This window comes from Phoenix dactylifera, chromosome 1, assembly GCF_051530095.1.
Source record: "Phoenix dactylifera cultivar Ajwa chromosome 1, Ajwa_hap1_PhDact_Kaust_v1.1, whole genome shotgun sequence".
Classification (NCBI taxonomy): Eukaryota; Viridiplantae; Streptophyta; class Magnoliopsida; order Arecales; family Arecaceae; genus Phoenix; species Phoenix dactylifera.
The window spans coordinates 64,229,095-64,362,500 of record NC_143190.1 but is presented as its reverse complement, the minus strand read 5'-3'; the positions used below and the strand labels follow the sequence as shown (position 1 = coordinate 64,362,500).

The 133,406-nt window shown below is 41.4% G+C and overlaps 8 protein-coding genes and 2 long non-coding RNA genes across 10 annotated transcripts; 9 read left to right on the top strand and 1 right to left on the bottom strand.

The window, feature by feature from the left end:
• The first annotated feature begins 10,130 nt into the window (after positions 1-10,130).
• Positions 10,131-18,276, top strand: LOC149768823 (uncharacterized). The gene is made up of 2 exons (XR_016398015.1): positions 10,131-11,208; positions 18,115-18,276. It is a non-coding gene; the product is annotated as an uncharacterized LOC149768823 (long non-coding RNA).
• A 1,802-nt stretch (positions 18,277-20,078) lies between these two features.
• On the top strand, positions 20,079-21,111 carry LOC103699730 (signaling peptide TAXIMIN 1). The gene is made up of 2 exons (XM_008781733.6): positions 20,079-20,559; positions 20,710-21,111. Exons 1-2 carry the CDS (start codon positions 20,447-20,449, stop codon positions 20,831-20,833), a joined length of 237 nt encoding a protein of 78 aa, XP_008779955.1. The 5' UTR covers positions 20,079-20,446; the 3' UTR covers positions 20,834-21,111.
• A 6,711-nt stretch (positions 21,112-27,822) lies between these two features.
• LOC103718720 (pyruvate decarboxylase 1) lies at positions 27,823-31,955 on the top strand. Its single transcript, XM_008807664.6, has 7 exons — positions 27,823-28,597; positions 28,671-28,834; positions 29,679-30,240; positions 30,539-30,627; positions 30,712-30,829; positions 31,287-31,475; positions 31,597-31,955. The coding sequence occupies exons 1-7, from the start codon at positions 28,157-28,159 to the stop codon at positions 31,765-31,767; spliced, it is 1,734 nt and encodes a 577-aa protein (XP_008805886.4). The 5' UTR covers positions 27,823-28,156; the 3' UTR covers positions 31,768-31,955.
• A 1,508-nt stretch (positions 31,956-33,463) lies between these two features.
• On the top strand, positions 33,464-42,361 carry LOC103718721 (malate dehydrogenase, mitochondrial-like). Its single transcript, XM_039116797.3, has 7 exons — positions 33,464-33,882; positions 33,980-34,153; positions 34,250-34,418; positions 34,506-34,567; positions 34,720-34,844; positions 40,034-40,151; positions 41,967-42,361. The coding sequence occupies exons 1-7, from the start codon at positions 33,607-33,609 to the stop codon at positions 42,105-42,107; spliced, it is 1,065 nt and encodes a 354-aa protein (XP_038972725.3). The 5' UTR covers positions 33,464-33,606; the 3' UTR covers positions 42,108-42,361.
• A 12,892-nt stretch (positions 42,362-55,253) lies between these two features.
• Positions 55,254-58,963, top strand: LOC103697609 (GDSL esterase/lipase At1g28580-like). Its single transcript, XM_008779513.6, has 5 exons — positions 55,254-55,726; positions 55,856-56,074; positions 57,813-57,961; positions 58,072-58,348; positions 58,528-58,963. The coding sequence occupies exons 1-5, from the start codon at positions 55,423-55,425 to the stop codon at positions 58,758-58,760; spliced, it is 1,182 nt and encodes a 393-aa protein (XP_008777735.6). The 5' UTR covers positions 55,254-55,422; the 3' UTR covers positions 58,761-58,963.
• Positions 58,964-66,598: 7,635 nt separating this feature from the next.
• On the top strand, positions 66,599-68,536 carry LOC103697607 (GDSL esterase/lipase At1g28580-like). Its single transcript, XM_008779512.6, has 5 exons — positions 66,599-66,902; positions 67,021-67,239; positions 67,423-67,571; positions 67,684-67,960; positions 68,164-68,536. Exons 1-5 carry the CDS (start codon positions 66,605-66,607, stop codon positions 68,382-68,384), a joined length of 1,164 nt encoding a protein of 387 aa, XP_008777734.4. The 5' UTR covers positions 66,599-66,604; the 3' UTR covers positions 68,385-68,536.
• Positions 68,537-72,143: 3,607 nt separating this feature from the next.
• Positions 72,144-76,105, top strand: LOC103697604 (GDSL esterase/lipase At1g31550-like). The gene is made up of 5 exons (XM_008779509.6): positions 72,144-72,552; positions 72,638-72,856; positions 74,213-74,361; positions 74,481-74,757; positions 75,631-76,105. The coding sequence occupies exons 1-5, from the start codon at positions 72,267-72,269 to the stop codon at positions 75,888-75,890; spliced, it is 1,191 nt and encodes a 396-aa protein (XP_008777731.4). The 5' UTR covers positions 72,144-72,266; the 3' UTR covers positions 75,891-76,105.
• A 7,018-nt stretch (positions 76,106-83,123) lies between these two features.
• Positions 83,124-86,974, top strand: LOC103697606 (GDSL esterase/lipase At1g28600-like). Its single transcript, XM_008779511.6, has 5 exons — positions 83,124-83,465; positions 83,678-83,896; positions 85,070-85,218; positions 85,348-85,624; positions 86,323-86,974. The coding sequence occupies exons 1-5, from the start codon at positions 83,207-83,209 to the stop codon at positions 86,547-86,549; spliced, it is 1,131 nt and encodes a 376-aa protein (XP_008777733.4). The 5' UTR covers positions 83,124-83,206; the 3' UTR covers positions 86,550-86,974.
• A 4,910-nt stretch (positions 86,975-91,884) lies between these two features.
• Positions 91,885-101,567, top strand: LOC103697605 (GDSL esterase/lipase At1g28570-like). Its single transcript, XM_089926529.1, has 6 exons — positions 91,885-92,193; positions 92,334-92,366; positions 99,164-99,349; positions 99,694-99,842; positions 100,012-100,288; positions 101,012-101,567. The coding sequence occupies exons 1-6, from the start codon at positions 91,941-91,943 to the stop codon at positions 101,302-101,304; spliced, it is 1,191 nt and encodes a 396-aa protein (XP_089782655.1). The 5' UTR covers positions 91,885-91,940; the 3' UTR covers positions 101,305-101,567.
• Positions 95,972-97,498, bottom strand: LOC149768822 (uncharacterized). Its single transcript, XR_016398011.1, has 2 exons — positions 96,262-97,498; positions 95,972-96,154 (listed from the first exon to the last, which is right to left on the bottom strand). It is a non-coding gene; the product is annotated as an uncharacterized LOC149768822 (long non-coding RNA).
• Positions 101,568-133,406: the final 31,839 nt, after the last annotated feature.

Below are 133,406 nucleotides of genomic sequence, written 5' to 3'. Positions count from 1 at the left end.
ACAGGTGCAGGCCCTGGCTACCGCTATCCAAAGCCTGCAGCCCAGGGGCATCCCAACGGCACCGCCTCCTCCGGCTCCAGTTCAACCGGAGCCCCCTACAAGCGGACTTCCCCTTCGAGGTCAGGACTCCCAAGTCCAGGCCTCCCTCTGGAGAGAGCACCCAGCCAGGGGCCACGGAGGCTGGCCACAGCCTTCAGAAGCTGAGTCGGTTCCAGGGCAACCTGCGCTCGAACGAACCGCTGCAGCGATCCTCCAGAATGGCGAACTCGACAAGAAGGTCGAGAAGCTGGAACGCCAAATCCAGGCACTCCACGGGAGGAAATCAGGACGTGACGGCGACTTCGAGTTCAATACGAAGTCGCCCTTCTTCCCGGAGATTGAAGATGAACCGGTTCCACTACGGTTCAAGATGCCCCAGGTGGAGCCTTACAACGGCAAGGCTGATCCCCTTGACCACCTGGAGAGTTACCGGATCTTAATGGCCCTACAAGGAGCCTCGGAGGCCATGATGTGCAAAGCTTTTCCTGCGACACTCCGAGGACCAGCCCGGCTGTGGTTTGCCGGGCTGAAGCCGAGTACTGTCTCATCCTTTGAGCAGCTCGGCAGACAATTTGCTGGCAACTTCGCCGCCAGCCAGCCCCAGCGACGGACGTCAGACTCCCTCCTGGACATTAAGCAGAAGGAGGGAGAGTCCTTCAAAGAGTATTTGGATCGGTTCACCGCCGCAACATGGGAGGTCCGGGAGCTTGACCAGTCAATCGCCATGTCGGTGTTGAAGACTGGAGCCCGGTCTTACAGATTCCTCTTCTCGATTGAGAAGAATTTCCCTACGGACCTCACCGAGATGTTCGCCCGGGCGCGGAAGTACGCCAAGGCTGAGGAAACCGTGGCCGTTAGGCGGGGCGGGGCCGAGCAGAACCCCAAGAAGAGACGCCGCGAGGAGCGCGGCCAGCCTAGAAGCTCATCTCCGCGACGAGCTAAGAATCCGCCCCGCCCGAAGAGTCCACCCCGGTTGAGGGGACCACCACAGCAGAGGTTCCCACAGCGGGCCCGCACGCCTGAAGGGAGGTATGAAAGATACACTCCCCTTAACGCTCCTCGGGCTGAAATCCTCATGGAGATTGAGAGTCGGGATTGCATCCGGCTCCCACCTCCGAAGCCAGACACCAGAATCCGGCGTGATCTCCGGAAGTATTGCCGTTTCCACCGGGATCACGGCCATGATACCGAGGAGTGTTACCAGCTCCGAAATGAGATCGAAGCACTCATCCGCCGAGGGGTGCTCGATCGGTTTGTGCAAGGCCGGCGTGAAGGGAAGAAGCCCGCCGAAGGAGCAGCACAGCCTGAAGGTTCAAATGCCAACAGGCCCATCGCCGGCGTCATCAACACTATCCGAGGCGGGACCTCAGCTGGGGAAGCCTCAGGGGAAGAAGCCTCCTCGAAGCGCCCGCGCACCTCTGAAGCCGTCTCCTTCTCAGATGATGATCTAGAGGGAGTCGAAACTCCCCATGATGATGCCGTGGTCATCTCCATGATCATAAATAAATTTGATGTAAAACGCATCCTGGTTGATAATGGAAGCTCGGCGAATGTTTTGTATTTTGGTGCTTATTGTAAAATGGGAATGACAAAAGAGCAACTACGGAGGATGAATGCTCCGTTAGTTGGATTCACTGGGGATTCAGTCCCAGTAGAGGGCGAGATCGACCTTCTGGTCACAGCCGGGCTCGCCCCTCGTGAAAGTACCGTGGGTATGAGCTTCCTTGTAATACGCCTGCCCTCGGTTTACAACGCCATCCTCGGAAGGCTAGGACTCAACGCCCTCCGAGCAGTGGTCTCGACTCACCACCTGCTGATGCGATTCCCCACCAGCCAGGAAATCGGTGAAGTTCGAGGGGACCAAATGGTGGCAAGGCGATGCTACCTAGCGACCCACGAGGCAAGACGACCAGCCGAGGTGCCTGCCCCAACAACTGACCAGCCCTCAACTGAAGTTATGGAGGCACGGGTCAACCCCCAGAAAGAGCGGGTAGAGCCTGGTGAGTTGTTAATTCAAGTTCCCTTACGAGAGAACTTTCCCGAGCTAACGGGGCTCTGGCCTTGGCGAACACGAGAGGAGTCGCCTCGTCAACTTCCTACGGGACAATATGGATGTCTTCGCATGGTCGCCTGCAGACATGCCGGGGATAGATCCGGAGGTCATGGTCCACCGGCTTCAGGTGAAGCCGACCTACAAGCCCGTGCGACAAAAGAAGCGAGGCGCCGCCCCTGAACGACAACGAGCAGCAGCCGAGGAGGTCGGCAAGCTCCTTGAAGCCAGCTTCATCCGGGAGATATCCTACCCGGAATGGCTCGCCAATGTGGTCCTCGTCAAGAAAGCCAGCGGAAAGTGGCGTATGTGCGTGGACTACACCGACCTGAATAAAGTCTGCCCGAAGGACAGCTTTCCACTCCCCAGCATCGACCAGCTCGTGGACTCCACCTCGGGTCACGAGCTGCTGGCATTCATGGACGCCTTTTTCCGATACAACCAGATCCGCATGGCGCCAGAAGATGAGGAAAAGACAGCCTTCATCACCGACGGGGGAACCTACTGCTACAAGGTAATGCCATTCGGCTTGAAAAATGCCGGGGCAACTTATCAAAGGCTGGTCAGCCGAATCTTCAAAGACCAAATAGGCCGAAACATGGAGGTCTACGTGGATGACATGCTGGTGAAAAGCAAGGTGGCGCAAGACCACATAGCCGACCTCAATGAAGCATTCTCCACACTCCGAAAGTACCAGATGAAGCTCAATCCAGCTAAATGTGCATTCGGGGTCACCTCCGGCAAATTCCTCGGCTTCATCATTACACAACGAGGAATTGAGGCCAATCCAGAGAAGATCCGAGCCCTCCAAGAGATGACGCCTCCCAGGACGGTCAAGGAGGTACAACGGCTCACAGGCCGAGTCGCAGCCCTCGGAAGATTCATCTCTCGCTCGGCCGAGCGCTGCCTTCCATTCTTTGCAGCCCTCAAGAAGCCGAAGAACTTTTTGTGGTCGAACGAGTGCCAGCAATCTTTTGAAGAACTAAAGCATCTCCTGGCTTCCCCTCCCCTGCTCATAAAACCTCAACAGGGTAAGCTCCTCTACTTGTATCTAGCTGTCTCCCCTGTAGCAGTAAGCTCGGTCCTGGTCCGAGAGGAGGGCAAACTCCAAAAGCCAGTATACTACACCAGCCGGGTCTTGAGGGACGCCGAGACCCGATACTCCAAGCTTGAGAAGACTGCCTATGCTTTGGTCATCTCGGCTCGGAGGCTCCGACCCTACTTCCAAGCTCATACAGTGGTTGTGCTGACCGACCAGCCGGTCAAGCAGATCCTGCAGAGATCAGATCGTGCGGGTCGGATCACCAAATGGGCCATTGAGCTCGGGGAATTCGACATTGAGTACCGGCCCAGACCGGCGATTAAAGCACAAGCACTCGCAGACTTTATAGTCGAGTGCACCATACCGGATGAGGTCGAACCCGAACCTGAGCCACCGGTGGAGCAGACCCCGAGTTTGACATGGACTCTGCATGTCGATGGCTCTTCAAACTCGGGGGGTAGCGGAGCAGGGCTCATCCTCACCAGCCCAGAGGGGGTGGTCGCCGAGCAAGCCTTACGCCTCGAGTTTTCTGCTTCCAATAATATGGCGGAGTATGAAGCGCTCGTCGCCGGGCTCAAGCTAGCCAAGGAGCTAGGAGTGAAGGACTTGAAGGCCTTCAGTGATTCTCAGCTCGTCGTCAACCAAATTGTGGGCGACTTCGAAGCCAGAGACCCGACCATGCAGAAGTATCTTCAGAAGGTACGGGATCTCGCCTCGACCTTGGACTCTTTTCACATTCAACATGTTGCCAGGTCGGAGAATCTCAGGGCCGACCGGCTATCAAAGCTGACGTCCTCTCGCATGAGCGAGCTTCCCAAAGAGGTAGTACTGGAATATCTCCAAAAGCCCAGCACAGACAAGCCCGAGCAGACCCTCTGCACTGAGTTCGAGCCAAGCTGGATGGACGAACTCATCAGCTATCTGCAAGACGAAGTCCTCCCCACTGATGAACAAGAGGCTCACCGAATCAAGCCCCTCGTCACCCGGTACGTACTATACGAGGAAAAGCTCTACCGGAGATCCTTCACTTCTCCCCTCCTCAGATGCCTCCGCCCAACGGAGGCTGATTACGCCATGCGCGAAGTCCATGAAGGGATCTGTGGAAATCATCTGGGAGGACGAGCATTGGCCCACAAAATTCTACGCTAAGGATACTATTGGCCGACACTCCAGAAGGATGCTATGGACTTCGTCCAAAGATGTGACCGGTGCCAAAGGAACGCCAATGTTCAGCGTCGGCCCTCGGCTCCTTTGACTTCTATCAGCTCCCCTTGGCCTTTTGCCCAGTGGGGAATTGACATCCTCGGGCCATTTCCACTGGCCACCGGGCAAAGGAAGTTCCTGGTCGTCTCCATCGACTACTTCACAAAGTGGGTAGAAGCCGAGCCCCTCGCCCGGGTCACCGAGCAGAAGATGCGGGATTTCGTCTGGAAGTCCATTATCTGCAGATTCGGGCTTCCCCGCATCCTTATCTCTGACAACGGTCGCCAGTTCGACAACATCCACTTCAGAGAGTTCTGCTCCGAGCTTGGCATTGACCATCGCTTCACCTCGGTCGCGCACCCTCAGACGAACGGAGAAACCGAGGTAACAAATCGTACTATTTTGCAGGGTCTCAAAGCCAGGCTCGACAAATCCAAAGGACAATGGGTCGAAGATCTATACAATGTCCTGTGGGCTTACCGGACCACATTCCGCGTCCCCACCGGCGAGACTCCCTTCAACCTAACATATGGGACGGAGGCCATCATTCCACTAGAGATTGGGCTTCCCTCTCCAAGAGTCGAGCACCACGACGCCAGCTCCAACTCTTCGCGGCTCAGAAGCAACCTCGACCTGATCGAGGAAACAAGGGAGGCCGCCCGAGTTCGTATGGCGAGGTACCAGCGAAGGACAGCTCAGTACTACAACGCCAGGGTCAAAGTCAAATCTTTCAGACCGGGGGACCTTGTCCTCAGAAGAGCTGAAGCCTCCCGACCAACTGAGCAAGGGAAGCTGGCCCCGAACTGGGAAGGACCATACCGAGTCACGCGCATCCGCCGACCCGGAACTTATCAATTGGAGTCTCTAGATGGGACTCCCATTCCGCGAAGCTGGAACTCTGAAAATCTCCGCGTGTACCATCAATAAAACCCCAAGGGGTCCCCCATTGTTCAACTATGAATTTCATTCTGTGAATTTCATTTTATGATGGTCTGCGTACTTATTTTGAGCTCACCGACACTCCTGATTATCTTATGGTGTCAGGTTTATTTCTCCTCCCCTGACCATGGTTGGGATGCCCCGATGCCTCGGGATGATGGAGTACCTGCGTGGACTCCCTGAAGATGTTCGTGAGTTCGTGATGCGCTCTCCATCGACCAACGAGCTCGGCTCGTTCTCCTACCCTGACCACGGTCAGGATGCCCCGCCACAACGGGATGCCCCGATCCGTCGGGATGGCCCGAGACGTCGGGGTGCGGTCTTAAGTGACCAGACGAGCTCGGCTCGTTCTCCATCGACTTCCACCGACGAGCTCGGCTCGTGCTCCATCGACTATGAGTTGCGGTCCTCTCTGACCAGACGAGCTCGGCTCGTTCTCCTACCCTGACCACGGTCAGGATGCCCCGAGACGTCGGGATGCCCCGAACTTCGGGATGCCCTGAGACGTCAGGATGCCCCAATATATTGGGATGCCCTGCCACAACGGGATGCCCCGATCCGTCGGAATGGCCCGAGACGTCGGGGTGCGGTCTTAAATGACCAGACGAGCTCGGCTCGTTCTCCATCGACTTCCACCGACGAGCTCGGCTCGTGCTCCATCGACCATGAGTTGCGGTCCTCTCTGACCAGACGAGCTCGGCTCGTTCTCCTACCCTGACCACAGTCAGGACGCCTCGAGACGTCGAGATGCCCCGAGACGTCGGGATGCCCCGAGACGTCGGGATGCCCCGGCTATAGGGAAGCTCGAGACGTCGAGATATGAGTTGCGGTCCTCTCTGACCAGACGAGCTCGGCTCGTTCTCCATCGACTTCCACCGACGAGCTGGCTCGTGCTCCATCAGCCAACGAGCTCGGCTCGTTCTCCTACCCTGGCCACGGTCAGGATGCCCCGAGACGTCGGGATCCCCCGGCTATAGGGAAGCTCGAGACGTCGAGATATGAGTTGCGGTCCTCTCTGACCAGACGAGCTCGGCTCGTTCTCCATCGACTTCCACCGACGAGCTCGGCTCGTGCTCCATCGGCCAACGAGCTCGGCTCGTTCTCCTACCCCGACCTCGGCCGGGATGCCTTGAGACGTCGAGATGCCCCGATTTATCGGGATGCCCCGATGCGTTGGGATGCGGTCTTCATTGACCAAGACGAGCTCGGCTCGTTGTCCGCCGGCTTCAGCCAACGAGCTCGGCTCGCTCTCCATCGCTGGATTTCTCTGCCGACGTCCCCAAAAAACGGAGTCCGAGCAGAGAAGCGTCTTCAGTCGCCTCGGCGCCAGAACGCACACGGTACAAGGTACCCATTTACTTAATGTTTCTACATTAATGTCTCTATATTGTCTATTCTATTCTTGGATTTCTCTGCCGACGTCCCCAAAGAACGGAGTCCGAGCAGAGAAGCGTCTTCAGTCGCCTCGGCGCAAGGACGCACACGGTATAAGGTACCCATTTATTTAATGTTTTTACATTATCTATTCTGCTTTTGGATTTCTCTCTGCCGACGTCCTCAAAGAACGGACACCGAGCAGAGGAGCATTTTCAATCGCCTCGGTGAAGGGGTGCTCACGACACCAGCACAATTATACTAAGCCCGGTGAATCCCCGTCACGAGCTGACGAGTATTCAACCCATTCATTGGAAAAGAATCCGACCCGCCCCGGCAATGTGGGGCTCGGACCCAAAGTTTACTAACTTTGCTAAAAAGTTTTAAGTCCCAGTGACCGCTTTAGGGCTTGGTCGAAATCTGGGCTAGGCTCAGAAAGACTCTCCGAGCCCAAATTCCTTAAGCACAAGCGTTGCTATACCACTGGTCGAAGGGCCGAGTAATGGAGCTCGGCAAGCCGAACCTAAAACCAAACCCTGTGGCGGGTAAAGCTGAGGCCCTAGAGCCCATATCCTCGGAACCTAAAATGGATCCGAGCAGAGAAACTTAGCAGACGAGTTTCCAAGAAAGTATATTCATTTCAAAAAGGGCCCGTAGGCTAAGTACAAAAATTCGGATTTGGCCCTTACAAGTATGGGGGGCCATCCCGACTTTACAAAAAATAACAAAAATTACATCAAGTCTCGAGCTCGACTACTTCGGCTCCAGCAGCACCAGGAGTAGCTGGCTCACCAGTCGGGGCCTCTTCGGCGGCCTCGGCAGCAGCAGGAGCGACCTCGGAGGCGACCTCGGTGACTTCGGAGATCGCCTCGGCCGCATCACCCCTCTCGACTCCTGCTCCCGGTTGGAGCAGGTTCACGTCAAAATCCGGGAGGAGCCGCCGCAATTGATTGCGGAAATCCCGGAAGCCTTGGATTAGCCCATTCACGCCCTCCTCTGCTAGGAGGTCGTGAAACTCCTCCGACTCGCGGAAGAGCCTCACCGTGTTCTGAGCTTGCTCCCAGGCCTCGAGCTCCCGAGCCTCATGATATGCGGCCTTCCGCTCGAGGTTATTCAATCCCCGCTCGAGCTCTAAGTGGCGAAGGCGGGCGTTCTCCACCTCCTGCTCGCGGGAGGCCAGCGCCAGCTCGGCGGCAGCCAGACGAGCTTCCGCGGCGCGCAGTTCGGACCTCGCCAACGTATGCGCGCCCTTTTCTTCGTCGAGCTCGGCGGTGAGAGCTCGAACCCTTTCCTCGGATGCTCCTACTTTTTCCTGGAGCACCTGACGTTCGGCCTCGGAGGCCTGGTACCTCGCCTCGGCGGCCAGGTACCTCGCCTGGGCCTCGTCATACCCACGCTGATACCTCCGGGCCCGCTCCCGGTAGTCGTGGGTGATGTGCATCAGCATCTCCGTCTCGTGCAAATGCTGTAAAAGAGACGAAAAGAAAAACATAAGGCGCTGCGAGTAAAAATTTTACAAATTACACAGATGAAAAATTTTACATACCCGGACGGCGCTGCAGCGGGTAGAGTCCATGAAAGTATTGTAGCTCATGGACTGTATCAGGGCCCGGTCGGCCGGGAGCAGCGCGACCCGAAAAACTTCGCGCGCCACTCGAGGGTTTTCGAGGGCTGAATCGCCCTCGAACACCGACCAGTTGAGTGCCAGAGGCACTCGCTCCTCTGAGCCCGATGGGCCCGGAAGGCCAGCATCGGCTGGCCTAGGCAGAGCCGACCCCGAGGCTCCCTGACTGCCCCCCGGCTCGGAGCTAGGGGGCTGGGGTCGGGCAAGCGGCCGATCTGACTGCCGCACGACTGGAGCAGGACGCGCAAGCGCGGGACCTGCGGAACTCCTCTCCTGGTCGGCAACTGGAGCATCCTGCCGACCAGGAATTTGCGCCAAGGGCGTCGGGCATGGGAGCGCCGCCGAAGCTCCCCGGGAGCCCGAGCCCCTGGAATCCGTGCCCTCCCCCCGACCAGCCTCGGACTGCGCGAGGCGAGAAGGGCCTGCCTCAGAGTGCGAAGGGCGAGAAGGACCCGCCTTGGTCACTGCTGGCGCCGGGGGCGCTGGGGTCGCCGAGACCTTCTGTTTCTTTCTCGGCTCAGTGGGCTCGCCCGAGAGCTCGGCTGTCCTCTTCTGGAAGCGAACGTAGAGGACTTCGCTTTTCGTCACCATCTTTGCGATATCTGCAAAGGCAAAAAGGATTAGAACATTAGAACAGTAAGGAAATAAATACACCTTATAATTACTCTTACCGTGGGGACGCGCCGAGCTCAAGCCCACGTTCACCAAAGCGTCCTCACATATGAGGCCGTTCAGTAAGATGCCGTCCCCGAGGCTGCGGATGGCGTCGAGGATCCCCTGCTCACGTGGAGAAAGTCTGGGGGGTTTGTTGATGGACTTGAGCTGAGCCGGTCCCCACCTGGGTTCAAACCCCCAGGACTGTGCAGAACCAAGGAAGAAGAATTTCTCCTTCCAGCCATGAATGGATGAGGGGGCACCATGAAAAAGTGGCCGACCCGCCCGAAGGGCGATATACAGCCACTCTCCGTCTCCCGGATTCGACTTAAAGATAAAAAGTCGCCGGAAAACATTGACAGAGGTCGGAATCCCCTGCAGTAAGCACATCGATAGGAAACCGACCACTGTCCTCCAGGCGTTCGGAGTGAGTTGCGCCGGAACCAACTGGCACACCGTCAGCAACTTATTCCCGAAGCCGTGAAGAGGAAATCGGAGGCCGGCCCAGAGCGATTCCAGATGCACTCCGACCCGGCCTACCGGAGGATCGGCTATCCGATCCCTTCGCCTGGCGGGCTTCAAGCGGAACCCGTGAAAAGGAAAAAACCACTCTTCAGTCATTTCGACCTCCAGGACGCTCATGGTAGACTCGACCTCACTGGGGAGAGAACCCATTGTAAGGGAAGAAAGGGATTAAGAAAGAAAAAAGGACGACCTGGGGAAGACGCCGGAGAATAGAACTTCGGACCGTGAAAGGCTGAAGGAAGAAAAGCTGGAAGAAGGCGATAAGAATGGGACAGAAGGCCAGGGGAGAGTTTATATAAACCTCCCAACGGCCCTGATCGGCAAAAAGAAAAGCCGCATCCCGTTGAGATGACCACACGTGTCGGTCCAAAAGACAGAACGACGCATTTAATTAGGGCTAGCGCTTCGGACGCCGAAGCGCCCCATCGGATCGTGCGGCCCCATCATGAGCCCACGACGCGAGGACGCTTCGCAAAAAGTATCCCAATAATGAGACTTTTCGGGAAGGGAGAGACGCCGCCTATTAAAGGCACCTCGAAGTGCTCGATAATTCAAAATGCGCAATAAATTAAGATTTTCGGAATCCGTAATGACCCAACTAAAGCTACTTCCCGCGCTCCAACTGGTAGCCAACTTGAGGATGATAGTATTATTTTGATGATTAACAAGCAATTCTCTAGAGTATGCTATAAGTTAAAATTGATACTTCATTTATAAGTTCATTGCTCTCAGTACATTTGCTTAATTGGAAATATATATATGGTCTTGTTCATTTGGATGAAACTAACCTTGAGAATGCAGCAAAGTGTGGATTGAGTCGACCCATAGGTTGATTGGGTCGACCCCGGCACATCGAGGAATCATCTGGCACACTCCTGCAAAAACAGCACAAATGAACAGTGAGTTGGGTCGACCCAAGGTAAGCAAGAGTCGACCCAACCTCCAAAGAACCTCAAAATGCAAAGGAAGAATGCTCTCTGGATTTACTGAGAGGGTCGACCCAAGAAGAAGTTGAGTCGACCCAAGTAAACCTTGAGTCGACCCAAAGAAAGGTTGAGTCGACCCAAGTGAAGAAAGGCTGAAATTCAAGGCTCTGAATTTTCTGAAGCTGACCTTGGGTCGACCCAAAGAAAGGTTGGGTCGACCCAAGGCAACAGAAGGCTGAATTTCAAGTTTCTGTGTTTTCTGAGAGGGTCGACCCAAGAAATGGTTGAGTCGACCCAAGTGAAGGTTGGGTCGACCCAAGGACAGGTTGAGCCGACCCAAACACGGGCTGAACATAACGGCTAGTTGTGCAGAAATGCTTTTTGGACTCCCAACGGCTATAAACGGCTAGTTTCTTCAATCCAACGGTCAGAAAGGACTATTTGGAGGTTGGAGAAGTATTTAAGAGGGAGTATTCATCAGAGGAAGCAAGCTTTTGGGAAAAATACATCAAGTGCATTCAAGAGAGAACCCTAGCAAGACAAGCTTCATCAAGAGCTTCATTCAAGAATCAAAGAAAGGGATTGAGCAGATTCAAAGAGGCATTAAGAGCTCCTTCCCCCATTGAAGAGTGAAGCTTCCTTGACCAAGAAGAGCAAAGCGACTTCAAAGCGATAATTTCTTTCTAACTCTTCTTGTTGTTCATATTGCTTTATATGCTCATCTAGGAGTTTAAATCTTTTCTTTTCATTTGTATAAACACTTTGTAAAGGTTCGTTGGTAAGCCCGCAAAACCAACAAAGGTTCGTTGGTAAGCCCGCAAAACCAACAAAGGTTTTTGGTGAACCCGGAAAACCAAAGTTGTATAGGTTCGTTGGTGAGCCCGCAAAACCAACAAGGTTCTTGGTGAGCCCGGAAAACCAAGTGTATAGGTTCGTTGGTGAGCCCGTAAAACCAACAAGATTTTTGGATTGTGAGCCCGGAAAACAATCCAACTGTAATCCGCAAGATTATAGTGAATTCCCAAGGGTACGCTTGGGGAGTGGACGTAGGTGCTAAGGAGAGCACCGAACCACTATATATTGGTGTGTTTGCATTGTGTTTGTGCTTTCATTTTCTCTTGCTTTATCTTCTCTTCTTGCATTAGATTAACTCACTTAAATAACCTAAGAGAGCATCCATCGCACTTAATTTAGAAAGTTTTAAAAGTACCAAAAATTTAGAAGAAACCAATTCACCCCCCCTCTTGGATTGTCACCTTGGGCAACACAACTGGAACTCGGAAGTCGGGGGGTAGTGTTGGGGGAAAAACCCCAAGTGTCTGATCTTTAAATCTGATCTTTAAAGTGTAATCACTGTATCCTTGATCTTTAAAGTGTAATCACTGTAATTCTCAAGACTATTCAAAAAATCTAAGATTAATAAATCTGATCTTTAAAGTGTCTCATTTAGTATAATCACTGTATCCTTGATTGAATGATTAATATCCTTACATAAAATTATCTCGAATTCTATTGATTAATGTTAACACGTCATGTTTAATCTGAGCATAAAAATATTCTAAAAGTATGAATATTAATTCCTTTGAACCATCTCCCATAAGTCAAATATAAAATCTTAATTAATCTAAAAGAAAATTGCCTATCTCTCTAAAACAAGATTATTTGTATTGAAAGCCGAATCATAACCAGAATTTTGATAGAAACAACTATTTAAAATAACTTGATTAAAACTTAACTGGTATATCTTATTGATAATTATTTTAAGCAAATAGAATCTAAGCTAAATTGCTTCTGAAAATAAAAAAAAAAATTGGTTTGACTTTGATAAATCTTCCTATTGCCTCACATGGGTGTCCTTGAACCATATTATTTAATAAAATTATCTCTTTAGTTCAAGTGACTTGTGCTTGCTTATATTTAGACAATCTCTTGAGTAAAGTGACTTAATATTCAATTATTGTCATATCTTATGTTGAGTCATCTAGCTAAAGAAATATATTGTATGAATGTTTTGTATCTTGAAGAAACTAATGACTTTCCTTCAAGAAAGAAAAAGAGTTTATTAATGATACAGGATTTATGAGCAAGAAATTTCAACTTGAAGGACACCTTGATGAAAGATACAATAAACATTCCTTTGCAAACAAAAAAAAAGGAGAGAGATTTTCTTCAGCCAAGGGTGTAAAGAATCTAAAAGGTATTTGGCTTGAAGAATGCTAAATACACTGGTAATCTAAACTCTTCTCTTGTGAGTTAGTTGAGCAAAATCAATAATCTGAAATTATATGGTAGCATGATTAAACCTTTAATTGCTGATCATCTTGATATCATGCTTCATTCTCATGCTAGTGATGATTGTTTCATGGTGTGATTAAATTGAAGTTTACTTTTTCCTATATAATGCATAACCATGAAATACACAAGTTTATGCCTCAAATCTCTAATTCAAAATAACTTGTGATAAGCTATGAATCATTGGGCATAATGAAAATGTTGTTTGCATGATATATATTTATATGCAGCATATTAGATTAATTCTTTATTCTGCTCTTTCATGTAACTACTTGAAAATAACAAAAAGAGAGAGAGATAAAGAAAAAGAAAATGAACATTGCTCAGAAGAAGTAAAAGCTAAGTAAATACTCCAATCTTAAGTAAAAGCAGCACAAGCATAATATATTCAACATATTTGTGAGACTTGTGTGAACATTCTTTTGGAAGGGATAAAATCCGTAATTAATTATATTTAAATAGGGAGAGTTTGGAGTGAATATCTTGTTGCTAAAGAGAATAGTTTAACATTTCTACATTGCTCATTATAGGGATGGTGCCAATGGAGAGGCTAGTGGTAGTACCCGGCACTATTTGACCCAACTATTCGGTGCAGGGCATATTAGGGACGGCACAAGAGGGAGGCTAGTGGTAGTACCTCGTGCCCCTTCCAACTCCACCGGATAGGGAGCAAATAGAATATAGAGCATAGAAAAGTAAAACCGAAAAATAAATGAAGATAATCAAAATGTTCATTGAATGGTTAAAGAAAGAAATTAAAAATTTGGGGAATGAATGATAAATAAATAAAAATATATAAGAAGGTTGTGAAAAATCAAATGAAGTTTGAATCACTTGAAAACACACCTTAAGGATAAAATCAGTGCTAAATTGTATTTAAATAAAGGAAATTTTATTTGAAAAGAATTGATTTTGATCCATGACATGCTTGTTATGTTTTGCATATTTTGAATTATGTGTTTTCAATATTCAAATAGCAAAGATCTTTCCTAGATATAACTTGTAATGCTTTATGCCTATAAATTTTGATTGAAACATGTTATTACCAACAACAACATCATTTTGTTTTAATGAATATATTTTGAAAAATAAAAAAAAAATTTAATTTGAATTTGCAAATTAGGCAAAATGGATTGATTCTGACATATCTTTTATCTTGCCTAACATTAGTACATAATATCCTCCAATTTGTACCAAAATTCAATATGAATTACAAAGATTCTGGATGTGCTCTAATGTTCTTGAAATATGTGTCTTCAATCTTAATAATTTAAGATGAGCTACAATGTAGAAGATGCATATCTCAAATTATAATCCTGAAAGGCTCCTTGAAAATTTTTATGAAATTCAGAATCTGATGTTGTATAAAAGCTTAAACTTAATTTAAAAATGCCTCTATCATTGTATTTTTGTAACCTTCATTATATGCTTCAATGATTGCATCATTTTGGGGAATAACTCAATATGAATTTCTAGATAAAATTACAGCTTAAGAAAAATAGAATAATTCTGATGCCTTGATTGCTTGCCCTGATACGCATCTGAAACATATCATTTCTTATCTTCAAAGTGTACTAATATTGGTCTGAATGATGTGTCTTTTGATGATCTTGATTGCAAACAAATATTTTTTAATATATGATTTTATTTTGATATTGAAAAGATTTATTGTGCTTCATATATACATTGCTGAAAAACCTTGATTAAGAAATTGAGTTCTATAAATACATATACTTCAATGGTCATCTATATATTTTTTTTTTCCTCTCCTACATTGTTAAAGACTTTCATCAAAATATATATGTATATATATTATTAAAAGAGTGAATGATCTCAAGTCTAGAAATATTTCAGCTCACTCAAATGATTCTTAAAAGAAAGAAAATGTAAATGCTCTTGAAAGAATTTGAGCTTCAAATGAATCATTTTCTGATTAATATTTCAGTACATTTTCTCAAAGATTAAGAGGAAGCATAACTTGTTCTTAAAAGATTAAAAAGAGTGATTGCTATAAATTTTGAATAACTCTAGATCACTCTACATTCTTGATATCATAAAGTTTCAGTTTTATTCACGTTTATCATTAAAATCTGAAATTCAACAAAAGAAAAGAAAGTTTAAAAGAAAATGCATCTTTTGAGGGGGAGCTTTAAATACTCAATCTCTTTATTGAAAATTATCTTCAAACTCTAAACTCTCAAATGGAATGATTAATTAAGGGAGAGAAAGAAAATTTCAGAGGGAGAGATCATATAGAACTTAATCGTATAAATTCGCATCTAAAGATGAGACAAAGAATACTAAATGTAAAGTGGTATTAAACTATGTGCTTTATTGAATATCTTTTGAAAGTTGGATTTCCATCTGTATTCATCGGTAAATCATTTATTTCTGAAAATTAATTGACAAGGATTCCGTCTGTCTTAGTATCGAAAATTTATCTTGAATCTACTTATGAGTTCTTATTGGCTTGCACCTTAGTGTTTCAATCCTAAGCCAATTCATTTTAATTGATTTTGATGTTATGATCTTTAAAGGAGTAAAAGAAAGTCTTTAAGAGAGCCTTAAAAGAACTTTCAAAGCCCTAAATTTAATGTATCCTACATTGCATAAATTCATGTTTTGGTATCTATGCCCCAATACTTTTATATCATGAAAGAACTTTGAAGTCATTAAGAATTAAGGATTCAACATAATCTTATATTTTTCGAGTATATAAGTTTTGATCTTTATCTGCTCTTATATTATACTCTGAAAATTAATTAGATTGCTCTCATTTTGCTATATACTTAATATATTAAAAAAAAAATGTTGGATTTTCATCCGTGCCTTTCTTTGAATATTATTCTTGATACTTCTTGAAATAACATGAAAAAGATTCCATCTACACTTGATTTCAAAACTATCTTTGGAATCTACATTTAGAGATCACTTCTGGCTTACATTCTAAATATCTCATTCCTAAAGCCAACCACATAGAAATAAGATATCATTTTATTAGGGATCATGTGCAAAATGGAAACATATGAACATATATGCACTGAAAAACAATTAGCCGACATATTCACAAAACCCTTGAGTGAAGATAGATTCTGCACGCTAAGGAGGAAATTAGGCATATGTGATCCGTCTTATTGAAGAGATATAAAAGGAAGCAAGCAATCTCATGATACATTCCTCTCATTTCTAAAAAAACCTATGAAACATGAGTCAAACTTGTAATCTATAGATTCCTTACTCATGTATCATTGTCCCATAAAGAGTTTATAAGGATTGGAAGCAAGGAAAACATTTTAGAAGCAAAACGGAAGAGAAAAGAAAAATTCTGCACTTGGGTCAACCCAACCCAGAATAGGGTCGACCCAACGTTGAGTCGACCCAAGAAATTTCTTGAGTCGACCCAACGTCGGGACCCCACTGTTAAAAGGGGGACCCGTGAGCTATCTAGGGCACTGTTTACCCTTTGTCCTCTTCCGAAAACCCTATTTCCCACTCTCAATTAGAGTCTCCCTAGGCTGATCTTAGCATCTATATTTAGAGCCTAGGCTAGAAATCTAGTTCTCGTATGTATCTTGCCTTTTCTCATATGTATCTTGCTTTTTCCCTTATGAATCTTGTCTTTCCCTTATATCTTTAAATCTTGATTGTGGAACATTGTACTTTTCATCATTTTGAGCATTAATATATGAAAATGTTCCTATTTTGATCAATGAAGTCTGAAGTTTGTTCTTTATTGCATCTTTTCCCATATATATGTTTTTGATGATAACAAAAAGGGGGAGAAGAGAAGGAAAGAGTATATAAAGGAGAAGAGAAGGAAAGAGTATATAAAAGAGAAGAGAAGGAAAGAGTATATAAAAGAGAAGAGAAGGAAAGAGTATATAAAGGGAGAAGAAAGAGTATTACTTTTGTGAGAAAGAGTGAGTAAAGAAGTTATGAAAAGAAAAGAGAAATAAATGGGCAAACAAATTGAAAATCATATAAGAAAGCTTACATATCTAAGGGGGAGCAATTTGTAACAATGAAAATCATCAAATCAAAAATTTCTATCATAATTCAGAATTTGGCACATATAAATTCAGAATTTGGCACGCTCCTTTCTCACCCCGATACATAAGCTGAAACTCTTATTTTATCTCAAATTTTTGAAGTTTCATTGCTAATGAATTATAAATGAAAGGGGGAGCCATTCAAAAAATCAAATTGGCAAATTTTGAATGATATAGGGGGAGATTTCACTTATATATATGAAAAGCTGAAATTCTGAAATTCAATCCCTTTTATAAACTGATTTTAAAGACAAGTATCAATAGGCTTATACTCTTTATTTTGTAATCATCAAAAAGGGGGAGATTGAGGATGATAGTGTTATTTTGATGATTAACAAGCAATTCTCTAGAGTATGCTATAAGTTAAAATTGATACTTCATTTATAAGTTCATTGCTCTCAGTACATTTGCTTAATTGGAAATATATATATGGTCTTGTTCATTTGGATGAAACTAACCTTGAGAATGCAGCAAAGTGTGGATTGAGTCGACCCATAGGTTGATTGGGTCGACCCCGGCACATCGAGGAATCATCTGGCACACTCCTGCAAAAACAGCACAAATGAACAGTGAGTTGGGTCGACCCAAGGTAAGCAAGAGTCGACCCAACCTCCAAAGAACCTCAAAATGCAAAGGAAGAATGCTCTCTGGATTTACTGAGAGGGTCGACCCAAGAAGAAGTTGAGTCGACCCAAGTAAACCTTGAGTCGACCCAAAGAAAGGTTGAGTCGACCCAAGTGAAGAAAGGCTGAAATTCAAGGCTCTGAATTTTCTGAAGCTGACCTTGGGTCGACCCAAAGAAAGGTTGGGTCGACCCAAGGCAACAGAAGGCTGAATTTCAAGTTTCTGTGTTTTCTGAGAGGGTCGACCCAAGAAATGGTTGAGTCGACCCAAGTGAAGGTTGGGTCGACCCAAGGACAGGTTGAGCCGACCCAAACACGGGCTGAACATAACGGCTAGTTGTGCAGAAATGCTTTTTGGACTCCCAACGGCTATAAACGGCTAGTTTCTTCAATCCAACAGTCAGAAAGGACTATTTGGAGGTTGGAGAAGTATTTAAGAGGGAGTATTCATCAGAGGAAGCAAGCTTTTGGGAAAAATACATCAAGTGCATTCAAGAGAGAACCCTAGCAAGACAAGCTTCATCAAGAGCTTCATTCAAGAATCAAAGAAAGGGATTGAGCAGATTCAAAGAGGCATTAAGAGCTCCTTCCCCCATTGAAGAGTGAAGCTTCCTTGACCAAGAAGAGCAAAGCGACTTCAAAGCGATAATTTCTTTCTAACTCTTCTTGTTGTTCATATTGCTTTATATGCTCATCTAGGAGTTTAAATCTTTTCTTTTCATTTGTATAAACACTTTGTAAAGGTTCGTTGGTAAGCCCGCAAAACCAACAAAGGTTCGTTGGTAAGCCCGCAAAACCAACAAAGGTTTTTGGTGAACCCGGAAAACCAAAGTTGTATAGGTTCGTTGGTGAGCCCGCAAAACCAACAAGGTTCTTGGTGAGCCCGGAAAACCAAGTGTATAGGTTCGTTGGTGAGCCCGTAAAACCAACAAGGTTTTTGGATTGTGAGCCCGGAAAACAATCCAACTGTAATCCGCAAGATTATAGTGAATTCCCAAGGGTACGCTTGGGGAGTGGACGTAGGTGCTAAGGAGAGCACCGAACCACTATATATTGGTGTGTTTGCATTGTGTTTGTGCTTTCATTTTCTCTTGCTTTATCTTCTCTTCTTGCATTAGATTAACTCACTTAAATAACCTAAGAGAGCATCCATCGCACTTAATTTAGAAAGTTTTAAAAGTACCAAAAATTTAGAAGAAACCAATTCACCCCCCCCTCTTGGATTGTCACCTTGGGCAACACAACTGGAACTCGGAAGTCGGGGGGTAGTGTTGGGGGAAAAACCCCAAGTCATACCGCCACGGAGGCGCTCGGCCAAAGAGCGCCGACCGGAAAGGCGCTCGACCGAGGAATGCCGACCAGCAGGGTGCTCGGCTAGAGAGCGCCGACCAGAGAGAGCGCCAAGAAGAGGCGCCCAACCAAAATGACCAAGTAGGGATGCTCGGCTAGAAAGAATCGACCAGAAAGCGCCGACCAGGAAACCAACCAAAGAGCGCAAGACGCTCGCCCAAAGGGCCCCGAGCAGAAGTACTAGAAGCAACCCCGCCACAGGGCGCCCCTCTGGGCGACCAGCTCGGCTCGGCACCCCTGCCGAGCCGATGCCTTGCCTAACCTTCTCGAAAGGTCTGGCGGCTATACACGCGACTCCACTACGACCTGCCACTATCTCCAAGCCATCAAGGCATAAGATCTCCGCAGGTATTTGGCACGACCTGCCATTAATGCATGAGACCCCCTCAAGTCTCCGATGCACTCAGTCATTTAATGAACACGGCCCAAGACGATCTCCGGATCACTGAACCATCAGAGCGTATGGCTCTCCCTGACCGCCGATTCACTCGGTAATAAATGCACTTACCATCCACGGACCCCAGGCCCACCACGGCCGGCGGTTCAACCACTCCAACAGGTCCGATCGACCGTGACAACTCCCTGACTCCGGTCCGATTCGGCCTTGTTCTCCACTACGCCATTAATGGGCCAAATCGTGCCCAATTATTACAAAACAGGACAAACCTCCTGTCACCTCCCAGGTAACAAAAATCCTTCTATAAAAGAAAACCTGGGGGAAAAGGGAGGGGGACCGGCCCGGACTCGGACCGGAGGAGAAAAAGAAACAGCACAAACACAATTGAGCTTAATATTCTCTTCATCTTCTCCACATATCTCTTGCTTGCTCTCTCCACATATTGGCCCCCTCTGACTTAAGCATCGGAGGGCCGGCGCCGGGGAGCCCGGCCACCGGCTTCTTTTTGCAGGACAGGACAGGACGCCCTCTTCGTCGCTCACCCTACTCTCCACAGCCTCCAAGAGGACGCCGCCGGCCGGCGCACCGCCGTCCGCCCTCCCCGCGGTGGAGCTCCTCCTTCCCCGGCTTCGCGGCGGCCCTCGGGTCCAATTTCCAGCAACAATATATATACATCTATATATGTATGAGAGAGAGAGAAAGGGAGAAGATATTAATTGGAGGGTTGAGAGGGTAAGTTAATATGAAATTATAAGAAAACTTAAAATATTTTTGAGTTATAAAAAGTAAAGTTATTTTTGTTTAATAAAAAATAGATAGATTGGTAGAGTAGGTTATTAATTTTTTATAAATAGTTGTTTATGCTTTCTCCGGCAGTGGAGACCTGAAGTTGGATTAAAACACATCCAGATTGGACGAGGTGGAAACGAAAGTAATTTAATTATTCACCAACCGATCAATTAAATCGAGATTTTATGATTTTCGTCACCAAATCCGTTCCTTCGTTGACCTCATCGCAAGCCCCAACTTTATCTTTCGTCTTACCTTCCGTCTGTCTTGCTTAGCCGGAAACTTCCTACAAGAGCCGCACAACACCGCCTCCTTTGGTTTTACCTTAAAAAACACTCAAGAAACACCCCTCCCCCTTCGCTCCCCTTCCCTTCCCTCCTTGCCATTATCTGGCCTTTTTGTCTCGTGAAATCTTTCCGTAGAAGCAAGAAAGACGTGTTCTTCTTGTCGTTCTCCGCCGCCGAAGAAGAAGTCCCAATCCGATCACATCTCGGTGAATCAAACATCATAGAAGAAGAAGATTAACAAGTCAGTGGTCGAGAGAGAGAGAGGAAGAAGAGGAAGAAGAAGATGTGTTGCGAGTGCGATTGCGAGTGCCGGCCGCTGGGGTGGCTGCTGGGCCTCCCCTTCGCCCTCCTTGCTCTCCTCGTCTCCATTGTCGGCGTCGTCATCTGGATCGTCGGGTATGAAGAATACTCATTCCCCCCTTTTCTCTCTCTTCTCTATTTTTTTTTTTAAAGCTGAATAAATTGGAAGGAATTATGAGCCAAATCTTTCGCAAGATTTTTGCTAGAAATTGAAGGGATTTTGTTTTTTTTTTGTTGGATTCTTAGATTGTTGCTGTCGTGCATCTGCCCGTGCTGCCTGTGCGTGACGGTGGTGGTGGAGCTGGCCATCGAGCTCATCAAAGCCCCTCTCCACGTCATGGAGTGGTTCACCTCCCAGATCCCGTGTTGATCTCTACTTGGATCTTGTTCTTCTTCTCCTCCTCTTCTATCTTGCTGCGGGATGAGATTTCTTTCAGATGGGGTGTTTATGCTGCTATGCTTATGCGATCTTTTCTTTTCTTTCTCCTGTTTTATTCTCCCACAAATAATTCCCTCTTGTTTCTTGTAAATTGGCTGTTTTCTTCGATGCCAAGAGATTTCCTCCCCTTTTGGTGAAGTTATTGCCAGGGATTTTTAGTTGATGTGTAGATAATGGCGATGGCAATATACGTTTATAATTTGGAGCAACTTAACGTGTTTGGATTGATAGATTTCGAGAGGAAGAGGAGAAAGGAGAGTGAAAAAAATTTCTGTGAGGAGGAAATTTGATAAACATAAAAAAAAAGAGCGACGCAATGGATTTAGAGTTTTTTTCTCTTTCTCTGCGACCAAGAATTGGAGCAAAAGAGGAAGAAAAAATAAAATAAAAAAAAATACAGATCTTTAGCGAAGAGAAATTTAAATTTTCTCGTTTGAATAGCTTGTTAGAAAAATGGAGAGAAATGGAGAAAAAGAAATCATATTATTTTCTACTGTTTTTTTCTTGTGTCCCAATTTTTTGTCTTCTCTTCCCTTAATTTGATGTTTTTTTAACTCTCTTTTTTTCCCTTAAAAGGGTGGTTTGATCTATAATCTATAGCTAGCTAAGATCTGTTAAATAATAGCACTTATGCTTATCCCGGTAAGAAAGACTCTGATGGTAGTTTTTGGACGATGAACATGGGTTTTGCAAGAAAAAAAGAGCATTACCATTTCATGCAAATAGGGAACCTTGAAAATCTCCTAACTTTTTCCCATCCTTTCATTTCAAATCTATTCCACGGAAGGATTCGGTCTTTGGTACATTCTAACAAACACGTCGTTGTTTTTTTTTTTTTTCAATTCCTCAGAGACGCGAGAATCTTGGCATCTTGTTTCAATTCTCCTCTCTTTAATACCCCTTTTGTAATAGCTCCTACAGCACTTGTAGAGTTTTATCATTACATTTTGTTCTCCAGATATACTAATCTAACGACATAGGCCTCTGCCTCTAGACAACAAAACCTAAAAAACCCAATAATTCACACATATTTTCCTACAGGTTCTAGATGCTAAAGAGAGGATTAAGACAATGAGGCCCCTACTCGTTGAAAAACTGGGTGTCCAAATCCACCAAACTTTCAGTCAAGGAAGATGCAAAGGTGCATCCACCTTTCTTAACCAGCCACTGGAAATGCTGACTGACTATTTTTGCCATGCATGATTGAAAAGAAAACATTGTGAAACCAAATACTATGCTAATTAAATAGCATGAGCAAAGTCCTACGTAAAACCAATCTTCTCAAAAGGGAATGTAGTGACTAATCCATTCGAATGATTGTTTGCAAAAATGATTATAAGAAATCTGCCTTCCATAATTACACACGACGGTGAGGATATGGATAGTTACTAATATAGAGTTGGGATCATTTGTATTGCGTATTTTGCACTATAGAAGCTGGTGTATGTTTGGATGGGTACTGATATAGATGAGTACTTTCTTTTTCTAATAATGATTCTCTCACTCTCATCACTAGTCAATTGTCCAGAGAGCTTAAGTCTTGATCATCTCATTCCGTTATAAATAATTTTTATAAACTTTCCTTTTTTAATAAAGGCCGGATAGCTTTGCCTCCCTCTTCATAAAAATAAAAATAAAAAGTCTTGGTCATCTCATGCAATTACGCAAAATTTCCACCACAAAACTCCTCTTGGAAATATGCCAAAGGCCACTGGGTTTGTTGTGCTTTAAGTCTTAAATCTTTGGCAACTGTTAAAATTATATGATTAATTAAGAGCTTGATTAATTTGTGATTGATTGTGCCAAACTTAGTTGGCTTTATCAAATTTCATGTTGATGTGCCTTTAAAGGTAAGGCCGATAGTAGGTGGCTAATGTTTGACTTTTTTTCCTGGTTTAATAGGGAGACCGTTGAATAATGTTGCTTATGCCTTGAGCGGTTGAGTTAGCTGCATTAACAATGGAGTTAGTTATAGTGATTCTGCTACTGTAAAAAAATACGCCAGACGTGCCCAATTAGGTGAAATTGATTTGTGATTGATTGTACCAAATTTAGTTGGCCTCACCAATGCATAATACTTCATGGAGAAATGAAAAGTATGCCACTACAATGAACGCCTGCCATATGCTCGATTGATCAACCTGCGAATTAGACAAATCATGGACGGCAGAGATGACTTCTTCTGCTAATTTTATTAAGCAAAATTTATGAATAATAAAAGTGAAAAGTATCTAATTTAAAACTGTTCAAAAGAAGGGACGACCCATCTGACCGCTACAGAAAGTTTATTCCCATATTCCATTTCAGGGCTCCAATCGAGAACGACAGGGTTTTTACAATTCTTCTGGTATTATCCGGAGTTGCCGGGATTCTCTCAAACGAATATTTCAATGGTTGTGACTTGTGAATACGGTCTCTACCTGCGTCACCTTCCGCGGCAGCTTTTCTCTAATCATGAAAACTTTTCTTGAGGAACAATTCTTCTTTTATTTGCACTTGGAGATGGGGACGAGGCAGTCTAATCATGCATTCTTGAGGAGCAATACTTCTTGTAATTGCACTCGGAGATAGGGACGAGTTAGTCTATGGGAGTCTTGTGCGTGTGGATATGCTTATGGCCTTATGGGTGGCTGAAAAAAAAAAACAAAAAATATTATTTAAATTTTTTAGTCATATATAAATGTCTAAGATTTATATAGTGCATGGACGATATCGGATTAAACATAGATTTGCACGGATTCTCATATATTTCTCACGTTTAAGTCTTAGCGTTCTCATTGGGCTAAGAGTTCAAATTTATTCTAATTAGGCATGTGTTGCAGTATTCTTTAGTCTATATAGACTATGGTCCAGATTCGCTCTAATACCATTTGTCATAACTCAAGATCTCACCTAAAAAAAAGCTAAGTTTGAAAGTAATATTTAAGTTCTTTGATCCTGTATAAGTATCTAAAATCTATCTAACATATAGCTGATATAGAATTAAATACACGGTTGTATGGACCCTCATAACAAACATTGTTACATTTTAACTACTTTGCAGAGTTTTTCATAAAAACAATGGAAAAGAACTTTCTTAATTAGGAAAAACGATGTCCGTAGACTGGTTGGACTTCCCCTGTTCTACAAGCCTCGCCAGGACAGGGACATCAACCAAGCACAACTTCTTGTTATCAGCGGAAGCTTAGGTACGAGTTGAAGTTCGTAGCATGGGATTCCCTAAATATATCGCATTGAGCTATCCCTGGATTTAAACTAATTGTGGTCGACTGTCTTCAAATTAGCGAACTAGTTACTGTGATCTGTTTACCAAATTACAGGGGATATGAGCCAATGATCGGCTTTTGATATAGAAATAACTGACTGTAACTCATGGAGTCATAGCATAGGGCTGGCCTGGTCATAATGTAGTTTGTTCGATCTGCTGTTTTATTCTTTCATATATTGCTTCATTATTGAGGAAAAACACTTTGGTTTGGGTACATAGAAGAGATAGTTTATATGAAATACGCTACAGATTATTATTGAAGTGAGTTGGGTTGAGATAAAAACATAGATTGGATTGGATTGAAGGATAGCTGGTCAAAATTGAGACAGGTTTGGATTGGATTAGGTTGCCCAGGCTTTGAACCCAAATCCCAAATTCGATCCAACTTCAGCTAGAATGATGTTTACCGAAACCAACCTAAGGAATAAACCCAACCCAATCCAGATTACAGGTTGGGTTGGGTTTTATCGAATGTGCTCCAAGATGCATTAAATTTGATGCTGTAACAAAGATTAGGTTTCTTTACATAGAGAATAGGCCTATGATATGCTCATTTCAGATTGGAGGATCTGAAGGGCACCATGTTGGTACATATGGGGCATCATACTGAATTGCTTTTGGAATAAAATTATTGACTATGTCCATAAGATTCTTTCTCACATAAAGCAATTGCAATTGTTTCCATTTAGCATGGTGACATGGTTGTGCGATTTATACACTTGGTTTGTCCTATCCAAGGTATACATTCAGTCTAGCGTGGGACAGTGATGGAGATAAGAAACAATCGCCAGTCTATCTTCATTTTCCTTGCCTTCTCTTGCTAGGTGGAAAGTGAGTGATTTGGATTCTTTATATTTAATATAGACAATCTTACCCTTCTCTCAAACCATGATGGAATTTCACATAGAGCCCTAACCTTAGCCATACATAAAGCACCAACAAGATCAGTTAGAAGCTCAAGCAGTAAAGAGGCCCGCACAGAAGAGGGAGAGGCCCTGTTTTTCAGACATAAAGTTTTGGTCCCCTGTCTTGGCTACAAGCTCAGGATTTCAGTCTTCAGCTATAAGAACATTCGAACAGAGCATAACATTCAACAATTATACTAAGGCTACACAAAGAAGAAAGACTCGAAAAACACAACAACACTCGAAAGATTTCGAAAACGGAGTATTCTTCTTATTGATAGAACTTCTTTAACCAATCGCCATTTACAATGCCCGGAAGGGGTTGCCCATCGAAGGTTCGGAGTTTGTATACACTATTGGTAAACGCCTCGGTCACCACAAATCTTCATAGTTCCTCGCAAACTTCGAGTCAATGGCGTGTGTAGGCAATTTCCACTTATCAAACCACTGTAATTGGCTAGAATAAAACTCCAACTCAATCTCCATCCACTCCAACTTCAACTGGACTTCTAACTCCGATTTTAGAACTGTCTCAAAAGCTAGAGATTCAGAATGGACTGAAACGAGATCTTTCTAAACTCAAAATCGAAAGAAGGCAACTCATGAACTAGTTGGGAAAGAATTCTCCAGAGAAAAAGAGTGAGCCCTTCCATCTGGAAAAGAAACAATATAGATCATTGTGATAATATAAAATATTGGTGGCTTTGTACATCGACATATGACGTTTTAGCAAGCAGATGATGCAAGCGAAGATAAAAGTGGCATTAACTATTCAATAGGCTTAATTATTAGGTGGCAGGTGGTCTTCAAGAAATAAAATTTATTTTAAAATAAATCATGCTCAAGAATAAATATTGTAGTGTCTGTTGTGGTTGAAATTTGGCTTGAGGGTGACCATGCCGATGGAAGCCGAGAAGACGCCGGCCGAGACGGAGGAAGAGAGCCATCTCCTGCGCTTCAGGGTACCTGCACAAAGTCTTAGCCGGAAATTCCGGCGAAGGTCCTCCGATGGCTAAGTTAACAGAGTTTTTGGAGAGGTGTTTCCTTTGTATTGAATTGCTTTGATAGCTTATTCTTATTTACCGAGGACTTTTTTCTACTCTTTTTTTATAGGATGAGGGTTTCTGCCGTTACCTGAAGTTTCGAGCTAATTTGTGATTAGCTGGCCATTAGCTGGAGGTGGCGTAAATCACGAAGATCAATCCCGCGGGCGGAGGATGTGAAAGATATCTTTCCAGATTTGTTCTGAGGATCCGTCGCGTCATTCTAAGCGGAAGTGGTTGAGGGAGCTCTTCAATGCGTTGCGTATACGCTCTCTCTCGAGGCGTTACCTGATGGTACGCAAGGGGCCAATCATTAATGCCCCACCTCTCGAAGCGGCTATCATGATAACCGGCCTTTAATACCGCAATCTAGGAAGATCTGCTGAGGGAGCTTCTGGGTCTGCCACGTGGCATGATCTAGCTGCTCGGCCGCCTGGGCAGGCCGATCAGAGCTGTTGAGGTAGGCTATATACGATCTTGAGGAGGAACCGTTCTTTTTGTTCTGGGGATCTGCGGGATCTTTGACGGGATCAGAGTTGACAGGGCCGAGGTCGGCTCGGCCTTTAGCAGGGTCCGAGATCGGCCTGGCCTTCGGTAGAGTTCGAGGTCAGCCTAGCTCTTAGCAAGATTGAGGTTTGCTTGGTCGGAGTTGGGTGGCTCCACGCTGGAGTAAGACGTTCCATTTTGCCTCCCATCAGTCTCAACATGTCACGTCAAATGCTTAAGTCTTAATTTTTCACGTTCTATCATCAATCAAATCATGTGCCTGCCCAAGTTTTGGAAGGAGAATCCATAGATTTCCTTCCTCCTGCTAGAAGCGGACTCAGATTCAAATCAGAGGCCGAGCATCCCGTATCTGACCCTTCTTACCGAATCTCGTCATCTTCCAAGACATGGCCCACCGGGCTGCGCGACCATTCCTGGTTTAGCTAACAGTATTCGCCCCCTCCAGCAGCTAGAGAGCTGGTCGGCCGATCCACGACATCCCTATCCACTTCGCACGGCATTTCCTTTCAAAAAAGCACAGCACCAATCCATTCCATAAGCCCGTTCTTAGAAGGAAAAGCTTCCTAATTTTTTTAGGTAAACTTTGATAGCAATATTACTGGGAGAGGAGACAATAAAAGAATAGGCTTTGTTATCAGAGACCTCAATGCCAAATTTGTAGTGGCCGGATCTTCGACACTACTGTCATTGGAGCACGCTTAAAGCTGTGTAAGAGAGAATTACCTATGTGAGGCTTGTTCTGGATGCAATCTACATTCACCTTGAAGGGAAAGCGGCTACAGTGATCGAGTGGATTCGAGGCTGGCACAATGATGTTGGCAGGTAGTCGCTGCTCCACGATATATTCTGACTAGTGAGAAGATGTGACTCCTTTCGGACCATCCATATCTATCGGAAGACGAAAAGTGCTGCCGATTATATTGCTTTCTTTGCGGCTCATTATTTTAAAGAATTATTTTGAATGAATTAAGTGTTTTTTTTTTTTTCATTATTTTTTTTTAAAATTTTGTTGACTGCATTTATGCACGCTCGATGTGATTAGCCATTGTATAAAAAATAATAAAAGGAAAACTCTCCACTCAACCACTAAAGAGAAGTACAAACCCCACTCCCACTAAAGAAAAGTACAAACCCACATGCAATCAAAATTCAAAGCACAACTCATCCTCCCTTTCAAAAAGCCCAGCACTAAACCATGCCATAAACCCATTCTTAAAACAAAAACAATCAGTAACCAACCCCCACTCTACAACTAAAGAAAGAAACAAACCCAGCTGCGGTCGGCATTCAAAGCACAGCTCATCCATCCTCATCACTCCTCACAAACCCAATCCAGCTCCATGGAGTGCTAATACCACTCAAATCAGACTGCCCCAAAAGGCCGCCCACAGATCTAAAGCTTTCTCCTCGCCCACCTCCGTTTACTTTCCCGGGACCACGTCACGCACGCACACGCAGACACCCATCTCTTGTTCCGAAAACCCACCAAGAGCTCCCCAAGCAAAGCAAAGCAAAGAAGAAGAAGAATAGAATGGAAGGCGGGCACGCGAGTGGGTTTACCCGGCGCGCGGCCGGGACACTGGGCCGGCACCTGGCCCTGCGCCTGGTCCAGATCGGCGTCCGGGACGTGTTCTCGGTGCCGGGCGACTTCAATCTGACCCTCCTCGACCACCTGATCGCCGAGCCGGAGCTCAATTTGGTGGGGTGCTGCAACGAGCTCAATGCCGGCTACGCCGCCGACGGCTACGCCCGGGCACGCGGCGTGGGCGCCTGCGCCGTGACCTTCACCGTGGGCGGGCTCAGCGTCATCAACGCCATCGCCGGCTCCTACAGCGAGAACCTCCCCATCATTTGTATTGTCGGGGGTCCCAATTCCAACGACTATGGAACCAATCGCATCCTCCACCACACCATCGGCCTCCCCGATTTCTCTCAGGAGCTCCGCTGCTTCCAGACCGTCACTTGCTTCCAGGTCTCTTTCTCTCTTAGATTTCCTCTCCCGTAATACGATCCGGAGTGCTGACTTTGTTTATTTGGTACTGTAGGCCGTGGTGAATAATTTGGATGATGCACACGAGCTGATCGATACGGCGATCTCGACGGCGCTCAAGGAGTCCAAACCTGTTTACATTAGCATCAGCTGCAACCTGCCGGGCATTCCGCATCCGACTTTTGCTTCCGAGCCGGTGCCGTTTTTTCTTGCACCTAAGTATGGTTTCTTGCTATCTTTTTCTTGTTTCCAGTTGTGGAACTTTGCTTTCGAAACTTTTATGATTATGTTAGATGATTTGGGGTCGGAGGTTGGTAGGATAGGTGGTAAATGCTTTCCATTATTATCCGATACTTGGCCATCTTGCTAGCCTTTTGGTCTGGTCTCACTAGGGATTAGAGAAGATTCTGGTCTTCGTTTTTTTCGCAATTACTATTATTGTTGGATACTTTATATTTCCTGCTCGATCTGAAGCAGTAGCTTACAGAGATTGGTGACTGAAAAAGCTAGTTTTGCATGCCAGTTGAAGCATTCTTACAATATGATTACTAATATGGTTCATTAATCTCATGGAATGAGACATGTGAAAATCCTACGAGAAGATATTGACATTTGGACTCTCTTTAAAGAACTAGAAAATGCACTATTCCATATCATCATTTCGCTATAGTTATTGAGATGGATGGTGTGCTTACTGAGTAGATGCCATGGGCATGAAGCAGCAGTAATTGTGCGGCCAACTGTTCTAATAAATTCATCTTTGTCATGGACCAAACAACTTATCTCAAATCCTAGGTTTACTTTTATGTTTGCTTTGTGGATTAGTAAAAATTTGATAATTACTTTAGAGGCAATGATGCATATGGTTTTTATTTGTTTCTTCTAACAGACTAGTGTGACAAAGTTATTTTTTCATTTTGAATCACCTCACACTTTTCTGAAATCCATAGTCATATCGGAAGATGTTCTTTTAGTTAATCAAAATTTTCAGGACTTTTTCTTGTGCAAATTGTTAGATTACTGAATTTTCATGTTAGGAATAACATATTTGCATCATATGTAGGGTGAGCAACCAAATGGGACTGGAAGCTGCGGTAGAGGCAACGGCAGAATTTCTGAACAAGGCTGTGAAACCAGTGTTGGTTGCAGGGCCCAAACTGAGGGTAGCCAAGGCTCAGCAAGCATTTGTAGAACTAGCCAATGCATGTGGGTACCCAATAGCTATTATGCCATCTAGCAAGGGGCTAGTACCAGAACACCACCCCCATTTCATTGGGACCTACTGGGGTGCAGTCAGCACCAATTTCTGTGGCGAGATTGTGGAGTCAGCTGATGCATATGTCTTTGCTGGCCCAATCTTTAATGACTACAGCTCTGTGGGTTATTCTTTGCTAATCAAGAAAGAGAAAGCAGTGATTGTACAACTCAATCGAGTGACTGTTGGCAATGGGCCTTCCTTTGGTTGGGTTTTCATGGCCGACTTCTTAACTGCACTTGCACGGAAGCTCAGGAAGAACACCACAGCCTTGGAAAATTATCGACGGATCTTTGTACCACCCAGCGTTCCTCTCAAACGTGAGAACAATGAGCCTTTGAGGGTCAACATCCTTTTTAAGCACATCCAGGCAAGCGTTTATGAATTTTGTTATTAGTTGTTTTGTTTATTAATTCTGTTCTCATAGGATCAGAAGTATGCCTTATATTTTCTTGGTTCCAAACTTCCAGTTACTATTTTGGTTGCAAATTTGACTAAGATTTAAATTTAGTGGCACTGTTGTCTTGTACATTAAGTCTATATATATGGGTTCACCAATAAGCCTCAGTTTATATATATATATATATATAAACTCGAGAGATTAAAAGTGTTTTGATTTTTCTATTTTGAGTTTAATCTTCTCTGTCTCCCTCACTCTTTTTGAGCAGAATATGCTGAGTGGAGACACAGCAATTATTGCAGAGACTGGTGACTCTTGGTTCAACTGTCAAAAGCTTCGATTGCCAGAGAATTGTGGGTAAGTCATTTCTTTAGAAGTTCTATGCCAAGTTATTGCTTATGGTTCAACTGGCCTTTGCCCAAATTTCATAACATTACGCAGATACGAGTTCCAGATGCAGTATGGATCTATTGGATGGTCGGTTGGTGCCACACTTGGATATGCACAAGCTGCCAAGGATAAACGTGTAATTGCTTGCATAGGAGATGGAAGTTTCCAGGTATATTTAATGAATCTATTATGTTTATAATTAGAAGGTAATTTCTTAATTTAAAATTTGATTGGTGCGAGCTATTGTTTTTCTATGTCCAATGTTTGGTTAGAATGAATAGAATCAGTATTGCGATCTTTTGCTTCTTGCAGTATTTAAGAGACCTATGGTCTTTGCAAAGACGGCTTTTACAAACTGCCATATAAAGTCTCTTAGTTGCACAAAGAAGAAAAAAAGGGAAAAAAAAAGCATGAAAAACAGAACACATCCGTTGATACAGTTTATTTGGTCGTAACAATAGAATCAGGCAATCGGCTTTGTTTTCTTTTACACCATTTAAGAGACCATGTCTTTACAAAGGATCTTTACCTACTCCAGTATAGAGTGTCTTAGCTGCCCAAAGAAAAATGGAAAAATTTTCTTAGCTTTTGTATCGTGGCTCAACAATTCTTTCTTCTTCCTTTAGGTGACGGCACAGGATATTTCTACAATGATCCGCTGTGGGCAGCGAAGCATTGTATTTCTCATCAATAATGGTGGCTACACCATTGAAGTAGAGATCCATGATGGTCCTTACAATGTGATCAAGAACTGGAACTATACTGGATTTGTTGATGCCATCGACAATGGGCAAGGTGGATGTTGGACTTCCAAGGTGAGTATGCGAAGCCAATCCTGTTTGACGATGGCTGAAATTACACAAGTATTTCTATAAAATCCTATGACCACATCAAGCAGCTTATTTACATAGCAAATTCTGTATTGAACTACTATAGGTGCGCACAGAGGAAGAATTGGTGAATGCCATTTCGAAGGCAACCGGAGAGCAAAAGGATAGCTTGTGCTTTATAGAGGTCATAGCACACAAAGATGATACAAGCAAGGAGCTCCTGGAGTGGGGATCAAGAGTCGCAGCAGCCAATAGTCGCCATCCAAATCCACAATAGCTTGTTGAATGCATGACAGAAAATCTGGTTTTGTGTAATTGCTAGTAGGGCTAAGAATGTTGTATCAGAGCTTATTCAGTTGGGGGGGGAATAATGATTGAGGCACTGCGAATAAATAGCTGTGTTCACTTCTGCTGAAACTTTAGAAAATTAGTGTGTTGTCTGGTAATAAGATAAGCTTTCAGCAATACTTCTGTAGGCGGACGTTTCTGTTGCTTTAGTGCAAGCTGCTGTGTTAATTGCCCCATGTCCAGCATCAATGATACGCCTCTGAAATTATATCTCTTGCTAGTCTAACAAACTATTAGTCCATTAAATACAGGCAGGCATATCTTCAGCTGATGGTCCATAGTTGGTAATAAAAATTTGGTGTTTTCCAATGGGACTGACTAGTAAGAGTCTCCACAAGGCTCAGTTCCAGACGTGTGCTCACAGAAGCTCTCCAGAAAATTTAATATCCCATTCGAATATGGCTGTTATTAATCCATGCTTCAGAAGGAAAGGTACATGGCTTTGTATTCGAGTGATGGCATGCTGTTCAGGAATAATTGATCATGGAGAAATGCAGAGAACCTTCAAAGGAAGCATTGCTAGATGTCCCAACTCCCATGCCATGCCATACATCTGAGTATGACCAACATGTATGGTATAAGGATGGTGCTCTAATTATCGGCACTAGTTAGTACGTGTTCTGCACGTGATTAGTTTATAATTATGGAGTAATAAAATTGTTACATCTATATTCAATCTCTTCATAATGTATTTTTTGGTAGCAAAAGATCCTTATACTGTAGACTTGCTCTTATTTAAATTGTTAGCTGTTTTTGTATGCTAAATATTTCAGCATCCTTGTTAACTTTAGCTATTGGTGTTCACCTCTTGATTACTAATCAAGTTATTTGCTATTTGCTTGGTACCGATAATCCATCATTAACGTCGTCTTCAAAAAGTGAAGAAATGGCAAATAGTTAAATAATATTATATATTATTGTTGCTGAAAACTGATTGGCTCTAGGCATCGCGGCGAGAAGCACGACGATGCTAGAGAGTTCGATGGTTCGCTGTTTTGGTTGAAATTGGAGAAGGTGAGGAGCGCTCGTTCGCTGCAGCCGAGATTCTCGTCAGATGGCAGCACTTCGATGGAGGATACTGCGATGCCTAAGTCAATGCGGTAATCGGGAAACAGGAGGACATTATTTTTACCTCTTCTACCTCTCTTCTTGTGTATGTCTAGTAGAGGAGCTTACCTACCATCAGAAAATAAGAGCATATGGATCGACTAGAAGTGATTAGCTTGAGTATGGCCTAGACATTGTGCGTGAATGTTTCACGTACGGATAATGTCTTGCCTATCATATCAGTGGAATTTCGATGATCACTGAGTCCTCCAATTAGAATGTGGCTAACTGTGAGAGCTTCTGATATGCAAGCTTAATGGTATGGTATTGGCCCATCCAATGGCCGCTTTCGATCTACCATGTATTGGCATTATTGCGTGTTTTAATTGGTTGGATCTTTTGATGAGCTATTATCTATTTGGAGGCGGGTTACCCATCAATAATAGCAGCAAGGGTGGTTAAAGTTATTTCACGTCTTTTTTTGTATGAGTTTTGGTTAGTTGAATAATTTTGTATTGCCCATTCTCAATTTGCCACACACCGTTCTATATTTTCTGACAGTTCCGTTGTACAGTGGTAGCTGTAAATTGACGCTGAGACGGACAAGTGGAGAAGCGCCTTATATATTGCCCGGCGGAGTGCCCGAAAACCCCAAACCCTCTTCTCCTCAACCGTTCGTTTCTGGTGGAAGTTGCTGTCTTTCTTCTTTTCTCTCTGGAAAATGAGGACTTTTTTGCTTAGATCCATGGCGTCCGCCCTCCGGAGAGGAGGAGCTCCGTCCTCCCCTGCCCCCTCATCTCATATTCTCCGCAGATCCTTCGGCGTGGAGTCGGGCCCCGAGCGGAAGGTCGCGATCCTGGGCGCCGCCGGCGGGATCGGCCAGCCCCTCTCCCTCCTCATGAAGCTCAACCCCCTCGTCTCCCGCCTGGCCCTCTACGATATCGCCGGCACCCCCGGCGTTGCGGCAGACGTCAGCCACATCAACACCCGCGCCGAGGTCCTCTAGGGTTTCCAGATCTGCCTCCCTTCTACCTTTCTTGGTCCTGATCTGATCTAGGGTTTTGGATCTGATCGTTTCCTTTTTGGTGCCTCAGGTGAAGGGTTACGCGGCCGAGGAGCAGCTGGGCCAAGCCTTGGAGGGTTCCGACCTCGTCATCATCCCCGCTGGCGTGCCTCGGAAACCTGGCATGACCCGAGACGATCTCTTCAACATCAACGCCGGCATCGTCAAATCGCTCTGCACTGCCATCGCCAAGTACTGCCCCGACGTACGTAATCTCGCCACCGCTTGTTTCTTTTCTTGTTCCTTTTGTTAATCCATGGGTTTGCTTAATTCCTTTTGCTATTGTTTTTATTGGAATTAGGCTCTTGTTAATATGATTAGCAACCCGGTGAATTCCACGGTGCCAATCGCAGCTGAGGTGTTCAAGAAGGCCGGAACCTATGATGAGAAGAAGCTGTTCGGTGTCACCATGCTCGATGTGGTCAGGGCCAAGACTTTCTATGCTGGGAAGGCGAACGTTCCAGTTTCTGGTAATGCTTTTGCCTTTACTTTGAACCTGTTAGAACCTCTACATGGCTTTCTTCATTTGTTATCTTTATTTGATAAATTACTTGCAGAAGTTAATGTCCCTGTGGTTGGTGGGCATGCTGGCATAACAATTTTGCCTCTGTTCTCCCAGGTGATTATTTATATTTGAGATTTGACTATTTTTATGCCTCCTTTGAATTTTTTCCCCATAATTAGTTGTATAAAAGCGAGAATTTCATTTCCTTTCTTTGAATATTTCTGCAAAATGGGATTTTCTTTTCTTTATTTCTTTTGAGCTCACAGGCAACTCCAGCAACTAATGCATTGTCGGAGGACGACATAAAAGCTCTCACAAAGAGGACACAGGATGGTGGGACGGAAGTGGTGGAGGCAAAGGCTGGAAAAGGATCTGCAACTTTGTCTATGGCGTAAAGTCTGGAAAGCCCGTGAAGTTATATGTGATGTGTTTTATGTTTTCCTATATGCGGATCCATGATTACTTCACTATACCCATCCAAAGAATAGATTCCATAGTTATATTAGTTAGATAGTGAGTAGTTTGCGATGCTAGTTTGTTATTTCATATGTATGACATAAAGTGTGTGAATACCTTTTTTGGCGGAAAATCTAATTTATGCATCAAGATTTTTATTGGCATAAGCAACGGTTTTCTTTTGATGCACTGACCTTTCCTTTTAGTAATTTATGATTTTGATTCTATAATTCATTGCTTAAATTATGCAGATGTGTCACATGATTTGCAGTAATATTATTTGCAACTGGCGAGTGATTAGTTCTCGTAAGAGGCAGAAGTTAGATTGTTTTGCTAAAGTTTGTTATTCTGGACCCATCACTGATGCTTTGGCCAGAACATGGAGGATGGTTAAATTGGACTCAGAAAGAACATGTTCTTGGCTTGATCCTCCGTGAGACCAGATAGCGCTGAAAAACAACTGAACCAGCCTCTTTGTCCCCTAACCTACAAGCAGACTGTTTCAAACCCACTGGTTAGAGTGCATCAGATGATTTAACTTGCTTGAATCTATCAAGAACAGAAGTCATAATATGCAGTTACACAAGCCTGCAGGGATTGGAAGTTCTTTTTTCCAAGAAAGAATACTGATTTCTACTGCAAATATTTTTGAAAATTGTTGAGATGATTAAAACAACTGAACAATCCCTCAGACATGCTAATTAGAAATCAAGCTGTTTTGCTGGACCTGCGGTTCGAACTGAATTGACTGCATTTTCTGATCCAACATAGAAAATATTCCATTCACCAAAAAGTTGCACTTTTCAGACTTATACGATCAACCAGTTATTATGCATGTACGAACTGCTTTTAGAAATCTTCCTTTTTACTACTAGTCTCATAATTTAGTCGATCGCTTTCTTCATTAGTTTTTTTTTCTTTATTTCCGGTTCTCGTATCTGCTGCTTTTGATAGATTAATGGGCTCAATAGCAAGCTGTAGCTGAAAGTTTCATATTTATGTTCTTTGTGGTTCTTTTTTTTGCTTGATTTTATTTTCTTTCATAGATTAATACTTAAGCAAAGGTTGTCAAAATTGATGTGTGAGCATCATGTTCCAACATTTGTTTATCATTAAATTTCTAGATGCTTTGACCGAAACAACTCATAATAGTGGACTACAATAATGCAATTTATTGGAAATGACAAACATGAAATGGTGCAAGTTATGTTTTCATTAACCATATGTTGGGGTTGCTTAATTATCATCATGTTCTAAGATTTGTTGTATCTTGGAAACCTTCAGATGATTTCATTTAAACAACTCATGCTAATTGATATAAATTTGATAATTTATTGAAAACTTCCAAAAAATAGAACAGGTCATGATATGTTTTTATTACTTATACTGAGGTTGCTTAATTATCTATGGTAATTAATTAACTCGAAATCTATGCATAATCAAGTCTCCTTTAAATGTTATTTTGCTAATTCTTTAACAGGTGGTGCAACAATTGATTATCATGATTTTTCATTCATTTTTATAAAGACCTAATGGGCAGCTAGATTGCTCCACACGGTTCAGCCAATATTTTTCAAAAAAGACAAATCATTTCATATTTATGGCTTCTCAATTTTTCTGTTTTTATTGGTTTTGAAGTGCGTGTCAAACCAAATAATAAGCTCATGAAGTTATATTTGCCACAATTTGTGATTCACTTTGTCGTGACCCGAATCCGGAGCTGGATCCGGATCCGGATTTTAATTTAAAGGATTGGGTTTGGTTCATGATTGGGTCCAGCCTTTTCTAGCCAATTTGGTCTTCTGTTTCGGTCAATAGGTTTAATCCCAAGTTTAATTGGGTTTAATTTTGGGTTTAGGGTCAATGTGGCTCATTTGGGCTTAAGTCAGGGTCAGCCCGAGGTCAATTTGGTCTTCTGTCAGTTGGATTGGGCTTGAATTGGGCCTGATTTATAATCAATTGGGTTTGTTAGGACCAACATAACTTAATTGGGTTCGGATCCAGCTCAATTGGGCTCAATTGGGTTCAAATTCAACTCAATTCACAGCTTGGGTTTACTTGGATTCAACCCAAACTGATTGGGCTCGGGTTTAGTTAAATTGGCTAAACCCAAATTACCATTTATTAGACCTAACGGGTTTCGAACCCGAACCCGAATCCGACTTGTTAGGCCGGACTTGTTAAGGGTCCCATTTTCCAGAGGCTTCTCGCCTCTTCGTCTTCCGCCCACTCTCTCTCTCTCTTTCTCCTTCGTCTCCGTCGGAATCCCAGCCGCTCCGGCCGAACCTTCGGCCTTCTCTTCCTCCGACCTTGTTCTCTTCCTCCTCCCTTGCAGCCCTCCGTCTCCTCCCCTTCCTCTTGTTGGCAACCGGGGGGTGAGACTCCCTTGGCCCATTGGCTGAGGCGGTGCTCCCATTTCGGCGCGGCAGGGGACGGGAGGCCGGCCCTTCCTCTTCCTCAAAGTGATGCTGGAGAAGGGAAGGAGGGCCTGGAGGTGGGGCCGAGGCCCGGTCTCCTCCGGGAGGTCCTCATCTACTCTGACCACGGCGACGTAGGGTCGCCGTCGAGGATGAAGCCTCGAAGGTCCGGTAAAAAATTTTATTTTTGTTTATTTATTTTCTCTCTTCTTCTTTTCTTTTTTTTTTCCCTTTCCTCCTATGGTTGCGTCACCACCTCTTCTTCGGGGAAGAGGTGGAGGCCTCGGCCGGGTCTGGCGGCCCTGTGGCCACGCCTAGTGCCGGCTCGGCCAGGCCGGGCGGCCCCGTGGCCGCGGCCGGTGCCCTAGGGCAGTCGCAGTTGAGGCTGCAGTGCCCCAGGCACCCGCAGGCCGAGTCTGGTTGGGCTCGGCCCGGATGATCCCCGAGCCTGGGCTGGACATGGGTCACTCTCAGACCGGCCCGCGGCCTGTGAGTCTGGCCCGAGGTGGAACCCGTCGGCCTTCTTCCATCTCCAGGGTTTTCTTCCCTCTGTTTAACTATTGAAACAGAGGGGAGAAACACTCTGTAGAGGAACTCCCCCCTCTTTCTTATTTTGTTTAACCTATCTACTTAAGTAAACCAGGTCTTACCTGGTTCCGGGTTGGCTGCAGCCGAGCAGTACACCCTTCAAGAAAATTCCTCCTTCCTCTCCTAGGGCTTCAGAGCTCCTTCAACCTCCAGCTTCAAAGGTTTGGCTTTTTTGGTACAGTACTCCAGAGGGCTTAGAAAATAAGAGGGTATGGTAAAACCTGGGTTAAGAGGCTGAGGGTTTAAATAATACTACTTAAGAAATGACCCCTTGGAGAGGTGGCACCCTCTCCTTCCCCCTTGCTTCGGGAGCCTCTAGCTGCCCCCTTTCCTCAGGCCAGCTAGGTTTGTCCGCTCAACGAGGATGAAAGGTGGTGGGCTCCCATTTTGCATGGTTAAGGGCCCAACAGCTGGCCTTCTCTCTACTAGCCATCTGGGCCCTGTCAATTCAGCCCTCAGGCGTGAGGTGGCAGCTCTCCATGGGCTGCCATCCATGAGCCTAATATGGCCCACTACCAAACTAGTCCAAATACCCTTAAACTGGGCCTCAAAAGTATTGGGCCCAGTTAGTATTAGGTTCGGACATTACACATTTGACTGTTCTACTTTATTAGAGCTAGTTTCAATGCCAATCATTTAGCTGTTGAGTGCTATATTCTTGAGGACGAGTCTATTTTTTGTGATTTTTTACATCATATAGGATAAATAAAGTATCTAAATCAATTTTGAATTGAATTTTGGGATTTCTGTCATATGCATATTACTATTACATAAACGGGTGTTTGGTAGCTAGTTTACATTGCACCCATGTTAGGTTTTGAAAATATTTGATTTGGGTTTCTCTACAATTTGTCCTGTCTTGGTGGTTACTCAGAAGTCCTGGTTGTATTGACTGAGAAATTGTCAACAAAAAATTCTAGGCTGGTGACAACTTGTTTTATTTCTCCACTAAATCAACTTGTCAACCAACTAAATATTTGTCCAATTTTATTTATCAATGTTCACAATTTCAGTACTAGACCCATGCCTGCACCATATTGGTATAGTGTTAGTAATGACACTCGGTATACCCTCCATACTGAATATTAGTTTGGTATCAGCATGATACGGTAGTATTACAGGGCGTTATGCACCGGTATTGTGAATCTTGTTATGTTTTTCTTTGTTGATTTATGTAATTGTATATGCTTTTGTTTTTTGATTAAATCCTATTTGTCTTCATATTACTCATCTGAAACAGAATCTATTTGCATACTGTTAGTTTCTGTAGAATGAACATTCCTATCTTAGTTGCATGGCTTGTGTTTATATCCCATTATGGACAGCTGTGCGTGCATATGTTTGCATCAAGGAAAAACTATTTTTAATTATTATTTGTAGTTATTGGGTTTGGCAGTGCAAACCTCGATGTTCACCAATATGTCAAAGGATGCCTTCGCCTGCACCCCCCCCTCCTTTTTTTGGGTAAATATGGAGGAGGTCCTTGAATTATTTTAAAACCACAACTAAAAGAGCTAGCAAATACTAGGGTTGTCACGGGATTATTACCTAAATTGTTAAAATATTTTATATCTAGATTAACCTTGGAGGGTTGCTCTGCGGATGCATAAGTTCAAACATCTAACCAATATGGTAAGCTCCTTACCTGCTAATTGGCTTGCTGTTGCCTCAGCTTGGAACTCACTACTAGTCCGAAATGTTGACAAAGTTTATAGTTGGTAAAAGAATCAATCTTGCTATTTCCAGTGATCCCCTATACATGGGATGATGCCATGTAGATGGTCGAGGTCAAGATTTACTGTATTGCTTCCATTCTTCATGTGCTTAATTACTCTTGAAATTTTATATACTAGAAACTAAAGAACGTTGTTGCAAATTAAGCACATTATCCTTTGTTTAATGACATGAATATTTCAGATTTGCTGAATTTTCAATCTGTTGATTGTCTAGTGTGGGTACTCATCTTGTTATGGAGTGCGTCTTTCTTATTGTGTTCCTGCCTACTGTTTTATATGCCTCAACTTCTGAGTTGTCATTTTATTTTTCTGATTCTTTAAGCATGTGCTGGTGCGTATTGGATGCTTATATTTCTTTGGACTAACCCATAGATTCGATGCAGATATGCTGGTGCCATCTTTGCAGATGCATGCTTGAAGGGTCTTAATGGGGTTCCAGATATTGTTGAGTGCTCTTTTGTCCAGTCAAGCATAACTGAACTACCATTCTTTGCCTCTAAGGTACTTTTATCTAACTTACCTGAATTATTTTGGATGAATATAATTATGATTGAATATCACTGTGTTCAAAATGTTGCTTCTCCCTTATTCAGAAAACAAACTCTGGAACTGGTTTTATTTTCATGTTTTACCACCTGATTATATCGAATTCATTTCATAATATATTTCTTGAACATATTAATTAATAGCCTTGCTTTATGATTGTTGCCACTTTGAGTGACTGCATGCCGAATCAGGCTGCAGGGTCAATCTAGACTTTTGTTTAATGTTTGTGACAAATACAAATATTGGACAGCTTTATAAATGCTAACTTAAACACATACTTCAAAATGTCTTTGTTGTTGTCTGATAGTTTGAGTGTTAAAAACCTCTATCATATCAATTATTTTCCCTAGAATCTGATTTGTGGAATGCACATGGTAGGTTCATTGCATGCGATGGCTTTTTTTATTCGATACAAGATTCATGTGGGAATTCTTTTTAATCATAGAGGATTAGTTCTAATTAAGAGTTTTAAATCTGTGAGAATTCTAATTAAAGAAAGAACCTTGGAAAATTTTCATTTCCATGGAAATCTAGAAGTTGAGTAAGGGACTGTGGGAAGAGAAGTATATTTTTGGGGGCTGGGTTGCATGGGGCAAGAGTGTGGGATATGCAATTTTTTTTTTCTTGTAGGGGTGTGCAGCTTTGGTCTCTGAGGCTGGCTTCATGCGGCTGGCCTCAGAGCCATTCCCATTGTAGTGATGCTTCCATATTGTTTCTAGGATTGCAACAATGTTATCTAGGATCAGTTATGGAAAATATGGCTCTTTACCTCCAGCCTAATGGTAAGAAGGAATTATCAGAAAGCACTTCGCTGCTCATATGAAGTTAGTAGAATGGGCAAGTCTAGGCAGATAGCTCCAAAAATCATGCTTGACATTCTCAGTCTGCACCATCTTAGTGAAGTTATCTTGAACCCAGAATCTTTTGAAGTTCGAGAAACTTTCTTTTCTTCTTACACGTCTGTCATCTTCCCCTGCAACACTCGAGAACCTTCTCTATTATTTTACTAATTTTTTTTTTATTTTCAAAGATTTTTCCCTATAGATTCTGCTTATGATTGTGACTTTCCACATGTCTGACCAGTCCATCCCAACCTTGTGTCTCTGACAACAAAGACATACTTTGCAGCGATGATCGGTGAAGTTGTTCTTTCTTCCCTTTCTTTCCATAAGCTAAATATGATTCTATCTCAACAACAAAAATGTTATTTCATATTCTTTTTGTCATTATGCACTGTATTTCCGATCATGGTATCATCTGCAAGTCCTTGTGATCCATGTTCTGCATAGTTGTGCCAAGTCATGGTTTTTCATATGAAGTTCGTGATACTCCAATCATTAGGTACGTGGCTTCTGTATGTGCATTAATGGTAGCCAAATTTATTTTCTGTGGTGGTACATGTAGATTTGGGATCCAACTCAAACAATTTTAGCTGTGTACATATTTTGTAATTTCATAGTAATGCCTTTTTATGCATACGGTTATGAAAACGTGCTATTCTTCATGATGTCAGTGGTGTATCCCCATCTTCGCTATTGAATCTGGCTGTTTGTGAGATTGCTCCTTCTAGTGCTTTATCAAGTGACATAGCTTTTATTGCTTGTTTGGGGTACTTAAATGGTGGAGCAGTTGAGGCTAATCTTGATCCCGATCTTTCTTGATGCCTTTTGTCTGCTTGTTATTTGCTTGGATGGGCAAAACGCATGGAGCATGCTAGTGTGGTCTTTATATTTAGATTATGACCTCGTGGTGCCTTTTGTTTCATTACAGGTGAGACTTGGGAAGAACGGTGTTGAGGAAGTACTTGGATTGGGCACCCTCTCAGAATATGAGAAACAGGGTTTGGAGAATCTGAAGGCTGAGCTCAAGGCCTCCATTGAGAAGGGAATTAAGTTTGCCAAAGATAATTAAGTTGTCTGAATTCTAAGGTTGCTTGAACCATGACAATTTTGCTTCTGTTCCTGAGAGGGTCATTCTCTCGGTACATTTTACATCGTGTTTAATCGATTCCTTGAGCTTGTTGAGCTGGCTGTCAGCTGCAGCCAACTAAGCTTTTAAGCTTCGGTCACAATAAGCCATACAATTTGCGGAAGAAAAACACTGAGGAATACATTTATTGGATTTGCAGCCTAATGAACTGTGGCAAGTCCAGCCTATTTTGATTATTCTGATTGCATAGTTTCGTAGACCTCAACTTGGTGCTTCAGTTTAAACGAGAGGTTTGTTTCAATTTACGTCATTTTCAAAATTTGGCCTTTGACTCTTTTATTTAATGCGGAAACTGCTAAAACTAGCTCTCAATGATTTGCTCGGTTTAAACTAGCTCCTGGTTAAGATAGTGGCAGAAGAGAAACTAGAAATTCACAGGGGTCTCACCAAACTGGGTGATTGAAGAATCTTCCTGGCGGTTTAATGCCGGTGTTGGGTGGAGTGGAAATGGTGTGGAAGGTGAAGAGTGTGGTAGGTGATGAGCAGCAGTAGTTAGGGCTGGTGGGCAGGGAACCTACCGAAAGATTGTGAGGTCGGGGTGTGGTTGGTAAGTTTTCGTTTTCCTTTGTTTGGTTTTCCATTTCCTTGTACAGAAAGGAACAGGAGAAGAGCAAGTTTGAGAATGCCGAAATGGACGCCTCAAGCCGTGGCAGGGAATGCAGGAACCGTGATGGTGTCCGATAATTCTAGCGGCCTTTGGATCTTATGCTGAATCGTGCCAGCCCTGTAGTTGGCACCGTTGTCGTTGTGCTATCTCTGGCCGATGGCACTATCTTGGGATTGGTCAACGTAGAGGAAATCAAATGATTCAATTGGGACAAAGGGGTAGGTTGAGTTAAATTTCACCATTTTTTTTGAGAATTTTGCAGAAGTATTCTGTTTCATTTAGACTGCCTGGAGATTTATGATTCAAAAATCATGATTTTTTTTTATGATTTAAAATATTTAAAATTTAAAAACTAATTCTAGAAGGTGTTTATTTATTTGTTTGAGAAAGTTTAAAAATTCAAAGAATTGGAGGTAGAGAGAAAAACATGATTTTGAAGATTTTTATTCAGAGTAGAAATATCTAAGCTTCATGATTTAGGATGTCTTTGAAATTGTGTCATACAATCCAACATTCCACATTAAAAAATCAAGATTAATAATATCAAAAACTATGTTCTAAAATCATATCCCGTTGTTTTAAAATCTTTGGGTGCTGTTTTAGTGAACAAGCTCTGGTAGCATACTGGTCCAGAGATGTACTTCCATTATAGTTATCGTACTTATTTCTTTTTTATTATAAATATGCATATATTTCATAATGAATGTATATATTTTTTTTGACCGTGCAATGGATTGAGGGTAATCTAGCATAGAAAATAAATGTTATATTAGATTATTATATTTGATATGAATGACAGAAATGAAAAATATAAATAGTAGATTTTATATTTATTTTTTAAAAAAGAAGGTACATTTATTTTCTTGCTGGAGGGGAGATAATTTAAAAATATAATTTTTTTTAAAAAATACCTTCATTTATATTATATTAATATTATATATTAATGAATAAATATTAATATTTATAAATAATTTAAAAATATTTATTGATTATCAATAATATAATATAGGATATATTAATAGTTAATATATTTATTTATATATCAAAATATGCTAAAATTTATTTATGATAAGAAATATATTTTCTAATATATGTATAATTAATTGAAAAATATTTGAATTAAACAATGTTTACATAATTATATATAGAATTCGTGTAAATATATTTAAATATTCGAAATAGACAATATTGACAGTATTTATTTAAGTGAGTCATACATGGCTAACAAATGAACCAAGAAAAAATATTATTATTTGAATTATTTATTTAAAAGTATTATTGAAAATTTGGTAATATTTTTGTATAAGATAACATCCAACCCAACATAGATTTTTTTTTTTTTGATTTCATTTTTTTGAGTAATTTTTCTACCATCTAAATATGGTAAAATTTATTTTCCCCTGCCGTTATTTTTCCACAAAAATAATTTTCTAGAATTTGTCCGATTACATCGTAATCTGACATACTCCAACCAAACGAATCCTAAAGTAATTTGACCATGGAAAGGAGCAACTACAAGTTGAAAGGAGCAACTGCAAATTGAAGGGAATAAAATATACGAGATAACGGGAAGACAAATGAGCTACTAGAACCGGTCTCCTACTATTGATGCCAAAATTTTGCCCGACTATGAAGGTTTGGAGGGGCCAGTCAATCCATAGAGAGATGCCGATTTGCACATAAAAAAAAAAAATAAAGGCTCGCCGGATGCACAATCTACTCTTTTTTCACTATTGCTCTAGATTTTTGTCTTAAGGGTCTCCTGCCGTAAACCTTCTGGTAAGTAGATTTTTTTGTAGGTTGACTGTAAAGACCTGAATTTGGGCCCGTCCTTGGGCCCAACGAACTGAAGTCGGCAATGGGAGCTGACTTCAGTTCGTTCATCGTGGTCATCCCCACGATGACCACGCCGGCCGAACGGCCAGCAAAACCCTCGCAAACCCCCTCTCTCCCTCTCTCTTTCTCTCTCTCTCTCTCTCCCTTCGTGAACTCTCAGAGGAGCCCCTCCCCATCCCTCTAAAAATCTAACCTTTCCTCCCCTCGTCTTTCCCCTTTCTTGAGAGGATTGCCGGAGCCACCGCCACCGCCGAGCCACCAACGCCGCCGGAAATCCATTCGTCGACTACCGGAGGTGAGAAAGACAATTTTTTTTATCATTTTTATGGATTTAAGGGGAGAGGAATGATGGTATTTTAATCGGTTTCACTTCCCCTGTTTTGGGGAAGTTTCTTTTGTGAGATTCGGCCGGCCGACGGTGGCCGGCCGGGGTCAATCCGGCCGAAACGAGTTCGGCCGGAGGTGGGCGAACGAGGGTCGGGCTTCCCAGCCCCGGTCTCTCTCTCTTTCCTCCCTTTCTTCCTCTCCTTCTTCTCTTCTTCTCCTTTTCCGCGCTGCTCGTGACAGCGGTGTGGTCGGCGGCGGCTTGCCGAGCGCCACCGCCGAGGGCCACGGTCGGCCGCCGAAAGCCGACCGGAACCACCAGCCACCCCTTCTTCCTTTCTTCCCCTTCTTCTTCTTTTTCTTCTTCTTCTTCTTCTCTTCCTTCTTCTTCTCTTTCTTCTTCTTCTTCTTGCTTCTTCCTGGGTTTTTTCTTGCTTTGATTTCCGTGCCTCATTTGTGGATCAGACCTGAACCGGTTGAGGCTATGAACCGGTTGAGGCTATTCCGTGAATTGGGTTTGATCTGAGTTTGAGTGAATGGGTTTTGGTTATGGTCTGAATCTGAGTCAGAAATTTGGGTTAGTCTGATTTGAGTGTAATCTGATTTGGGTTGGGCTGGGGAACTGTTTTTGGGTTGAGTTGAACATGATTGGATCTGTGGGCTGGTTTGGTTTGGGCCCGAAATCTGATCTGGACCTGTAATCTGGTTTGGTTCAATTGGGCCTAATCTGTTTTGGGCCACAATTAGTTTTGGGTTTAAAGGATTCTGATTTTGGGGTTTTGGTTTACTTATTCTTAGGGTCTATGTTTGATCTTGGGGGCCCATTCTTGGATCTATGAACTTAGGAGTTTAAGGGATTGGAAATAGCTTAAATTATGTTTCTTAGTTAATTAAATAATTAATGATTATGTTTTAATCAGGGGTTCGTGATATCTGTGGCAAGGATTGTTAAGCTAGCCCAGGTAGGTGACCTATTGCTTTAAAGTAGAATTTTAACATGTATCTTGCATATGTTGATGTTATGATTTATTATTGGCATTATGTGTTAGAATTAGAATTAAATATTTAATTTCATAAACTGTTATGTACTTTACTATTGGGAGTATGATCATGACTTTAATTTGGAAATTTACCATGTGGAAAGTTGATTTATTGATTTTTAAAATCCGCGTGACTATAGTCTAGGCCCCGCCAATGGGATGATACGTTGGCCCTGTCGACTTGTACTGAGGAACTAGTTCCGACAGCGCGACCACCGGTGATAGAATAGTGGTGGCACAGGGGTGCATTTTGCTCTTCGGAGCGGCTCGGTGGAGCGCGAGATTGGCACCAGGGGGTGCGGCACAGTGGTGCGTTGGCTCAGTGGAGCGGCTCTGCGGAGAGTTGTATTGGCACTTCGGTGTAACCATGCCACTGGGTAATGTGGCCGTAGTCATGCGGTTGAGTTATTTTGAGTCTCGGATTGGGTTTACGGATTATTGTGTGAAATTTTAGATTCATGAGTTTTAGCTGTTTTTTTTTATATGCATCATGACATGTTATATGATGACTTTATTGCATGATGTTGCCTACTGAGCTGTTAGCTCACTCCTATTATTTATATTTTTGCAGGTGATTACATATGATTATAGGGATTACGGGATAGAGTGATCCTGATGTATTTAGCTAGTAGATATTGACCTTTTCTTTTGACTTATGTATATATGGACATTTGATATGAAAACTGGAATTTATCTTTAATTAGTTATTGATGGTTGATCTGATTTATCTGCCTTGCGTGCTTGCGGGGTCCGCCCTGCAGGTGCACGGTGTCTGTTCGCGCCCCGGGCCCCGGGTTCGGGGCGTGACAGATTTATTGGTATCAGAGCATAGGTTAAAGATCACTAGGGACATTAAAACAGAATCATAATATATATATAATAATAAATAATAATAATTGATGAAAAAAAAACTTAGGAATATAGGGACACATGTGAAGAAATGAGAGTGGGGTAGAAAATCTTAGGGTGGATGAATCTAACCCTAATATTGTTTTTATTTGTGTATGTATCAGCATGCCGCCCCGCCGAGCACGTGTGGCATCTCGCCGTCTGATCGAGACTATCGGGAGTGATCCATCCACTTCTCATCCGACTGAGAGAGTTCAGGAGGATGAGACTGATTAGACAGTACTGGATGGTCCAGATCATGGCCAGGAGAGCAGGATGGGAGGACCGACCCAGGTGATGGAGCTGATCAGAGAGGTTGTTGGGTTAGTTCGGCAGCAGAGGGAACCACAGCAGCTATTTCCCTCTGCTAGTTCTTCAGATCAGGGGAGGAGTATAGCAGAGTTCAGGAAGTTGGCTCCTCCGGCCTTCAAGGGAACTACCGATCCCCAAGAGGCCGAATGTTGGATAGATGAGATGGAGAAGGCCTTCAGGGCCATGGGTTGTACTGAGGAGGAGAAGATCAGATTTGCCACCTATATGCTTCAGGACCAGGCTCATCATTGGTGAGAGTCTGTAGAGAGGACCATGATGCAGGATGCAGGATCTGTGAGCTGGCCGGGATTTCGCATGGCCTTCTACTCAAAGTATTTTCCTTCCAGTCGTATCAGGGAGCTGGAGAGGGAGTTTCTAAGCCTCTCTCAGGGGAGTATGACTGTGGAGGACTATGAGGCTGAGTTCGATCGGTTGTTCCGTTTTGCACCATCTCTTGTCCAAGACCCTAAATCTAGGATGAGTAGATTTGAGGAAGGACTGAGGCCTCGCCTGCGTCAGGGTTTAGCTGCTGTTCACTCGACTGATTATGATGATTTAATTGACAGAGCTAAAAATATGGAGATCATCTGGAAGGAGACACATGATGCTCAGAAAGGGAAGTCGAAGAGGACCAGGGACTTTGATTCTGATGGTGAGCGGCATCTGCGCCGACCTATGCAGTTTCGTCCCGGAGCTGGACAGCGAGTCCCACATGGGAGGACTGCACCGGATTGCAGGAGGATTGCAGGAGTGTGCTTTAGGTGTGGCCAGACTGGACATAGAGCTGTTGAGTGTCTTCAGACACGGCCTGGTGTTGGGGCGTGTTTCAGATGTGGTCAGCAGGGCCATCGGATAGCTGAGTGCCCTCAGACTCAGACTGTTTCTGGAGTTTGTTACAGGTGTGGTCAGCCGGGCCACAAAATTTCCAGTTGTCCTCGTACTGCATCTGCGCAGAGGCCACCGAGTTCTGTAGCTCCTCAACGACAGACTTCCTTCACTCCAGTACAGGTTACTCAGTCAGCTGTCCCCAGGCAGCAAAGAGGAGGAGGGCCTCGTACCCAGGGACGAGTCTATGCGCTGACTCAGCAGGATGCTTAGGCATCCAACACTGTAGTGACAGGTACACTGTTGGTGTCTTCCACTTATGCTTATGTGTTATTTGATTCTGGTGCTACGCATTCTTTTGTCTCATCTTCATATGTGCATAAGTGCGATTTACACTACTCTTCCTTAGAGAGGGAATTATGCATTAGTACTCCAGCTGGGGGTACGATGACAGTTAGTCAGATCTGCATTTCCTGTCCAGTATTAGTTGAGGGTAGAGATTTGAGAGCTAATTTGATTGTTATGAATCTGCATGACTTTGATGTAATCTTGGGTATGAATTGGTTGGCTGCATACCACGCTACCATAGACTGTTTTCTAAAGAGGGTGACTTTCCGGATCTCGGGTACTGATGAGTTCAGTTTCATGGGTGATGACTGGGGTGTCTCTTCTCAGATAGTGTCTGTTATGCAGGGCATAAGATCCCTCAGAAAGGAGTTTCCCATCTTTATGGCCGCAATTGCAGATTCTGAACAGTCTGAACAGAGAATTGAGGATATACCAGTAGTCAGTGAGTACCCTGATGTCTTTCCTGATGATCTGCCTGGCTTACCTCCTGATAGAGATGTTGAGTTTGTTATTGATTTAATCCCTGGTACTGCACCTTTGTCTAAAGCTCCTTATAGAATGGCCCCTGCTGAACTAAAGGAGATGAAGGACCAATTACAGGAACTATTGGATCTGGGTTTCATTCGACCTAGTGTCTCTCCTTTGAGTGCCCCAGTATTATTTGTAAGTAAGAAAGATGGTAGCATGAGACTGTGTATTGATTACCGGAAAATCAATAAGGTGACTATTAAGAATAGGTATCCTCTGCCCCAGATTGATGATTTATTTGACCAGCTTCAGGGTGCTCAAGTATTTTCCAAGATTGATCTTCGATCTGGATATCATCAGCTGAGAAAAAAGGAGTCTGACATAGCCAAGACTGCTTTCCGTACCAGATATAGACACTATGAGTTTCTTGTGATGCCTTTTGGTTTGACTAATGCTCCAGCAGCATTTATGGACCTGATGAACAGAGTGTTTAAGCCTTTTCTGGATAAATTTGTGATAGTATTTATTGATGATATTCTGATATATTCCAAGAGTCAGGCAGAGCATGAGCATCACTTGAAGACTGTTTTAGAGACTCTGAGGCAGAATCAGTTGTATGGTAAATTAAAAAAATGTGAATTTTGGCTGGACAGGGTGATGTTTTTGGGGCATGTTATCTTTAAGGAAGGAATTATGGTTGACCCAAAGAAGATTGAAGCAGACCGAGTAATGTGTCTGAGATTCGCAGCTTCCTTGGACTAGCCGGTTATTACAGAAGGTTTGTGGAGGGTTTCTCTAGTATTGCTGGACCCTTGACTCGACTCACTCGCAAAGGAGTGAAGTTTGAATGGTCGGATCAGTGTGAGAAAAGCTTCAAGGAATTGAAACACCGTCTAGTATCAGCACCTATTCTGACCCTACCAGTTACCGGTATTGATTTTACCATTTACAGTGATGCTTCCAAGAAGGGTTTGGGTTGTGTGCTAATGCAAAATGGGAAAGTTATTGCTTATGCCTCCCGACAGCTCAAGCCCTATGAAGAGAATTATCCCACTCACGATCTTGAACTTGCAGCTGTGGATTTTGCCTTAAAGATCTGGAGACATTATCTGTATGGAGAGACATGCCAGTTATTCACTGATCATAAAAGTCTGAAATATCTCTTCACTCAGAAGGAGCTGAACATGAGACAGAGAAGGTGGCTGGAATTGCTGAAGGATTATGATTTATCTATCCATTATCATCCTGGGAAGACAAATGTGGTAGCAGATGCTCTAAGTAGAAAATCTTCAGGAAATGTTGCAGCTTTGATTACTACTCAAAGAAATATCCTGGAGGATCTGAGGAGGGCAGAATAGAGATATATCTGCATGATGCTACCCTGAAGTTGGCAAGCTTGCGGGTCCAGCCTACACTCATTGCAGAATTAAGGCAGCGCAAGTGAATGACTCTCGGCTCCAGAAGATCAAGAAAGACGTTGAGTCTGGATCTCAGTCTGATTTTCATATACATGAGGATGGCTCATTGAGGTTCATTGGTAGAGTTTGTGTTCCAGATGATCCTAGTCTGAAGAAGGAAATTATGGAGGAGGCTCACATTACTGGATATACAATGCATCCTGGTAGTACAAAAATGTATAGGGATCTGAAAGTTGTGTTCTGGTGGAATAATATGAAGAGAGAGATTGCCCAGTTTGTATCTCAATGCTTAACTTGTCAGCAAGTTAAGATTGAGCATCAGAGACCAGCTGGTATGCTTCAGTCTCTTCCGATCCCAGAGTGGAAGTGGGAGCATATTACTATGGATTTTGTGTTAGGGCTACCTCGTACCCTCAGAGGTAATGATTCAGTCTGGGTGATTGTAGACAGATTGACCAAATCAGCATATTTTCTAGCATTTAAGACTGGGATGATACTAGAGAGATTTGCAGAGTTGTATATCAAACAGATCGTGAGGCTGCATGGAGTTTCAGTATCTATAGTGTCTGACAGAGACTCCCGATTTGTGGCTCATTTCTGGGGCAATTTGCACAAAGCTTTGGGGACCACTCTTAGCTTCAGTACAGCTTTTCATCCACAGACAGATGGGCAGTCCGAGAGGACCATTCAGATTCTAGAGGATATGCTGAGAGCCTGTTTTATTGATATGAGGGGTTCTTGGGATCATCATTTGTCGTTGGTAGAGTTTGCTTATAACAATAGCTACCAGGTAAGCATTTAGATGGCTCCTTATGAGGCGTTGTATAGTAGAAAGTGTAGATCACCTATCTGTTGGGATGATGTGGGGGAGAGGAAGATTCTGGGTCCAGAGATTATTCAGCAGACAGTGGAGAAGGTTCGGCTGATTAGAGAGCGACTTCGAGCAGCTCAAAGCAGACAGAAGAGTTATGCTAATATCAGGAGGCGGGATCTGGAATTCCAAATTGGAGATCATGTTTTTCTCAGAGTGTCCCCTTCTAAAGGGGTAATGCGATTTGGAGTTCGGGGTAAGCTCAGCCCGAGATATGTGGGACCATTCGAGATTCTCGAGAGAGTTGGAGCTGTTGCTTATAAGCTGGCACTTCCTCCTGCTTTATCGGGGGTTCATTCTGTTTTCCATGTCTCTATGCTGAGGAGGTATATTGCTGATCCCAGTCATGTGATTGAAGTAGCACCTTTGCAGCTCCGCGCAGATCTTTCTTATGTTGAGCAGCCTATCCGTATAGTGGATAGGAAGGACCAAGTTTTGAGAAGGCGCACGATTCCTTATGTAAAGGTGCAGTGGAGCAATCACAGTGAGAGAGAAGCTACTTGGGAGCTGGAGGAGGAGATGAGAGAGAAGTTTTCTGCCTTGTTCTCGGATTGAGGTATGTTTTAATTTCGAGGACGAATTTTTTTTTTAGTTGGTTAGAGTGTAAAGACCTGAATTTGGGCCCGTCCTTGGGCCCAACGAACTGAAGTCGGCAATGGGAGCCGACTTCAGTTCGTTCATCGTGGTCATCCCTACGATGACCACGCCGGCCGAACGGCCAGCGAAACCCCCGCAAACCCCCTCTCTCCCTCTCTCTCTCTCTCTCCCTTCGTGAACTCTCAGAGGAGCCCCTCCCCATCCCTCTAAAAATCTAACCTTTCCTCCCCTCCTCTTTCGCCTTCCTTGAGAGGATTGCCGGAGCCACCGCCGCCGCCGAAGCCGCCAACGCCGCCGGGAATCCATTCGTCGACGACCGGAGGTGAGAAAGACAATTTTTTTTATCATTTTTATGGATTTAAGGGGAGAGGAATGATGGTATTTCAATCGGTTTCACTTTCCCTATTTTGGGGAAGTTTCTTTTGTGAGATTCGGCCGGCCGGGGTCAATCCGGCCGAAACGAGTTCGGCCGGAGGTGGGCGAACAAGGGCCGGGCTTCCCAGCCCCGGTCTCTCTCTCTTTCCTCCCTTTCTTCCTCTCCTTCTTCTCTTCTTCTCCTTTTCCGCGCCGCTCGTGACAGCGGTGTGGCCGGTGGCAGCTGGTCGAGCGCCGCCGCCGAGGGCCACGGTCGGCCGCCGAAGGCCGACCGGAACCACCAGCCAGCGGCCGACCACCGGAACCACCAGCCACCCCTTCTTCCTTTCTTCCCCTTCTTCTTCTTCTTCTTCTTCTTCTTCTTCTTCTCTTTCTTCTTCTTCTTCTTCTTTCTTCTTCCTGGGTTTTTTCTTGCTTTGATTTCCGTGCCTCATTTGTGGATCAGACCTGAACCGGTTGAGGCTATGAACCGGTTCCACCTATTCCGTGAATTGGGTTTGATCTGAGTTTGAGTGAATGGGTTTTGGTTATGGTCTGAATCTAAGTCAGAAATTTGGGTTAGTCTGATTTGAGTGTAATCTGGTTTGGGTTGGGCTGGGAAACTGTTTTTGGGTTGAGTTGAACATGATTGGATCTGTGGGCTGGTTTGGTTTGGGCCTGAAATCTGATCTGGACTTGTAATCTGGTTTGGTTCAATTGGGCCTAATCTGTTTTGGGCCACAATTGGTTTTGGGTTTAAAGAATTCTGATTTTGGGGTTTTGGCTTACTTATTCTTAGGGTCTATGTTTGATCTTGGGGGCCCATTCTTGGATCTATGAACTTAGAAGTTTAAGGGATTGGAAATAGCTTAAATTATGTTTCTTAGTTAATTAAATAATTTATGATTATGTTTTAATCAGGGGTTCGTGATATCTGTGGCAGGGATTGTTAAGCTAGCCCAGGTAGGTGACCTATTGCTTTAAAGTAGAATTTTAACATGTATCTTGCATATGTTGATGTTATGATTTATTATTGGCATTATGTGTTAGAATTAGAATTAAATATTTAATTTTATAAACTGTTATGTACTTTACTATTGGGAGTATGATCATGACTTTAATTTGAAAATTTACCATGTGGAAAGTTGATTTATTGATTTTTAAAATCCGCGTGACTATAGTTTAGGCCCCGCCAATGGGATGATACGTTGGCCCTGTCGACTTGTACTGAGGAACTAGTTCCGACACCGCGACCACCGGTGATAGAATAGTGGTGGCACAGGGGTGCATTTTGCTCTTCGGAGCGGCTCGGTGGAGCGCGAGATTGGCACCAGGGGGTGCGGCACAGTGGTGCGTTGGCTCAGTGGAGCGGCTCTGCGGAGAGTTGTATTGGCACTTTGGTGTAACCATGCCACTGGGTGATGTGGCCGTAGTAATGCGGTTGAGTTATTTTGAGTCTCGGATTGGGTTTACGGATTATTGTGTGAAATTTTGGATTCATGAGTTTTAGCTGTTTTTTTTTATATGCATCATGACATGTTATATGATGACTTTATTGCATGATGTTGCCTACTGAGCTGTTAGCTCACTCCTATTATTTACATTTTTGCAGGTGATGACATATGATTATAGGGATTACGGGATAGAGTGATCATGATGTATTTAGCTAGTAGATATTGACTTTTTCTTTTGACTTTTGTATATATGGACATTTGATATGAAAACTGAAATTTATCTTTAATTAGTTATTGATGGTTGATCTGATTTATCTGCCTTGCGTGCCTGCGGGGTCCGCCCTGCAGGTGCGCGGCATCTGTTCGCGCCCCGGGCCCCGGGTTCGGGGCGGGACATTGACATCGCCCTTCGTTTTAGTTTTAACCGATCTCGGACCATCTCGATCTCATCTGACCTCACTACACTTCGGTTCCAACCAAAATGATGTCAAGTGGAGTCAAACCTCAATCCAGAATCTAGCGGCAACACCCATATTAGTTTCCAGATTTTATACGTTAATGGTACCAATATTTTCACTCGATCAAGTTATGCATTTAAAACATGTAGGAAGCTTGGATGCCCATGGTAGAATTGAGAGTAGCATGGGAAGGATTTTTTTCTGCGGTGCTCCCTTTGCCAGCTAAGAGGAATTTGCTAGAAGTTGACTCCTTCAAGTTGTTAGACGGATTCAAATAAGCCACTCTCTTATCATGGATATTAGGAGGATTATCCTGAACGTGGAGTCTTTTCAAGTAACTCATGTCTACGGGAAAGATTGGGTAGTTACTACCCATGCTCTTATTAAAGCACATTGTGAATGCAATGTTCTGGATGGCTGAGACTGATGGTCCAGCTGCTGCTTTTCTTCTTCTTCTTCTTCTTCTTCTTGTACAATGGCAGCTCATCCTACTTTAGTGTAGGGCCTGCCAACAAATTAGAGACTAGAACTTGGCTAAGATGCGAAGGGAAGTCCTTCGATGTGGCCAAAGTATTTCTCCAGAGTGCTACGCAGTGTAAGATGCAATCCAGTCTGCGGCCTTATCGCTTTTTGGTACACATGCACTATCTGTAAGGCACTGCAATCTCTCAGCATCAGTTTGATGTCGTTGCTACTTTTCGTGATATTCTCAATGCGCATTTGTGGGCGCCTTTATTGTCGCACCACGCGAGGCCACTGGTTCGGGGAGAGAGAGAGAGAGAGAGAGAGAGAGAGAGAGAGAGAGGCCCAAGAGGGGCAATGGCAGATTACCTTGAGCAAGAGTGAGAGAATGAGTGGAAAGAAAAAAACACGAAATGAGCGAAGAGACTCATGAACCGTTGCATTATTTTTGAAATAGGCCAAAGAGCCTCAAATTCTAATCCGATCCTCTAAATTTAGCCTGATCCAACAACCATGTGCAACATCGCAAGTGTCAGCCACCGTTTGGTGAGTCAACATTAGGACAAAAAATTTTCCACCTAGGTTTGCCCCCAACGGTGGGGCCTTGATTTATTAGGGCCAAAGGATGGAAAGAAAATCAAAGTTTCTTTCCTGGGATATTATTTTTTTCAAACAAAAATCATGTGGTATGGCGGCTTTCTATTTTGTCATATTTTCTCCACCATCCATTTTAAAAAGAAAATTTCAAAGTAAAATCGAGACAAAACTTCCACTACTAATGAATTCTGTTAGTAGAAATAACTCGTAGGTTCCATTTAAAATGGGCACAGAAAATATAAACCTGCCTCATTCGAAATTCCCCTGTGCGCACACCAAATATTTTTGTCCATTTCTTTCGTTGCTTTAAAAGGATTAATATATAGCCACCTCCATCTCTTGAGCCTTGATTCCCTTTCAATCCAGTACTCCTCTCCAATGGCCTCCACTCGTCTCTTGCTTCAACTTTTCCTCCTCACCATTTTCATCGTTGTTTTCCTTGTTCTTGTAAACACTATCCCGGCCACCACTAACCACCCTTCCATCTCGAAGAACGCTTCCCCGTTCACCCCCTGCTACACATCCATCTTTAGCTTCGGCGACTCCCTCGCCGACACCGGAAATTTTCTCCACTACTCCGGCAACAATTCAGGCCCGGTTGCCCATCTCCCATACGGCGAGACATACTTCCACCGCGCCACCGGCCGGTTCTCCAACGGTCGACTGGTCGTTGACTTCATCGGTACCTAATCCTCCCGATCTCTTCTCTTCCTTCTTCCCAAATTTTATAGTTGTTATCTTGGATTACCAACTGTTACGTTTCCTACGATAAGCTAAACTCTAAAGCGAGATCTGGTAACGGTGGCTGCAGCACAAGCCATGGGACTGCCCCTCGTGCCGCCGTATCTCGCCGGAAAAAATAGCCAGGATTTCCGGCATGGAGCGAATTTTGCGGTCGCCGGAGCCACCGCGCTTGACAATGACTTCTTTAGGGCCAAGGGGCTTAACGTCGCATGGCCGGAGTACTCGCTGGGTGCCCAGATCAAGTGGTTCAAGCAATTGCTGCCTTCTCTGTGCTCCTCGGATTCAGGTAAGCCTACCCCCCTTCTTCCATATCGCTACCTGCCCCATAGGAGACGAACAGTACCACCGTCGAGGATGACGTCAAATTAGTTGGCATTTACTCAAAATTATTCTAATGCCATGGTGGGCCACACGGACGCATTTTGACATATTTCTTAATAAATGTGTCAATGGTGCTGCACCCATTGTTTACCGCCTGGCAATTGAACTTGCAACTGCAATTGAAAGATATTTTATTAGAAAAAATTGTAACTCCACCATTCTTATGGCTAGAGATCTTGGCTTAACGAGCACATGTGCACATTTAGACATGCATATATAGTTTACTCACCAATTAGAGTAGTTTAGATGATACCTTGGGCAGATCATGTGGTTTATGTCCGTTGCAGATAGAAAACCGAGTGACACAATTTGAGATCAAAGTTTAGTACGCTGTTGAACATATAATACTATCATTAGATATTACTAATTTCATTTGATTGCGGAGACAAATGACCATTAACATTCAAGGATGATGCATCGATGTCCCCGATTTAATAGGTATCCATTTCTATGGTTGGATGATGTGGCAGCCATCAAGGCAAAAACTTAGTTAATTAGCTCCACTAATTTTATTAGATTTAATATGCTGTGGTTCAAATTTGGTCCGAGGGCGACCACGCCGGAGAAGTTGAGGGAGCTACTGGTTGTGATGGAGAAAGGATGCTACCTCCCGCGCGTCGGCATACCTATACAAAGCCTTACCGGTATTTTCGGTGAGGACCCTCCGATGCTTAAGTTAGCATGGAGTTTATATTAGCCAAAAAAGTCCTCTAGGCGTTACCTGATGGGGCTATTTATAGTACTCGTGGAGGTGCCCAGGTGGCGGAAGTATGTCCTATTCTCATCATGGGAGGAGATAGTTTACTCACCAATTAGAGTAGTTTAGATGATACCTTGGGCAGATCATGTGGTTTATGTCCGTTGCAGATAGAAAACCGAGTGACACAATTTGAGATCAAAGTTTAGTACGCTGTTGAACATATAATACTATCATTAGATATTACTAATTTCATTTGATTGCGGAGACAAATGACCATTAACATTCAAGGATGATGCATCGATGTGCCCGATTTAATAGGTATCCATTTCTATGGTTGGATGATGCGGCAGCCATCAAGGCAAAAACTTAGTTAATTAGCTCTACTAATTTTATTAGATTTAATATATTACATATAAAAGATGATTAGTAAATTTACATATGCTTCTTCTGAATTTTTGCATAACCAATGCCTATCCTGATGAGGTTTTTTATAGACCATTAGAGATAAAATATGCATTAAAATCCATTTTAAAGTACCAACACGCTGTGTATTGGGCACCAAACCCGGTTTGGCTTTCATCTTTAGTACGTGCTGGGGTACGCCTAGCAATACTCCAATTTGATAAGGGTCCAAGCTCAACTCAAACCTGCAAAAACGAATAAGCTGGATCTGAATTAAGCTGGACATAGACTTGACCAAATCCACTAGTAGTCCACCCTGTAAGCGTGCATATTGATATAATTCAGAAAAACATTGAATTGGAACAAAAAAAAAAGAAAAGAAAAGAAAAGAAAGAGTGTCTTTTGGGGAAGCCACAGCTCACCGACAGCAGTTGCTTGGTAGTTGGATTGGATAGTTGGCGGGCCACATACTTTACTAGTTAAAATTTAGAAAAGTGAAACAAGATCGATCCATCGTTTTTATTTCTTGGCACATTGACAGATTGCAAAGGACTCATGAGCAACTCGCTTTTCCTCATGGGAGAAATAGGATGGAACGACTACAATCACCCGTTCGTCCAAGGAATGACCATAGATGAGATACGTACATTTGTTCCAGACATCATCCATATCATCAGCTCAGCGATCACTGTGAGCTCATTTCTATCTCAAGCTTACACTCGTCTTCCTAAAAGCCAAGAAATTTTTCTGGAAATTGAACACGGTGCGACCCAAGCTTTCTCCCATTTTTTCACCATCAGGACTTGATCGAACTTGGGGCAAAGACAGTGGTAGTACCAGGGATCGTCCCATCCGGATGTGTCTCCTTGTATCTTACCGTGTTCCAAAGCCAGAAACGAGAAGACTACGACCCACAGACGGGCTGCATTAAGTGGGCGAACGAGTTCTCGGAACACCACGGTCGTCTACTTTCGGAGGAACTCGACCGGCTCCGACGGCTTCACCCTCATGCCATCATCATCCATGCTAACTATTACGATGCCTTAATGAGCATCTTCCGTTCTCCACAGCAATTTGGTCAGCATTTCTTTCGTGCCTCTCCTTTTCTTTTTTTATTTTTTCTGCCCCCTTTAATAAAACTTTTATGCCTCACTTGGTGATAGTTCCATAAGTCCCAAGATTCCTGGAGATTTTTTTTTTTTTTTTAACACTGTTTTTAACATTTTTGTAACCGAATGGCGTTGGCGTAATTGCAGGATTTAAGAAGTCACCTCTGGATGCGTGCTGCGGAGGTGACGGACCTTATAATCTGAACATTTCTTTAAGGTGCGGGGATCCAATGACTACGGTGTGTCACGATCCGTCGAAGTATGTGTTTTGGGATGGGACGCACCTAACGGAGGCGGCTTACGAGGTCATCTCTCGAGGTTTATTAGAAGGACCGTATGCCACTCCTTCCATAATCCAAACGTGCCGCCATTTAGAGTAAAATGCCGCTCATGAGTCATGACTCCCTTGTTCCGGGAAAAAAATTTTTAGTCGCCGAAATATGTTTTTTTTTTTTTTTTTTTGTTTTAAGAAAGCTGATGTCTGAATATTTTAAAAAATTAGACTTTGTATGTCTCTTCTGTATGATTTTTTTTTCTTACATAAAATATGTTTTTTTTTTCTTTTTTTTTCCTACAAACCAAATGAATCTTCGGCTCCAGTAGCTTTCTAGGTAAGGTTGGCACTTGGCTCTTAGTGGTAGATTATTGGGGGCTAGTATGGTTTTGACTTTGTCACAAGATTCTGTGTGAGGACTGCTACTCTTGATTGATGTAATTGATAATTATTCTAAGACGCAACCTTGCAAGAAATCCACGATGATGTGGGTCCCGAGAGGAATTAAATAATTCGAATAGAAAGTGGTAATTGCTGGAAATCTGAGTAGACAGGAAGACTAGAAAGGAACCCCCTATAATATGACTCTGCCGCCCACGTGTTTTTTTTTTCTTCTAAATTTTATATTTTAGTCACTAAAAATTCTGTTTTTCCCACTTGACCACAACTTCTTACGACCAGGAATTCGCCCACTCCACTGCATTTTCGACTCCAAATTTTTATTATCTTTCAACTTGTTTACTTAGAAATTCTCAACTTCATCCCTGCTTGGGTCAGTGTCCGTCGGACTAAGAAAGGAGGAGGATTAGGCCTAAAATATATTAAGAATATGAATCATGCTCTGCTGGCAAAATAGGCCTAGGAATTGATCAGAGACTTGAGGATCAGATATTTGGTTGTGAGAGGACTCTTGGATTGGCTCAGCCCTGCTCTGTTATCTCTTTGAGGATCTGTATCATAGAGCTCTCAAGACAAACATAGCTGTTGCCTCTCAATAGAGCTAGAGATTTTTGGCTTGAAAGGGAAGATTGTAAGGGCTTCTCATGCATCGTAAAGCTAGTCAATTAGAAAGCCTGCACTAATCTAGGAGGATTCCCAAATCGATGTGCACCATTTTGCCCACTACGAGCAAGACCAAATAAGGTCTAAAAGCATGATCTGCCATATCGAAGAGCGAATCGTATGCCAAACTTACAGAGGACATAACTAGATCATACGACGTTTAATTAAGATGGTTATTTTTAAAATCAGGCAGTTTTTCGAAATCTATGACGTGACACATAAAAGGGCAGCACTCTTAGTAATTAAGCCTAAATTTTATCGTTTGGGGTTCAAAATGAGTCGGTCAAATGGAAAGTTTTATTTTTGGGTAAGACTTTGATTGGGCGTAGCTCTCTATCCGAGAAGAATTAGGTAGAGCGACAGAAGACAAAATTGATATATAAGTCAAGATCTACCTCTTCAGAATTTTTAGTTTTTTTAGAAGATTTCTACTAGTGATATCTATTTTATAAAAGAAAGTCATAGTAGGATCAGAAAGAGAAATTCGTCTAAATTGTGTAAGGGTGGACCTCACCATTATAAATAGAGACTATATACCTTGATTTTTTTAATCATCAATAAAATAAAAATGTACTTAATTCCTACTTTCGTAATTATTTTATCTTTTTTTAGTTATTTTTTGATAGATTCGAAATGAGCGGATTAAAAAAAATCTCCCTCTTCTCTAATCAAATCATGCACAATATCCTTCATTCATAGGATGGCTGACATTACAGTTTGGAAACTCACTCCGAATGACAGCTTTTCGGTTGACTTAGTATAGGTTCATCAATAACGACAGCCTGCATAGTCCATATTATAAAGTCCTTTGGAAAGCTACGGCATCAGAGGACGTGAGTGTTCCATTGCTTGGCTTTGAAGAATAGACTGCATGCAAACGAGATTCTTTGTTTAGAAAAGTTGAACGGTTAGCTCGGGTTGGTCTTTACATGGAACCAGGTTAGAATTCATTGCCCATTTGCTCATTAAATGCTCGTTCATTTGATCTGCCGCGAATTGAAACCCAAGTCCATTGATAGGATGGCCGGTACTAAGAAGAGCTTGGGACTAGCTAGTGATTAGCTTAAGTCGCAAAATTTGGTGTGATCGGCATGCAAGTATTTTTCCAAGAAGGAACAGTTCCATCTTCTCTGTTCTCCAACGGACACTTCAAATTTATCTCTTCATCTCCCGCGTACAATAGGAACTTCTCGCCACTCCCCTAACAGCTGATGATTTCAAGAAGAAACCAAATGGTAAAATCGCGCCTCTAGTCCCTCACTACCTCCAAGTTTGAGAAGATATAGAGAAGCAGAGGAGAGACAGAGAGTAGAGAAGAGAGCAGAGGAAGACTATTATGCGAAAAAGAAAACAACATTAGGTGATTAAACTAACGTTTTTAAAAATAAACGCACAATCAGGAAGATCAACGAAAAAGGTTCAAAAAAAGGTTCTAGTGAGAGAAACTCCGGTTCTAGAGAGAGAAGCCTAACGGCTAGTCTCCGGGGTGCCTCGAAGCTTAACGGTTAGTTTCCGGTCGGCCGGAGAGGTGCTTCGACTGCCGTGTGGGGTGCTCACGGCAGCCGCGGTGGTGGAAAGGCCCTGATTCGTGGCTTTGGGTGGTCTGTGTGACTGTGTCCATCGGCTGGTGGGCTCGAGGTGGTCGGAAGGGGCGGCGGCTGTCTACTCTTCGGGGTGCTTCGAAGCATAGCGGCTAGTCTCTAGTCGGCCGGGGCAGTGCTGTGATTGCCGCGTGGGGTGCTCACGGCAGCCGTGGTGGTGGAGGCTCTGGATCGTCCGTGTCCATCGGCTGGTGGGCTCGGGGCGGTCGGAAGGGGCGGCGGCAGTCTGGTCGAGTGCTCCTGGCGGTGATCCATGGGGTGATATTCGTGGGGCAGCTGGTGCGGCAGTCCAGTGGAGTGCTTACGGAGGTCACGGCCGAGAACGCTCTGAGTCAGCTGCCTGTTTCGTCTGCAGATCCAAGCTAGGTTAGTGCTTTAGTTTTTGTTTCCCCAACCCCTTTATGTGTCCCAGGTTTATCAGGCATTATCCCCTATGGCCTTGGCGACCCGATGGAGCGGACGACGGGTACAATAGCGGAGCAGACAACGGGAAAGAGGGTGGAGGTGGCAGCTCAAGGCAAAGGTACGGTATCGGAGAGCCGTGGGGAGAGATCTGGGGCCCGGGTGAGACCAGGGCCCTAGGTGACCTATCGGCCGACAAAAGCAGAGTTGGCTCGCTTGAGCCGCTGCTTCTTGACAGTCTTGGAGCTCCTAGAGAAGCCTATCGAGGCAGCCCGCCGAGAGTGGGAGGGACTGGTGGTGGTAGGCCGCAACCTCGGCCGGTGGGTGCCGGCCGAGTGGGTAGCCGAGGATGGAGCCCTCCGGGCCCCGGCTGAAGAAGGCAGGGGAGGTGGCAGCGGTGACAGTAGCCCGACGATCATTTTGCCTTGCATTTCCGGTCAACGGCGGATCGAGACCGCGCGTTGTCGGAGGGGCCATGGGTGGTGGCAGGGCAGCTCCTTACCATGAAACTATGAGTACCGGATTTTCTACCCAGGGAGGACCCTATGAAGACCGTGGTGGTCTGGCTCTCACTACCCAGGCTGTCAGTGGAGTAATGGTCGACCTCGACCATTCTCAACATCGCGGCCTGGGCAGGGTGGCCGTTGGCCGTGGATGGGGTGACCGAGGAGCGGCGAGCCATGGGCTTCGCCCGAGTGAAGGTGGCGATCGACACCACCGAGCCCCTCCTCTCGAGGGCCTAAATTCATGGGAAGATGAAAGTGCTCTCTGGCAGACCTTCGTCTTCGAGAGCATCCTGGACTTCTGCATCCGGTGTGGAAGGATTGGGCACCCGACGTCCGTTTGCCGGTTTCTGGAACCAGCACATACGGAGGAGGGAGGCCCCATGGTGGTGGAAATCGGGGACGACCCAGAGCGACGAGGCTATGCCTCGGGGAGGGTGACCTCGGGCCGATCTATGGCCCATGGCTGGTGGCGATCCGTGCCCGGATTCCACGGGAGAAAGGGCCGCCACAGCCGAGGAAGACGACTGTGCCCGTGGTTGAGTTGTCTTCAACTCGGCCGCCCTCCCTGGTGATTTGGCCCGGTCCTCCTGCGTCCCCGCCGGATCTGGAAGACTGGTCGAAGCCAACCAAGGTGGCCCGCCACCACTCTCCGCTAAAGGGGCAGCCGGAGGTGGTGGTTGGGTTTTCGGTCTCCGATATCTTGCCCGAAGGTTTCCGAGTTGACCCGGCCCTCGGCTCGATCGTGGGTTTGGGTGACTCGGTACCCCTTGCAGGCGAGGCTGGGCTGGCGGGGGTGCAAGCTGGCCTGGCTGAGCAGTAGGCTGGCCCAAGCACTGCACCTGTGGGCTAGCCTGCAACCCCATCCAATAAGCGACCCAGGAACCCTGGGTTGCTATTGGAGTTGGGCCTCGGCACTGCGGGCCGAACCCTGACGAGGGGAGCTGGCCATGGCCCTGCTAAGATGCAGCCACGCGGGGCACGTGTTCCCCGCGCGGCACGTGTGACAGGTCTGCTGGCCTGTCGTGGGGCTGTGGACGCACAGGCCCATGAACCTAGGCCGCGCGCGCGCAACACTAGGAAAGCCCTTGTGGATGCGGGCCTTTCGGTGGGGCGAACTTAGTTGGGCTCAGGCAGGCCCGCTAGCAGGCCTGGGTCGGGATGCCCCGTGAGTGGGGCTGCCGGGCCTGCAGGGCCCAGCTCCAGTGTGTGTGGGCCAACCTCGGGGAGAGGGTCCGGGGGGGAGGGGACTCCATGACTTTGGGTTAGGGCCTGTTCAGGATATTAGGCAGGCCTGGTGAGCCAGGAGTGACGGAGCCCCTAGGGGGCTCAGCTGAGGTAGCGGCCACGGTCTTCCAGTATAGCTCTCTGGCCTTGGTGGCAGATTCGGTTCCTGAGATCCAGACCTCTTGAGGCCCTGCAGGAGTGACTGCAGTGCAGAGGGAGGCTGTCTCGGGCGGGTTTGAGTCGGATGGCGAGACTCGTTTGGCTAGGGACTAGGTCGTGGTGGGCTGCCCTACGGGTGATGCACTAGTGGGTCGCGATATGTCTACACCTATGCTGTCCGAAGTAGGTGATCGGGATGGTTATGAGGGGGCCGCTAGCAAGCTGATGGTGGATCATCTGACGATTGTACAATGGGTCAAGGCGGCAGTGATGCAGGTCGTCTCCGGAGCCAGTGTGGATGACGATCTACAGGGTGGCATTTACCCCGATGTAGAGATGGACCCTGAGGCCTAGGAGGTGGGCGTGCCAATGGCCGACCTCTCGGACTTTTCTCCATGAAGATTCTAGTGTTAAATTGTAGGGGGCGGCGGCAAAGCCGTTTTTCATGTCGTCTTTCAGAAGGTTGGTGCAAATCCACGGTCCAGAGATCTGCTTCCTCTATAAAACGCGTCTGTCCAGTAGAGGGCTTTGCCGAGTACAACGACGCTTAGAGGCAGACTAGGAGATTTATGCAGTAGAATCCCAAGGACTGTCTGGGGATATTTTGGCAATGTGGAAGTGGGGTGTGGCAATAGTAGACATTTTCCATAACTGCTCTCAACAAGTTAATATGGTTGTCTCGGAACCCAACGCAGCACCGTGGGTTTTAAACGGTGTGTATGCGAGCACTGACCATTGGACTAGGAGAATTTTGTGGGATGAAATCACCCATTTAGTCACTTAAGGTTTTCTGGTAGCAGTGGTGGGTGATTTCAACTATATCCAGGACGCTAGTGAGAAGAGAGGAGGAAGGGCTTTCACTGACATAGTGATAGGAGGAAGTTCCGTGACTTCCTATCGCGGAACGACCTAATGGATCTGGGCTTCTCCGGACCACAGTTTACCTGGTGTAATAACCAGTTAGGTAGAGCTAGGGTTTGGGAGCGGCTAGACAGGACCGTGGCATCTACCGATTGGATTATCCGGTTCTCTTCCTATCAACTCAGCCATTTATCTCGGATTGTCTCAGATCATTGTCCACTGCTGATCTCGTCGGCATCAGACTCCAGTTGCCATTGCCCCTTTCGCTTTGAAAGGTTTGGTTGTCTTACCCTCAGTCCTAGCACATCGTTTGAGGAGCTTGGAGCTTGCCGCTGCGCGGCAATGCCATGCAGAGAATTTCTCAAAAATTGGAGCTGACCAAGAGGTGGTTGTGCCGATGGAACCGTGAGGTTGTGGGTGATATTTTTTGGAAGTTGGAAGAAGTGGAGATCGCAATAGCCGACCTTTGATAGTCAACTTTAAAGACCACGCAATAGCACGTATCTTGTAGGAAAGTAGCTAATTACGGGTATCGATCCACAGAGATTTGAAAACAGTTGTTTTCTTAAAAATATATAAAGAAGAGTTTGTGAAGAAGATTAAACTACGGTAATCCCATAAGAAGTGTAATTAAAAATGATATGAATAGAAGGACTTAGGATAAGGAATTTACCTCTAACACAACAATAATGATTAATTGTATTTTAATTCGTTCTTGGATTAACATGCAAATTGGCTACAAGCCTTATAAGCATTCAAATAAAAATCACAAGAGTAATTTAGAAAAATCCATCTTTAGTTGGCATGAGATGTTTACCCTAAACTAATGTGGCAGGACACCGCATTTTTTTAAGCATGGATTATCTTATATTTACTTAGTGATCATGAAAAACAGTTGTATAAACATCATACTTAAGATCACAAAAATTAAATATGAGATAAAAGAAGATATTCATTAAAAAAAAAGTTCATACAACTCCAAGAATAGAAATTAAAGATACAAAACTCTTGTCCTTTGTTAGGGCTTCATCTCACCTTAGTGAAGAGGTCAGCCTTCCATGCAGATGTGGACAACAATAGCACAGAGGGATTCTTCCATCAAGACTGCCTTCTCCTCCTTTCTTCCTCCTCTCTCTGACATCCCCTTCCTACTTTTGCACCCCTCACTTTATAGGGAGGGGGTTTGTTAGATGTATACCCTAGAAGCCAATCTGGCTGACGCATAATTAGTTCTGGAACATAATTTTATATTTAACTTTATTATTATTGAATAATTAATGGGTATACCAAGCTGATGGCGGACTACTGCAGAGAGAAGAGAGAAAGAGGAAGAAGAAGGGAAGGAGGATGAAGAAGAGGTTATAGAGCCGCAGGAAGAAGAGAAGAGAAGGAGGAAGAAAAAAAAAGCAGAAAGGAGGTTAGAGTTTTTTTTTATTCAATCATTCAATCTCCTAATTCATGAGCGGGGTGGCTTTTATATAGGCCTTACATTATGAATTGACCAAGTCAATCAATTGATAACTAACCAAACTTGAATTCTTCAATAATTGACTAAGTCAATCAATTGATTACATATCAAAATCGATCCAATCACTCGACCCAATTATATGACTCAATTGATTTGATTAATAACAAAACAACTAATCAAATTGACTTGACTAAAATAAATACAAATAATGCAATAAAATAAAAGTGGCTCAGACTCAATGGACCCAATCTGGAGACCGTGATGTCAAACTCTGGTGCGGTGTGAGTGAATAGTTGTGATGGCTCCATCATCTAAAGCAATGACTCTGATGTTCCCATCACTAACGTGGTAGACTTAATCTACTAATAATTTCTCTGGTGGTGGGGGTGTCAACTTGTGCGATGGAAGGAGATGTCTAGCAATTCATTGGTTAGTAGGTATCCCGAAACATCATGGCTTTCAAATTTTGGCGCACTACTATATGATGGTCTATTCAGAAGATGTTACTCGTAAATAAAAAGGTTGTTTACCAAAAAAATTTAATACAAATTCGTATTCATATACATAAAAAATTTATAAAGAAAAAAGAATTATCGAGGGCCATTCATTTCCTGGAGATTAAAGCGTACCGGCATTCCTTGGTCCCTTGTCCACTCTTACCTCTCCAATGGCCTCCTTCCATGACTCGCTTCACCTTCCCCTCTTTGCCGCCCTCCTCGTTCTTCTCGGCACCCACCTTGTCACCCTATATGACACCTCCATCTTGAGGAGCACCTTCGCGGCCACCACCGCCAGCTGCTTTGCCTCCATCTTTAGCTTCGGGGACTCGCTTGCCGACACCGGAAACCTTCTCCACTACCTCGGCGACGATGCCGGCGCACTTGCCCAGCTCCCATATGGCGAGACTTACTTCCATCATGCCACTGGCCGGCTCTCCGATGGGCGACTCATCATTGACTTCATTGGTGTTTAATCCTCCTTATGTCTCCTTCTCCTTCTAAAAGCCATTGTTGTGAATTACATTTGGTTCCCAAAATGTAACGAGCTAATTATTAATCGAGTTTTGGTGATGGCTGGTGTTAGCACAAGCCTCGGGACTGCCGCTCGTGCCTCCGTATCTGGCCGGAACTAGTGCCCAGGATTTCCGGTATGGAGCGAATTTTGCGGTCGCCGGGGCCACGGCTCTCGACAACGACTTCTTTAGGGCCAAAGGGCTAAACGTTACATGGACGGAGTACTCGTTGGGTGTTCAGTTCAATTGGTTCAAGCAACTGCTGCCTTCGTTATGCTCCACGGATTCGGGTGACACCAATTTCTTCCTCCCAGTTTTTCTTCTTGTTTTTTTATGTCTCACACTCTCCTCCCCATTTAGTTTTATGTCTAATAAAAGTTTGATGATACGATGCACAAACTTCTTTTTTGCTATATGATTTTGTTGGTTTGAATTTACCAAGAACAATTTTTATTGCTTCCACATGTTGACAGACTGCAAAGGCATCATGAGCAACTCGCTTTTCCTCGTGGGGGAGATTGGATGGAATGACCATAGTCACTCGTTTGAACAAGGAAGAACCACCGATGAGATAAGAACCTTCATTCCTAATATCGTTGAAGTCATTAGCTCAGTGATCGATGTCAGTTTAATTTCTCCCTCAATCATCTAACTGTGCCTAGTTTTAGTGGAATTTAGCCCCAGCTCGGGCAACACCAGCTTCTTAATTAAAGATCTGTTTGCTTGATTGCTAGGACTTGATCAAACTTGGTGCAAAAACATTCGTAGTACCGGGAATCTTCCCATCTGGATGTGTCTCGACGTACCTTACTGCGTTTCAAAGTGAAGATGCAGAAGACTATGATCCAGACACAGGCTGTATCCGGTGGGTTAATGAATTCTCGGCGTACCACAATCATCTACTCCAGAATGAGTTGGACCGGCTCCGACGACTTCATCCTCATGTTACCATCATCTATGCTGACTATTACGAAGCCCTAATGAGCATCTTCCATTCTCCACAGAAATTTGGTCGGTGTTTCCTTTTTGTCTTCCAAATCTTAATTAATAGTTGCTGTGAGTTGTTCTATAATGTCCAAGACTGCGAGCAGCTTGGATAACTTCCAATCTATCGCAACAGCTTAATGTCTTGTTTCCTTTTATTTTTTGTTTTAAATTTTCTCTATACTACATTCAGTCATCTTTTTGAGAGAATGAAATTTGTGGAATTGCAGGATTTAAGAAGGCACCTTTGGATGCATGCTGTGGAGGTGGTGGCCCCTATAACGTCAACTTCTCTTTACTGTGCGGGGCTCCAATGACTACGGTTTGCAGCGACCCATCGATGTTTGTTTTTTGGGATGGAACGCACCTAACCGACGCGGCTTCTGAAATCGTTGCCCGTGGTTTATTAGAAGGACCATATGCCGATCCTCCCATAATCCAAACATGCTAAAAAAATAGAGTGAAATGCCAGTCAGCTCCAACATGTATTCTACCCAACTAAGTAGAGGAGTTAAGAATGGCCTGCTAGGATGTTGGATCTTATTTTCAAGAATTTATATGATTTTATGGCTAATGGAAAAAATATTGGATATTTCAATCTCAGATTAGATTGACCTCCTTGGCTTGGGTATTAACTGAGGTGAACAACTTTGGTGAGAATCGAGAAATCACTCTGCTCATGCTAATAAAGATTGGTAGTTATGACAACATTGCAGTCAATGCACGATCAGAGTAATTACCACCGTGTATTGCTCATGCGGACAGTTACCGCATTGTAAACATGCGGCTGACCATTATCTTCTAATTAATATACGTCGCATCCAATCAAGTAACGGATCGATTACTGCTCTATATAAAGGGGTGACTCGGAGTTCCTCAAGTTAGCTCATTTGGAGACTCTATACTGTAAGATTTTTTTTCTACACTATTGTCATACCATTCCGATTTAGGCATAAGATCGAGGATTTTCTGCTGGAAATTTTCTGATAAGCAGACTTCTTATAGATCATCTTCAAAGACATACCAGTTCTTCTTCATTTTTGCCGCCTTACTTAGTTTGGTTCCATCTGGCCTCAGTATTTAGAATGTAGCGGCAACAGTGAACTTGCCACATTAGGGGCCATTTCTTGTTGATCGTACTCAATCTTTTCAGTCTTGTAATTCATTGTTTTGGTTATGCAAATGAATGGATGTGATTGCACTAGTACTATGAATCAGTGTTGAGTGGTTATGCAAACGAATGAGATCGATGGTTGCTCATTTTTTTCTGATATACTGCTCATTTGCTCATTAAATGCTGCCCATTGGCAGGAAGCATTTGATCTGCTGCGAATTAAAACCCAACTCCATCTAAGAGGACAGCCAACCCAACCACCGCACGCTCTGGACTTCCTAGAAGTGCAGAAAATTTCGGCCATTAGTAGGAAGAGCTTGGGGCCAGTTAATGATTGCGATAAGTTGCAAACATTTGGTGTCAACAGAATGCAAGAATTTTTCAGAGGAATAGTTCCATCTTCTTTGTTCTCGAACGGACTCTTCAATTTTTTCACCAATGGGAACATCTTTGTTAGCCAACTGCACCACCAGCCCAAATTGTATGTAGTTCGTACATTCCATCTCTTTATTAATAAAGACGATTCTATTGTAAAGGAGCAACTATTGGGTAAGAGTGAGTAATACACCAGGACAAACAATTGAAGCACTATAGTGAACGTTGTTATTCCTCAATTTTACACTCTTTAGGGAGATGGCATCTCGTTTCTTGGAGACAAGAATGGCAATGCTTGAATTCAACAGAACAAAGCGAACGAGCTAGTTGAGAATTACACACAAGGATGCTGAATCTAATTCTCAAAAAAATTGATCTGGAAAATGCTCGACATCGAGATCCTATCCCGACAGCCAGACTCATGGCCGTTCATGCCTGTGGTTGATTCTTGAAGGCTTATTTTGGTTCTATGACATTTTCATATGTTTAACTTGGGTTAGGATTGTTATTTTTGATTCATATAACCAGTTGACAATTATTCTACAAAGTGGGAAGTCAATGACTATGTTGAAATATTTTATTTTTTGAGAGTTTGTTGATAAAATATGCTATTCTTCATCATAATATACAATATAGTGCATAGAATCAAAATTATAATACATTTACTTTATCTTTAGTCATTTGTTGGCTCCAATTGTTAATATGTGTTCATTCAAAATTAGAAAATTAATTAATAGTAATTAGTCTTAAATCTATGAGATACATGCACTCATCAATGTTATCTGACATTACCATATTGAATACAGACCCGGCACGAAATGCAATTAAAAATGAATACAGTTATGGTGTTTTCTATTAAATGATAGATTGCTAGATCATGGGCCAGATTTGGACATAAAAAAAGTTAAATTTTATATAGACCAGGCACGAAATGCAATTAAAAATGAATACAGTTTAAGCTCAAGACCAGCTTACGATTAGTTGTAATTGTAAGAAGAGTTTTTTTAATCGCTCCGGAATGGGATCTTTACGAGTGCTTACGACATTTGAGAGCTTTTGTATAGTACTTGCCTCTCCTCTTTGTACTTTCTCTTTTATAAGCTAAGATTTCTCAATCACGTCCATCCGTGGACATTGACCATCAAGCTAACCACGTAAATCAATATATTTCTCTTTCTTTTTGCTCTACTATCTCTAAGTTTCTTTGCAAAGCTTTCTCATTTGCTTTTAAAGTACCACAAGTTACTCTACCAGTGGAATTAAATCAAGATACTAGCATATCTCGATATTGCAGGTGGCCACCTATTCAAGATGGCCAGGAGGGTGGTCACCAGCTAAAACATTGCTCTCAGGAGGGCAAGCGAGGAGTCTAATGACAAGTTTTTGATATTTTTTCCTTCCTTTTGTTTCTATTTCCATAACAAAATTTACATTTTTCTTAAAATCACATGATATTTATTTGAAAAGTTAGTTGACAATGACTGCTTAACATCCAGCTCATAGCTTAACTATTATATTATTCAAGTTTAGGTATCTTTACCAAGGAAAATGCCATGATTTGGATCTCGACTTGTCATTCGCGAATCATGGAAGAGCACTGCTTTAGCTTCTGGTCATGTGGAATAACTTGTTTCAGGGAGGTAATTAATTGTAATAAAGAAAGTCAGCTGTTGAAATCATGCGAATGGAGCATTTACTATCCAAGATTCAATCAATTTAGGATCTAGAGTTGCTTCATCCGAGAAGTCTTGGAGTGCGCTGCTACGTCCACGCCTCCACTGTAGTTATATTTTTTAAAATAATTAATTATAATAAATAATTCATGATTATATTTTAAATAATAAAAATAAAAAATATTATTTATATTTTTAAAAAGATATCGAACAAAATAAACTATTATTTTTCATCTTTATCTTATAAAAAACATAAAATATATAGCTAGATCAGATGTTTGCCGGACCCGCGCGCCCTTCATATTTTTTCAATGGGATGAATGGATTAAATCATCCTAGAGAGGTAATGAGAGAGATGGATTAAATCATCTTAGAGAGGTTCGAATACAAAATATTTTGAAGTTGGAAAGAAATTAAAAATAAGCTATCCTAGGTAATGCCATGGAGTGGACTAGCCAATCTGCCACTTAATCAAGCTTTAAAACCCTATATTCCTATAAAAAGCGTGTAAAATTAGCTTTGGTTCTCAGTAAAATAAACACCGGGTACATTGAGCAATATTTTTGCAACAAAAAGATCCATCTGCACGAGGTGGAAAGTATAAATCCTATTTTTAAACATTATAGATGGGTGGCTTCTTATGTGATCTGCCGCTCCGAAAGCATTCTATGGACTGAGAGCTAGGAGTTGTTGAGGATTTTTTGGAATTTGTTGTTTTTTTATTTTATTAAATGTATCCATATGCATAATATATAAAATATTTACTATACACGAGGTGAGTTGACGATTGAGGACAAAAAATACCATCTCTATCCTTGACGGCCCAAAAATAAAGGAAAATTTGAACACGTTTTGCGTACCTATTTGTGGTATGCATTTTCCCTTGCACAATACCGGTAGAAAACGACGGATACTAGTTGTGCTGGGACCATGAAGTCAATCGCACATTAACATGAATAAAAAAGTCCTCCGTGCATTGCGCTCGAATCGGAACCCGTTTGTTCCCTGGCTCATATTTAACTATTTTACAGCAGAGCCGAACCACAAGAGTTGCCGTCTTCTACAGTCGTTGAGGAGAAAAAATAACGACAAAAGCCTTTAAGCCCTCAACGAGCTGCCTTAGAAAACACCACCCCGCCCCCTTTCCCTTCCGATCCACTCCACCTCTCCAATGGCCTCCTCCACCAACAAATCCACCGCCACCGTCTTCTGTAAAGCGATGATCTTGCTTCAACTCCCTCTCTTTGCCACTGTCTTCATCTTTCTAAAATCCAGACCGGCCACCACCTGCTACAATTCCATCATCAGCTTCGGGGATTCGATCGCCGACACCGGGAACTACCTCGTCGACTTCGGCGAGAAGGCCGGCCCAGTTGGCCATCCCCCATATGGCAAGACCTACTTCCGCCGCCCCACTGGCCGGTTCTCCGATGGGCGAGTCATCATTGACTTCATTGGTATGCACTCCTCTCCTCTCCTCTCCCTCCGCAGAGTAATTAATCAATCTTGGTTAGAATTTCCAAATTGTGATGGTGGATGCAGCTCAGGCCATGGGGCTGCCGCTCGTGCCGCCGTATCTTGTGAGAACCAGCAAGCAGGATCTCCGGTATGGCGTAAATTTCGCGGTCGCCGGGGTTACCGCGCTCGACGGCAAATTCTTTAGGGACAAAGGGATGGTTCTCACGTGGCCCCAGTACTCGTTGGCTACGCAGATCCAGTGGTTTAAAAAATTGCTGCCTTCTCTCTGCTCCTCTAAATCAGGCAAGTCATCTCTTCTCCATGCTCAATTTTCTTGGCTTCATTCCCGAAAATTTTGATCCTATTGGGCATCCATAGAGAACCAGCCTAAGGATATGAGATCAATGGATATCCCAATCATACAACTAGGTGACGCGGTTTAATGATTTATTGGAGGGTTATGTCTCCCTTCCTTGATCCCACCAATATAGGGGATTGGGATACTGCAGGCAATTTCCGGTGTGTCTCGACATCCGGTTATGGTATCCGAGGGATATCCTGAATATAATGATAGATACAGCTAGCTGAATGATATAATAGCTGAAAGAAAGGCTAACTTAATCCAGTCTATTCTTTTATATCCGACACATGCTTGTTGCCTTCCACAGCAACAATAGCCGCTACGGGATCTAGAAAAAAAATCAAAATTCTTTAAAATCTGTGAGAGATATGATCTAACAGTTGATGTTGCGAAATAAGATCCATCATTTTCTCATGTAAAGTCAATTAAAATTCATATAATGCCTATTATAATATATTCTGCCCCGTGGTCTCAAAATCAATAAAAATGATTATTATGTTCATTTATATATTTAGTTGTTTTACAATGACAATTTCTAAAATTGAAATGAGAAAAAAAACGTGTACCATGACTTTTACATTTAACATATGAACATATTTCTGATTTTTTTCTGAAGTTAAGTCTCCTGCATTAGGTATTGAGATGATGTGTATTGAATTAAAAAGTAATATTAACTTGACCTCTTTATTTAAAACCAATTCGGAAACCAACTGGTCCACCAAATGTTCAAGTTGGGTTGGCACCAGAAGATTCGGAGCTAAAATATGCCCCACTAGTCATGTCTCTCAGTAGCTATAATCTCAAAAAAAAAAAAACATAAACCGCTAATATGTTTCTTTACTTAAGAATATCATTCTATATTACTAATGCAAGAGGAGAGAGAAAGATATTAAAAAATAAATTAATGAAAAATATCAAAAATCAAGATTTCTCTTGATCCTTGAGTGCAGAGAATTCTAGAACGAGAGAAAACGTAAGTTTGATAACTCTCTCACTCCATCCTTTATAAATAGTTTCTGTAAACTCTCCTTGTCTAAGCCGGGCAGCTTTGCCTCCCTCTTCATCATCAAAAAAAAAAAAAAAATCTCATTTCCCCTTAGCCAATCATCAGCTTCCACATCCCCGGCGAACAGAGTAGTGATCTAGCAGGTGGGGTGATTGGTACTTCTTCATTCCAAACTGTATCTTATGAATTAAAATTTCTTAAATTGGTGCTCTTTTTGGAGAGAGTCTATCCAAAACCATTTGAGCAAAAGGAGATTGATCAATTGAGTCTTGCTCCTTGCACACATCGGCAGACTGTGAAAGCTTCTTCAGCAAGTCCCTCGTCCTCATGGGAGAGATCGGAGGAAACGACTACAACCACCCATTCGCCCAGTTAAAGGCCATAGATGAGATACGAACCTATGTTCCTAGCGTCGTCAACATCACTAGCTGGGCTATCAATGTGAGCCCACTTCTCTCTCGCTCTTTCTTTCTGTTGCTAGATCCCATATCCATCTGAGATTTGGTGGCGGCGCAACCTCTACTTAAATTTGTACTGAGGCTCTCAATTTGATTTGCTAGAGCTTGATCGAGCTCGGGGCCAAAACATTGGTAGTACCAGGAATTTTCCCACTTGGATGCGTCTCCGCATATCTTACGGTGCACCAGAGCGGAAGAAGAGAAGACTACGACCCGCAGACAGGCTGTATCAAGTGGTTGAACGAGTTCTCTGAGTACCACAACAGCCTCCTCCAGACTGAGTTGGATCGGCTCCGAAGACTTCACCCCCGTATCACCATCATCTATGCCAACTACTACGATGCTGCCATGGATATCTACCGTCATCCGCTCAAATACGGTGGGCATTCTTTTTTTTGTTTTTCTTCTCTTTGCACATCTCCATTATCATGCTTTAGCTTATAGTATGACAGATTGTGATTAGATTACCACATATCACCCCTAAGTGCAGCTTAATTACGTTCTTCTGGGCTAGTGTTAAGACTTCTGCTGCCTTATTGGACGTGGGAGCTGCCCATAGACCCCAGCCACCTCTGATTTTGGGCATCTATGCACTGGAAATTTTGTTCTTTAATTTAAAAGGAGGTTGGCAGGCCATGGATTATATTAATGTGAGGTAGCCTTCCCCAAATAACTCTTGATTAATGAGGCGATTTGAGTAGATATCTCTGGTACCCCTCTTGTGATAAATTTAATGATGCATGCTGAAGTGTTTAGCACAAACTTTAGAGTTACCTAGCAGAAAACTAAAGTAAGATATGCAATAAAAGTAAGTCTAGCATAACTTCAGTCCTTCAAGACCATAGAGTTTCACGAAAAGGGCTAGGGATTAGAAAATAATGGATAAGCGAGATATCTCTTGCAAGCAGCAATAATTACTTCGTACTTTGTGTGATTTTCAAGTACTTGTGTTTATAGGTATGTGTTATATGTTATCTAATAGCTAATAAAAAAAACAATTTCTGCTGCACTTGTTCAACAATTGATGATGGTTATATTAGTAGATAGCATCCAACAGTCGGTGCAGTTGTCATATTGGTTTGGAATTTTGAGAGCACAGGTGATTACTTGTGATTGGTAATTAATCATGTGGCGAATTGCTAAACAGCAGGATGAATTAAACATATCCTTATTAAATAGATGGAACAGCTAATATTAGTGGATTATATGTGATGGTTTGGAAGCTGAGTGAATGGCATTGATGTGGTTGCAGGATTTGATGCACCTCTAGCTGCATGCTGTGGAGGTGGTGGTCCGTATAATTTCAACCTCACTGCAATGTGTGGAGCTCGAGAGGATACGGTCTGCAGTGATCCCTCGAAGCATGTATGTTGGGATGGAATGCACCTAACCGATGCGGCTTATGAGATTATTGCCCGTGGCTTGTTACAAGGATCATATGCCTCTGCTCCTATAACTCAAGCTTGCCTTCTGCTGGAGCCAGACGTCCCTCAACTCCAGCGTGTATTTTAGCCAAAAGAAGATCATTGTGTTTGAACATGGACAGCAATCCGTTCCTTGCCCGGCATGGATGGTTGCTGAATATGCTGTTCCTTATCAAGAAACTAGCTTCTTTCTGTATTCTTTTCATTTTCTAATCTCTAGCTAGATTCCAAAATACTATGCTGATATCCTGATATTTGCTTGTGAGGAACTCAATTTTTGTTGTAGATGCTCCTCGCAGTCCATGTCGTGCAATTTAGTGCTGATGCGCGCTGCTTCCATTGGAGGTTGGACAAGATTCTGTTTCTTGAAATGTTAGGTCCATGGCTCCAAACTTACTGTGATGGCAGCCAAACTTCTTCTTTATGAGCAAAATATGCCTCGGCAATTGACTACTGCATCACCCATTTGGAAGAAGGTTTCGGTTTTTGGTTATTGAGAGGTTCGTTTTTCATTTGAGATCGTTGAACATAAGCTGCATGTGAGAACGTTGGGTTTATAAAAGATTTAGTTCAGTGGCAATTACGAAGTCATGTCTTATGGCTTGCACCTTGCTTTCTGTTCTCTTGGATGAATGCAGATGATCTACTGAAAATGTAACCACAAATTGTTAAACAATCATAAATTCTCAGAATCTATAAAGAAAAGAAGACTCAGGCGTTCTTATGCCACGTTGAGAATAGGCTGCACAATGTGGTTATATATCTCTTTCCTATCAGAGAGAAATTCTTAGGAAAACATATGAGAAGTCTCAGCCGGGCCCATCCTCTTTTTCCTTTGCTCTTTCAGGTTGAGGGCATGGATTTTGTGGTTCTTTCGGCCATGTACAATTAGCAGCTACAGTCATGCATGCAAAAAATTGTTATAGTTTTTCAAGTGGAGAACCTGATCGAGCTCCAGCTACAACACATGCTCTCTATATTAGAAGCTGAAAAATTTGTGTTATAAATAAGATAATTTTTTTATTCTATTCATGGTATTAGCATGCTTTGTATACAAGTTGAACTTTTTGATTCATAAGATTAGATATGATAGAATATAACAACATGAATTTTTAATTATAAAAAAAAACATTAGAGACCAAATATAGGAAGCACTTCTTGGAGGATTTCTAGGACTCCTTCAAGCCATTGATCACATGCAAATCAAGGGTGGAGAAGTCTTGCACGGTGCCACATCAGCAAAGATCCGTGGGAAGACTCTTTTCCATGTTTATCTTAGCCTTTTGTTTAGGAATTCAAGTTTATCTTGGTCTTTTATTGTAACTAGGAGTCCTAGGGTTTTGAGTCCATAAAAAGGGCTGTAGGAGGCCATTGTGAGGCATCTCAAAGTTGAGTTGAGTTTAGTTCTCTTGTGAGAGAGTCGGCCGAAAAGCTTGGGCGGCATTGTGCTGATTTCGGTCGTTAAATCTTGTGTTCAAGGACTTGGACTAGTAGTTGATATATCAATCTTCACTAGATTGGGCTAGAAAGAGATTCTTTTGATCTTTTGCTAGATTTTTTTTAGTTTTCTTTTGATTGTTCTTTTTTGTTTGTTTTTCAATTGGAGTGGATAAAATTCAGTTTAGTTTTATTGTTGATCTTTGTATTGAGTTGTTCCACTAACGTTACTTATAATCGGTCCATAATCAGTGGCTTCTTCAAGGGCGCACGCCAAGGAGCAAGGCAAAGGAGCTTGGTTCGGGGCTTGAGACCATGAGCCCCCCATCAAATAGTAAAATTTTATGCTTTGACATAAGTACTAAATTTGAACGTAATAATCAGATTTCATAAATTTTGAAGATCATTTTAAATTGATATATTAATATTATGCATGCAATATATAGTAATCATGATATCTACAATCATGTATATTATAATGAACGATATTAAGCATGATTCTGATATATGTCGGTCAATAATCAGCGCAGCAAGCGATCGATTGCAGTTAAGGATCCAGATGCCATTCAACCATATTAGACTGGCGGTGAAGGAAGAGATAAGCGGGACTTCACGTTGGAATCTCTATGTGATTTGATTGATGTGACAATTTACGATTTTTGGAGACCAAATCCCTGTGACCACCACGATGTAGCCCGTTCTAGGTCGTGTGGCCAGTAATGAAGTGGTGATAACGGATCCTATCCTATGCTGCTTCTTTTTTTTTTTTTTTCTGGGTACATCGGCTGCTCTTACTGCTCTTGTGTGAGCACAGCCAGCTGCGTCACGAGCAATAAGGATATACAAAGCAAAGGGAATAGAAGACAGCTGGGTCGAGAGAAATTCTTCCGAATGATTAGTAGCAAATGAGATGACTCAGTCAGCAGCCTGATTCGCCTATCGAAGGACATGCCTAACCTGGAACGCACGATACTCCCGCAGCATCCGTCGTGTGTCACCTAGGTGTGGGTGCTCTGCCTCCTCCGGCCCTCCCTCTTGTAGGCGCTCAATCAACGAGGCTGAGTCCCTCTCTAGAATGATGTAGCCTGTTTCCAGAACATGTCTCGCATAAGAGAGCCCTTCCCATACAGCCCTGAGCTCCGCTCCAAATACTGATGCCTCGAAGAGACGATGTCCTCCCACCGCAATCAAGCTGGAACCATGGTCTCTGATCACAGATGCCCCAAATCCTGTGCTTATTCGCAGAGCAGATTCTTCATCTTTCAAATGGATGACCGAGACCTTTGCGGGATGCTGAACATGTTGGATTTTGTTTAAAAGGCCTATATTTTTCCGGCGGCGGCAATCCTATAGCGCACTGTCTTCTGTACCATAAAAAATGCCTACAAGGCATCACAGAAGATCCCACTTTGATGGTAATAGCCAAATGCACCGGGACAAGAAAGTTAAAATAGTATCTATCTTGTTTGCCATCCATGGATCCTATTATGGACGCATAAATGTGAAGGAACATGAAAGGGAAGGGCAAGTAACCAGTTTTGACATATCACTCTCACTTGTAAATACTGTCACAAATGGCTTTTTTTAAGAGAAAAATGCTCCTAGGCATCAGTTATAAACATAAAAAAATATTATTCAACACGTAGATAATTTCATATTGAAATATTGTACATCAATTGTTTTATGCCACGTCGTAAGAAAATTATGCATATGCGCATAACAACTTATGTTAAAGAGGGGCTTCTTCCACCTCTATTCCCCTTAAGAAAAATTAAAGAGAGGGTGGGCCACATTGGAGGCTGTTATAATCAAATGAAATGGACCTGACACCAAGCATAGCCAGCAGTTAAATCATATCAATTGTTTATAGCATTCCATTTTATTGTACAATCGGAATCAAAATTTGTTATTTTACCAATAACTTTACTCTCATGAAAGATATACCTCATCTTGTAGATCTGTGGTTTGGAATCTCTCTAGCTTCTTCATGTCAAATTTCAATAACCCATCAGTGACCAAGACCGGCATCACTGGAAAATGGAAAGCAAACTATGTAAGTCGGGGGCTGGCAATTTAATTGAGGATGTTGAGTTAGAGAGGATCCAAACTGACTTCTGAAATAATTCTAATTTTCTTTTACGAAAAGGGAAAAAAAATTGTAGGCCATCAAGTTGGATACCTACAGGAGATCTCTTTTATCCATGATGAGCATGGATTTCGGAGGTATGATTCTTGTTGCTTACAAACAACAATTAATATCGGTTGATTAATGATCCAAGAGGATCATTGGATCTGTGTCAATCATTTTGGATTATATTAATCATATATGATTCGTGTTAACCATATATTACTTGCTTAGTTATTTATTTGATATCAAGTTCTTGGCCTAATTCCCACAACAATATCATTCCCTTCATGCCGCATATCGGCTAAGTAATTGCAAAGAAGGTGCAATCCAGTTCATGAGGTTCTTACCACTGCAAGGTTTGAGAAGGATTGATTGTATGCAGTCTTACTCTCGGTATGCAAAAAGGTTGTTTTTATATTTCAATCCCATGACATCCAGATCCCTATGGAGTCACCCTTGCCGTCATGCCAAGATAGACATTAAATTGGGAGATATCACAAATCTCTGACAAAATAAAATAAAGATTACATCAAGTATCTATAAAACAGAAAATGGAGCACACCACAAAGCTCAGCAAGCAAACACACTCTACTTCATCTTGTCCCTCAAAAGTGCCTCAAATATGAGTGGACACCACGTCATAGTTTTCTCCGGTCTAACTCTAAGAAAAACAAATCATCAAAGTTTCAGACTTCTGAAGCCATCATGGTCAGAGTTCCATCCCAGTATTATACGCCAACAACATACATCCAGCACAAATGTTTGTTGCCATCAAATTCAATTACCAGATTGTTTTTTGAAATTAGTGTCCATCAGGAGAGTTATTCTGGCTCATCTTGGATAAAATCGTTGGCAGCTCTTTTATAGGTTGTTCTGCTAGAGGTGCTGAAGACTGAGAGGATGGAAATCTTTTTCTTTTGATCAGTTATGTGGAATGATGGTTCCATTGAACCTTTTTTTTGTTTTGCTTGTTCTTCGGATGAAAAGCTATCGAATTTGAATGATTCATGTCCCGGTTTTGAGCTTCTGCTTTGCTGATTTCGATTTGAATCTATCTGGTTTTCTTGTTAGTTGAAGATGACCGACTTCAGATGTCTTGGTTTTGGCGAGTCTGCACTTCGGTTGGGTTTGGAATTCCTCTGTCAAATTGCCTCCATGTTGTTTATGTTCTCTCCCCCTCATACTTGTAACTGCTGAACTGATCGCATCTCCTTTGCCTACTTTCTTAGCCTCCCTTTCCATGAAGAAAAAAAAAAAAAAAGATAGTGTTCATCAATCCATCACAATCACGGAGGCATCAATCTAGACTATCCAATTTAGCGTAAATATATAGCTGACTCAAATAATATATATAGCATGCCGGGCAAGGTATGGCGTTTTGGTACCGAGCTCCGAACTGGTGCCATTCTGTCATTATGTTGGCATATTTGGTATGGAGGCCAGTTTGGTATACCGAAGGTCGATGTGCCCTTTGTACCATTTATCGATATTGAACTAGTACAATACGGTACGTTTCGTACTGTTCTGTTCGATATATGATTTGTATCATGATTCCAAAACTTGCTCACCTCTCTCATCATGGCCAATTACAATATTGACAATATAGTCAAAACATTTGACTTAAATCATTATTTTAGGACACGAGTAACATAGAAATTATCACGGCAGAACAATCTTTGGTCGTTGCCAACTACTTAATAAGACCTAGCTTCAGATATTTATCATTTTCTCGTCAAGCTATCCATCGTTTCTGAAATAGAAGAGTACCCATCTTTATGGTTCCATATGTGGAGGGGCCATACCAAACAGTACTGGAAAGCGTCATTCTCTTCTGATGAAGAAGCGCCGTGGAATCTTGAGCGGATTCCTAAACAAAAAGAAACTTACAAACGAATCCAGTGTGCCAAAGAGAGAAGAGAGTGGGGCTTGAGGGGTGTGGCCTCTATGCTCCGAAAATAGGTTATCAAAATATATGGATATATTTCTTTATCTAGTATCAAAAAATAAATACTCTGCATATATTCCAAATTTTTTTTAAAAAAAGCATCATTCACCTAATATCATCATATCAAATCAATATCCATACAATGTAAAAATCCACAATTTAATGAGAAATATCATCATCCACTAAGCATAATAATATTATTCATAAGATATAAATATCCACAATCATATAACATCAATTATAAAATAAAGATAACTATAATCTCATATATCAACTGTAGAAGAAGAGAGATGTCTACAATCATATAATATAATTCATTTCTTTTTCTTCTTTTCTATTTTAAGCTCCATTCCATGAGAGCATGAAATAATTAGACCGGCATGGAACAAACTAATTATTAGACTGGTCTAACCCACTATGGAAAATTATCTGCTTCGAATTTGTAGCACAGTATTTATTTATATATATGAATGTTTTTTGACTAAAAATACAGCATACATGATGTATAACGTTAAGCTAAGAATCTATTCAATTAAGGAAAAGAAAGCTCAAAAAGGCAACCAAAAAAGAAAGCATAAGTGATAGCATATGTGATTCCACATTCTATATGTGCTAAGAGGTCCTTAACATTTATTTTACCAGGGCAGCTATGGATCGGATTATATGCTAAGAACGCACCAAACCTTGACTTGTCACTATTCAGGATTTCTCCCAAAAACAAAACAAAAAAAGACACTCCCTGCCCCACAAGTGTGGATTCGCAGGACCTAACATGACTGAACTAACCTGCTGTTTGCTTCACGCATCCCAAACCAACCATCCTGACTTAACCCATCTTAATCCATCGAAGCTCATTTAGACCTACCTTGAACTGGTCAAAGTTAAATTTCATAAAGCTTAAAAGGAAGAGAATAGAAACCAATCATCTGAACTAACGCATGCTATGAAAATAGATGACATGGAATACCTTGATGTGATCAAATTAAGCTAATGAATGTAACTTTTAGATCCTTTTCCGGCTCTAATATAGCACTCCGATTGAAACATAGCAACTGATACCAAAGTAACAAACCGGCGGTGCAAGACTGAAGCCAACAAGATCTGGATCATTTTAGCTACTACGAGGAGGATTGAACATGATCTAAAAGCAAGATGTGTCTTATTAGAAAACCGAGTTACATGTCAAATTTTCGGAAGCTAATATGATGTCCGAAGATGCCCCTCTTCGCTAACTTCCAGAAGCTCTAGTGTTGCTTACTTTTTTTTTTTTGCTATTTTTTTTTCTCAAGAGATCCAAATTGTGTAGATTGAAAAAATTATTTCTTTTCCAATTGGATCAAAGTTAGGACGAGATGGCACATAAAAAATTCCAAACCACGGATTGATTTGGATTGAAGCTCTAATACATATTCTACTCACTCAAAATTAGTGCAGATAGACAAACTCCGAACATATCATTTTTAAACGCTGAGATATAAGTAATCTAGGTGAGTGATGGACAATGAACCTAAAAAATCTTGGGTTTATCTTGACCTACACGATAGGCTGCTAAGTTTGAAAAGAATCAAAATTTTCCTGGGTCTCATTGACCAAAATATCAAATCTATACCAATGCGTTGAATCCAAAATTACCAACTAAATATTAAAAATCTTTTTAAGTAAAAAAGTTATCTAGATTTACTGGCTGTTGATATCTTGGAATTATTTTTTATTGGCCAATATACTGGTGTCAAGATTTTTTTTTTTTTTCATGTAACTTGTTTGGATAGGCATCGCGCACCCCTTTGTGACCATAAAATAGAGAGGCGTTAGATCCAATGCCCATTATAAGACCCCGCTGACATGCGCCATTCTTTGTATCCTCTCTTCCCTTGTGATCCACGCTAACTCTCCCATGGCCTCCTCCTCCACCTCCTCTCTCTTGTTTCCACCTCCCCACCTCCTCGCTCTCCTCCTCATTCTCTACGCCAACCCAGCCGTCAGCTGCTTCAACTCTATCTTTAGCTTTGGTGACTCCCTCGCCGACACCGGAAACTTTCTCAGCTACGCCGGCGCCAATGCAAGCAACGTCGGCCGCCTTCCTTACGGCGAGACCTACTTCCACCGTCCCACTGGCCGGTTCTCCGATGGGCGAATCACCCTTGACTTCATTGGTGTGCAGTCCTCATCTCTTCTCCCGTTGCTATTAATGGAATAACGCTCTAGAGAACCAATTAATGTTATCAGAAAAATTGAAATTCCAAAGTTGTTCGGAATCTGGAAAGTTGAGAAAATGCTTTTTTTCCTCCAAATTAAAGGAAGAAAACTTTAAGTGTTTCTTATGATGAGTTTATCGGGTGATTCTGGGTGACGGTGGTGGGTGCAGCACAACGCCTGGGACTGCCTCTCCTGCCGCCGTATCTAGCGGGGCCCGGAGAGCACGATTTCGGGCAAGGGGCAAACTTTGCCGTGGGAGGAGCGACGGCGCTGGCTAACGACTTCTTCAGGGCCAAGGGGCTCAACGTTACGTGGACCGAGTATTCGTTAGGCATTCAGATTGAGTGGTTCAAGCAACTGCTGCCCTCGCTTTGTTCCTTGGATTCAGGTAAAGCTTTTCTAGTTTTATTGGATCAAATTCATAAACAGGATGAAATCAGCTTGTTTTATACATACATGCATGTATGTATCTATTCTTTAAGTATCCAAATTGTATCCACATTTGTTTAAAACAACTATGAATATAAATTTTATTTTTATGTCTAACTAATATTCATATATATATATTTGTATTTTTTTAAAAAAATAAATATGGATATACATGTATTAGTATCCAATCTGTATTAAATCTAATTTCAGCCCGAGAATGGATAGTGTGATCCTTGCCCCTTTGGATAATGGGCAATAGTGTCATTCCCTCAGTTGGAACTTTCAAAAGCTAGGCCTAGTCTGGTTAGGTTCTGGGCTTCAACCCAAATAGAGATAGTGGTACATGGTAGCAGGTGGTGCTAGGGCCTTTTGAACGCATGACTGAAGGACTCTCTAACAAGGTTACAAAGGAGCTAAGTTGAGATAGGGTCTCGAAAGAAGTTAAACAGTCCCAGACTTCCTATTTGGGATTTAAACTAGGAGATTTTGATAACAGACTAATGGATGAAAACCACCAACCTGATTCATTACTTTTATGGGAGAAATTATACCCTATACCATGTGCACCACACGATGGTGCACCGCACCGATCATCTACTCTCGTTCTTGTGGATCCCATTCATTAATTATGTGCTTGTGACTAGCCCATAGGAGCAAAGCAAGATGATTGGCGTAGTGCACAGCCACATGATACATGTGGTGTAGAGTTTTTTTCTCTCTCTCTCTCTCTCTCTCTCTCTCTCTCTCTCTCTCTCTCTGTGTGTGTGTGTGTGTGTGTGTGTGTGTGTGATGTGAATTGGAGGAAGTAGGATACTTCCTCCAAAGTTTATTCGGAAAAGAGTATTACGGACAAGAAAGTAAAAGGGAGATAAACATCAAAACAAGGCACGGAAGAACAACAAACATCAAAGCGGCCTCATGGGCAGAAGTGAAGATAAATCTGCCCACAACTTTTGGTGCAAGTCAGTATCATCTTCTTGGAGTATAAAAGTTGGTTGCTAGCAAATTCGGTCTTTGTTTCTTGCCCTTTTTTTTTCTCTCTAGTTCCACGTACTCGCCTTCATGGACAAAAAGTTGGATAAATCTGACAAGGACCATTGCGAGTCTAACTCTTTTTTGTTCACGTTTGCAGGGTGCCATGATTTTTTGAACAACACGCTTTTCCTTATGGGAGAGATAGGAGGCAACGACTATAATGATCCATTCATCCAAGGAAGAACCGTGGAAGAGGTTACTACCTATGTTCCCATCGTCATCTCTGCCATTAGCTCGTCAATCAAAGTGAGGCCATTTCACTCACTCCATTCGCTGCCGAAAGCCCATTTCATTCTCAATATTGCATTTATTCTATTTGCAGAGTGTGGGAGATTCTTAAACCCTTTTTTGCAATGCTCTCTATTTAATTGCTAGGTCTTGATCGATCTTGGGGCGAAGACATTGGTAGTACCGGGTAACTTCCCGATTGGATGTGTTCCATTGTATCTGGCTCTTTTCCAAAACTCAAGTAAAGGAGACTATGATCCACAAACAGGCTGTATCAACTGGCTGAATAAGTTTTCCGAATACCACAATCACCTACTTATGGATGAGCTAAATAAACTTCGGCAACTTCACCCCGACGCCACCATTATCTACGCCAATTACTATGAAGCATTATTGAGCATGGTCCGTTCTCCTGGCCAATATGGTGAGCCTTTTTAATGCCTACCAAAACTTTTGGAACATGATTTTCTTTTAGTTGCCCGTAACCACACAATTTCGACATCATTTCAAACATAAAAAATATTCTATTTTTAAAAATTAAAATACAAATATATTCGCATTTGATGATGGAGATGATGATAATGGTGGTAGATACGGTAAAAGTTGCAGCGGCGGCGAAGGCGGTGGTAAGCAGTGGCTACAATAGATTCTTGTTTAATTACCTGAGGTGCCTATTAGCTAGGTTAGTAGGTAATTTAGATATCATTTCAAACATAAAAAATATTCTATTTTATAAAAAATTAAAATATAAATATATTTGAATGATGATAGTGGAGATGATGATAATAGTGGTAGATACGGTAAATGTGGTGGCTACGATGGAATCTTGTTTACTAGAGGTGTCAATTAGGTTATTGGGCAGTAGAAATACAATGCAAGTTCAAAACCATCTGATCCAAAACTAATCAAGTTGGAAGATGATTGCCCCAACTCAATTGCGCATGCTGGTTCCATTATCTTTAACTTGAAGTCTTTTTCCTTTTATTATATGCTTTTCCTCGAGCTTAGTACGTTGAAAGCCTTCATGTTTTGCATGACCATGCACACCTTACAATAATAGGATCACTTGCGTGTGCTGCAAACTTGTTGATTGCCACTTTAATGGAGTCGACGTGGCTGCAGGAATTGAGGTAACTGAGGCCGCATGCTGTGGTCCTAGTGGACCCGTTAATGTCACATCCCCTGTTCTTTGTGGAGATCCAGCGGCTACGGTCTGCAGCGACCCTTCAAAGTATATTTCGTGGGATGGGGTGCACCTAACGGAGGCGGCTTATGGAAACATTGCTCGTGGCTTATTAGAAGGACCATATGCAACTCCTCCCATAGCTCGAGCGTGCTCGAGACGATAGAAAAGGGAAAATGATCTAAATAATTCAAAGCAAACATGGAGAAGGCAATGCCTTATGAATGATATGTTTTGCTCGCTCGCAATGACAAAGAAATCTTATACCGAGAAATGTTTTTAGCTGCAATGCATGATACTACTAGACGGCCTGCTAAATCTCTTAATGCGATATTTCAGAATTTATACGATGGAAAGAAAAGCCAGCAAGTTAATTGGGTGCGATGTCTAGCCGTCACCCAATCTTCTACATGCCTTGATCTGAACGGCGAGGACCGCAAGGGATATCCAATAACCTTATTCTTCCCTATTTAGATTGAAACCAATGTTGTCGGAATCGGACCAGACTGACCAGTTGAACCGAGAACCGATTAGCTAACCGGTTGGGTATATACCAATTAAACTAGTTTAGTAAAAAAAGAGGTTAAAATCGGGTGAATTGTCTGAACTGGTTGAATTGGATGACCCGTTTGAGTTGGACAAATCATAGAAATTTGATATCTGGGATGGAATTTTAGGCTTAAATATTTTAATCTATGAGCTTAAATTACTAATATACTGTCCCAAACCTAAAGGCAAAGGCCCAAAGCCCTACACTTATAAACAAATAGAACTCGAAAACAGCAACAAAGAAAACGCTTATCATCACTAGCAGGGACGATGGTTAGTTTTTTTTTTTTTTTTCAATTATTTTGTCTTTTATAAAACTTAAATAATAAAATTTTAAATTATGATATCAACTTGATGTCAATATTCTGTGAACTGGTTGAACCGATTTTACTAGAAACCAGCCAATAAAAATGTTCAACTTCTTGTCTGATTTTTAAAACATTGATTGAAACTTAGGTCTCCAGATAGATCAAGCTTTAATGTTGATGAAAGAAAAGTACTGAGAAACACAAGCTCGAGAGTAAGGGATGACAATCCTAGGCATCAAACCTTTTGCCCCTTGACAATGGTTGATGCTATCCGAACGAATGTTCGATGATCTGATTTGCAACATCCTAATCGAGCAAGTACGATGTCTTCAGAGGCATACCGGAGTTTCCTAGAGCAACGCTATGCTAACTCCATGAAAAGCACTCAGAAAACGCATTTAGGTGCCTAGGTTTCTTACGTAGATCACTTTGCTTCACTAAATGGCACACTTCACAGTACCACTTCAAGAGGAGTAACGAGAATACGCCACACTAGCCAAGAGACTGCTTGAATGATAAATGAGTTACTGGAGCATTTTTGTATATCTAGTAGGTGTAGATAGGAGTGTAGTGATGGTTTGCAATTATTTTGGAAAACCTTGATTTGCTTATCATTTCAAGCTTAATTTCGTCCTAGCTTAATTTCCCGATTGAATTAATGCTTCCTATGTACCAACCTTTTTACGTTAGCACAATCAAAAATTATCACTAAATCGACTGCATCAAGTGTTTGAAAGACTTCCATGTACTGCAAAAGTCGAGTTCATTTCGAATTGGACTGAGTCCAGAAACTGGATTTCTTGTGTCCCTATAATCTATGCCATTTGTTGCAGTGCTGCCACAAGCTCGGTCTTCTTCCCATGCCAATTTGGTGACCTTCCATCGATCTTAGCCGTCAAACCGGCATCGTTAGATCCCGCAACCACTTGGGCCTGTCATGTGTTCGGGCCTCAAAGTTGCATGATCTGTGAATTGTTCACAAGGGTCCAGCGCAGCGTCTTCGGCCCGTTAGGCTACCACAGAAGTGGTCCAGTGCTCAACCCACGTCCATGTCGTCAAACGAATCCTCATCTAACGAGTCCTACACTGACGTGATCTTATGACAGCCCAGCCCGTGCCCCCATTTATCATGCCCAAATTTGGACCATGATACTATAAGTTGATCCTGGGCTTAGTGCAGTTTCATATTTCATGTTCTACGTACACACTCAACCCAGCCCGATTAACTAGATTTCAGGGTAAAACAGCTCATTATAAAATGTTTTTTCTCTTAGCATTCTTGCTAGGTATGTTCTAAGCTTCATCTACCGGCGGTGCTTTTTCCAAGGGCCTATTTGGTTGCCGCTCCATGAATCATGGCGTATATCTTTGGGCCTGGGAAGAAGTTCGCAGGGAAGACAGCGGGAGAGAGGACTCATTCCAATTTAAGAGGGTGGGTGATGGATTTCATTTCCCTAAAATTTAGCTATAAGGTAAATCACGAGTCCAACCAAATCGGTAAGCTGAAATTGCTGCAATCTGCGGATTTCTTGCCATCTTGAATCTATTAATTTCCTATGTCCTAATACTTTTTTTGTCTTATATATCCAAAAATTGGGGGGCATACTAGAGATATAATAAGAAAAAGTACCTAAAAGTAAAAGAGGCAGTAAAATCGACGAAGGCAACAAAAAAAATAGAAACTATCCTCAAGAATTTAAGGACACCGGTAGTACTCCAAAAAAATTAAATAAATAAATTTAGCTAACTACCAAACAAATAGCAGAAAACAAAAATACACGTGGCAGCAAGCTACTGCACTTGATGTCGAATTCTTGGAATGTCAGATCATCTCAGTTTCTAAATGCTGAAACTCATGGCCCAGGATTTAGCCGTCTCTAGAAACTAGATGTCACGCCCCGGATCCGAATCCATGACACGGCCGTGCTATTGCCGACTACCGCTTACAATAGCACGAAGCCTCATACATGGGTAACAGGGTAGTCAAACCAACCAATTTTTTTCATATGAAAGCATTCTTAGTACAACATGCTGGTCAGTACCCAAATACAGAGCTTTTTTATGTAGTTTATGTACACAAAAGTATACTTGATTTATCCGAAAGAAGCCCTGATACAAAAGTAAGTGTCTCTGACAGCTATCAGTGGTGAGGATCTGGAAAAAAATGTAAATAACGGGTATGAACTACACAGCTCAGTAAGTAATCATACATAATCTTACCGGATCGAACATAATGGTAACCATGTTTATGCAGGGTTTGAGAAGCTGACATGCATATTATCTCACAATTTATCATGACAAAATATTTATGCTGGGAAAACAAAGCAGAATTTTCAGTCAAACAGAATTTTCATAAAATATGCATATGAAACCGTGCCCCCGGCATGCCATAGTCCATTCTCTCGGATGCTACTGCAAAGTCAGTCTCGGTCACTAGCAGGGCCAGCTCAGTTATTATTCAGCCACTGGCGGGGCAGGCTCAGTCATTCTCGGCCACGAGCAAGGTCAGCTCAGTTGCATTCGATCAGTAGCATCTTTGAGCCCATTATAGTGCCTCTTGGCTAGATATTATTCCGTTATACTAACTTGCATGCATGATTAAAATATCAGTATAATCATGGTGCATACATGGCCATAGTTTATGAGATCAGGCAAGTTACTTATCCATCATAACATATCATTCATGAAGCATATACTTGGTTAACACTTAGGAAAATATTAATAACATGACATGATCCAAAGTAGGATTAGAACAGGATTACTTATCTCAATTCGCTTTCCAAATTTCTCAAGTCCAGGTGACGAATCCTTAATCACCTAGTTCATCATACTATGAACTCACTTGCTTGGATCCCATCCAAGGATTTAGCCTAAGTCCAATTTGAAGCCTTTGGGGTTCGATTTAAAATCAGATTGGGTCCACATGGGTTGATTGGGTTTTTAATTAAAGGATTGGGCCTCGTTAATAATTGGGTCCAACCTTTTCTAGCCAATTGGGTTCTCTGATTTGGTCGATGTGGCTCATTTGGGCCTGAGTCAGGGTTAGCCCAAGGTCAATTCGACCTTCTGTCAGTTGAATTGGGCTTGAATTGGGCCTGATTCACAATCAATTAGGTCTGCTGAGACCAACTCAGCTTAATTGGGTTCGGACCCATTTCAATTTAACTTAAATTAGCTCGGATTTAACCCAATTTATAGTTTGGGCTCGTCCAGACTTAACCCAATCTGATTGAGCTCAGATTTAGACTTAGCCCAATCTAATTGGGCTTGGGTTAGTCAAATTTGGCTAAACCCATTTTTTTTCCTTTCCTTTTTCCTTCTTTTTCTTTTCTTTTTCTTTTTCTTTCCCTTTTTCTTTCCTTTTCTTCTCTTCTCCTTTTTCTTTTCTTCTCCTTCCCGAAGCTTCCTCTCCTCCCTTTTTCTCTTTCATCCCGATCTCTCCTTCCTCTCTTCTCCGACGAAGGGAGGACGGCGAGCGAAAGGGGGGAATGGCGAGAGGAGGGGGGGGGGGGGGGGGGGGGGGACGGCGAGCGGAAGGGGGCTGGGCCACGACCGGCGGCGTCCCCGACCGAGGCTGCAGCGCTCTCGGCCGCGCCTGCAGCGACGGTGCTTGCGGCCGAAGCCGGCGACCGCCGCACACGACGACGAGCTAATGAGTCCCCTCTTCCTCTCTTCTTTTTCTTCTTCCTTCCTTTCTTTCATTCTTCTTCTTTTCTTCAATCTCCCTTCACCAACCTTCCATATTCTCTCTCTCGTTCCCAAACCCTCTCTCTTCCTCTCTCTATTCTTCTCCTGTGAAGGAAGAAGGGGAGTTTGGGAGGGTCGGGCCACAGCCGGCGGTGCCGTGGCCGGGCTCGCGGCGTCCTCAGCCATGCCTGCGGCTGAGCCCACGGCCGCGCCCTTGGCCTGCCAGCAGCCAACGCCCGCGCCGACGGTGATCGCGGCCGAAGCCGGTAGCCGTCGCCGATGGCCCTCGGCCTACCAGCAGTCCCCTTCCTCCCTTCTTTCTTTGTTTCTTTCTTTGTTGTCCTGAATGAATCAGGGGGAGAGAAGGCATGGGGCTTACCTAGCTTCCGGGGGGGGGGGGGGGTACCACGAGCATCTTCTCCGGCGACGGATGTGGGTTTGGCAACCCCTCTCTCAGAGAGAAGAGGAAGGAAGAAGGAGGAAGGGGTGCAGCGAGAGGGAGAGGGCTCTAGAAATAAAATATCAGGTCTTTAGCTGGGGTGAGCTGTCACCCCCAGCTTCGGCTTAATAGCTGGGTCTTTCCCTGATCCCCACCTGGCCCTAGTCAAATCCATACATAAAGCATGAGGTGGCAGCCATCAAACGGGCTGCCAACCATGGGCCCAGTTAGCCTATTAGATATCATGGCCCAATGTTTGAATATGAGCCCCTAAAGATATATTGGGCCCAGTTGATTTTTGGGCCCAGGTATTACACTACAGAGGTAGCATGTGTGGATATGGTGAATCTTTTTTTTAAAGTTTCTTTTCTGACGACTTTCTTATGAAGCTCTTGTGTAGGTAGGACCGGCCGTGGCAGCCAGTAAACTATCTGAAAGATGCTCTGCGGAGCAGGCGTGGATAAATTTTTGCCGAAAGCTGGCGTCGTTGTCGTCACAATATTCGGCATCCGCCCTCTTATATCACCCACCTCCTCTACCCTTCTTGACCACTCAAACCCGTCTGCCTTTCTTGATGGCCTCCTCCACCTTCCATCTCTTGCTTCAACTTTCTCTCCTCCTCGCCCTCCTCTTTCTCCAAAACGTCCACCCGGCCGCCACCTCATGCTACACCTCCATCTTTAGCTTCGGAGACTCCCTCGCCGACACCGGAAACTTTCTCCACTACGCCAACCAGGGCCCGGAAGCCCGGCTTCCATATGGCGAGACTTACTTCCAACACCCCACCGGCCGGTTCTCCGACGGGCGACTCATCATTGACTTTATTGGTGTCTAATTCTCGTCCTTTTCTCTGTTTCCTCCATTCCGATAGCCTGCAGTCCATAGCACTACTCTTTGGTTACCAAGTGTTTGTTATGATGATCTCATCGATGAGGCGACGAGTGATGGGTGATGGTTGTGGGTGCAGCACAAGCCATCGGAGTGCCGCTCGTGCCACCGTTGTTAATCACATCTGTAAATAGGATCATATGTAGAACCAAGAAAGCGTACCTGGATCCATGAGTAATCTGCACAACTACAGTCCTCGTTTCTCCCTCTTGACCCTGCGGTAATGACACCCCCCGATGGCTGGTTCTGTGTCGATCAAAATGGGCAGAGGGTGAGACCCATAAGCCTTATCCTTCCATCAAGGATTAAGGGAGTTTCCACTTCTCTAGGAGTCAGTTACGGGATTCATTCTGTAACTGACCACGTTGTGGTCATGTGGGTCAAAACCCAACATTCTCCCACTTGGCCCATATGACCATACTTTAGTTAGAATGATATAAACATTAGGCGCGCATCATTCTAATCCACAGTCAGTTGGGTCATCATAATACCATAATTAAACAACTTATTAATGCGAGTCAAGGCGGTTCCACATCAACATAATGACATAGTTCCTTCCAAGTACTACAACACTAGCAAATTATTTAACCACAGTCCATAAATGAGAAGTATCTTTAATGGTCAAACATTATGTCTTTGTCAGAGACAATTCCTGTAATCATACATTCAAAACCATACATGTACATATATTTGAAGAACAGGAAAATCAGAAACATAATCAATTATATCTAAGTGTCAAAGAAATAAACATAATACAATCCTCAACTAATATCATGGATTACAACTAAGACCCATTCTTTCAACATGCTCTTTAAAAGTCTTCGGTTGTAAATCTTTTGTCAAAGGATCTGCAATCATGAGCTCTGTCCTCATATTTTCTATAGACACATTTTGTTTCTGAACTTCCTCCTTGACAACAAAATATTTAAGCTCAATGTGCTTAGCACCATTAGAATATTTGTCGTTTCTGGAGAAATGGACGGCTGCAGTATTGTCACAAAAGATTCTTAGCGACCTGGCAATAGAGTCGACAATCCCAAGTCCCGAGATAAAGTTACGCAGCCACAAACTATGAACCGTGGCCTCAAAGCATCCCACAAATTCTGCTTCCATGGTGGACGAAGCAGTGCTTGTCTGTTTGGCACTTTTCCATGAGATTGCTCCTCCAGCTAATAGGAACAAATAGCCAAACGTTGACTTTCTACTATCCACACATCCAGCAAAGTCTGAATCCGAATAGCCAATCACCTCAAGGCTATCTGACTTTCTATATGTAAGCATGTAATTCTTTGTTCCTTGCAAGTATCTCATCACCTTCTTTGCAGCTTTCCAGTGATCCATCCCTGGATTACTTTGGTATCTTCCTAGCATTCCAACTGCAAAACTGATGTCCGGTCTGGTACAGGTCTGAGCGTACATCAAGCTACCAACTGCAGAAGCATAAGGTATATTTTCCATCTGCTTACGTTCCAATTCATTCTGTGGGCATTGCATGAGACTAAATTTATCCCCTTTCTGAATTGGAACAACACTGGCTGAACAATTCTCCATACCAAATCTCTCTAGAACTCTGTCTATATATGCCTTTTGAGACAACCCTAACAATCCACGTGATCGATCACGAAATATTTCAATGCCTATCACGTAGGTTGCCTCATTCATATCTTTCATTTCAAAGTTCTTTGAGAGAAAAACCTTAGTTTCATACAATAAGCCAAGATCACTACTGGCAAGCAATATATCATCAACATATAGGACCAAAAAGATAAACTTGCTCCCACTGACCTTCAGGTATATACACCGATCAACAGTGTTTTCCTTAAAACCGAAGGAAGTGATGGTATCATTGAACTTGCGATACCATTGTCGGGAAGCTTGTTTAAGACCATATATTGACTTCTTTAATTTGCAAACCATGTGTTCTTTTCCCTTTAATGGGAAACCTTCGGGCTGGTCCATATAGACTTCTTCATCTAAACTCCCATTCAGAAAAGCAGTTTTTACATCCATTTGGTGCAACTCTAAATCATAATGTGCAACCAAAGCCATAATGATTCTAAATGAGTCCTTTTTAGATACAGGAGAAAAGGTCTCTTTATAATCAATGCCTCCTTTCTGAGTGAAACCTTTGGCCACCAGTCTGGCTTTATGTCGTTCAACATTACCCTTTGAGTCGAGCTTGGTCTTAAAGATCCACTTACACCCAACTGTTTTACAACCTTCGGGCAAATCAACAACATCCCAGACTTCATTCTGATCCATTGATTTCAACTCATCTTTCATGGCATCAATCCATTTAATAGAATCAATACTTTCTATGGCTTGTTTAAAAGAAACCGGATCTTTTCTTGTCCCTATATCAAAATCAAATTCTTGTAGATAAACCATATAATCATTTGGAATGGCAGATCTTCTTTCTCTTTGAGATCTCCTTAATGTCATCCCTTGTGGTTCTTCTACAACTTGTTCAGTGGTGATAACTTCATTATGGAGTGTTTGATCATTAATTTGTTGTTCATTGTTATTAAACTGTGTGACAACTATAGGAACAATAATTTTCTTAGAAGTCATGGGTAAAGGGACTTGCACCCTAACTTCTTGAATTTTCACATTTTGTAGTTTATCACTCCCACTGGTTTCACCATTCTCAATGAATTTGACATTACCGGTCTCTATAATTCTTGTACTATGGTTAGGACAGTAAATCCTATACCCTTTGGATTTTTCGGGATAACCTATAAAGTATCCACTAATCGTTCTAAAATTCAATTTCTTTTCATGTGGATTATAAATTCTGGCCTCCGCCGGACAACCCCAAACATGCAGGTGTCTTAAACTCGGTTTCCTTCCTGTCCATAACTCAAAAGGAGTTTTTGGAACTGCCTTACTAGGAACCCGGTTTAATATGTATACAGCGGTCTTAAGGGCTTCCATCCACAACGATATGGGTAACGGAAAATTACTTAACATACTCCTAACCATATCCATAAGAGTACGATTACGCCTTTCAGCTACTCCATTCTGCTGTGGCGTTCCCGGCATAGTGTATTGAGCACGTATGCCATGCTTTTCTAAGAGTTTAGCAAATGGGCCAGGGTGTTGTCCTGTTTCATCATACCTACCATAATATTCACCACCTCTATCAGACCTGACAATTTTTACCTTTCTATCTAATTGTCTTTCAACCTCAGTAATGTATATCTCTAGGACATCCACTGCCTGAGATTTTTCATGCAACAAATAGACATAACCATAACGTGAAAAATCATCAATAAAGGTGATAAAATACTTCTCTCCACCAAATGATGGGGAGTCAAAAGGCCCACAAATGTCTGTATGGATAATTTCAAGAAGTTCTTCACTTCTTGTGGCAACTTTCTTTGTGTGTTTGGTTTGCTTTCCCTTAATGCAGTCTACACACATACCGAGATCAGTAAAGTCTAAGTTTAACAAAATCCCATCCTTTACTAATCTCTCTAATCTTTCTTTGGATATATGACCCAATCTTTTATGCCACAAGTTAGAAGATCTTTCATTTATCATGTTTCGTTTAATTCCAATATTACGATGCAAGGTCATAAGAGTTTCAGCAAAATGATTATCAAGATTTACTTTATATAAACCATCACACAAGACACCAGAACCAATGAAGAGATTGTCTTTGAAAAGACGCAAACTACCATTCCCAATTTTAAAGAAATATCCTTCAATATCAAGTTTAGAAACAGAAATTAAATTTCTAGAAATAGAAGGAACATAAAGAGTCTGAAGCAAATCTAAATGACAACCAGTATTTAAAAGCAAACGATAGGTTCCAACAGCTGTTACTGGAACTCTAACCCCATTCCCCAAAACGATAAAACTCTCATTTGGATCTTGCATCTGGGTTGTAAGGAATCCCTGCATCGTATTTGAAACATGAACATTAGAACCTGAGTCAAACCACCAAGTATTAGAAGGAACTTCAGTAAGGTTTGATTCAAAACATACATAAGCCAAAGGCTTACCTTTCTTTTCAAACCATGCCTTGCGTTTATGGCAGTCCTTCTGATAGTGTCCCAATTTCTTGCAAAAATGGCATCTATCTTTGTTTTGTTTCTTCTTATGAACCTCGGTATCATGATGAGGCTCTTTGCCCTTGGATGGTCCACTCTTCATGCCCTTTCTTGGCTTCTTCCATTTCTTCTTGGCTCCATGACTTACAAGATTGACAGAATGATATCCTTGTTGCTTAAGTCTTGTCTCCTCTTGAACAAGCATACTGGTCAATTCATTCACATTCCACTTATCCTTAATAGTGTTATAGTGAATTTGAAATGATCCAAATTGAGGAGGCAAGGAGTTCAAAATAAATTGAACTAAAAAGGATTCATTCACATCCATCCCAAGAGCCTTCAGCTTAGCAGCTATATTTGTCATTTCAAGGATATGCTCATGCATCCCACAAGTACCATCAAATTTCATGGTGGTAAGTTTAGCCATTAATGTGCCAGCCAGAGACTTATCAGCAGATCGGAAACGTTCTTCCACAGTTCTCAATAATGCTTGAGCACTGTCACATTCAGGAAGCGTTGACTTGATATTGTTCGCTATACTCATCCGCATAAACATAATGCTCAATCTGTTCGATCTTTCCCAAGTCTTATAAAAAGATCTTTCTTCCGAGCTGCTCAAATCAGTAATGTCAGCCGGTTTCTCAGATCGGAGTGCTAAATCAAGATCCAGAACACCTAGGTGAAACTGGACTTGTTCATTCCACTCTGAGAAATTAGTTCCATTAAAGATCGTAACAGATGAAGCTTGCGAATGAAGCGAAACAGGAATAGATACTGCAATAAGAAAATTAACAATAAGAAAATGCTTACAACATTAACACTTTGAGTTAGCAATAATGATGAATAACATAAACAGTATTACCATAATACACCTTTGGGTAGTAATTATGAAACACTAAATTACTATTATGGTGATTCCCAATTCACCTAGGAATAATTAATGATATAGGTCCAAAATTCAAATAGGTCTGTTGCCTTTGAGCATCCAATACCTATTAAATCAAGGATACTCATTAATTATCCTAACTCAGCAAATCAATCATTTGAAAGTGGTGCACCTTTGGGCCAATCCATAATATCTCATGATTGAAAAACTGTAAGTCATAATTTGCAAAGTCATTATCTTAATACCTGGGATTAGAGTATTTGATGACTTGATGTCTATTAAACATTCTAGTTGGGTTACTTTGGCAACTACCAAACTATATCATAATATAGACATCAAATTAAAATAATGACATTGCACATAATTGACAATTCATAATATGACAGATTAAAATAAAACATGTATTTAATATTTTACTAATCTACACAATCAGTACATGTGTCATATCATGCTATCAAGTATACTAAAATGTAAAATAAATGACAAAAATTTTTTTTTTATCACATTACCCTACAAGGACCTCCGCATAAATAATATGTTTTATAGGGACTAAATTAACATATTTTGAGGACCTCTGCATAAATAAAATGTTTCACAGGGGCGTAACAGAAACAATTTCATCTTTTAACAGCCCTCTAAGGACTTCACTGTAAATAAAATATTTGATAGGGACTTAATAGAAACATTCTCATCTTGTAACAGCCCTCTAAGACTTCAGTATAAATAGAATGTTTCACAGGGACTTAAACAGAAACATTTCATTCTTTTAACATCCCCGGGAGGGCTGTATGAAAAAATAAAATGTTTCATAAGGGCTTAACTGAAAATTTCCCTTCTATTGGCTAAACGAACTCGGGTTTCGGATCGAAACCCAAAAACCCGAACCCGTTTTGCCTGTTATGCCCTTTTAAATGCAGCGGGTTAACGATTACGGGTTCGGGTCGAAACTCAAAACCCGGACCCGTTAGAAATAAATTAATATTTTTTTTTTTTTAAAAGAACTGAAGACGGGTCGGGATCGACCCGTCTTCCTCCTCTTTTAGCGGCGGGCTAGGGTTCCGCCGAACCCAGCCCGCCTGCCTCTGATCTCCGGGGCGGCGAGCGCGCCGCCTCCTTCCGGTGGACTCGCCGCCCGATGGCGAGCCCACCGGCGGTCGCACGCCAGCAGGGCAACGCCGGCGGGTTGGGGTTCCGCCGAACCCAACCCGTCGGCTCTTAGGAGCAGCGGGCGGCGATCATGCCGCCGGACGAAGTGCCGCCCGACGGCGCCACCGGGATGGGCCCGACGCCGGACGAAACGCCGCCCGACGGCGTCACCCGCAGGAATACAGAGGAAGACGATCATCCGGTAAGTTTTCCCTTTTTTTTTTTTTTTTTTTTAAAAGGGTGGGAGGCAGACCAGATCCGGCGTCAGCAGGGTCACCCCGAGTGGGGTTGTTTCTCAAATCCATGAATCCGACCCGATCCGGCATTTGGATGGGATGGAAGCCATGGCCGAGAGTCGACGCTGGATCCCGTGTCGGCTCTCGGTGCCATGGCCGGCTAGATCCAACATTGGGATGATCCATCCCTGCGGCCGTGGAGGACTGTCCATGGGACTGTCAAAATAGGTCTTTTACCATGTTCTGGTTCTCCCCTTTACTGTGATCTGGTTCTAGGATGAACCTTGCTCTGATACCACATGTTAATCACATCTGTAAATAGGATCATATGTAGAACCAAGAAAGCGTACCTGGATCCATGAGTAATCTGCACAACTACAGTCCTCGTTTCTCCCTCTTGACCCTGCGGTAATGACACCTCCCGATGGCTGGTTCTGTGTCGATCAAAATGGGCAGAGGGTGAGACCCATAAGCCTTATCCTTCCATCAAGGATTAAGGGAGTTTCCACTTCTCTAAGAGTCAGTTACGGGATTCATTCTGTAACTGACCACGTTGTGGTCATGTGGGTCAAAACCCAACAACCGTATCTAGCAGGACCCGGCGATCATGGTTTTCGGCGTGGGGCGAACTTTGCGGTGGGAGGGGCGACGGCGCTGGACAACGACTTCTTCAGGGCTAGGGGTCTCGATGTTTATTGGACCGACTACTCGTTGGCCACTCAGATCGACTGGTTCAAGAAACTGCTGCCTTCGCTCTGCTCCTCCGACTCAGGTAGGCCTTCTAAATCCTGAGTACTAATGCTCGACCCGGAGTAGATCGATGGATTGGGGGTGGGTGAAGAACATGTTGAGGTCAACAGTTTCGCGTCTTACCGTTTCGTTCGAAGTTTTAGCGGCAGGTCAACGGATTTGCTTCCGCCTCTTTAATTCTTTTGCTTGCCGCAACTTCTTGACGTCTCCATTGTCCATTTAAAAAGGGGTTAAATAAGAGAATTTATTTTATTTATAACTGTTCGATTAGGTTACCAAATTAGGGATTTTTATACGCTTTGTGGGTTCAAATTATGCTGCTTAAAAAAGTAAATTATTCACTCCTATCTCTTGTTCACATGGTAGAATGCGAAGGTATCTTCAGCAGCTCCCTTTTCTTCATGGGAGAGATTGGAGGCAATGATTACAACGAGCCGTTTATTCAAGGAATAAGTGTGGACGAGATTCGGACCTTTGTTCCCGATGTCATCTCTACCATTACCTCGACACTGAAAGTGGGCTTTGTTTCTCTCTTAAATCTTAAACTTTTTCCTACTCAACTCCATATCTATGGAATTTCGTAGTGCCGTAGTGGTGCTTGCTAAGTTCTCTGAAGCTGATCTCTGTTCTTTTAGGGCTGCTTGCCAAGCTCTGTTTACCAAGGTACTTCCTTTTGATTGCTAGGTGTTGATCGAACTTGGGGCGAAGACATTGGTGGTTCCAGGTAACTTTCCGATTGGATGTGTCCCACTATATTTGATGCACTTCCAAAGCCCAACAGCAGAAGATTACGATCCAGAAACGGGTTGTATCAAATGGTTAAACGAGTTCTCAGAGTACCACAATCGCCTACTCCTGGATGAACTCGGCAAGCTTCGTCGACTTTACCCACATGTCGCCATCGTCTATGCCGACTATTACGAAGCACTATTGAGCATCTTCCGATCTCCACATGAATTTGGTGAGCATTTTTTTTATTGCCTGCGAAGTGCATATTCGGTACTGTCTAGAAAAAAGTACTTTTCATAATTTAAAATAAATTATTTTTTTAACAATATTAAACATTTTTCAGAATCAAATATTTGGTAATATAATTTAAAAGTAGTTTTACAAAAAAAAATTAAGAGAAGTCAAAAAATAAAATCCTTTTTTCTTTTTCTAGAAGAGGTACAACACCAAACAGACCCTAAATCTTAATATTCATAGCATTGTGTAAACCATGCTTGGCTTAATCTTCAAAATTTCAAATACTTAATGTAGTTTGAATAATAAGCTTAAATCAATGGTTGGCACTGAAGGGGACACCTATTATCACTTCCCTTAGACTAAACCTTTTTTTCTATTGTTATGGGGGTGGCAGCCTTTTTTTTTCTTTTTTTCTTTTTTTTTGATGAAAACGGCAATTCTTATAACTTTAACACGGGTACATTCTTCCAAATCACGAGAAAGTAAATAGTACAAGGAAGAGGGTATGTCAACTGTGAATGTCCAGAGAAACTCTCCAAAATGCCAGACGATAAAGCCTTCATGTGCTGTGTAGCCTCATTTGTGCTTGAGGCTGTGGTTTTGTTTGATATTAAATAGCATCAAACGCACGTTAATTCCAAGATCTAGTAGGTCGTATTTGAAGCTCATAGTTCATTACCGTTGTTTGCTTAGAAGTGATTGAGGAGGGTGATTGCAGGATTCGAGAAACCTTTTGATGCATGCTGTGGGGGTGGCAGTGTCCATGGTTGTTGTTCCATACCCTGTGGAGATGAAGGTGCTGCAGTCTGCAGCGATCCATCAAAGCACATTAGCTGGGACGGAGTGCACCTAACGGAGGCGGCTTACAAGGCAATTGCTCGTGGTTTATTAGAAGGACCATACACTGCTCCTCCCATGATCCAAGCATGCCCGCACGCAGAGCAGCATGCTGCTCTTCTCCGAAACGCTTCTATCCGACCACCTGCGCAAGCTTACAGTGCTTCTGTTTAGTTAGAATAATAATAGCAATCACTGAAGTAATGATAATAAATAGAAGTAATTGCATTGAAAAAATGCAGCACCATTTTCCTGAAAATGTAAAAAAGCTGATGCCCAATAGGTGATAGAGGTATGAAATCTTACACCTCAAATATATATTTATCTACAGTGCATATCACACAACTTGGTAATTCGGCTGTTTGATAGTTAGTTGGATTGATAAATGCGCATTTAATAAAATTTTAAGATTTTTGAGTTTCATCATTAAAAAGAAATTGTCCGTCCACTTTTTAAAATGTTTATAGAGTGGAGAATAAAAAATAGGGAACTGAAAGTGACAAAATCAAAATTATTCTGCATTATAATTCTTTTTCACCAAAACAGTGAAAGAGCTATATCAATAATAAATATTACATCCAACTATAAGATATTTGATGACTTATTGACTAGCTAATGAATAGCTAAAGAACTCGCGACTTAAACAAATAAATTATCATCTTGTTAGTGAAAATTTTAGATGCGTTCTTACGCACACAAAATATATATATATATATATATATATATATATATATATATATATATATATATATATATATATATATATATATATATATATATATATATACAGATAACTTGGAAACATAAATTATGAAAATTCTGATTGCTATACACGGTTCTCCATAGAAATGTAGGTAAGAGTCCACTTAGTGGGTCATCTAATTGCGCGGCGCTGCTCCTCTCCTAACTCCATCCAAATCTGGAGGTCAAAAGGAAGCTACTGTAGGAAACACCCATTCCCTATTGTCATGAATCACATGTTTTCAGTGCACTGCTATGGAGCACCCAATTCAATTACTTGTTCTAATTTTCTTAGATTTTTTTTTTTTTGATGAAAAGAGAGGCAGACGGCCATCCTGTCTTTATTATATTTCAGAAAAAATCACATCAGATTCAACAGAAAAAACAAAAATAATGAACAGGTGGATGATGACACTGGAAACACTACAGCAAAAATAATATGTTCCGACGCTTTTTTAGGCTTTTACCGATGCTAAAAAGCGTCTCTAAAATTCTTCCCGACGCACCCTCAAGCGTGGCAACCTTGTTGGCTATGCGAGCATGGAAATGAATTTTTGCGACGTGTAGTTTTGTGTCAGCATTAGATGATGCTTTAAAGCGTCGCGTATGGCGGCGGCCTGGGCGATGGGGGAGCAGCCTGTTACAGCAATATCACGGTCTACGGGGAGGAGTGTAGACCGCGATATCACGGTCTACGAAGGGTAGTAGGCCATCTTCTGCTGAGGCAGGCGAGGTAATTGGTGGTGAGCTCGGCAACGAGCTAGGCAGCGGCTGTTTGGGTGCACATGGGGCCTCATCTTTGAAGAGCGCGGAGCAGACGCCGGAGTCGACGACAGAGGAGCTATTCTCATAACTTTCGCTCATGAGTAGCTTCCTTTCTTTCTCCTTTTATTCCGATCGATCCGCCGATGTGGGACTAACTCGATGGCCGTCTATCCGCGGCCTCCTTCTTGACATCTCTCTCCTTCCCTCGTCGGAATCCGATGGTGCAGAAAAGTATAAGCATCGTCGGAAGCCAAATTCACCAAAGGTCCCCTCCATATACCGTTTCTCGAATTACGAAAACACCCCCGGTTTTCTTCTTCTTCCCAAAATCTCATTTCCATCTATGCCGTCGATGCCTGCCCGCGCCCTTGAGGAGCTGGAGGAGTCGCTCCTCGGCCTGACCCCCGACCGCCTCTCGATGTTCCCAATTCGGTACTCCTAGGTGTGGGAGATGTACAAGAAGGCCGTCGCCTCCTTCTGGACCGCCGAGGAGGTCGACCTCTCCGCTGACCTCCCCCACTGGCTCCACACCCTCACCCCCGACAAGTGCCACTTCACCTCTCCCATCCTTGCCTTCTTCGCCGCCTCCGACAGCATCATCCTCGAGAACCTCGCCTCCCGCTTTATATCGTGGAGAAGCTCGGAAACGGTTCCAACGATGCTTATAAGCGTCCTCAACCTTTTGGGTGGACTTTCGACGCTTATAAGCATCGTCAACTTCCGACGCTTATAAGCGTCGTCAACTTCCGACGCTAAAAACAACCGTCGGCAGTTTTTTGCGATCTAGCATTTTTTACCGACGCTTTTTCCTAGCGTCGGCAAATAAAAGTCGGAAATTTAAAATTTTTACATAGTGGAAATAGTAGCCGATTCTTAGAGAATAGTAAAAAATTGACTAGCTTGTTCTCCTTTTGTCTTATATAGAGAGAGAACAAATTTTATCATTTACACCACGTCGTATGGTTTACCCCGGGTCTAACTCAAGAAAAACAAATCAACCAAATTCAGACTTCTGGAGCCATCATGGTCAGAGTTCCATCCCAGTATTATACACCAACAACATACATCCAGCACAAATGTTTGTTGCCATCAAATTCAATTACTAGATTGTTTTTTGAAATTAGTGTTCATCAGGAGAGTTATTCTGGCTTATCTTGGATAAAATCATTGGCAGCTCTTTTATAGATTGTTCTGCTAGAGGTGCTGAAGACTAAGAGGATGAAAATCTTTTTCTTTAGATCAGTTATGTGGAATGATGGTTCCATTGAACCTTTTTTTGGTTTTGCTTGTTCTTTGGATGAAAACCTATCGAATTTGAAGGATTCATGTCCCGGTTTTGAGCTTCTGCTTTGCTGATTTCGATTTGAATCTATCTGGTTTTCTTGTTGGTTGAAGATGACCGACTTCAGATGTCCTGGTTTTGGCTAGTCTGCACTTCGGTTGGGTTTGGAACTTGATGTAGAACGGCTACGGGAAAGGAGAGGAGAGAAAGGAGGAGAAGAGAGGAAGAGGAGGAAGGAAGAGGAAGAAGAAAAGAAGAAAAGAAGAAAAGAGAAGAGAGGAAGAGGAAGAAAATAGAAGGGAGGCAATTTAATCATTCATCATCATTAATCCTAATTAAGTGTATGGACCCATACATAGGGTTACAAAACAACAAAAAGGTCCCTACAAATAAAATAATTCCATAAAAGCCCCAAAATAATAATATGCAAATAAACCCAATCAACATAAAATAAAATAATATAAAATCAAATCAATCCAGGCAAAATCAAATCAATCCAGCCATAACGAAAGTGGCTGGACCCTCCTCTTGCGACGACCGTAGCCCCTCGTAAGAGGTGGTCCGGTACTGGTATTCGCACCAACTCCTTCCGGGTCAGAAGAAGTCGATCTTGACGAATGCGGCTCAGTGCAGCTTTGGTAACAGTCCAAAAGATCCAGATCAATATGCTGAAGCTCCTCCCGTGTAATCCAAGTCGAATCGGACTCTAGGCATTTACGCCAACGAACTAAAAAACGCTGAATGCTCCTAGCACTAGATAAAATGGTTTGCTCATCTAAAATGACATCAATGAGTTCTTTCTGTGCTTATGGGAGAGGCAAAGGAAGTGGAGATGGTATAGAATCAGAGATATGGAAAGTAGCGGGCTCAAGAGAGGCCTCAATGAAAGGGTCATCAGGGATGGATGGTGGACCATTGTAAGCAACAAGATCTTCAATATTAAAAGTAGAGCTGATACCAAAATTAGAGGGAAGGTTAATAATATAGGCGTTCGTGCCTACCTGGTGCAATACCGGAAATAGCCCAACACTACAAGCCTGTAATTTCTTAACAATCCTATGTGGGAACCGCTCTGGCTGAATACGTATCAGAACATAATCCCCAGGTTGGATTTTTTTTCTCGTTTATGAGAATCAGCTTGTACTTTATATTGAGCATTATTGACATGGATGCACTTTCGAATTTTCTGATGTAACTCATGAATGTGTTGTACAAATGCGTGTGCAGACTCAGAAATTCTAACATGGGGTGACATGGGTAAAAGATCTAAAGGTTTTCTAGTTTTGCAACCATGCACGATCTCAAATGGACTCATGCCTATGGACCTATTGACTGAATTATTGTATGCAAACTGTGCGATAGGAAGAACTGAATCCTAGTTACGAGTATGCTCGCCCACAAGGCACCGTAAAAGATTACCCAGACTTCGGTTTACCACTTCTGTTTGGCCATCAGTTTGTGAATGATAAGTAGTGAGAAATTTAAGTTTCGTACCAACCGAGTGCTACAAAGTTTTCCAAAAGTAACTCATGAGCGTGCATCCCGGTCGGACACGATGGTGTTTGGAAGGCCATAGAGTTTAACAATCTCATCAAAGAAGAGTTTGGCCACTTTGGAAGAATCCGAGGTTTTGGAACACGGAATGAAGTGGGTCTGTTGCCTAGAGGTGCAGCCCAAGAGGGGGGGGGGGGGGGGGGTGAATTGGATCTTTTAATATTAATAGTGTGAAGAATGTGAGTTACTATTATCTTTCAATAACTTGTAGATTTAGCAGTGGAATTAAAGTTGCACAAATAAAACAATGGATGAAGAGAAATAAACTATACACACAAACACCAGAATTTATAGTGGTTCACTACACTCCTGGCACCTACATCCACTCCCCAAGCCTAGCTTGAGATTTCACTATAATCCAGCAGACAGCCTGATTGTTTTTTGGGCTTACAATAAAAAATCCAGTTGGTTTTTCCAGGTAACCAACCGAAAATCTATCACCATTTGTTTTCCGGACTCACAAACAACCCAGTTAGTCTTTAGAAAAATCAACCAAAAACTTTACACCATTTATTTTTTCGGGCTCATAAACAACCCAGTTAGTTTTCAGACAAACCAACCAATTTTTTTTTCTTGCTGCATACTCTCGATTCAGCAACTTCTAATCAAGGCTTGGAAGAGCCTTTACAAGTTTCAAATGAATAAAACTGTTACATCAACAGTTAATCGAAATAAATGAATATTGTAACTAGAAAACTTAAAGTTTCAGAGTATATAGAATGAATCAATAAAAATAAAAGCTGAAGTCGATGAAGAAGTTGGTTGTGGAAGAATGTCCCAATGTTTGAGTAGCAGCTCTTCTCGATGCAATGAGAAACTTCGACTGATTTCCTCACAGGAGTAAGTTTCAGAAGAATGCCGGTGAGGATGATGAACTGTTTAGCTTTTTCTTTTCTTTTTTTTAGTGGAAACTTTTCTTTCTTAATAGAATCTTTTTCACTTTTCTTGTTCTTTCCCTTCTAAGATTTCCTTGAATTTATAGACGAGTTCTTCAGAGGGATTTGAATTCTTTTCTTTCCGTTCTGATGGAAATCTTTTCTGTTATAGAAGAAGACAAAAGTTGTTGCAAGTTTTCCATTGTGGTCCCAGCAGTACAGGGGTCGACTCATGTTTATCCTGGATCGGCACTTCAAGATATTGAGACGGTTCTTGCTGTGATAACTTCAAAGGGTCAACTCTTTAACCTTAAGGGTCGACTCATCTTCTTTAGGAGTCGCCTCTTTAAACACAAGGGTCGACCATGCAGTAATTTTTCTGACTGACGCTGAGACTGAACAGAGGTCGACTCTTCAAATGCAAGGGTCGACTCTTCAATTTCGGGGGTCGACTCATTTGGAATAAGGGACGACTCTTCAATTTCGGGGGTCGACTCATTTGGAACAAGGGACGACTCTTCAATTTTGGAGGTTCGACTCATTTGGAACAAGGGACGACTCTTCAAACTTTGTCTCAGGCAGTAAAAGCTCTCTATTTAATTTGAACTACACAAGGGTCGACTCATGTTTTGCGGAGGTTGACTCATTGACTATGCCACTTGAAGAAAACATGTCAGAGTCAACTCAAACTTGTCTTTTTTGCTTAGGAGTCGACTCAAGTTTTTCAGATCTCCATGGATTAGATTGAATCATTTTTCTTTTAGAACATATCCAATGAAGTGTTTGTGAAGAACTTATGATTTTGCAGTGCTTCATTTTTTCTGATTTTTCTTGACTTATAAAACTTCACAATTAAGCCAACATCATTAGTACACAACATCATCTCAAGTGTTTTGTAACCATCAAAATTTATCCTTTAGAGTTGACAATCTTCTCCTTTTTGATGATGACAAAACCATTGAGTTTAAAAGAATTTTGCAATAAATTTCATAGCAATTATAAGAATTTTATAATGAAATTTAGAGCAAATATGACATGCAGCGATATATGCATAATTTCAACAAGTTAAGGAGAAAAATCTTCCCTTATCAGTTACAAACATTTAAATTATGCAGAATTTTTTTTCTTATGAAGTTTTTCTTTTAATAATGCAGTACCACATTACTATTACCATTCCATATCTGTATATTATAATTTAAATATCTCCCTATATATTATCTTTAGTATAGAGATTGAAATTCTGAATTCTTTTCATATTTCTTATTTCTCATTTTTTAGATTGGAACTCTTTTCACATTTCTTATTTTTCATTTCTCAGATTAGAATTCTTTTCACATTTCTCCCCCTTTTTGTCATCAACAAAAGAAAGGATTAGTTAACAGTTGTGTTAAGGAGAGAGGATATCAAACTCAATATATGTATCAGAGCAACATACAATCCAAGAAAACATATTTTTCAAGATGGGTAAGTATTCATTGCACTTGATAAATCAAAAAGATACAATTGGTATCAATTAGTATCATTCAGTATACAAGTGTGCTAAATAGACATGAAACAAAGTTGTATTTTGAAAACATGGGATTCATTCTAAGTTCAGTCTAGGTTCAAGGTTTTGAGGATGAAGGTCCAGACTGATCTTCCTTTTGCTCTTCCATCAGCTTGTCAATCTTGCTGTTTAGTACAGAGATAGAGCCAGTGAGCTGAGTGTGTGCTTTCTTCAGTTCTTGGATAGAGCCTTGAACAGAATTTTTCTGAGACTTCAATTGCTCTTCAATTGTAGCAATTCTTCTTTGCTGATTAGCTGCTAGTTGCCTCAATCCTTAGAGTTCAGCTTTTACTTCTTGGGTCAAGTTAGTGAGATGATGGACTTTGCTAAAACAGACTTCAGAATTAATCAGTGCTATAATGATGTTGTCCCCAAAAGCTTTTAATTGCCACTTCTCAAGTCGTAGTGGAGGATCTGATGGTCTTTGAATTGGTGGAGGTTGACTGACTGAAGGCTCTTTTGGAGGTGTTTGAGTAGGGATTCTTTTGCCTTTAAGTGGTGTTGGAGTGTTTTGACCACTTTCATCTTGAATTCCTTTCCCTTTATGAATCCAGTTGCCCTCAGTTTTGACAAATCCCATTCTCTTCAGTGATTTGTCATTGTAGACATCTGAAGATAGTAATTCTTTATTGATCTTCCCTTCTAGATTCAAATTGAAATAAGTGAAGACTAATGTCAGAACCATACCATAGGAAAGTGAAGCTCCTTTTCTCTGTCCTTGAGCTTCCATATATTTGAGCATTAAGCAGGATAGATTCAGTGGCAATCCTTGAATCACATGATGCATAACTAATATGTCTCTCTCTGAGACATGATACCATTTTCCTATCTTCGGGAAGAACATCTTGTTGATCATCTGATGCAGCAGACGCAACTCAGCATTTAGTTGATTGGCACTGATTTCAGTTCAATCTTCTGTGATTTCTCTATTTAGAATAGTGCTTATTCCTTCGTTCCTATTCTTTAAGTGATCTCCAATCTCTCCATCATTTGAAATCCGAAGAGCATCTTTGAGAATCTCTTCTGTAATCAAGATAGGAATTTCTTTTATCTTAGATGAGATCTGACCCTGTCCAAATCTGGCATTGTTGTAGAACTCTCATACCAAGTCTAGATAGGTTGGCACATTCAGTGAACAGAGATATTCCCAACCCATCTTCTTTAAATTTTGCTCTAATGGGAAGTTCTTCTCCAAAAACTCGAAATCCACTCTTCTTCCGGTGGAGACATTTCTTATGGAGAGGGAACCTTACTTTGAAACCGAGGATGGAGGTGACAGAGGGGCCAAAATGGGTTGAGGTGGCGGCATTTCTTGTCTTTGTGGATTCATGTCTTTCTCTGCCCTAGCCTTTGTTCTCCTCTCTATTTGTGGAGCGGTATTCTTCCTCTTTGGTCCAGATGTAAGTTGCTTTCTTCTCACCATTGGAAGATCAATCGGGACTTCAGAAAGGTTTTCTAGGATTTTTTTTTGTTTGAAGGAGTGTTTGAAGACTGAAAAATGCTCTAAGGGGTATGAAATGTTTCAGGTTCAACGTTTCAGAGAGAGAGAGAGTCCTTAAAATCCGTTTCAAATAGTTCCACTTTAGTCGACTCATTCAACTTATGAGTCATCTCCTGTAGATTAGGGGTCGACTCTTTTAACTTAAGAGTCGTCTCCTGTAGGTTAGGGGTTGACTCTTTTAACTTAAGAGTCGTCCCTTACTATATGAGTCGACTCCTCATTTACATGAGTTGTCTCCTCAGACAGTTCAAGAGATAAAATCTTTTTAAATAAGATTTAAAAATCGATTGTAAACCACATATCAAATTAACTAAAATTCAACCAATAATAGTCAATCAAAATATATAATTTATCATTCATAATCAGTCATCAAAAAGGATCACCAATGCCTAATTCACCTTTAAATTTACAAAAGACTTCTTCATTAAGAGGTTTAGTGAAAATATCTGCAATTTATTTATCAGTATTTATAAATTCTATTTTTATATCCCCATTTTGAGTATGATCTCTTATGAAATGATGTCTAATTTCTATATATTTAGATCTTGAGTATTGTATGAAATTTTTAGTCAGATTTATGGCACTAGTATTGTCACACCTTATAGGAATTTTATTTTGTTTTATACCATAGTCCTTGAGTTGTTGCTTAATCCATAGGATTTGGGCACAGCAACTTCCTGCAGCAATATATTTAACCTCAGTTGTAAATAGTGCTATGAAATTTTGCTTCTTGCTAAACCAAGAGATTAAGTTTGTTCCAAAGAATTGACAAGTTTCACTTCTACTTTTTCTGTCTAATCTACAACCAGCAAAATCAGCATCTGAATATCCAATTAAGTCAATTGTAGATGTCTTAGAATACTATAAACCTAAATGTTGTATTTCTTTTAAGTATTTTAATATCCTTTTAACAGCAATTAAGTGTGATTCTTTAGGATTTACTTGATATCTTGCATACATACAAACACTATGCATTATATCAGGTTTACTAACTGTAAGATAAAGTAAAGATCTAATCATTCCTCTATACAGCTTTGAATTAAAGGATTTATCATGCTCATCTTTTTCTAATTTATAAGAGAGGCTCATGGGAGTACCTAATGATTTTGAATCTTCCATACCAAACTTCTTTAAGATTTTCTTTGTGTATTTGCTTTGGCAGATGAAGATTTCATCTCTTGTTTGCTTGATTTGGAGTCCAAGGAAGAAGTTGAGTTTGCCCATCAAACTCATCTCGAACTCACTTTGCATGAGCTTAGCAAATTCTTCACATAAACTTTCATTAGTAGCACCAAATATAATATCATCAATATATATTTGAACAATCAGAATATCAATATTTTTTTTTTAATAAACAGAGTTTTATCAGCATTTTCTCTTGAAAAATTATTCTTTATTAAAAAGTTGCTTAATTTATCATACCAAGCTCTAGGAGCTTGCTTCAAGCCATAAAGTGCTTTGTTCAATTTAAAAACATGATATGAAAGTTTATGATTTTCAAATCCGGATGGTTGTTCTACATAAACTTTTTCAGTTATGAAACCATTTAGAAATGCACTTTTGACATCCATCTGAAATAATTTAAAGTCCATAAAGCATGCAAATGCAAGTAATAGCCTAATAGCTTCAAGTATAGCTACAGGTGCAAAAGTTTCATCAAAATCAATTCATTCTTCTTGATTATATTCTTAGCAACTAATCTAGCCTTATTTCTAATTACAATTCCATCTTCATTTAATTTATTTCTAAAAACTATTTTGTCCCAATTACAAAAATATTTTCAGGCCTTCTAATCAAATTCCAAATATTGTTTCTTTCAAATTGATTTAGTTCTTCTTACATAGCTATTAACCAATTGTTATCTTTTTCAGCTTATTCAAAAGATTTTGGTTCTATTTGAGAAACAAATGTAAGGTGATTACAAACATCTCTAATAGAAGATCTAGTCCTAATGCCTTGTGAAGGATCACCAATTATTAAGTCTCTAGGATGACTATGTGCATACCTCCGTTCTTTTGGTAGACTAGTTTTACCTTTAAGCATTTGATCTTCTTCTCCTTGATTTTCATCATGTTCTGAATTTTTAGATGCAGAAACATCTTTTAGGGTTAACTCTTTGATTTGCTTGTTGAGTTCTTCTGCATCATCATCGAGATCTACATTTTTTCTTGAAGAAGGATCATCAGATTCATCAAAAATAACATGTATTGACTCTTTTACGACTAGAGTTCTCTAATTGAATATTCTATATGCTTTGCTTGATGAAGAATATCCAAGAAAAATGGCTTCATCTGATTTAGAATCAAACTTTTCCAAGTTGTCTTTGTCATTATTTAGAACAAAATAATTGCAACCAAAAACATGAAAGTATGAAAGATTTGGTTTCTTATTTTTCAAAAGTTCATAAGGAGTTTTTTTTAGAATTGACCTAATAGTAACTCTGCTAAGAACATGACAGGCTGTGTTTATAGCTTCAACCCAAAGATACTTAGGTAAGTTACTTTCACATAACATAGTTTTAGCCATTTCAGTAAGAGTTCTATTCTTTCTCTCTACAACACCATTTTGTTGTGGTGTTCTTGGTGCAGAAAAGTTATGATCAATACCATTTTCAGTGCAGAAATTTTCAAAGTCATGATTTTCAAATTCAATTCCATGATCACTTCTAATTTTGATAGTTTGCAGTCCATGATAATTTGAAATCTTTTTATACAGTTTAGCGAAAGCTGAAAATGCTTCACTTTTGTGTGCTAAAAATAAAATCCATATATATTTAGAAAAATCATCCACAATAATAAAGCCATAAAGTTTTCCACCTAGGCTTGCAGTCCTAGTTGGTCCAAATAAGTCCATGTGCAGAAGCTCTAAGGGTCTAGTTCTGGAGACAACATTTTTAGATTTGAAAGAAGCTCTGGTTTGTTTTTCTAGTTGGCATGCAGAGCAAATTTTATCTTTTTCAAATGATAATTTAGGCAAGCCGAAAACAAGTTCTTTTCGGATAAGTTTTGAAATTAAATCACGCTTGCATGAGCTAATTTTCGATGCCATAACCAGCTAGCTTCACTATTTTTGGTTTTCATAGCTACCAAACAATCCCTGTTTTTCATGAGTATTTGATCTAAATCAACCAAATACACATTTCCATGTCTATGTCCAGTAAATATTACACCACTGTCATTAGTATTAGAAACTAAGTACATAGATGATTCAAAATTCACAACATATCCTTTATCAAAGAATTGATTAATGCTTAGTAAATTATGTTTTAATCCATCTACCAATAAAATATTTTCAATAAAAGTTGTTGGAGTAATCCGAATGTTACCAATGCCAATGATTTTGCCTTTTCCACTATCACCAAAGGTAACCATTTCTCCATCTTTCTTATTGAGGGACATGAATTGAGATTCATCCCCTATCATATGTCTAGAGCACCCACTGTGCAAATACCATTTTCTGTTTGATGCTTGGAATGCTAGATACTCTTGCAAAATAGAAATTTAATTTTTTATATTTGGTACCCAAGCTTTCTTGGGTCCTTGAATGTTAGCAATAATGGTTCCCTTTGGAACCCATATCTTCTTAATTGAAACATTGCTCATAAGATTTTGGCTTATAGGATTGCATGTAGTGTATTTCTATTTCAGTTTGTCTAATTTGAATAGTGCATATTTTGGTTGAACATAAGGTGGCTTCACAAATATGTTTTTCAACGATTTCTGTTTTCTCCAAGAATTATATCCTAAACCAGCTTTATCATAGACAGCTTTCTGACTTTCAAGAATTAGATTTAATTTCAAGATACTATAGGTTTCAGTTTTCCAACTTCTTTAGCTAACTTCGAATTTTCTTCATGCAGTTTCTTTTCATTTTTCAGAAGCAGAACATTTTCTTTTCCCAATGATTGGTTCTTATTTTTCAGTTTCTTATTTTTTAAGCTAAGTTTTTTTATATTCAGTCATTAGTTCAGAAAAAGCATCTTGAAGTTCATCAAAAGTAAAATCATATTCAGTATTCAAATATACCTCATTTTCGTGTGACATTAGACATAGATTTGCAGCTTCTTGTTGCTGTTCTTCTTCTCTAGAGCTGGATTCATCACTGTCACTCCAAGTAGCCAGCATAGCTTTCTTCCTTAACCTTTTTGGAGCCTTTTTCAATATAGGACAGTCAGTTCTGAAGTGTCCTGATTTTTTGCACTCGTAGCAAACATATTGCTCCTTATGATTATTTTTCTTGCTTTGCTCCCAGTTGATTACAGGCCTTTTCTTGAAGTTTTCTCTATTTCTTCTGAAAAACTTTCTGAATCTTCTTGTAATCAGGGCCATTTCCTTACTGGTATCAGATTAAGAATCCTCGTTCTTATATTCATATAGAGTGGATTAAAGAGCAATGGTTCTGCGCTTCTTGTGTTCGTCCTCCTCAAAGTTCTATTTCATTGAAAGCTCATGAGTCATTAAGGAACCCAGCAGTTCTTCCAATGGGAGAGAGTTGAGATCTTTAGCTTCTTGGATGGCAGTGACCTTTGCTTTCCATATTCTAAGAAGAGACCTAAGTATTTTTCGAAGAAGATCACTATTAGAGTAAGATCTACCAAGGCTTTTCAAGTCGTTTATAATATCAGTGAATCTAGTAAATATTTCAGTTATAGACTTACTGTTTTTCTTTTTAAATAGTTCATATTTATGCACTAGCATACTGATTTTAGATTCTTTTACCTGGTTAGTACCTTTATGTGTAATTTCCAGCCTATCCCAGATTTTTTTAGCAGTCATGCAAATAGATAAACTCATTTGTATCTAAAGGACAGTAAAGAACATTCATGGCTTTTGCATTCAGCTGAGCCATTCTTTTATCATGATCATCCCATTCAATTTCAGGTTTGAATAAGTTGATGCCATCAATAATCTTAGTTAGTGTGTGAGGTCCATTGACAATAACAGTCCATAAATCATAGTCAAGTGCTTGAATAAAAATACGCATACGTGCTTTCCAATAAGTAAAGTATGTGCCATTGAAAAGAGGTGGTCTGTTGGTAGATTGTCCTTCGGCAATAGAAGTTTCCATATAGGCTGCCATGACTTTTAACTCTTGATTGTTAGATCAATAAGTTACTGTGAGTACTAGGCTCTGATACCATTTGTTGCCCAGAAGTGTAGCCCAAGAGGGGGGTGAATTGGGTCTTTTAATATTAATAGTGTGAAGAATGTGAGTTACTGTTATCTTTCAATAACTTATAGATTTAGCAGCAGAATTAAAGTTGCACAAATAAAGTAGTAGACGAAGAGAAATAAACCATACACACAAATACTAGAATTTATAGTAGTTCAGTGCACTCCCAGCACCTATATCCACTCCCCAAGCCTAGCTTGAGATTTTACTATAACCCAGCAGATTATAGCCTGATTATTTTTCGGGCTCATAATCAAAAACCTAGTTGGTTTTTTCTGGCAACCAACCGAAAATCTATCACCGTTTGTTTTTCGGGCTCACAAACAATCCAGTTGGTTTGTAGACAAACCAACCAAAAACTTTACACCGTTTCTTTTTCCGAGCTTACAAACAACCCAGTTGGTTTTCAGACAAACTAACCAAAAACTTTTTTCCTTGCTGAATATTTCTGATTTGGCAACTTCCAATCAAGACTTGGAAGAGCCTTTACAAGTTTCAAATGAATGAAACTGTTATAGCAACAGTTAATCCAAATAAATGAATGCTGTAACCAGAAAACTTAAAGCTTCAGAGTATATAGAATGAATCAATAAAAATAAAAGCTGAAGCCGATGAAGAAGTTGGCTGTGGAAGAATGTCCGAATATTTGAACAGCAGCTTTTCTCGATGCAATGAGAAGCTTCGACTGATTTTCTCACAGGAGTAAGTTTCAGAAGAATGCCGGTGAGGATGATGAACTGTTTAGCTTTTTCTTCTCTTTTTCTTAGTGGAAACTTTGCTTTCTTAATAGAATCTTTTTCACTTTTCTTGTTGTTTTCCTTCTAAGGTTCCCTTGAATTTATAGACGAGTTCTTCAGAGGGATTTGAATTCCTTTTTTTTTGTTCTGATGGAAATCTTTTCTGTTACAGAAGAAGACAAAAGTTGTTGCAAGCTTTCCGTTGTGGTCCCAACAGTACAGGGGTCGACTGATGTAACTCAGGGGTTGACTCATGTTTATCCTGGGTCGGCACTTCAAGATATTGAAACGGCTCTTGCTGTGATAACTTCAAAGGGCCGACTCTTTAGCCTTAAGGTTCGACTCATCTTCTTCAGGAGTCGCCTCTTTAAATAAAAGGGTTGACTCATGTAGTAATTTTTTTGACTGACATTGAGACTGAACTAGGGTCGACTCTTCAAACGCAAGGGTCGACTCTTCAATTTTGGGGGTCGACTCATTTGGAACAAGGACCGACTATTCAATTTCGGGGGTCGACTCATTTGGAACAAGGGTCGACTCTTCAAACTTTGTCTCTGACGGTAAAAGCTCTCTGTTTAATTTGAACTACACAAGGGTCGGCTTATGTTTTGCGGGGGTCGACTCATTGACTATGCCACTTGAAGAAAACATGCCAGAGTCAACTCAAACTTGTCCTTTTTGCTTAGGGGTTGACTTAAATTTTTCAAACAGAAAATTTTAGACTTCATCTTTGATCTCCATGGATTAGATTAGAATCATTTTTCTTTTAGAACATATCCAATGAAGTGTTTGTGAAGAACTTATGATTTTGCAGTACTTCATTTCTTCTGATTTTTTTTGACTTATAAAACTTCACAATTTAGCCAACATCATTAGTACACAACATCATCTCAAGTATTTTATAATTATCAAAATTCATCCTTTAGGGTTGACAGGGTCATTTTGGAAAAACGGTCCACGACGACAAGAATGAAATCGTGTTTTGGATGGTATGGAAAAGTCCAAGCACAAAGTCCAAACTAATATCATGCCAAGGATGATTAGATATTAGTAAAGGGGTATAGAGACCAGTGTTCTATTTTTGGTGTTTGGCTAATTGGCATGTTCGACATTGGCCAGTGATTTTAGCAACGTCCTATTTTAGGCTAGGCCAGAAGAATTGACATTCCACATCTTCGATGGTCATATCTCGTCCGAAGTGCCCGAAAAGGCCACCGGCATGTACTTTCCACACTAAAAAATCTCTTACTGATGTCCATGGGATACAGAGCTTCGCTACCTTAAACAAATAACCATCCTAAAGATAAAACCCATTGATTGAGGGTCCTTATGAAAGTGAATCTTAGGTTCTTCGGTGTTAAGCATGCTGATTTTTTTTAAAAAAAACCATGGCTGAACCTGATCGGGTTGCCTACATACCCCTTCATAAGGTCAAAAATGCAGCGGAAAAATCGAATCAAATAATTTAATTCATGCATGCTTACAAGATCAAATCTAAAAATCAGCACCTTAAGAACACATAGGATTATGCCGGAATCATTTAAACAATTATGCTAAAACTTTCATGCATGATTAACTATCAGATCTGAAACTTAAGAACTCTATTCCAATTAATTTTTGAATATCCATCGAATGGATTCTGGAGATATCTCCGTGAGGAGCCCCAAAAGAGGGTAAAACCTCAGAGAATCGGACCTAGATCTTGACACCATAATAAAAGATTAATACTAGATTAATAATTTTTATGATGGATGAAAGTTGTGGATCTGATCCGTGACTTCGCAGCCACGGACACGAATGGCCTCTACGAGAAGTACACGCGAAGTTTCTGAAGAGATCTAATCCTGCGGAAGTGCTAGCTTGCGCAGAATTTCTTGAGGCTGAAATTTGATCTTTCCGACGCTATCAACTTTTGAACCGCCTTCTTGGAAGAACTTGGAGGAAAGGTTTGGAGGGATTTAAGAGGACTTAGATCTGATCTAAAGACTCTTATCAGGGACCCTTAACACTAATGGTGCAATGGACTTAGAGGTGGAAGAAGTCGGCTAGATTGAATGCAGAATTTTTCCATGCATGAACTAGGGTTCCTCTCTTTTCTTTTTCCTTTTTTTCTTCTTTTTCTCTCTTTTTTTCTTGAATTCGACCACCAGTTGATGGAGGTCCTTTTAATGTTGCTATCCCCTCTAACTTCATGCCAACCATCCCATATTTGTGGAGGATTTTGTGGGATTTTGAATTTAAAATTCAAAATTTAAGTTCATGTGCCATTATATGATGAAGCTTGATCTAATCTAAACCATTCATTATGTTGCCACTTCCCTCTTTCAATTTCGAAATTCCCATGCCCCCAATCAGATTAGAGGGTCACATGGTGATTTTGTGGTGATTAAATTCAAAATTCAACCTTAATTAGAAGTGAGATAAAGATAAGGATGACATATGCCATGAAGAGAGAGAATTTGATCTTATCCAATTCTTTTCATGAATTTATCTCTCCATTTCGACCCATCTAATGATGAAAGAGGTCTCTGATGTTGCCAAGTGTCCCATGGCACCATTAAATAAATAAATTAATTTTTAATCATATTAAAAATCAATTTATGGCGCCATGCATGGATATGTGACAAGTGGATTTCAAGATCCGAACAGCTTCAGATCAAACCCATTTAATTTAATTAAATCCTAACAATTAGAATGATCCAATTACCATGGGTCGAACTTAATCCAATTAGGTCAATCCCTAATTAAGCACAAATTTAATCTAATTTAATTTGGACAACCTAAGTCCTCTTGATTCAGACCTAATCCAATCAGGTCAAAAATCTTGATTGAGCCCAGAATTGAATCTAATTCAATTTGGCTCATCCTTAGTCTAATTACTCAATCTAATTGAGTTCATTAGCAATCTAATTACTAATTAATCCTTCGATAATTACTTTAATTATTTTATAAGATAATTTGCCAATCGAATTAACCAAATTACCCCCGAATGATTCTTAATCATTCATCAACCTTCTTGATCAATCAGGAATCTTCTATGCGTGTGACCTCATAGGTTCGAACCTAAGCCGGTAGTATAGGAACGACTTCCTATACTAATCGATGTGACCATCTAGCAATGGTACCCGAGGTCCGGATAGGCCGAATATATGCGAAGCAAATATTCTGGAACCCTGAACTATGGTTACTGTATAATTCAATCCCTTTGACTCCTAATGCCAGGATGACTTAGAGCTCACTGTCAACCCTATAATTAGTACATCCATTATGTGATTAACTTTAGATATCCTGTGACTCCTCACTGGGATTACCCTGGTCAAGATTTTGCTAAATTAATCACAAGACATTATCTCCTATTTTTAAAAGGGGTCAATTCCATCTCGACTCACAACTGACTATGCAAGTACTTGACTGCACCCAGTGACCTTCCGTCACTGAATTAGAAATTTAGGTAGTCCGGTACCAAAGTACAATGAGTTGCTTGCTAGTCACATGTTGCGGTCTCAGGTCAGAGGGCCAAACTTATACCCATATCCACTCGGAACATCTTTTGACAGTAGAGCGTTCCGGAATTTGTCACGTTCAGTGAAATGTACTCCTACACTTCATCTGTGTGGCATACCAGTGTCTCCACACTCCTTGGTTAAGAGGACAACCAACGTATATGTCACACAACAATCTAATCTCGATAATGCTGTCGTCCTTGTAACAACATATCATTTGGTCGCGAACTAGTTTAAGAACTCGAAGATAAATCCTCCTTTATCATTAATAAGTCCTAAGGACTTTATCATATAAGAGTTCATTTGAAGATGTAAAATGATGAATAATGCCAAAAAAAAGACTTTATTGATTTGTCAATTCATTTACAAAATTCAATCATCAACATGCTGACGATTGACATTTAGGATACAATTTCCAACACCTTGTCCATCAACAAGGATTTTGTAGAGTTCTCCGAAATCGGGGCAAAATAAATAGTCATTTCTGAGTTTGTCGAAACTCGTAACATGTACAGACATGGTCGAGAGTAGGGTCACTCGATGGCTGAGTGCATCAGCAGTAGTGTTGGAGGCACCCGATGTGTGTTTAAGAACAAAAGTGTATTCCTGAAGAAACTCAACCCAATTGGCATGCCTAGAATTCAATGTCTTTTGGGAGTTAAGGTAGCAAAGAGCTTCATGATCGGAGTAAAGTATGAATTCATTGGGTAGCAGATAATGGCGCCAATACTGGGGAGCCAGGACTACAGCATAAAATTTCTTATCATAGGTAGAGTATTTTTGCTTAGCCTCGTTTAACTTTTCACTAAAGTATGCTATAAGATAACATTCTTGACTAAGCACCCCACTAATGCCAAGGCCTGATGCATCACACTCCATTTCAAATGCCTTACTGAAGTCGGATAAGTGCATAACTGGTGCGTCCATCATCATCTTGTTGACAATGTGGAACGTGTTAGCAGCAGCGCTAGTCCAATGGAAGTCATCCCTTTTTAAGCAATCAGTGATTGGGGACATAAGTGTGCTAAACCCCTTAATGAAACGAGGGTAAAAAGTAGTGAGCACATGAAAACTGCGAACCTCAGTGAGGGTTTTAGGTTCGGGCCACTCGACTATCACAATGACCTTATCAGGGTCAGCAGATAAATCCTCTGAGAAGACAATGTAACCTAAGAAGCTGACATGAGAAATAAAGAACGAACACTTCTTAAGGTTAGCATACAGTTTCGCATCCCGCAGGGTTGTGCATACCAGTCGTAAATGATCGAAGTGTTGCTCCTTTGATTGGCTGTAGATAAGGATGTCATTAAAATATATGACTAAAAATTTGCCCATGAAAAGTTGTAGTATTTGTGTCATCACTCGTATAAAAGTACTAGAAGCATTCGAAAGGCCAAAAGGCATGACCAACTACTCATACGGGCCATCTTTTGTTTTAAAAGCCGTTTTCCATTCATCACCTGAACGGATCCGGATTTGATAGTATCCACTTTTTAAATCGATTTTGGAGAAGATCGTGGCGCCTACCATCATATCCAACAAATCATCGAGCCGAGGGATGGAAAAACGGTACTTGACCGTGATTCGGTTGATGGCTCGACTGTCGACACACATCCTCCACGTGCCATCTTTCTTTGGAGTTAGGAGTGCAGGTACGGCACACGGACACAAGTCGAAGATGGGTATTAAATACTGTGCCGATTGGCTTTAGGCTAAGTGGGAGTTGTTGGAAATTGTATCCTAAATGTCAATCGTCAGCATGTTAATGATTGAATTTTGTAAATGAAAGCAATAGTGTAGTAGGCTCGTTAAGTCTAAAGTGCAGTAAGGATTGGATTCCAACTAAGAAAGTGGAAGTCAGCGGCTATTCGTCCTTATGGCCAGTTCAGTTGAAAGCATAGCCCAAGGTGAGACTATCACCACTACACTGTCAATGAAATCTTTCAGCTCCTGTTGGCTTCGAACGGGAGTGCTCAAGGCCGGGTGCACCACTTTTCATTCAAATTCCCCATAGCTAGAACTAACTGTTGGACGAAGCTTATTTTTCCTCGTCGGATGGCTGGCACTTGACTATTTATGGGTCCCAAATGATCCATGGAGTCGGATCCAGCGAAATCAAAGAGAAAAAGCTCTTATTCTTGAATGGTAGTCGGGATGAAGCCTTTCAGGTTCAGCAATATGTGGACTGAACATCCCAGGTTCCTGGAGGTTGTTAAGGAGGCCTGGACAGCAGAGGTGAGAGGGAACCTCTTTAGGAATTTTTTCATGGGTGCCTTCATAAGTAAGATGCCGTTTGAGTGAATCAAGACGGACAAATTAATAAAGTGTTATTTGGCATTATTCATCATTTTACATCTTCAAATGAACTCTTATATATGATGAAGTCTATAGGATTCTTTTATGATAAAGGAGGATTTATCTGTGTCCTTAAACCAGTTCACAACCAAATAATATGCTGTTAATAGGACGATAGCATTATCGAGTTTAGATCGTTGTGTGACATATACGTTGGTTGTATTCTTAACCAAGGAGTGTGGAGACACTAATATGTCACACAGGTGAAGTGTAGGAGTACATTTCACTGAACGTGACTAATTCCGGAATTTTCTGCTGTCGAGAGATGTTTCGAGTGGATATGGATATAAGTATTCCTCAGACCTGAGATCACTATAGTGATTAGCAAGCAACTTAGTGTACTTTAGTACTGAACTAGCAGAATTTTTAATTCTGGGATGGAAGGTTACTGGGTGCAGTCAAGTACTTGCAAAATCGGTGCGTGAGTCAAGATAAAATTGACCCCTTCTGAAAATAGGAGATAATGCTTTGTGTTCAATTTAGTAAAACCTTGGCCAGGGTAATCCTTGTGATGAGTCACAGAATTTCTAAAATTGATCATATAGTGGATGTACTGATTAAGAGAGTTGACAGAACTCTGAGGTCATCCTAGCATTTGGAGTCAAAGAGATGAATTATACAGTAACCATGATCCAGGATTTCAGAATATTTGCTTCGCATATATTCGGCCTATCCGGACGTCGGGTACCGTTGCTAGATGGTCACATCGATTAGTGCAGAAAGTCATTCCTGGGCTACCGGTTTAGGTTCGAACCTATGGGATCACATGCATAGAAGTTTTCTAGGTTGATCATAAAGGCTGATGGACGATTAAGAATCATCCAAGAATAATTTGGTCAATTTGATTGACAAATTATCATAAGTAAAGGTTGCTAAAAAATAATTAAAGAATTATTGGAGGATTAATTGATAATTAGATTGCTAATTGACTCAATATGATTGAGTGATTGAGCTTGGGATGAGCCAAATTAAATGAGATTCAATTTAGATTTCATCAGGGATTGACCTAATTGGATTAGGCTCAACCTAAATCAATTTGGGCTTCAATCATGGTTTGACCTAATTAGATTAGGTTCAACCTAAGTTAATTTGGGCTTATGATTGGTTCATACCTTGATTAGATTAAGGAATTAACTTAGAGAATATTCCTTTAAGTTGTGATCACATTATGTGAATCACAAAGAACACATGTCACCACTTTGTCTTGGCGCCATAACTAATTCTGATTTGATCAAAATTAATCCCTGATTAATTCGAAATTAATTGGAAAGTTTCCTGATGTGATTAGGATAAAAAGGAAGCATGTGATGCATCCTTTCATGCGCCATAAGAAGGGTTCTAATCAGATTAGAGTGGATCCCTTGAATCAAGAATTGGATGACACATGTCATTTTCTCCTTGCATGGCGCCATGGATTGATTTGATCCTAATTTAGTTAGGATTTAAAATTCAAATGCTGATGGCACATGGTGACACATGGCAAGCATCAAAGATGGGGCGCCATATGAAGGAATTATTCAAAAGTTATTGTGAGCAAAATTTACTAAATTGTGAACTAACCAAATCAGGTGGTAAGAAGAAAATTTGGTAGATTGAGATTTGATCAAAGAATATGATCAATCTTTTGGGATTTGATCTCATCACTTTGCTTCATCCTCTCATACGCCCAAGCATAAAAGAACAACAGAATATGGCATGAATAAATAGGGGTATCTTGATGAGATTTCAATGAGATTGAAATCAGCTCACACGCCTCTCTTCATTCCTTTTTATTTCTCACGCTTAGGGTTTAATAGTTATTCCTTTAGGGCGTCCAAAGAGATCTGAGATTTTTGTGAAAAATCTGAAACCTCTTCTCCTCCTCTTCATCCTCCATTCACCTCTTGTCTTGGTCCGATCAAAGGTTGATCAATCCAAGAAAGAAAGAAAAATTTCAGCCATAGTAGAGTTTTGCGCAAACTAGCACTTTCGCAGAATTAGATCAACCCGGAGCTTCGCGTGGACGATTCATAGAGGCTGGACATGTGTGCGGCTGCGAGAAACAGATCTATAGAGTTTTCACATTTGAAAGGTAAGAGATCCGATCTCTTCTTCATTCTTAGTAAGGTTTAAAACTTGACTAGGGTAGAATTTTCGGATCATGTAATTAATCATGCACAAGTTGTTTTACATAATGTTGTTTAAAGTTCCTGAACTTGTTTATTTCGAGATATGATCTCTTGCATGCTTAGAATTAAATAGTTTAATTCTATCTTTCCGCTGCAAGTAAAAAAAAATTACATGCATATAAAAATCGGTCGCACTTTCAAAATTATCATAGTAGAACAATCTTTGGTCATTGTGTTGCCCAGAGGTGCAACCCAAGAGGGGGGGTGAATTAAGTCTCTTTAAAAATTATTAACGTTAAAACGTATGGAGAGTATGAGTTACTAATATCTTATAGATTCAGCAGCAAAAATGAGATTGCACAAATATGATAGTAAGTAAAAGTTAGGAATGCAGTAAAGAACATGCAGAGGAAAGAAAGAAAAGAACCACAATCACAAACACCAAGGTTTATAGTAGTTCGGTGCACTCCCAGCACCTACGTCCACTCCTCAAGCCTAGCTTGAGATTTTCATTATAACCCAGCAGATTATAGCCTGATTGTTTTTCGGGCTCACAATCAAAAATCCGGTTGGTTTTTTCAGGCAACCAACCGAAAACTTTTTGTTTTCCGGGATCACAAACAACCCAGTTGGTTTTCAGACAAACCAACCAAAAACTTTATACCGTTTGTTTTTTCGGGCTCACAAACAACCTAGTTGGTTTTCAGATGAACCAACCAAAACTATCACTCTTGCTGAATACACCTGATTTAACAACTTCCAATCAAGGCTTGGAAGAGCCTTTACAAGTTTCAAACCAATGAGACTGTTACAGCAGCAATTAATCCAACTAAAAGAATGCTGTAACTGAAAACTTAAAGCTTCAAAACATATAAAAAATAAATCGATGAAAGCAAAAGCTGAAGCCGATGAAGTAGTTTGCTGTGGAAGGATGTTCCAATATCTGAACAGCAGTTCTTCACGATGCAGTGAGAAACTTCGACTGATCTCCTCACAAGAAAAAATTTCTGATTACAGTGCTGGGGAGGAAGATGAACTGTTAAGCTTTTCTTCTTTTTTTTTCTCAGTGGAAACTTTTTATTTTCAATGGAATCTTTTTCATTTGCTTGTTGTTTCCATTCTGAGGTTTCCTCGTATTTATAGACAAATTCTTCGGCGGGACTTGAATTCGTTTCTATTTGTTCTGATGAGAATTTTTTTCTATTACAGAAGAAGATAAAAATCATTCACAGCTTCCCGTTATGGTCCCAGCAGTACAAGGGTCGACTCATGTATCTCAGGGGTCGACCCATGTTCTTTCTGGATCGGCACTTCAAATCGTGGAGAGAGCTTTTGCTGTGTCATCCTCAAAGGGTCAACTCTTAATTCTTAAGGATCGGCTCATCTTCATCAGAAGTGGCCTCTTGAACACAAGGGTCGAGTCATCTTCATCAGGAGTCGCTTCTTTAAACACAAGGGTCGGCTCACGTTTTAGTTTTTCGGCCGGCGCTGAGATTGAGCAGGAATCGACTCTTCAAATGCAAGGATCGACTCTTCAATTTCGGAGGTCGACTCATTTTGAACAAGGGTCGACTGTTCAAGCTTTTCTCAGGCGATAAAAACTTTCTGTTTACTTTAAACTACACAAGGGTCGACTCATGTTTTGCGGGGGTCGACTTTTTGACTGTGTTCCTTAAATAAAATTTATCAGAATCAACTTAAACTTGTCCTTTTTGCTTAGAAGTTGACTCAAGTCTTTCAAACAAAAAACTTTAGACTTCTTCTCTGATCTCCATGGACTAGATTAAGATCAATTCCTTTTAGAACATGTCCAATGAGATATTTGCGAAGAACTTAAGATTTTACAGTGCTTCAATTCTTCTGATTTTTCTTGACTTATAAAACTTCACAATTAAGCCAATGTCATTAGTACATAACATAATCTCAAGTATTTTGTAATCATCAAAATTCATCCTTTAAGGTTGATAATCTCCCCCTTTTTGATTATGACAAAACCATTGAGTTAAAAAGAATTTTGCAATAAATTTCACAGCAATTATCAGAATTTTTTAATGAAGTTCAGAGCAAATATGACATTCAGAGATATATGCATAATTTCACCAAATTAAGGAGAAAAATCTTTCCCTATCAATTATAACCATTTGAATTATGCAGAGCTCTTGTTCTTCATCTTTTCTTAAGTTTTGTTTACCATCATAATTTAAATCTTCCCCTATATATTATTTTTAATGTAGAGATTGCTCAGACTAGAATTTTTTGTCATATAATTCTCCCGATCTGTATTCTGAATTCTTTTCACATTTCTTATCTCTTTAGAATTCTTTTATATATATTTCTCCCCCTTTTTGTCATCAACAAAAGGAAGGAAATTAAACATAATTTTTGATACTAACATTAAGGATTAAGAGTTGATTCAATATGTATCAGAGCAGCATACAAACCAATAAAGACATTCACTGCATTTCAAGAAAGGTAAGCATTCATTACATTTGATAAATGAAGTACACTTGATAAATCGAAAAGATTACAATTGAGATCAATTTGTATCAGACAGTATACAAGTGTGCTACAAAAAATCATGAAACTTAGCTTAGTACAAGGTTATGTTTTGAAAAACATGGGTGTCAGTCTAAGCTAAGGGTAGTTTCAGTCTAGGGTCAATCTAGGTTCAAGGTTTTGAAGATGAAGGTCCAGACTGATCTTCCTTTGGCTCTTCCATCAGCTTGTCAATTTTACTGTTTAGTGTAGTGATGGAGCTAGTGAGCTGACTGTATTCTTCTTTCAATTCTTGTACAGTGCCTTGAACAGAATTTTCTTGTGCTTGCTGCTATTTTTCAATCTCAGTAATTCTTCTTTGCTGGTTAGCTGCTAATTGCCTCAATCCTTATAGTTCAGATTTGACTTCTTTAACCAAGTCAATGAGGTCAACAACCGAATTCCAGCAGACTCCAGAATTGAACATTGCTTTTATAATATTGTCTCCAATAAATTTCAACTATCATTTCTCAAGTCTGAGTGGAGGATCTGATGGCCTTTGATTGGAGGAGGCTGACTGACTGATGGTTCTGTTGGAGGTGCTTGTGTAGGGATTCTTTTGCCTTTTAGTGGTGTAGTAGTGTCTTGACCACTTTCATCTTGAGATCCTTTCCCTTTATGAGTCCATTTTCCCTCAGATTGGATAAATCCCATCCTCTTCAGTGATTTGTCATTGTAAACATCAGAAGATGATAAGTCTTTCTTGGTTTCCCCTTCTAGATTTGCATTGAAGTTACAGAGGACTTGAGTTAAGACCATACCATAGGGAAGTGAAGCTCCTTTTCTTTGACCTTGAGCTTCTATGTATCTAAGCATCAGGCATGGTAGGTTCAGTGGGAGTCCTTATATGATATGGTGCATTACTAGTACATCCCTTTCTGAAACATGATCAAATTTTCCTGTCTTCGGAAAGAATATCTTGTTGATCATATGATGTAGCAGGCGCATCTCTGCATTCAGTTGATTGGCACTGATCTCAGTCCAATCTATTGTGACTTCTCTATTCAGAATGATACTAATACCTTCATTCCTATTTTCTAGATGATCTCTATTTTCTCCATCATTTGGAATCCGAAGGGTATCTCTAAGAATCTCTTCAGAAATTAAAATAGGTACATCTTTTACCTTGGACGAGATCTGTCCTTCTCCATATCTGCCATTGTTGTAGAATTCTCGTACCAGGTCTGGATAGGTTGGCACATTCAGAGAGCATAGGTATTCCCAACCCATATCCTTAAGATTCTGCCCTAAGAAAAAAATTTCTTTCTCCAAAAATTCGAAATCCACTCTCCTTCCTGTCGATACATTTCTTATAGAGAGAGGTCCTTGTCTGGATACTGAGGACGGAGGTGACAGAGGAGTCGTAACGGGTTGAGGCGGTGGAGTTACTTCCTTCTGTGGATTCTCTACCCTTGCCTTCGTTCTCCTCTTTGTGTGTGGGGAGGTATTCTTCCTCTTTAGCTCAAATGTCACTTGCTTGATTCTCACCATTGGAATATCAATCAGAACCTCGAAAAGATTTTCTAGGGTTTTTGGGAGTTTCTGGTTTGAAGAAGAGTTTGAAGACAAAAAGACGCTCTAAGGGTTATGAAACGTTTCAGGTTCAACATTTTAGAGAGAGAGAGAAAGCCTTTTAGAATACGTTTCGAATAGTTTCCTCTTTAGTCGACTCATCTAACTCATGAGTCATCTCCGATGAACTAAGAGTCGTCTCTTTTAACTTAAGAGTCGTCTCTTGTGAGTTAGGGGTCGACTCTTTTAACTTAAGAGTCGTTCCTTACTTCATGAGTCGACTCCTCATTTACATGAGTCATCTCATCAGACTGTTCAAGAGACAAAATCTTTTTGAATAACATTTAAAACTTAATTGCAAACCACGGATCAAATCAACTAAAATTCAACCATTGATAGTCAATCAAAATATACAAATTATCAGTCATAATCAGTCGTCAAAATGGATCACAAATGCATAATTCACCTCTAAATTTACAAAATATTTCTTCATTAAGAAGTTTAGTAAAAATATCTGCAATTTGTTTATCAGTATTGATAAATTCTATTTTTATATCTCCATTTTGAGCATGATCTCTTATGAAATGATGTCTGATTTCTATATGTTTAGATCTTGATTGTTGTATGAGATTTTTAGTCAAATTTATGACACTAGTGTTGTCACACCTTATAGAAATTTTATTTTGTTTTATGCCATAATCCTCAAGCTATTGCTTAATCTATAGGATTTGGGCACAGCAACTTCCTGCAGCAATATATTCAGCCTCAGCTGTAGATAGTGCTACGGAATTTTGTTTCTAACTAAACCAAGAAATTAATTTTGTTCCAAAAAAATTGACAAGTTTCACTTGTACTTTTTCTGTCTAATCTACAACCAGCAAAATCAGCATCTGAGTATCCAATCAAATCAATTGTAGATGTCTTAGAATACCATAAACCTAGGTGTTGTGTTCCTTTTAAGTATCTTAATGTACTTTTAACAGCAATTAAGTGTGATTCTTTAGGATTTACTTGATATCTTGCACACATACAAACACTATGCATTATATCAGGTCTACTTGCTGTAAGATAAAGTAAAGATCCAATCATTCCTCTATACAGCTTTGAATCAAAGGATTTACCATGCTCATCTTTTTCTAATTTACAAGAGATGCTTATAGGAGTACCTATTGATTTTGAATCTTCCATACCAAACTTCTTTAAGATTTTTTTTTGTGTATTTACTTTGGTAGATAAAGATTCCATCTCTTGTTTGCTTGATTTGGAGTCCAAGAAAGAAGTTGAGTTCACCCATCAAACTCATCTCGAACTCATCTTGCATGAGCTTAGCAAATTCTTTACATAAACTTTCATTAGTAGCTCCAAATATAATATCATCAACATATATTTGAATAATCAGTATATTAGAATTTTTCTTTTTGATAAATAGAGTTTTATCAACATTTTCTCTTGAAAAATTGCTCTTTATTAAAAAGTTGCTTAGTCTATCATACCAAGCTCTAGGAGCTTACTTCAAGCCATAAAGTGCTTTGTTCAATTTAAAAATATGATCTGGAAGTTTATGATTTTCAAATCCAGGTGTCTGTTCTACATAAACTTTTTCAGTTATGAAACTATTTAGAAATGCACTTTTGACATCCATTTGAAATAATTTAAAATCCATGAAGCATGCAAATGCAAGTAATGATCTGATAGCTTCAAGTCTAGCTACATGTGCAAAAATTTCATCAAAATCAATTCCTTCTTCTTGATTATATCCTTTAGCAACTAATCTAGCCATATTTCTAATTACAATTCCATCCTCATTTAATTTATTTCTGAAAATCCATTTTGTTTCAATTACAGAAATATTTTCAGGTCTTCTAACTAAATTCCAAACATTGTTTCTTTCGAATTGATTCAATTCTTCTTGCATTGCCATTAACCAATTGTTATCTTTTTCGGCTTCTTCAAAAGATTTTGATTCTATTTGAGAAACGAATGTAAGATAATTACAAACATCTCTAATGGAGAATCTAGTCCTAATTCCTTGTGAAGGATCACCTATTATTAGTTCTCTAGGATGACTATTTGGTAGACTATTTTTATCATTAAGCATTTGATCTTCTTCTTTCTGATTTTCATTATGTTCTGAATTTTCAGATTCAGACACATCCTTTAGGGTCAATTCTTTGGCTTTCTTATTGAGTTCTTATGCATTATCATCGAGATCTAAATTCTTCCTTGATGAGGGATCTTTAGATTCATCAAAGATAACATGTATTGACTCTTCTGCAACTAGAGTTCTCTTGTTAAATATTCTATATGCTTTGCTTGATGAAGAATACCCAAGAAAAATAGCTTTATCTGATTTTGAATTAAATTTTCCCAAGTTGTCCTTACCATTATTTAGAACAAACAGATGCAACCAAAAATATGAAAGTATGAAAGATTCGGTTTCTTATTTTTCAAAAGTTCATAAGGAGTTTTCTTTAAAATTGACCTAATAGTGACTCTATTAAGAACATGACAAGCTGTATTTATGGCTTCAGCCCAAAAATACTTAGGTAAGTTACTCTCACATAACATTGTCCTAGCCATTTCAGTAAGTGTTCTATTCTTTCTCTCTACAACACCATTTTGTTGCGGTGTTCTTGGTACAGAAAAATTATGTTCAATACCATTTTCAGTGCAGAAATTTTCAAAATCATGATTTTCAAATCCAGTTCCATGATTACTTCTAATCTTAATAGTTTTCAGTCTATATTCATTTGAAATCTTTTTATACAGTTTAGTGAAAGCTGAAAATGCTTCACTTTTGTGTGCTAAGAATAAAACCCATGTATATCTAGAAAAATCATCCACAATAACAAATTCATAAAGTTTTTCTTCTAGACTTGCAGTTCTAGTTGGTCCAAATAAGTTCATATGCAGAAGCTCTAAAGGCCTATTAGTGGAAACATCATTTTTAGACTTGAAGGAGGTTCTGGTCTGTTTTCCTAGTTGACATGCAGAGCAGATTTTATCTTTTTCAAATGACAATTTAGGCAAGCCGAAAACAAGTTCTTTTTGGATAAGTTTTGAAATTAAGTCCATGCTTGCATGAGCTAATTTTCGATGCCATAACCAGCTGGTTTCCCTGTTTTTGGTTTTCATTGCTACTAAACAGTCCATATTTTTTCATAAATATTTGATCTATATCAACTAAATATACATTTCCATATTTATGTCCAGTAAATATTATACCACTGTCATTACTACTAGAAACTAAGCATAATGATGATTCAAAAGTTACAACATATCCTTTATCACAGAATTAACTAATGCTTAGCAAATTATGTTTCAATCCATCTACCAATAAAATATTTTCAATAAAAGTAGTTGGTGAAATCCGAATGTTATCAATACCAATAATTTTGCCTTTTCCATTATCACCAAAGGTAACCATTCCTCCATCATTCTTTTTGAGGGATATGTGATGAGAGCACAAAAGTGCGATTTACACATCACTTAAATTAATATTATTGCTAATAAATAATGATAAAAGTGTTGCATTAATATTATCTTTTGTGGTGCACAGGTTATTGTAAATCAAGAGTTTAAATGCGCATTTTGTATAGTTTGGGATAAGGCATGGCTCCAAGCCTGATGATGTTAGGAGCATAATTGACCTAGTCAAGCACACTTACACCGGAGCTGCACATGTCTACATGCCACAGCTTCTAGAGCACATTGGGGATTAAAATAAAGAAAGATCACGTGTAGTTGGGGAAGTATTCCAAGTATTGGCTGGCTATCCCACGCTTCATCTTCAGTTGTACAAGCCCCCAATCCAGCCATCCATAGTCAATTTTCTGATTCCAAATTAGAAACTTCCCAAATTGGGCAACCCCTTTTCCAGCCGTCCGTGAAGTTTTTGTGCTTCCTCTTCTTCCACCCGTCTCATACACTTCCCAGCGTCCGCTTCATCCACGGCATCCGGTCCTCTTCTCCCTTCCCGTCTTGACCGCGATCACCTCCCAAGCATCCGCGGAGCACCCGTATCAGAGCCTCCTCCGATCCCGCTTCATCTCCCAGCCGATTCACACCCAGAACTCGCGTCCGAGCATCCCACGCCCAGCCGGGATCCTCAGCAGCGGACTTCCAGCATCCACGATTTCATCCATAGCCTCACGTGCCCAAGATCCAACCATTTGCACGGACTTCCAGCACATCCCCAAGATCCCATCCGTATTCTTCTTCCACTTCATCACCGGCGTCGTCCCAAGTCCGTGGCCCCAGCTCCAGCCATGATCCAAGCAGCGGATCCCAGCTTCCTTCCCAAGTCGAATCCGCGTCCATCCCGTGCGAAAACAGGGAGGGCAACGATCCCCACCATCCCGTGATCCACTCCTTCCGACTGCAAGCATCCTCTTCCGTCCGCATTCACCAGCGTCTGCAATCAAGGATCCACTCTAGCCCATGATTCAAGCCATCCTGCGCGCCGGATTCACATCTTCTTCAAAGCAATCCCGCAGCCAGCTCCATCGATCCAGCCGATCCCGTGCATTCCGCCCCAACCATCACGCAGGCGTTCTTCCTCCTCTCCACGCAAAATCAGATCCATCGCTGGCTGATCTCTGGTGGGATATATAAGAGGAGGAGAAAGGGGGGAGGGAAGGACATCGGAAGGAGGAGGAGGGGAGCCGAGCCCTGTCATTGAAAAGAAGAAACAGGGCATCCCCTGTTTCTGAAAAGAAAAAAATAAATAAATAAAAGAGAGTGAAAAAGGGAGAGATGCTGATGTTTGTAATGGCTTGCTAATTCCTTTGGCAAAGGGTGATGGATGAACCCTTGTCATGTTGCTTTCATCAAGTACACTCTAAACATTAATTCTAATTGTTTTATATCCATTGGTATGTTTTGGGTTCTTGTATATTTATTTATTAGATAGATCTTGCATGGTTTATATAAATTGATGCATGGATTATTTCGATGCTTGATTTGTCGTAGACGTAACCGGCACGATAAATACTTGGATGTTTAATTCATGTTTTCCGATTGTATACTCCATGATTAGAACTACCCTATTATATTAATCCTAAATCAAGAATCGCCGAGTTTATTTGTTGAAAGTAACATTGTCAAGGAGGATTCCGGATCCCTAGCCTTCTCTATATTCTTGAACGTTGTTTAATCACATATTATTCTCTGCTTTTAATTTCTAAAGATCAACTAAAAAAATTACATCGAAAAATTACGCTAATAATCCATAGATCGTTCCCTGAGGAATCGACCTCGGACTTCCGAGTTATACTACTTGTGCGATTCTCCTGCACTTGGGAGAACAGTTTTATACTTGCACCAAGTTTTTGGCGCCGTCGCCGGGGAATGGCTGAGTTATTAGTATAATTTTAGATTTCATTTTTACCTTAGTAGTTAGTATTTTTCTTTTGAAAAAAAAATTAAATCTTTACTACTATTTTTAATTCCCTACACAGTTTGCATCAAACTCTTATATCATAAAAATTAGCCGTCTGATTGGACTCAAATTTGGTTATTTAGTGCAAGACACATTGTTCAATAATCTAAATGGTCTGATTGACATTCTGAGAATTTTAAGACCATTAGATTAATACGAAATCTTGCTGCTTTCTGTTTTGAATTTTCTGTATTTAATTTTTTTTAGAATCAGAATTTTATTGTTATTATATCTCATTAACCCTTGTTGCTAATTGAAAATTAAAAAAAAAAACTTTAAGAAAAGATCAAGGGTGATTATTCAAAAATTAAAAAAAAATTCAAATTTCAAATTTCAAATTTTAGAATTCAAATTTCAAACTTCAACTCATATAATTTTAAAAAAAAAATAATTTGCTTGATCACCTATTCAATGAAATTTAATGTCATGTCATAAAACATTAAAAAAAAAATCTCTTGATTGTTGCCTATAGTATAAGGCATCAGCATAAAATATTCTAAGGGCTAAACTTATTTAAAAAGATAAGGTTGGGATTTTATCACTCGTCCTTAGCCCAAAAATCACCCCAGTGTATAAATATCCTAAGCTTAACTAAAATCAACTAGACGTTGGCCCCTAAGGACATTCGAGCTCAATAGGACGAAGACCAC

Bases quoted from the DNA above. Each gene is read 5' to 3' on its own strand.
- LOC103718721 (XM_039116797.3), top strand. From the start codon at position 33,607: ATGAGGACTTTTTTGCTTAGATCCATGGCGTCCGCCCTCCGGAGAGGA. The intron at 34,154-34,249 runs GTACGTAATCTC...TATTGGAATTAG, and splicing joins TCGCCAAGTACTGCCCCGAC to GCTCTTGTTAATATGATTAG. The intron at 34,845-40,033 runs GTAAAGTCTGGA...GATTCGATGCAG, and splicing joins TCTGCAACTTTGTCTATGGC to ATATGCTGGTGCCATCTTTG.
- LOC103697605 (XM_089926529.1), top strand. From the start codon at position 91,941: ATGGCCTCCTCCACCTTCCATCTCTTGCTTCAACTTTCTCTCCTCCTC. The intron at 92,194-92,333 runs GTGTCTAATTCT...TTGTGGGTGCAG, and splicing joins ACTCATCATTGACTTTATTG to CACAAGCCATCGGAGTGCCG. The intron at 99,843-100,011 runs GTGGGCTTTGTT...TTTGATTGCTAG, and splicing joins CCATTACCTCGACACTGAAA to GTGTTGATCGAACTTGGGGC.
- LOC103718720 (XM_008807664.6), top strand. From the start codon at position 28,157: ATGGAAGGCGGGCACGCGAGTGGGTTTACCCGGCGCGCGGCCGGGACA. The intron at 28,598-28,670 runs GTCTCTTTCTCT...TTGGTACTGTAG, and splicing joins AGACCGTCACTTGCTTCCAG to GCCGTGGTGAATAATTTGGA. The intron at 31,476-31,596 runs GTGAGTATGCGA...GAACTACTATAG, and splicing joins GTGGATGTTGGACTTCCAAG to GTGCGCACAGAGGAAGAATT.
- LOC103699730 (XM_008781733.6), top strand. From the start codon at position 20,447: ATGTGTTGCGAGTGCGATTGCGAGTGCCGGCCGCTGGGGTGGCTGCTG. The intron at 20,560-20,709 runs GTATGAAGAATA...TTGGATTCTTAG, and splicing joins GTCGTCATCTGGATCGTCGG to ATTGTTGCTGTCGTGCATCT.
- LOC103697606 (XM_008779511.6), top strand. From the start codon at position 83,207: ATGGCCTCCTCCTCCACCTCCTCTCTCTTGTTTCCACCTCCCCACCTC. The intron at 85,219-85,347 runs GTGAGGCCATTT...TTTAATTGCTAG, and splicing joins CCATTAGCTCGTCAATCAAA to GTCTTGATCGATCTTGGGGC. The intron at 85,625-86,322 runs GTGAGCCTTTTT...ACGTGGCTGCAG, and splicing joins CCGTTCTCCTGGCCAATATG to GAATTGAGGTAACTGAGGCC.
- LOC103697609 (XM_008779513.6), top strand. From the start codon at position 55,423: ATGGCCTCCACTCGTCTCTTGCTTCAACTTTTCCTCCTCACCATTTTC. The intron at 56,075-57,812 runs GTAAGCCTACCC...GCACATTGACAG, and splicing joins TCTGTGCTCCTCGGATTCAG to ATTGCAAAGGACTCATGAGC. The intron at 57,962-58,071 runs GTGAGCTCATTT...TTTCACCATCAG, and splicing joins TCATCAGCTCAGCGATCACT to GACTTGATCGAACTTGGGGC.
- LOC103697604 (XM_008779509.6), top strand. From the start codon at position 72,267: ATGGCCTCCTCCACCAACAAATCCACCGCCACCGTCTTCTGTAAAGCG. The intron at 72,553-72,637 runs GTATGCACTCCT...TGGTGGATGCAG, and splicing joins AGTCATCATTGACTTCATTG to CTCAGGCCATGGGGCTGCCG. The intron at 74,758-75,630 runs GTGGGCATTCTT...ATGTGGTTGCAG, and splicing joins CCGTCATCCGCTCAAATACG to GATTTGATGCACCTCTAGCT.
- LOC103697607 (XM_008779512.6), top strand. From the start codon at position 66,605: ATGGCCTCCTTCCATGACTCGCTTCACCTTCCCCTCTTTGCCGCCCTC. The intron at 66,903-67,020 runs GTGTTTAATCCT...GGCTGGTGTTAG, and splicing joins ACTCATCATTGACTTCATTG to CACAAGCCTCGGGACTGCCG. The intron at 67,961-68,163 runs GTCGGTGTTTCC...GTGGAATTGCAG, and splicing joins CCATTCTCCACAGAAATTTG to GATTTAAGAAGGCACCTTTG.